General features: G+C 36.8%; 6 protein-coding genes, 1 long non-coding RNA gene and 1 pseudogene across 10 annotated transcripts; all 8 read right to left on the bottom strand.

Moving 5' to 3' along the window:
* Positions 1–60,060: 60,060 nt before the first annotated feature.
* On the bottom strand, positions 60,061–78,258 carry LOC100732996 (ADP-ribosylation factor-like protein 2-binding protein; annotated as a pseudogene).
* A 14,278-nt stretch (positions 78,259–92,536) lies between these two features.
* Positions 92,537–93,806, bottom strand: LOC100726247 (small proline-rich protein 2E-like). Of its 2 annotated transcripts, none has more exons than XM_013142812.2 (2): positions 93,673–93,806; positions 92,537–93,046 (listed from the first exon to the last, which is right to left on the bottom strand). In XM_013142812.2, exon 2 carries the CDS (start codon positions 93,025–93,027, stop codon positions 92,815–92,817), a length of 213 nt encoding a protein of 70 aa, XP_012998266.1. In that variant the 5' UTR covers positions 93,028–93,046; positions 93,673–93,806; the 3' UTR covers positions 92,537–92,814. The 2 variants fall into 2 exon arrangements, with proteins under 2 accessions (XP_012998266.1, XP_063089893.1); XM_063233823.1 differs by having other exon boundaries at positions 93,664–93,695.
* Positions 93,807–98,020: 4,214 nt separating this feature from the next.
* Positions 98,021–99,264, bottom strand: LOC101787226 (small proline-rich protein 2E-like). Its single transcript, XM_005007806.3, has 2 exons — positions 99,200–99,264; positions 98,021–98,573 (listed from the first exon to the last, which is right to left on the bottom strand). The coding sequence occupies exon 2, from the start codon at positions 98,552–98,554 to the stop codon at positions 98,342–98,344; it is 213 nt and encodes a 70-aa protein (XP_005007863.1). The 5' UTR covers positions 98,555–98,573; positions 99,200–99,264; the 3' UTR covers positions 98,021–98,341.
* Positions 99,265–111,557: 12,293 nt separating this feature from the next.
* LOC101787205 (small proline-rich protein 2E-like) lies at positions 111,558–112,076 on the bottom strand. Its single transcript, XM_013142820.3, has one exon. It carries the CDS (start codon positions 112,027–112,029, stop codon positions 111,844–111,846), a length of 186 nt encoding a protein of 61 aa, XP_012998274.1. The 5' UTR covers positions 112,030–112,076; the 3' UTR covers positions 111,558–111,843.
* Positions 112,077–118,160: 6,084 nt separating this feature from the next.
* Positions 118,161–119,516, bottom strand: LOC100724987 (small proline-rich protein 2E-like). Of its 2 annotated transcripts, none has more exons than XM_063233623.1 (2): positions 119,437–119,466; positions 118,161–118,854 (listed from the first exon to the last, which is right to left on the bottom strand). In XM_063233623.1, exon 2 carries the CDS (start codon positions 118,788–118,790, stop codon positions 118,578–118,580), a length of 213 nt encoding a protein of 70 aa, XP_063089693.1. In that variant the 5' UTR covers positions 118,791–118,854; positions 119,437–119,466; the 3' UTR covers positions 118,161–118,577. The 2 variants fall into 2 exon arrangements, with proteins under 2 accessions (XP_063089693.1, XP_012998261.1); XM_013142807.2 differs by having other exon boundaries at positions 118,171–118,809; positions 119,437–119,516.
* Positions 119,517–120,379: 863 nt separating this feature from the next.
* LOC134477001 (uncharacterized) lies at positions 120,380–122,199 on the bottom strand. The gene is made up of 2 exons (XR_010048873.1): positions 122,052–122,199; positions 120,380–120,535 (listed from the first exon to the last, which is right to left on the bottom strand). It is a non-coding gene; the product is annotated as an uncharacterized LOC134477001 (long non-coding RNA).
* A 2,787-nt stretch (positions 122,200–124,986) lies between these two features.
* On the bottom strand, positions 124,987–126,243 carry LOC101787147 (small proline-rich protein 2D-like). 2 transcript variants are annotated; one of them, XM_013142811.2, is made up of 2 exons: positions 126,166–126,243; positions 124,987–125,539 (listed from the first exon to the last, which is right to left on the bottom strand). In XM_013142811.2, the coding sequence occupies exon 2, from the start codon at positions 125,518–125,520 to the stop codon at positions 125,281–125,283; it is 240 nt and encodes a 79-aa protein (XP_012998265.1). In that variant the 5' UTR covers positions 125,521–125,539; positions 126,166–126,243; the 3' UTR covers positions 124,987–125,280. The 2 variants fall into 2 exon arrangements, with proteins under 2 accessions (XP_012998265.1, XP_063109802.1); XM_063253732.1 differs by having other exon boundaries at positions 124,987–125,584; positions 126,166–126,195.
* Positions 126,244–131,824: 5,581 nt separating this feature from the next.
* On the bottom strand, positions 131,825–133,070 carry LOC101787116 (small proline-rich protein 2E-like). Its single transcript, XM_013142810.3, has 2 exons — positions 132,987–133,070; positions 131,825–132,359 (listed from the first exon to the last, which is right to left on the bottom strand). Exon 2 carries the CDS (start codon positions 132,338–132,340, stop codon positions 132,128–132,130), a length of 213 nt encoding a protein of 70 aa, XP_012998264.1. The 5' UTR covers positions 132,341–132,359; positions 132,987–133,070; the 3' UTR covers positions 131,825–132,127.
* Positions 133,071–144,179: the final 11,109 nt, after the last annotated feature.

Genomic DNA, 144,179 nt, shown 5'->3' with positions numbered 1-144,179 from the left:
ATGTTGGGAAACTTGCAGTGGATATGGGGAAAGGAACTTGGTACATATGAGGAGTAGAGGCCAGAGCAGAGTAAGCCAACCTCAAGTAGGCCAACCTGACCCTAAGTACTGGGGACAGCCAAAGCACTGGGGCACATGATCAATGTTAAGGATTCAGATAGTTTTTAAAACATAATAAGAAACTGTTGAAAGAAGGAAAACAGGTATCATAACACAACATAATTTTAAAAGATCATTCTGGCTGCAGTTCATAGGGAATTGAAGCAGACTAATTAAAAGGCTGTGATACTTGGTCTGGATAAGAAAAATGAAGATAGTATAAATAAGATGCAGAAAATTGACTGTGAGAGAGGGAAAAAGGAACTAGTTGGTGGAATTTTTAAACTCAGAATATCAACTGTGATCATTTTAATAATTTCATGACATAATATCTCAGAAGTCAGAATTATAACATCCTATAAATGAAAAAAAATGACCTAGAGTCCCTTTAGGAGCCAAGGTGCAAATAATGGTTGAAGCTCTAGCTATCAGGATTATTCCTGAGAAAGGAACAGCTGGATGTAGGATTCCCTGCAAAGCACATTTTACTGGCAAGTGTACTTGGCTCTCTTTAGCTTCTGTCTGAGGATACAAGGCTATGTTCCTGCCACAGGTGTCCCACTGCTATGACAGTACTGGTAGTTGCTAACTTCCTTGGCAGGCCAGTTCTGTGGTGAGGTTTCAGGCATTCCTCAATACTTAGCCTCAAGCCCGCTTCTTCAGGCTTCAGTTGTACATCCTGCCCAAAACAGTTTAATAATTGCTTTTCTGCTTACACAGCCAGAGTGAGTTTCTGTTGCTCATAATTAGCGTCACCAGCTGATCCAACTTAAGTGTTATTAATTGCACAATGTTATGCTGCTCTTTAGATTTCACACAAGTGGCATTATTGTTGAAACTGAGAGAGCCAATTATATGCTTCACTGGTGGGACAGAAACTGAGCTGATATGACAGCTGTTTGCAAATATTAGAAAGGAAAAGCACAAGTATGTATTCTAGAGTAGAATTTTCATAAAGAAACAGAGCTTAGTGGGAAGTAGGTTTCATTCCAGTGAAGGAAAATTTCTATCTGATTCCATCAACTAAACTGGTTTTCTATTGTTACAGGCAGCTGAGCTAGTTAGAAATATTATAGTCAGTCAAACAGGGCTAGGCCCTCAAAGAAGCTGTCACAGAGGACCAGATGTCTGCTGATCTTGGAGGAGACACATCTCTTGCTGTGAGGCAGATCTCAAGAGAGAAGGCAAAAGAAATGCAACCACACCCTTAAGTATAATCCTTAGGGATGAAGTAGGGATCACCTTGAGAAGTCAGGAGTCACCATCTTAGGCCCCTATAGAAAGAGTCATTGATCCAGACTTCTCACTTGTTACATGACTTGCTTCCCTATTTGTCCCTGATTTGGTCAATTTTACCTGAACAATTAAACTTATTGGTTATCCATACTCTGTTCCACCTCATGACCATCTGCCTTGTGAGTTCCCAGTTTTCTCCATTTTAGACCTGCCTCATCTCATGATTTTACTCTATAAAAATGCCTAGGAAATACAAAATGTTTGGCACCCCACTTGGGAACCCTTCTGTCTCTCCCTCAGACAGAAGTTTTCTTTCTCTCAATAAATATTTCTGCTCTTAACCTCCATTGTTCCTAAAATTCATTAGGGTACTGAAATTTTTCCACTCTCTGTAGGGCAACCTACTCACTCTTTTCTCAGAATATTATAAAAATTCTCAGTCCAAACTACAGGCTCTGGAAGATAATGTAGAAAGTAACAGAGTACTATAAGCCTGTGAGTGCCAGAAATATTATCTAAAGTCATTTCCCAAGGTCTTAATTCAATTTTTTGAATCTATGTGCCCTCTTGAACATTGTCCTTTTTTGATTCTGGATACCTATACTTTGGCCTCATATTCAAATGAAACTGGGCCTTTTGGTGTTGATGAGAGGACTTGATATATAAGTGTGATCTGATCTGGACATTAGTTTTACTTGGGTAGTGCCCAGATATGCTGTCTGGATTGAGATTCTCAGTATCACTATGACTTACTTTTTTTGTTTCTGACCTTATAGACTTTGATTTGAAGATTTCCAAAGAGATTCTTTGAGATGCATTTTGTTTGCCTATCTCTCAGTGTGTTGTTTTAAATCCCTGTTTTGAAGAGACTATCTTTCTTAATCCAGCCATATATTTTCTTCCAAACAAGATGAATCTTAGTGCAAAATCTAAAATAATTTTTCCCTTCCTTGTTAGAATTTTAATCAATGCCCCTCCTCATGCTTCCTGTTTAACGGGGATAAATAAGCCTATCAAGGGTTCAATCTTATAAATTTGATTTCAAACCTTGTGGAAGGTCCAGAAAGCAAAATGTTTTCTCCAGTTTTCTGTTTCTTAGGTATCTAACTCTTGGCTTCCAAATGACTTGTCCAATTCCTTCCTTGTGTGGAAATCTCCAGTTTGCCAGATACTGAGTGACTCATCAGGCTGCCTTCTCTTCAGGAAGGAAAAGAACTTGACAGAGAGCCTATTTATTAGAGTGCTGCTGGGGTTCTCTGTGTTGGGTGATAATGAGAGATGGCATGTGCTGTGGGAGGTAGGGTGCTTCAGAGCAGGAAAAATCATATGTGGGGATACTTACCATGTTTTAACACTTTAGCCAAAGTAAACAACATCAGTCCAAACCAACTACATTTGTAGATGATACTGGAAAGACATCTGTGGCCCTGCTGAATAAAAAATGCCATTATAGCTGGGTGTGGTGGTGCACCCCTGTAATCCAGCATGCCGAAGGTTGAGCCAGGTGGATTGTTGTGAGTTTGAGTCCAAACTGCATTGTGAGACCCTGTCTCAAAAAAAAGACAAAAACTTTTGCCATTGCAAAAGTTTTAATGAGATATTTTGGAAAAACTGGCCAGGATTTTGAACATGAAAGCTGTGTTTAAGAACAGTTTTATGACTATTATCTTCTTTTGAAGACCTGTAATGTCTCCAATGTTTTGGTTTTGTTGGTTTCGTTCTTTACTGTTTTGTTCAATTTTATTATAACTGATGATATAGGCAATTCTATTTGAGATAGCAGGAGACATTATGGTAACCATTGTTGATCACCTTGTATTATGTTTTTACATTATCTATTATGTCCACCCTTTTGATTTGACCGACTCTGTTCTGTTATGTCACATTTGGTTTTACTCTCTTCCAAAAAAGTAATAAGAACTGTGGGAGTAATAAAACCCAAAATGTGTAATAGTCATTGTACAAAAGAGAGGAAAAGAAAGTGCTCTAAATGATATAACTGCATGTATATTTAAGCATATAAGACAATGATATTACTGAATTTTGTTGGATCATTGAACAGAACTGTTTGCAGTCTCACAGTTTGAATGTCCTCTTTATATGCTTTAATTTTGTAACTTGAACAAATATTTCTAAGATGACAATATGTAATCCACTAACTAGTGATTTCCTACTGTTAATTTTTTTTCTGAAATTCTGTATAACTTGTACCCTTTTTCTGCTTTTCCCCCCCTTTTTCTCCTTAAATAAAATTTAAAAAAAGAAAAGTTTTATTAAGCAATGATTCTAAATAGATCTTAGAAAGTGGAAAGTAGAATATACATCAGTCCTGTTTCATCCCATGTGGCTTTAGTTGTCTGTTAGTTGTTTCATGGATTCAGGAGGAAGCTGGTGAATAATTTTTTCCCTAAAATTATAGGTCCCATTATTTTTTAAGAAAGGATTAAAGTTGCAAGTAACAGTAAATTGATAAACCAAACATGATAGTAATAAGATAGATTTTGATATTTGGGAGTTCAGGATTTGAGAGTCAGGGAGCTTGAGAGAGGACTGTTGGAGACACTAGGCAGAGATAGAAAGGAAAATGGTGCTCCTTGGGTAGTACACAGATGGCTACCAATTTCACTGGATAATGCAATTGCCTTTTCATACTGCCTCCCTGGGAAAATTGTGTTTATATGGCACAAGCAAGTGGAAAGAAAAAAATCAGCATATGTACCACAAAATGGACAAATGTCCCTTCCAGGCTATGAGATGAGGAGTTGCTGTTTTCTAGGAATCAATAAAACTGTTTTTGATCAATTTTCAGCTTATTAGTAAAATACAGAGAGCAATACTGGAAACTTGTTCAGCGCAAGATGTAAGCAGAGTGGTAATTGTGTAGACTTGGTAGGTTGGGAGTGGTAGGCAGGATGAAAGTTTGTATGTGCAATGGAGTTTCAGGTACCGAGTAGATATATGGTGTGTACACAATTGTGTGCCCTGTAAATTCTCAAATGTCAGTCTGACAAGGGTGAATACAGTTACTAGGATTCAAAATAGATTAATCTTGTGGACTTGAAGGTGTCTAATTATTCCAGAAATCCAAGAATCTTCAATATTTATCCATAACATGTGAACTCAATAGTTGCTGTGGTTTTCATCTACTCCAAAATAGTATTTATTTGTGGTACGACACACTTGTATTTTAGGTAGTGCCAGGACTGCTGGGAAAAAGGATGGAAGAAGGATCTTGTTTATCTGATCATATTCTGAGAAACTCATGTAAAAAAATGTAGATGGGAGAGTTGCAACATTTCAAGCATACTCATACTGAACGCAAATGAGACTACCTCACCAGTAACAATGTGTAAGTTGGCCAGGTAGAGTTCTCTGTGAAAGAAGGGGCTATTCTTCCATCCCTGTGACTGCCATGGCTAAAGGATAGAATAATCTGAATGAGAGCATTGGATCTTTTAAGTCTTTTACAGTTTCTAAATCTGCTTTCCGTAACACCTTATTCCCCTCTGCTTATTTGTTTGGTTGTTTGTCTTTGGTACTGGGAATTGAACTCAGGACCTTGCAGTTGCCAGTGAGGCACAGTGCCACTGAGCTATATTCTCAGCCCCCCTCTGTTTATTTGTAACCTCTCTGAGTCACTAATCAGCCAATACTGGGTTATTTAAGTTGGCTTTTAGGGTCCTGAGCTAAACCACCATATGAAGAAATGCTTCTCAGTGGGTGATATGAGTGGTGAGGAGGTGTACTTGAATGAACCTCAGGTGACAAGACCTTTGAAGAGAAACAAAACATGAGTGGAGATTGGTTGATTACTTGTGGGGTCCTGTGAAAGTTAAGTTTAAGAATTCAAAGCAATTTTCTATTGAAGTCATGACTTGACATTTCTTTTCTCTTTTTTTCTCCCTCAAATTCTTCTTCCATTTCCTCCTCTTTTTCTCTTTCTCCTTCTCCTCCCCTGCTCCCTTTCTTTTCCTCCTTCTTTTTCTTCTTCTTTATCTCTTTGTTTGATAATTCAGTAATGTCCTGAGTTAATTTCTAGAAATGTGATCCATTGTTTCTATCCAGTCTTTGTGTCACATATAACTTATTTGCTATTCATATTTTATTGTTGTGTGCTTTCTTTGTGTCCTCACAGTTGGCTGTTGGATAGTGTACTACAAACTTGTACAAAAACAAAACAAAAAAAAATGAAGGGGATCAGATAAGGATAAAGGGGAAGGAAAGGTGGTAAGAGAAAAGGAATGAACTTGTGTTATGTAGATGTACCAACTCCTCACAAGGAATGTAAATGTTATGTACTAAAAACATGTACTAATAAAGAAGTAATTTGTCTTATGAAACTAGTAATATTTTGAAGGTAAAATTAAAAATATTGTAACTTAATTCAAACAGTAACTATTATGAATTAAATTAAAACTGTAGAAATTTGGAAAACCTTTAAGGGACTTTGGAAGAACAACTGGTCTTTTACAACTAGATAAATTATCTTAAACAATTTAAACTGAAATTACAAAGTTGATATTCCACTTTTAAAGTACTTTGACTGACAAATACAAGCTCAAGCTCAAATATATTAATCAAAAATTATACATAGTTTGATTTTTATGTTTTCTTAAATGTTCCATTACTGTTTGGAAACATAATCAAATCCCATTATACAAAGCAACTTAAAATCATATGTATAAGTTCCTCAGTTATTTTGTTTAATAGTCTGTAATGCTAGCCCTTGGTAATCTAACATATTACAGTTTATTTTTTTTTACTTTATTTTATTCTTTTAATCAGTATAATTGAGAGATGAACTCATGTATATATAAAGTATATTCATAAGGTTTTAAGTACTATGTATGTTGTAAAATGATTGCTGCATGATCTCTTGTAGAGATTCTTAATGTTTTCTGCTTAGAAACATCACGTTAGGAAATAGTCTTTTTGATGATGTGCTGCATTCTATTCACTGATACATTGTTGAGGATTTTTGAATCTATGTTCGTTGGGAGTTTTCTTTCTTAGTTGAGTCTTTAGCTGGCTTTAGAATCAAAATGACACTGCTTACATAAATGGATTTGAGAATACGCTATGCCTGTCAATTTATATGAAGAGCTTGAGTGGTATTGGAGATAAAATATTCTTAAAGGCTTTATAGAATTTAGCAGTGAATCTATCAAATCCTCGGCTTTATGTTTTTTGGTAGATTCTTTATTACTATGCCATTTTCATTGCTTGTCATTTGGTTGTTAAGCATATTTATTTTGGGGGGGTTAGCTTTGGCAATTTGTATGAGTCCAGGAATATGTCCATTTCTTCAAATTTTTGCTAATTTGTTGGAATACAATTTTTTTTTGTCTTTTTCCTTTTTATTGGTACCAGGGATCAAACTCACGACTGCCTGCTTGCAAAGCAGGCGCTTATGCAGCTGAGCTAAATCCCCAGCCTCGGAATACAATTTTTAAAAGCAGTTACTATCTTCTGGATTTTGACAATGTCTGTTATGATTTCACATTTTTCATTTTTAATTGCATTGATGAGGTTTTTCTTTTTTCTTAGTAAGACTGGCTAAGTTGGTGTCTGTTTTATTTATTCTTTCAAACAACCCACTCTTTGATTCATCATGACCAAGTAAGTTTCCCCCCAGAGACACAGGATGTTTTGACAAACATAGGTTAATAAATATAACACACAACATAAACAGAAACAATATAAAAAACCATATGATCATATTAACAGATGCAAAAAAAATTTACACAAAATCTTACACTACTTCATGATAAACACCCTGAAGAAAATGGGTATAGAAGACCATACTGAAATTTAATAAAAGCTATTTATGACAAACCAAGAACCAGAATCATTATAAATGGAGAAATACTAAAAGTATTCTCCATAAAATTAGGAACATGACAAGGATGCCCATTATCACCACTTGTATTCAACACAGTACTTGAAACATTAGCCAGAGCAATCAGGCAAGAGAAAGAAAAAAAAAAGGATGCAGGTAGGAAGGCAAGAACTCCAATTATCATTATTTTCAGGTGAAATGATACCCCACATCAAACAACTCCACCAAAAATTATTAGAATTAATAATCATATTCAGCAGTGTAACAAGATAAAAGATCAACATACAAAAATCATTATCATTTTTGTACAGCAATAATGAATCAAATGAAAGGAAATCATGAAAACAATACTATTCACTGTTGCTTCAAGAAAAATGAAATATATAGCATTACCCTAACCTAGGGAGTAAAAGAATTCTACAAAGAAAACTACAGCACTCTGAAAAAAGAAATTTAAAAGGACATTAGAAAATGGAAAGGTATGCCCTGCTCCTGGATAGGCACAACTAGTATTCTCAAAATTGTTATGCCCCAGAACTGTTATACAGATTCAATACAGTTCCAATCAAAATACCAACAATATACTTTACAGAATTACAGAAAATAATCCTAAAATTCATATGGAATCAGAAAAGACCAAGAATAGCAAAAGCAATTTTGGGCAACAAGAGCAAAGCAGAAGGCTTGACAATAGCATTCTTCAAACTATAGTACAAAGCAATAATGATAAAAATGGCATTGTACTGCAACAACGACATATACATGGATCAGTGGAATGGAAGAGAAGAGTATATTCAGTTGTTTGAGTTCTGACAAAGGGGCCAAAAACATGTTGGAGAAAAGATAGCCTATTCAACAAACGGTGCTGAGAAAATTGGTTATCTGTTTGCAGATGACTGACATTGGACCCATATCTCTCACTACGTACTGAATTAAAATAAAAATGAGTGAAAGATCTAAAGATTTAAACAGGAACATTAAACAAATGGAATTTAAAGTAGGTGAAACACTTGAAGTCATAGGTGTAGGAAAGTATTTTTTAAGCAGAACTTCAAATACACAAGAAAAAACAGCAAGAATCAACAAATAGGATTATGTCAGACTAAGAAAGTTTCTGTACAGCAAAACAATCAATTAGTAGCTTGAAGAGATAACTTGTAGAAAGGGAAAAGTTTTTGCAGCAACTTTTCATACAGAGGACTAATATCTAGAATACATCGAGAACTCAAAAAAAATTTCAGCCACCTAAATTTAAAGACCAAATCAAGAAAATGGTAAGAGAAATGAATAGACACTTTAGAGCACAAGAAGTACAAATGGACAACAAATATATGAAAAAAAGGTTGAACATCTCTATCAATTTGAGACTTGGAAATTAATGCTAAGATTCCATATTTCTCCAGAAAGAATGTCGATCATCAAGAAATAAAAAAATAATAAATTCTTGTGAGATTGTGGTGAAAGAGGAACAGCCCATACACTGTTGATGTGAATACAAACTAACACAATCATTATGGAAATCAGTATGGAGATTTCTTCAGCAGCTAAAATTAGAATTTCCATATACCTGAGCTATCCCTCTTCTAGGTATTCCTCAAAGAGCTTTAGACATCTTACTACAGTGATGTATGGATATTAGTGGTTACAGCTGCAAACTTCATAATAGCTAAATCCTGAAAGTGAATGATTTGATATCTATACATTGTTTACATTGTGATATGTATGTGTGTGTGTGTGTGTGTGTGTGTGTGTGTGTGTGTGTATATGAATACTGTAAGCACAAATTTGAGACTTTTTAGGAAAATGGATGCATCTGGAAAATACAATATTGACTGAAATAAATTTGACATACAAACTTAAATGCTTTATGTTATTTCTCATCTGAGTAAGGGAAAGTACAAACTAAGAGAAAAATAATGGAAAGACAGAATGAGACGAGCAGATAGATCTCTTGAAGATGGGTAGAGATCCAGGAGACCAAGGGCAAGTGAAAGGGGAAAGAGTGTGGAAATAAGTAAAGTGATGATATGTCAGGTACAAGGTCTGAATAACCTCAATGAGTGTGGATATTACATGCCATAAAAATGAATGAGTATTAACAATATCAATAAGAATGAAGAAGAGCAAAGAAGAACTACAAGGGAATGGAGGGTAAGAAAATGTATTACAAAAAGAAAGAAGCTGTATTTTTACATATGTTTACTACCTCTTGAAGATTTTAGTAAAATGCATGTACCATAAACATGTACTTATAAAATAAAATTTAAAAATACTCTTAAAAAAAGAAAATGGTCTCCACATCTCACTCATAAAGATAGATTAAGTGGTTAAGAGAACACAGTTGTAGTTTACTTTCTTCTCACTTCCTTCAGACTGCTTTCCTGCCCTTCTGTCCATGGATGACATTGAATTGAGGATGTTGCAGTGGCTGACTGACTTCACAGCTGCAGCTGCTGGTGGGGTTTCTTGCAGATGTGCTCACTTTTGGCCTTGCTCACACACCCCTCTTGTCTCCTGGTCCAACAGTCTGTGGCTGAATCAATCTGTCATTTAGAGACCTCTGCCTTGTTGTACCTAAGGTCACTTAGATCATCTCTATCACTCCCTTGAGGTTATAAATAATTTTGTTTATCAAATTTTGTTTACTAAATAACGTTTTCCATTATTTTAAAATTGTGTAAAAAAGTGATTATTTTTTGAAAAACACAGATGATAACTAATATATTTCATAATGTGATGTGTAAGATAAACTGAATGAAGAGAGATTGAACTAGCGTAATTAATGATATCTAAGTCTGTTATGTAACAGAATACTATAGTCTGCATAATTTTTAAGTAAAAAAAATTAATTTGGTGCATTGTTTTGGAGCCTGGGGGCTCCAAGATTGAAAGACTGGATCTGGCGAGTTCTTTCTTGCTGCATGCATCATGGCAGAAGGCATCATACTGTATTTCTCTCTCTTGTCTAATTACTCTGGCTAGTATTTCCAATACTATATTAAATAGGAGCTGTGATAAGGGACATCCTTGTCTTGTGCCTGATTTCAATGTAAAAGTCTTCAGTTTTTGGCCCTTTAGCATGATACTGGCTGTTGGTTTGTCATAGATGGTCTTTATCATATTGAGGTAAAGACCATCTATTCCGATTTTCTGTAAGGTTCTTATCATGAATGAATGTTGGACCTTATCAGAAGCTTTTTCTGCATCTATAGAAATGATCATGTGAATCTTACTTTTGGCTTTACTGATATGGTGGATTACATTTATTGATTTAAGTATGTTGAACCATCCCTGCATGCCTGGGATGAATCCTTGGTCATGCCTTGGTCATGGTGTATAATCTTCTTGATGATTTGCTGCATCCTATTTGCCAATATTTTATTGAGGATTTTTGCATCTGTGTTCATTAGGGAGATTGGCCTGTAGTTCTATTTTTCAGTTGGATCTTTCTCAGATTTTGGTACTAGAATAATATTTGCCTCCAGGAATGACTTAGGAAGGATTGCTTCCCTGTCCGTTTCACTGAAGAGTTTGAGGAGTGTCAGCATTAGTTCTTCTTTGTATTTCTTGTAGAATTCCGCAGTGAATCTGTCTGGACCCGGGCTCTTTTTGTAGGTAAGGACTTAATTACATTTTCAATTTCATTAATAGAAATTGTGTTATTCAGCAGTTTTACATCCTGTTGACCTAGCTTTGGTACTTCATATGGTTCTAGGAATCTGTCAATTTCTTCTGTATTGTCAAGCCTATGAGAGTAGAGGTTTTTGAAATAGGTATTGATGATCTTCTGTATTTCTACAGAGTATGTAGTGATTTCACCTTTTTTTCATTTCTTATTGCATGAATTTGAGCTTTTTCTTCCTTTTTAAAATAAGATTGTCTAGGCGCTTATCAATTTTACTTATTCCTTCAAAGAACCAACTCTTTGATTAATTGATTCTTTGGATTGTTTTCTTAGTCTCTATTGTACTAATTTCTGCTCTGATTTTTATAATTTCCTCCCTTCTTTTGGCTTTGGGCTTGACTTGCTCTTCTTTTTCTAGATGTTTGAGGTGTAGCATCGGGTTATTTATTTGTATTCATTCTGTTTTCCTGATGTGGAAACTCAGTGCATTAAATTTTCCTCTGAGGACAGCTTTCATTGCATCCCACAGATTCCGATAATTTGTATTTGTATTTTTGCTTGCTTGTAAGTATTGTTTATTTTCTTCTTTTATTTCCCCTGTGACCCACTGGTTTTTCAAGAGTATGATATTCAGTTTCCATTTGTTTGTGAGAATTTTGCAGTATCTTTTATCATTAATTTCTAATTTCACGGTGCTATGATCTGATAACATGGATGGGATAATTTCATCTCTTTTGCATTTATTTAAATATGTTCTGTGGGCTAATATATGGTCTATTTTAGAGAATGTCCCATGTTTTGCTGAGAAGAATGTGTACTCTGATGTTATTGGATGGAACACTCTGTATATGTCTATTAAGTCCATTTGTTCTCAGGTGTTATTCAGTTCTGCTATTTCTTTGATGATTTTCTGTCTGGTTGGTCTGTCCCTTCGTGTCAATGTGTTATCACTGTGTTCTTGCTAATTCAGATTTTCATTTCTGTTAATACTTGCTTTATATAACTGGGTGCTCTGGAATTTGTTGCATATACTTTTAAGATTGTTATCTCTTCCTCTTGAAGTTTTCCTCTATTATGTAATGATCTTCTTTATCTCTTCTGATCATTCTTGGTTTGAAGTTCACATTGTCTGCAAACCTAATGGCTATCCTCGCTTTTTGGTGGGGGGGGTTCTTGTTGCATGAAATGTTGTTTTTCATCCTTTGACTTTCAGTCTGTGAGTATCCTTTAGGATTAGACTGGTTTCTTGTAAACAATTAATCTTGGATGTTGTTTCTTGATCTATTCTGCCAGTCTGTTTCTTTTAATTGGTGCATTCAGACCATTTACATTAATGGTTATAGCTTTTATATATTGGTTTACTGTTGACATGTTATCTTTCTGCTGTTGAATCTTTATCTTTCTATTCTGTTTAATTATCTGCTTTGCTTAATGGTTTTTCTTAAGTGTATCTAAACTGTCTTTCAGTGTTCTTTTAAGGGTTGGTTTGGTGATCATGAAGTTCTTCAGCTGTTCTTTGTCATGGAAGTATCTTATTTCTCCATCCATTTTGAAGGACAGTTTTTCAGGGTACATTAGTCTAGGTTGGAAATCATTTTCCTTTAGGATCTGAAATACTTCACTCCATGCTCTTCTTGACTTCACTGTTTGTGTTGAGAAGTCTACAGTGATTCTGATAGATTTTCCTTTATAGGTTACCTGTCTTTTCTCTCTGACAGCTTTTAATATTCTATACTTTTGTTGGATTTCTGGGATGGTAATTATTATATGTCTGGGTGTAGTTTTATTTTGGTTATGGCTATTTGGAGTTCTGGAGTTCTGTATGCTTCACTGATCCTGATGTCAGTTTCTATTCTCAGGTTTGAGAAATTTTCAGCTATTACATCTCTAAATATCCTCTTGACATCCTTTATGTTGTCTCCTTCTTTTTCTTTTATTCCTATGAATCTTATGTTGTTTTTCTTTGCATCATCTTGCAGCTGTTGAATTGTTATTTCTTGATTTTTGTGATTTTTAAAGGATCTTTCCTTTCCTGTTCACTAATTCCAATCTTGTCTTTGAGTTCTGAAATCCTATCTTCACTTTCATTGAGGTGATTGTTACAACTGTCAGTGAAATTTTTGACTTCCTGTATATCTCTTTGCATCTGCTTCATATATTCTGTTTGTTTCTTATATTATTCATTGAGGGGTTCTATCTTTTTGTTTAGTTTCTCCAACTTTTAACTGTTTCTTCTTTAGATATGTTCAACATCTCTTTCATTTCTTTTATCTTGTTTTCTTTTACCTGGGAGATTATTTCTAGTTTGAATTCCTTTAAAGCTTCCTGTAGTTGCTTCTTTATTTCAGTTGCTATTATTTTGGGTATTTCAGGTGTATGGCAGATGTTTTCTTCTATATCCATAGCTCTATATCCAGGACTTCCCCTGGGCCTGTTGGAAATCCTCTTCTATGCTCTGAGCTTCTGGAACTCAGGCTGTCCAGTTCCTGAAAGGGTCACTTGGGGTGGGACAGGCAGGGCCAATCCCTGCTGAGCTCATTCAGTCTGACAGGAAGCCACAAATTTCTCTTGTTGGCATGAGCTAAGATCTTTTTTTTAATTTAAAGAAAGATAAAACAGAATAGAAAATGGGCGGAATTAGCACATACTTTCAAAGAAAAGAAACAGTAATAAGTCACTAGTTGATGTATACATATTGTCCCCTCACATTTAATTGTTCAAGATACAAAAGTGGGAGATATAAATGGTAATTCAACTGGGGAGACTACAAACCATTCTGTTCAACTATCCAACAATAACTAAGTAATGAGTATCAATCCTATACACTTAGACATGTACGCATGTATCCATATCTTCATTTATGTTGAGATCTAACAAAACTTATTAGATTAAAATCCTTCTGAACAAAGATTAATAATATTGCTGGATTTCACATCATACCACTCCAGAATCAGCACTGGGTACTGCAGTGCTCCTTTCCTTCCTTCAAAATATTTGTTCATTTCATCATGTGTCATAAGATCAGTTGTCATAAATTGTTTATAGGTTTTATGCAAGCATGAATCTTAATATGTATTTCTATCCTTTCTATATTAGAGGGAGAAACAGATCTAAGCAGACCAGAACTAAACATTTTCCTATGGACACATAAAACTAAAAAGACATATAAAACTTCTGTATAAGGAGTTCTACCATGTTTAATGTGCTGTTTCTTGTTATCATCAACTGAATTGGCTGTATCATCAGATAAAGTATAATTGAACATATCAGTACAGAACAATTAACAGAAATACAATTTTGTATTTAGTGCAGAGCTACAAAAACAGGTAGTAATCAAATCAGAATGGATATCATGGTGAATCATTGTCATTTTCAGTATAGTTGTCTATACTCCTCACTTTGATACCAGCAGCCTAACAATTTTGAATAAAATCTGTCAATAATAAGCACTATTCAAACAAGTCAGGTTTAACTAAAATCAGTCATGATACAATAGTACAAGTCATACGTGGATCCTGATTGAGTTAATAGGAAATTAAAGATGACCACTGTGCTGTGACCTGATATCTTTGGGACAGCTGTGTGTGCCCTCAAATCCAGTGCTTGTGTACAAACTAGGATGGAAGAAGTTCCAACCAAGCAGAGTTGTGCAAGTAATAAGGGTTTTAATTCCTGATACACTATTAGCTGTATCTTCTGCTGATTTTTTTTGAAGACTATTCCTCTCCTTTAGTCCCCCAGAATGAACTGTGTACTTTTGGGTCTCCCCATCACTCACTGTTTTATATTAGGGGGGGCAACCTGCTATTTACCTAAGTATTTCTGTACTTTCTCACTCATGGGTTGTATTTCTAGTTATGTTTCTTCATTTATTAAAGCCTGTCTGTTCATAAATACTGGCCCAGTTACCCCTATTACTCTCTGGTTCCCTATCACTTCAAGTTCCATTTTCTCCTATTTGATTTTGGTCTATATAACCTTCTTCAGGCTAATTATATTTTCTATAAAGAGTCTCTTGGTGGACCCCACCTCTTGATCCACTCTGCTTATGATTCTCTCTTTTTTCCCTTAAGTTAGTGTATATAGGCATCTATATTAGCAATTATATCCAACATTCTCTGCCTCATTTCTGTTGTGCTCTTTTTCTGTCATTAGTTGTCTGCTTGACTTTTTCATTTCACTTTCTGCTCCATTCATTGTGGCCTCTCTGCCATTGTTTCTGGTTTCCTCATACTTTTCTCTTTTTTAAGAATGTCCTGCAGTATTTTCAGTAGAGTTGGATTGGTGGTTGCAAATTCCCCTAGTTCCTCTTTTTCTTGGAAGCACCTTGTTTCTCCACTAATTTCTAGGGCCAATTGTGCAGTATATATCAAACTTGGCTGGAGGTTATTGTCTTTCAAGGCTTGGATTATTTCACCCCATGATCTTTGAGATTTTATGGTTTGTGCTGAGAAGTCTGCTGTAATTCTGTTGGGTGTTCCTTTGTAAGTTCCCTGTTTCTTGTCTCTGACAGTTTTTAATAGTCTGTTCTTATATTGGATTTTTGGAATCTTGATTATTATATGCCTGGGTGTAGTTATGTTTTGATTGTAGATGGCTGGAGTTCTACATCCCTCATACATCTGAGCATCTTTCCCTTTTCCTATGTTTGAGAAGTTTTCCCTCATTATTTCTCTGAATAGACTTTGCAGTTCCTTTGTTTGTACCCCTGCTTCTTTTCTCACATTCTTTATTCTTAAGTTATAGATTCTTGGGTCATCTTTTAGCCTTTGTATTGTTATTGCTTGTTTCCGTGTTATTTTTAAGAAATTTTTCCTTACACAATCCTACATTGCAAACATGTCCTCCAGTTTGGATAATCTATCCTTAGTTTCTTTCAAGCATTTTTGCCAGGTTTCAATGGAGTTTTTAATTTATTGGTAATCTCTTTGAACCTGCTTCAGGTAGTCTATGTTTTCTCTAGTTTTTTCTCAAACAATTCTCCCCTTTTTTTGTGTTCCTCTATTCTCCATCTGTTTTTTTTTTTTCATGAGAGGTGCTTAGAATTTCTTTTATTATTCGATTTATATCTTGCTTTACTTAGTTAAATACTTCATTTTTGAAGTTGCCTATGAGGTTCCAAAGATATTGCTTTATGTTCACTGGTGCTGTGTCTGATATTGCATATTTGTTGTCCTTAGTCTCCTTTGCATTTACCTTTCCTGGGTCAGTGTTCTCCAGGTTGGGCTAGGGACCCTTTCTTGCTTTCTCTTCTCATATTTGTTGTTACTTCCATACAGATGTATATAGGAGGCCCCAATTTCTTTCTTTCTTGATTACAGTTCATCTGAAATAGGCTGAGTTAGTGCTCCCACCCACTGCAGTGTACTACAGAGATACTAAATGGGGCAGCCTATGTTGGGCCCTCCCCTCTGGGTCAGTCAACCTGCTGAGGGGTTCACTGCATTAGGGTGCACCACTAGTCATAGGGACTTGGTTTGGGCTAGCCTATTGGATCTCAGTCTGGGGTGTGACTCAGGTCAAATGCTCCCCACCAATCCTGCTTGAGAAGAGAGCAGCTGACCGAAGTCACTGCAGTTCCTTATTCTCTTCCATCTTTCTGGTCTCAGAATGTTGTCTGTTGGAGCCCCTTTTTTTCCTACAGAAAGGTTTCATTCCTGTCACTCACCACAGTTCAATGCAGCTTCCCTGCGAGCTCAGTTCTCCATTTGGTGCACCAACTCCCATCCTCAGTGGAAGCGCATTTCCAGTAAGTCAGAGCAGTGGGATTTCAGATGGCTCAGTAGGTCGCCACTGTGCAAGTTCAAGTCCTGCTGCAGGAGCCCTGAGCCTTTAGCTGTTTCAATTGTAGCACCAGGACTGTATGTTTGATTCGTTCTTCTCACCTTAGGTTGAAAGGATTCATCTCCCTCTGTTCGGGACTCCCCATGCTGTACTATATTGAATTCTAAGTTGACTATCTCAGGGCACCTCTGCAGCCTGCTATTTTCTATCCACCATCTTTACTGGGACTTCTGTAAAATGATTTTAGTAGGATGGTGGGCTAAAAGCAGATCATCATAGCTTGAGATCTAAAGGGTACATGGATGAGAAAAGGTAGTGATTGTGGATGATGTTTACATGAGGTGTGGCCATGAATAAGTAAGAAATACTAAAGTGTGACCATATTGGATTCCAGGCCCAAGAGTCAGGTTTTATAGTGGGATGACTTTTGCTTGCTTACAACAGACCATCAAAGCAGGGTAAGTGGCATAAGCAAAAAATGGCTAAGAGATCAAGGTTCTAGAATGAAGAAAGGAGATGTGGCCATTCATACCAGCAGGTACATTAGCTCATATGAGTGTGTAGGCATTTTAAGTAAAATCACTGAGTCTAACAGTGTTATATAATATAATGAAAAAGAGCAGATTTTCCTTTAACTAGTGCCATCCCTCTTCCATTCATTGGTGATAACTGAAAATATTTTTTGTAAGTTGTACTTTCTGGCTTCATCAAAATAAATTCTATTCCTTACTGTTATGAAAATTGAGTATTTGTTTTCCTAGTCACATCTTTCTTGTTCTTGAAATTTTCATAGGTATATTTTTAGTTCTTCTTTGGTTTGTTCATATATATTTAAATATTATAGCCTGTAACTTGCATAATATTTAATATCCTTGATTTCATATTACATTTTATGAAACTATTAGAGCTTTTGTTGTCTCTATCCTATCCCAAACTGTGGCTTCTGGGCTGCATCTGTAACCAAATCTTGCATGATTTATTTGGGGGTTTTTTTGGTACTGGGAATCAAACTCAGAGCCTTGCATTTGCCAGGCAGGCACTTATGCCACTGAACTACATCCCCAGTCCTTCATGCATGATTTGTGCATACACATATTTAAGATTTAAACATCAATGAAGACAGTTACATTACTGAGGTCTGTAGCAGAATTTTGACCTCTTCACCTTAAGCCAACCTTCTGGAGTTCACTCCATGTTTCTGCTGCTTAATCATTCATCTTTGGATAATTTACTTAATTGCTCTGTGTTTCAAATTCTTCATATTTCTAGTTGATATAATACTTATATCATAACTGTCTTTTCAGCTTCTAATTGGAAAGTACACAGAATGTATGTAAAATTGTGTCAAGCTAACAAAAGGCAAAAGCAGCAGATAGTTGGTACATAAACATTGTTCATAGTGAAGTCAAGACTATTATAACTTAAAATTATGAGTTTAATGATTTCCTCCTTCAATTTCTTAAAGAAAACCTTTAGTATTAAAGCTTGAAATCATATTTAATTTGTGTCTTTTCTGCATTCTATGTTTAGTTTACTATTTCAAATTTCTCTTCTTTTTCCTCTATGTTTCTCCTATTGTACCTTTCTCTCAAGCTGTTAACACACTTTTACTGCATCAAGTGGAGTATGGTCAATGCAAATGTCACAAACCAGCATTTGATTTCAAAGCACAGAGTGCCTATATCTGTCATGTTGAACAGTATCTATGTAGGCATTTATTTTTCTTCTCAATGATTGGTTATCACTTGGAAGCCTTCCATTCAGTGTATCTTAAAATTAATTAGTTTCTGTTGATTCCTTTTTTTAATTTTAATTTTTGTTTAAAAACCAGTAAAACAAACAAACAAACAAACAAACAAAAAAGAAATGATGCAGAATTTCAAAAAAGAAAATAAAACAAGTAAGGAATTTTTTTTTTTTTGGTCTTTTTTGTTTTTATCGGTACCAGGGATCGGACTCATGACTGCACACTTGCAAGGCAGGCGCTTAAGCCACTGAGCAATTAACACTAAATATATTGCATATTGCTACCTCAGAACTAGTTGTTTAGGTTACAAAATCTTGATCACTTTAGTATCTGTTGTTTTTTATGTTAGACGCTTCCTCTAGGGAAAGATTGCTTCTGGAGTGTTTTGAACACATGTTTCTATTGAGTTTGTTTGACCTGTAGTCATCACAAACTATTGTTATCCTAAGTTTCCATTCTCTTAATTACTTTCAATTAGTATATTCTCAGATTTTGCACTTCAGGTCTTTCTCATTTTAATTTTTGCCTTTATTCAATTGGAAACAAAGGCAAGCAAGCAACATCAAAAAGGATGAACTTGCATCTTTGTATTTGCAGAAATGTATTTACGTTTCTTTCACGTTTGATTACTAGAGTACACATGGAATTATAAGTTAAATGGTTTCTCTTTGGCCTTTGAAAGCACACAGAATTGACCCTTGATTCTCCAGCTAACAGATTTGCTGTTGACCCATTATTGTTTAATCTTTGGTAATTCATAAATTATTCCCATCTCCAATCTTTTTCCTTTAGGGGCTATATCAACAAAAGTATTTGGTAATTACATTTTTCTATTCTAGGCTTATTTTTGCTCACCTTTTCTGTTATTGCATTTATGTTAATTTTTCCTTTGAGGCAGAATAATACAATCTTTAATACACTAGATTTAAATGGGGATGGTAAGAAAAATCTAATCATGGGCCTTTTCAAGCAGCTTCTCTCAATGCCTAGGGAATGTTCTTTGGCTTTGAGTCCTGGCTTGGAGTTCCACTGAATTGTCATTCCAGCTTTACTATAGTTGATTTTACCTTATATTCAGGTCAGTTTTTCAGCCATGGTCTAGTTCATTTATAGATATCCACATTACCCTGCTCCGTATTCACTTTGTGCAAAGGAGACTTATCACAGGATAGTGAAGCACAAATTCTGAGAGGGAAGCATATCCCTTCACATAGATGACAAAAAAGATGAGAATTAGAGTCATTGATTTGCTAGATTTGTAAGGTAGATGAGGAAACAGAGACTGCTGCATTGAATCTACATGGTACAGGAAGAAATAGAGGTCCTCTTCAACAAATTAAATCTCCATGAAATCTGAAATCCAAAGTCAGATTTGCCTGTGACTTAGAATCATCTCATAAAATACCTTAATGGCACAGACGAAGAATGCCACCCCTGAATATTTAACAGTTTCAAAATCACATGATTGATGAAGAACGGGGGCAAAGATTTACGCACAAAGTATCAAATCCTCTTCACTGCTAATGAAGAAGTGAAACATGTTGTTATCACTATTCAAGGAAGAAGCAATTTCATAATAACTATAATTTAATTTAAAAATATAATAGAAAATAATCTGATGTACTAGATTTGCAAGGCAAGGCTCCCAGACATAACTCAGTACTATGCTAGCTTGACCATTTCCTGGGTTCCACTTTCCTGATTAATAAAATGAAACAATTTTTTCTCCCTTATCTCTGAGTTTCTATTTATGTTTTTCTTATTTTTAACATAACTTTTTTACTTTAACTTGTAAAGCTGGAATAAAATTAATCATTTTGTAAAATCTTCCTGTCTTTATCTAAATTTATATTGTTTCTAGTTAATTACTACAGGTAGTATGATCCTGTGAATATCATCTTGACTTGGCTGGTCTGTATTTGTCATTAATTGTTGTTATCTATTGTGTGAATTGACATATGTATTTTGTTTATAATTTTATTCTTTAAATTTAACTACTCATATAAATGGCAAATCTAATAAGAGAAATTCTTATATATTAACATTGATTTTTAAAAACAACTTTATTGAAGTTCAATTGTTATACAAATAACTATGTATGGTTAAAGTGTACAATTAGATAAGTTTGAAATAGACACTTAGAAAACATTAGAAATCAACAATATTAAGTGTTACTTTTTAGAAATAGAATACCATTGAAAAATCTATAGTTGAACTAAAAAAAGGAAAAAATAATACAACTTAATAAAATCACAAAAGAAAGAAATCATTGGACGTTATGATAAGAAATTTTTAAAACTTTTAAAGAAAAATCTATGACAAGAAATTGGATTTTAAGTAGCTACAGAAATTCAGCCTATCAATGTTGAGCCATGAAGAAAGAGAAAAATATACTCACCAAAAGTAAGTAAGAAGATTAAACATTTTTCCATCAAAGAACAGTATAGACTCACATGGATATAACAGTGTAATCTGGTGAATACTTAAAAAAAGAGCACTACTCCTTAAATTCTCCCCCAAAATTAAATAGAAAGTTATATTTCCAAACTCTGGAATATCATCTTGCTACCAAAGATAAAGATACTATAAAAAATTTACAAGTTATTTTATCTTGGCAAAAATAGATACAAAAATCCTCAACAAAATTCTAGCAAACCAAATTCAATGTACAGTAAAACAAGCACACATCATGAGCAAGTGGGATTTATCCTGGAATATAAGGATGATTAACATAGTATATCAAAGATTCCCACAGTTTGAGACCATGAATAATACCTTGTTACCAGTGTAAGGTTACTGTTTTTATAAATTATGCTAAGCAATTATCAAATATTCTAAGCCAGTCATATTTTATTTTGGTGCAAATATTCATGAATCTAGTAATGGGATAAGTAGCTTGAAGGGTTTCATTCCTTGAGCTTGCAAAGAAGACCTGAATTCCCACTGACTATTCTTTGCAGAGCGGCTGTTAAGGAGTCAGTTTGATCCACTGATGTAAGAGAAAGCAGCATACAGCATTTTGGGAGTGCATTTGAAAAAGCTTATAAATTGCTACAACAGAAACTTTGAAGCATTTTTGAAGAAAATGGAAAAAAACCCCAGAATTTTAGTTCCTAGTAGATTGCAAGTCACTCATGTCCATGAGAGTTATAGAGCTCACTTGTGTAAATCAGCAAACATGGAGCTTAGAGAGGGCTCCAGTATCTAGTGCTCATGACCTAGAAAATTGAGGAATGAGTGTTGTGAGGGCTGCAGAGATGATATTGTCCTGTTTAAGCCATTTATAAGTCTTGAGGAAACACACCAATGGTGCAACTGTCAGCATCTGGGAAACTAAGATATGAATTAATGTCCCAGTTCAAGTCAATGAACTGTCAAGAAAAAGCTAGAGACTAACAGGTAAAGGGGGAATTATTTGTCAAGGAAAGTCATACCTGATGTTTAAGATGTGACCAGAATTTAGGTCACCACTGTTAAAGATAACAAAGAGCATACTGGACAAACGACATTACATGGGGTAGTATTTTTACATGAAGAACCTTGGAAAGTTGAGAGATAAGCAGGGGAAGCATCAGCATCCTGAACAGGGAGAAGCAAATTAGTTGCCACAGTATTTGGTGTATTCTGCCATTATCGAATACTAGCAAGAGAAGTCTGAAATAAGGTCTCACATGAATCATTGTGAAGCTATCCTGATGAGAAGAAGATAGCAGATGAGGAATTTTTTGTGAGATCAGCATGAGTGTGGAAAGATGTTTTTGGGGTTGCATGTGGATAGTATTTTTGTTTGGGGAAATAAGCATTGTTTCAGTGCTATATTATTCTCCTTGTGTGGGATCACCTGTGGTTTAAATAAATCAATAATGCAATGATGCCATCTTCTTGCCACTCAATTATAGATCTTCTTAGGACATTCAAGTAAATACGAAACCTAGAGTTCTTTCTTGGCATCTGGATTTGTTCAGAATCAACCATTGCTTTTAAAGCAGTCAGTGCTCAGAGTCAATGTCACTTGTGGACTGTGGGTAGAGTGAACAAGGCCACACCATGAAGCAAGCCCTGTCTGGGAACCAGCTCCATGTGGGGGCCATTGCTAGACTGGGGACAGCCAGACCCCAGCCCTTTCCAGCATGCAGGTTGACAAACAAGAAGTGATTGCCCCCCCCCCCCCGCCTTATGCAACTGGCTAATCTGGAGAAACAGGCTGTCATGGTATCTATTGAGGTGAAATTCAGTTGGATGCCTGTGATGTTTGGTATTTCACTGACTTTGCAGGTCTAAGGTCAGTGGTCTGATCAGTTTAGAGGATAGTGGTACACAGAGTGGCATCTGGGAAGGAATCTCCTTCTGAGGGTTGTAGCCACTGTTGATTCCCTATTTACTTGTGTTGAAGTCCTCTATTGTTTTCATTGTTTTGTTGGGTTGGATTTTATCATCTTTTGTTTTGTTTTACTGTGTTAAATACAATGACATGAGCAGCTATTTCAAAGATGGCAAGATATATTATGGTAGCCATTTTGGATTTACTATTGGCTTGTTTTGAAGTCCTTTATTGCATTCATTGTTTTCTTTTTATTGTTTCATTTCTATTCTATTTTTGTTTGATTTTTACTGTGTCTGAAGGTATCTGCAGCTATTTTGAAGACAACAAAAGGAATGATGGTAAGTATTGTTGATTTTGTAATGTTTTGAAGTCCTGTATCACTTAAACTGTTTTTTATTGGTTTTATTTTCCTTGGTTTTATGCTCTTTAAAACAAACAAATAAATAAATAAAAACAGTGTTCCTGGGTAGACAGAAGGAGATCATGAGGTTTAGGAGAGTTAAATTTTAGATGGTATGTGCATATTACCTGTAAAATAAGATTAAAATATAATCAGAAGCACAATCGTTCTAAGTAGAAGTCATTCCAAATTCATACACTCAAGAGTGTGAACTCCTTGAGCTTCAGTTTGAACTTTCAAACTGTTCCTTAAAGGCCATAACTCTGGACACATGCAACTCAGTTAAACAGGGAATCATGGCCTGATGGAAAATTTTGTTCAAAGAACTGTTTTGGCATTATCTAGAATTTTAATTTTTTCTTCTCCATATATTATTCCTTTTCAGAATACACATGTTCTTGCCTCCTGGGAAATTTTATCTTTAAGAGGTTAGTCAAAATTGGCTGAGGGTAAAATATCCTAAAACAAAAGGAGGAAGAAACTATACAAAATTTTAGACTGCTAAAGATTAATATGAGTCTCTGAAGAACAGAGAATCAGTGGGTTACCTAAATGTCCCACCAACAAGACTCTTAAGACAACATTACTTTCTTCAGTTCTCTGAGATGCTGCAGTGATTTCTTACTATAAGCAGCTTTGTGGCCATCTCTCATGCTCAGACTTAAGTGGCCTGAGCTTTGCTTTCTGTCACAGTATGCTGAGCCTTGTTCTCCGGCAGAGATCTGAGCTATCCAAGATACCTCAACCCTCACCCACTTCCTAAATGCCCTAATTCACTCCGACATGCTTCCTGTTCACCTGTATGGTTCCTTCCTTCACCATCCCAGAAGAAGTGTCTATCTACAAGAAAGTAACAGCAGTAGACTCCATTAGAACCATGAAGGTATATCTGCTGTGCTTCCTAGTCTCAAAATTCTATCATCCTCTTTTCAGTCATAGCGATATTCTGATTCATCCCTCATTTCATTGCTGAGTTCATGCTGATAGAGAAACACTATTCTCACAGCTGATACCACAGTGTGTGTGTGTGTGTGTGTGTGTGTGTGTGTGTGTGTGTATTTTCTTTCTCCATTCTACGGAGTTTTATGCTAATTATCATGTTGATAACATATTGTTATTAGTCAGCCAATAATAAGCCTTAAAATCAAATAGTATTAGTCTTCCAATTTTAGTTCTCTCTATAAGATAAATTTGGCTGTCCTAATTATGATTAATTTACACATTTATTTTATTCTTTGAAATTCCCAGTGGGAATTTTAATTAATTAATTAATAATAAAAATTATTCATTACCTAACGAATACTATGTAACCCTTATCAATGGCTTCTGTACCACCCAAAAATATATTTTTGGTACAATATTATAGCAAATCTAATGAAAAAAAATTTTAAGCACAACATTTAAATTAAAACTGTATCAAACTAAATCATATTTTCATAGTTTGATTAACATTTTCTCACATTAGGTGTAAAATAAATGCTTAGTAAAAAAATGCTTAGTTAAAAGCAAAATGGTGGAGTGTTTGTCTACTGCCCATGAAGTTCTAGGTTTAATACTCAGCACTACAAAAATTAAAAAGTAGAAGAATTAGAAAATTTGACATGAAACAAATTAAGGACTTTTTCTCTTATTTAAAACAGTTTATTTCAATGTGATTAGTTTTACATTTTCTTTTAAAATATTTTATTAACATGAATTTTACACATTGGAGGGTTCAGTGTGCTATTTCAATATATGCATACAGTATGCACTGACCAAACCCAGCTGCTTTTTATTTATCTCCCACCTTTCTCAGACTATATTAGTCAATATTTCACATTTGAATTGACTTTTCTTAACTTTCACATATAAGCAAGAATATGTGGTACTTGTGGGATACCTGGATTAAAGATAACTCTTTAGTTTTTTGAGTAACTTCTATACAGTTTTCCATGATAGTTTTACCAACTTACAATTCCACTAACAGTATATAAGTGTTTCTTTTACTCCATATCCTTTCAGCATGTTTCTCTCTCTCTCTCTCTCTCTCTCTCTCTCTCTCTCTCTCTCTCTCTCTCTCTCTCTCTCTCTTTCTCTCTCTCTCTCAAATATAATAATCACTTTATGTGAACTGGGATGGTGTTTCATTGTAGTTTTGATTTACAGTCATCCAAAGGCCAATAATATTGAGAGAGCTACTCATTTTTATTTTGAAAAATGTCCCTTTAATAGCTCATTTTCCAATTGGATTACTTTTTGTTAAGTGTTTTGAGCTCCTTGTATATGATGAATATTTATTCCTTGTAGGCTAAAGAGCTGGCAAAAACAACCTCTCATTCCATAGATTTATCTTTGCCCTCCTGATTGTGTAGAAGCATTTTAGCTTGATGTAATTCCATTGGTCTATTTTTGCTTTTGTTTCTCTGATTTTGGTGATCATATCTAAAAAATTGTTGCCTATACCAAAGTCTTGAAGTGTTTTCTTATATTTTATTCCAATAGTTGCATAATTTTAGGTCTTAATTTAAGTCTCTGATCCACTTTGATTCAATTTTTGAACAGGGTGAAAAGTAGGCATCAAATTTCAGGTTTCCATACATGGATTCCATATTTTCAGCAGCAACTATTGAAGAAGCTGTCCCTTCTCTCATGTATGTTCTTGGCTCCTTTCTTGAGAATCTCAATACATATGTTTATCTCCATTTTCTTCTGCTAGCCTATATATCTGTTTTTTATGTCAGGATTGTACTGTTTTGTTACTGTAGCTTTACAGAATGGCTTAAAAATAGGAATTGTCACTCCTCAGACTTTGTTCTTTTTCTTCAGGTTTATTTTGTCTACTCAAGGTTTTTTGTGAGTTTATATGAATTTTAGCTGTATGTTTTGTATATTTCTGAAGAAAGTCATTGGTGTTTTGGTGGAGATTGCAATGAATCTACAATTTACACTGGACAGTATGGACATTTTAACAATATAAATTCTTTGCATTGATGAACACTGGAGGATTTTTTGGTTTTGAGTATTTTCTTTAATTTCTTTGATAAATGTTTTGTAATTTTCATTAAAAAGACTTTTATTTCTTCTCTTAAATCTATTCCTAGGATTGAACCTATGTGGAATGAGATTGCTTTCATGATTTGTTTCTCAGTAAATTCATTATTGGTGTATAAAATGTTGCTGATTTTTATATTAATTTGTATCCTGCCATTTCTGAATTCATTTATTAATTTTTATAGTCTTTTGGTGAAGTTTTCATGCTTTTCTGCACATATTATATCTTTAAATTGAAATCATTTGACTTCTTTCCTTTCATTTTTATCTCTTTTATTTCATGCTGTTGTCCAATGCTCTGGCTAAATAAATCTTCCAGTAACATACTGAATTAGAACAGTGACAACAGCCATCCTTGTCTTATTTTAGAATTTAGATCTTGTATAACATTTTCTTCTGTGGACATCTGATCTAGGTTGAGCTATCACAAATCTGCTTCTCTTTGAGGTTCAGCTTCTTTGGTTGATCTGAAATTATTATGCTTAAGGATTTGAGTAATGTTACACTTTTATTGCTAATTTGGATTTTACTTTTTGTATTAGATTGAAGGTTAAGTTCCCTCCAGCCTTGTAAAGCCTCAGTGGGGGTAGAACTTCTCTCTTCCTGTTCATTAAATCTTCCTTTTACCTTTCCTTTTCTCTGTTTTGAACGTTATATATATATTTTTTACTATTCTTTTGGCAGATGCTCTAGAGATTATTCCCTATATCTTTGATCTATTATAGTTGGATAAATACTAGTACTTATACTACTGTTCAGAAAAACCTACAACCCCAGACTTCTGTGTTATAGTTGTCATGTAATTTAATTATAAGCACATTTTAAACTGCATAACTCATAATTATTAATGCATTGTGAATACTTACTTACATTTATTTTTATTTAGCTATACTTTGCTCTTTATTTTTCCTTCTCTACTTAGAAATTTCCCTCACCTTTGAAATTATAGGTGCATTGTAGAATGAGCCTATTGTGTTAGAGAAGTTAATTTCTGAATTTTACTCATATATGAGCTAGGTGTTCATCAAAATTGAGCTATTCCCTTCACAACAGCTGATCATAAGGAATTTCCTCCTAGTTCAGGTAGAGGTGTTGGTGGAAAAAGTCTCAGTGGGTCAACACTGACTGCCTGCAGTGGTCTTTCTACTCAATCATAGCTGCTTCTGGGACTGGCTTATGCCTTAGGAGAATATCATAAATACCAGGGATTGAGCCTGAAACAAATGTTTGCATGGAAGAATCTGAATCACTAAACAAGAGGAAATATCAGTATCTTCCTTGTCATGGACAGCAGCAATCTTTTGGTATTGTACGTGCTCAGAAAACTGATGTTTTTGTCAATGTGATCCAGATTTAGGTGAATAAATTTGTATTGCAGAAGCAAAGCCTTACTTAAATTACATTCAGCGTGTGTTGTGAAATGACATGGAGCAATTATCTGCTGGGGAAAGTCCCTTGGTGTGTCCATTAGTCTATGTTCCAATTATAGATGTAATGAATAAGTGTGTGTAGACACATGTCCTTAAACTTTAGGGGGTGGCAGTTTTAATTCTGAGCAGTTATTAGTAATGCAGTCTGCACATAAATCTCCTTTCTTCCTGCAGGGAATGTTGTCAGGCATCTTGTTTCTGAGTAGAAGCTCAGGTGATTCAGTCTCTGCCCTGCCTAGAGCTGAAGTGGAGAGCAAAGTTTGGATGTAGATGTGCTGTTCCTTCATTCTCGTATCCTGTTTATATTTTTTCTCCCTTTGGAAAACTTTATTTTGACTTAAAGTTAATTTCAATGAAAAGCATTAAGTATGTAATAATAACGCAAATATGCAAATAGAAAATTAATGATTGGTCTTAAAGTGGTCTTAAAGACCACTGCAGGCAGGAAACATTTTTGATGATTTCACTAGACCAACTAAGTTCAAGTGGAATTGAGAAAAAAAGATTATGAGATTCATGAATTGTTTCACTAAAAATTCATTCAGTGTCTGTCATTTGGTAGACTCTGTTCTAGATTCTGCTGATATATTAAAAGTAAGAGAAAAGCAAGGACTAAAGCTCTGTCATCTTGGGCCTTACCTTTGCTGGTGAGTATGGTGTCTATATAATTGATAGTGAAATGTAGGGAGATGACAAATTTTAAATAATAGACAAGTATATAAACATGAAACACCTTGCTTTGAGGATTTTAGATCCCCAATTAGGAACAACAACAACAACAAAAACAAAACAAAACAAAAAAACACACTAGTCCTGCTGACATGAGACCTCTTTTACTGTGCTATATCCTTATCTTTTTAAAAATCAGAAATCTGTGTGAGAGTTTACATTATTAGCTAACATTTTTCTCAGGTCTCGTGCATGTCAAATCTTGTCTTTGTTAGAATATATAAAGCACAGGGCCTTCAGAAAGTCCTGTGACTCAGTAATAGACGTGGTCTCTTTCTGCACTTTCGTAAACAAGCCAGAGGCACTCAGACACTTACATTAAAAACGTAAGTGTGGAAGATACTCGGAAATTGGAGGACATAGTGAAAAGCAATCATGGGGACTCTGGGCCTGGATAAGAGATGGTACTACAGTGGTCTTCTACAGTTGATAATATCTCAGAAGGAATTTAGTCATTCTAGAAGGATCAGATGATGTATTAGAGAGGCATTCCTCAAATATCAATGATTTCCTAACCATTATTCCTTTTTTCCTTTGCAGAGTTAATAGTCAAACTGGGGCCTAGTGCAAAACAAAACAAAACAAAACAAAACAAAACAAAAAAGCACTGTATCACTAAGCTACACTTTAAGACCAATCATTAATTTTCTATTTGCATATTTGCATTATTATTACATACTTAATGCTTTTCATTGAAATTAACTTTAAGTCAATAAACTTTGAAAATTAACAGTCATTCTAGGTGATACTAACATTGCATTACAATTTTGAAACTCAATTTAGGATTTTTTAGAATCATTAACATAGTTGGGCCAGGGATTTAGCTCAGCGGCATAAGTGCTTGCCTGGCAAGCGTGAGGTCTTGAGTTCGATCCTCAGTACAAAAAAAAAAAAAAAAAAAAAAAAAGTAGTTAAAATTTTAAAAATTGGTTTGTTACGTGGATCATCTCTGCACCAAGCCTTACTTTCAAACAATAGGGAATGATGTACTGAGAATTAGTATTTTAAAATGAAACGTTTCTGTCCTATACAATTCTTCATTTCCAAAACCATTTCATTCCCTCCAACCCCACCTTTTTTATTTTTCCTCATATGTGATTCTTCCAGTATGAATTAGAAATTAAAGTTTAGGGGAATGTACATTTCACACTGGCAATGGGAGAGAGGTGAGTTGGTCCTTACTACTCTTCCCTGATTAAATATGAGGCTAAAACATGGGAGGAAGGGCATTAACAGACAGACAGCATGAACTAAAGGAGTCAATGAAGGGAAACAGGTATGTTGGGAGCCACCGGCTACCACCATAGGAATCCTGTTAGGTTTTCATTTTTCTGGCCAAATTTTGGAGAAAACAACTTAGAGGAAAAAAGATTAGAAGTCAAACTTTGAACAAAGATTTACATGTATTGACCAGAATGACATAAATTGAGTACACCTTTCTCAGAAGGTCCTATGTAGTCATTCAGCATTTATTGCTCCTGACAAGAGTAGAATTCTCATTATAAATATGAAAAAGGAAGTCCTAACAATGTTGATTAAATCTTTGATAAGAGGCTACAAAGGAAGGCAAAGAAAGCCTCCTAATGGCTTTTGAGACCACACAAATTTTGTGGAGCTTCAATCGATGTTGGCACTGCTTATTAGAAGGTCTTTGATTTTCTCAGAGTGTAGAAAAATTTCTTCTGTGAAAGTGTCATTGGAAGTTTTTCCCCAGATTTCCTGAAACTCAGGGAGGATCTTTTATCAGTAGTACTGTTCCAGTCATCTGCTGAATCCTTGTATTAATGTCCTTCTTCCATCCTACCTCTAAGTTGTCTCACATTCATCTCCAAAGAACTCATGAACAACACCTGTTCCCTAGTTACCTGTAGCCAATTCTGTCTCACATTCATCTTACTAATCACTAGTAACAATGCTAAATGCCACAATAATCACCAGTAGTGGTTCATCAAGAAATTATAGTCAATATGAGAGATATCCATTGAATGAACATCAGTGACCAAATTATCAATGAACTTGCCTAAATTTTTAAAATATATTCATGGGTTCTCTAATCACAAACTAGTATGTCAGTATACTAATTAAAATATCAGATCTATTAGTCCTTTGCACGGCTAGATAAAAAAGTTATGTAGGGACTAGAACTTTCAGGTGTAGAATAAAAGACAAAATGTGTATAGGTCTTTCATGCAGGCACTTAGAAGACACTGAGCTAACCACTGCAGCCTGTGTATGGGTCTTTCAAAAGCTAAAGGAGATAGAGGTAACTAGAAATAAGTCTGGATGGGAGGAAGTAGTATAACATGCTGAAGACCTATGAAGGTCTGGGTCTCTCAACCCAGAGAACAGGGTTTGGAGGTCTAACATGAAAAGACACAGAATTCTGATGTCTGAAGTAACCATAGCGCTGCAGGTGTATTAAGACTTAAACTCCACATTCACATCTTGTCTTTTCTCCTTTTGGAGAAATACAACACATGAAAATTGACCATGATCTAATTACCTTCTGAAAGCTTAATAATCACTGTTGGGAGCATTTATATGTCTCTAATTGCAAAAAAAAAAAAAAAGGGTGGGGTATTTTCAGTACTACATAAAGCCATCAGTGATCATTAAAAGGAAACTTGAGAGTAAGGGAGTAGGCTGAGGAGCAAGATGTTGTATGAGTAGAAGGGCCAGGAATCTAGTTATAGAATCAAGGAGTGTGGATTAGACTTTGGCGCATATAGTGTGAGGAGATGTGGAAAGAATGCTGGCCTATTCATTCAAGAACCTTTCAGGTTACCTGTTGTAGTCAGGGATTGTGAGAACAATTACAATCAGGGCACAGAATTCATATTATTTTATGATGGCTACCCAGAATTAAGCACAAGAAAGTACAGGAAATCTGTCCACAGCCCTAAAGACCAAGAATATTCAATCAAGGGCCTGGATCCTACAGCAATGTTCTGCATGAGCCCATGACAATGCCTCCCATGAGTACAACTGGAGGTCTAGAACTCATGACAAGGACTCACTCCAGTCTGTTTTATGGACTTTCTGGGAAGGTCCAAATGTCAGTGGTGGAAGCCAGAAAGTCTGTGCCAATGGGATGAAGGAACTGTGTCAATAGGTTGAGGGTTCTACACTGGAACAAAGAAGTCATGTTCAAAACAAGGACAAGAGCTCCCTTGAAAAGTACCATAGCAATCCTCAGTGGCAAGGAGGTTCTGAGCTGCTCTGATGATGAAAACAGTCAAATACATGCCAGAAAACCAGTATGAAAAGTTTCTTCTGGAGATTAAAAAGCACACATCTTCCCCTCTGGAATCAGGAAGAGCTGCTCAATCTAAGGAGAAGAGCTTCCCTAAAGTGAACCATAGCCACTCTCAGCAATAGGATCCCAAGCTCCTCCAATGACAATAGCCAAATTCGTATCAGGGAAGCTATTCATAATGAGCTTCCCTAGGAGAATCAATAGCTCAAAACAGCAACATTTAGGAGAAACCAGAATGCCTAGCTCTTCTTCTCCACATCTCTATTTATGCTGGCAACTTTCCGCAGGTGGGCCATCTACACTCAGCACCATGCTGATTTAATTCAATTGGTGTTAAGTTGACCACCGGTTTTTAATCCATAACAATCCATGCCTAGTCAACTGGATAACCATATACATTTCCTTAAACTCTAGTCTTTAGTGGAAGATTTGTGAAAGTTAACATATCTTGGTCTATTCAGATTTATATTAATACAACAATTATATATATATGGAACAATTACATATACAATGTAACAATTACATATACAATTATTTTTATACTTATTCCTGAACCAAAAGCAAAATATTCAAAGGGTGACTAAGGCTCAACATTAAAAACACAATACTTTGATTAATTAACCTGGTTACAAACATATAAAACAACATTGAAATCAAATTAAAAGAGCAATTAGAACATAGTCCTTGCTTCCCATTAACTTTTTACATGGCATGGCAAGACTAAAATATAAAGATCAAATATACTCTTACTTTCAGGTGAAAGACTTCAGTTCATTTTTCAGTTGTCCTGTTCTTCCAAACAACTATATTCTCTTTTATATCATCTTTGCAACCCACAGTTTCAATGAAACCTTCTTTCTGGCCAAATGATTTAAATTACTCTACTGGCTCTTTGTTCTACATTTCCATCATAGATCTGGTCAAAAGCTACCATCCCCAACAGTAGATGACACTGAAATTTTCTGCCACCCAGGTCATATCTCTAACACAAGCAAAATGCAGAACAATTTTTAGCCTAAGTACAATATACTACCTGGACTCCAGCAACTGGTGCAGTTCTTTTCAACAGAAGCCTCCTGAGCATCATCTTAACCAGCAGCATTTCCAGCAGTACTCTTATTTTCCAGGCTCTGACCAAAGTCTTCAATATGGTTTACAACATACAGAGGCTATCTTTTTGGTCAGTCTCTGAAAAAATTTCCAAATTAATTCCCAAGGTTCTTAAGCCAAATGGCCAGGCAACATAACAGTAGTAACCCCACTCCTTGTATCAGTTTGTTGTAGTCAGGGGTTGTGAGGAGAACAATTCTAATCAGGACACAGAATTTATAATGTTATTTTTGATGATCACCCAGACTTAAACAAAAGAAAATGCAGGAAATCTGCCCACATCACTAAAGACCCAGAATATTCAGCAAAGGTCCTGGATCAAAATTCTGTCTGGGTTACTTTTTTCTTTCTTGTTGAGATAAAATATCTGACATACAAAGTTAGGAAATGAATGGTTTACTTCTTACAGTTCTTGGAAGTTTCAGTCCATATTTAGATGGCCCTAAGTGGCAGGGTGGTATGGCTGGGTGCCATAAAATAAAAGGCAGGAATTGGCAAGAGAGAGAAGCCATGCCTTCTTCCCACCATTACACTGTATTCTAGCTCCATCCCTGGATGGGTGTAGCACTCCCACCACCAATCCAAGTGCTAGATAGTGAACCAATCATAAATGCTAACTTTTGCCATGTCCATGATGGCATGAGGCTCAGAGAGGCCAGTGACATAAACCAAGACATTACCTTATGGAGGATTCACCAGTTCTCAAATTGGGACTTGCTAAGTGAAGCACAACTCTAGTGCTGGTAAGCTTCCCACTGAGCATATGTCTAGGGAAGAGGATCTCAGAGCAGGGCATTTTCAGAAACTAGAATGCTTATCAATCCATTTTTAGAGTTTCAGGTGAATTATATTTAGGTTGTCAACTTCTTAGGTTTGACCAGATGTAGATGGTTCTATTTTCCATTTCCACTACAGTGTGTGTTATTCAGGTTTCCACGACTGTCATAATAACCTGAGGAAAACATTTTAATGAGGAACATTTTATTTTGGCTCACAGTTTGAGAAATATCAGTCCATAGTCATTGGGCTCCACTGATTTTGGGCTGTGGTAAGTTAAAACACCATGGATGAGTGATTGATAGGGTAAAACTGTTTGCCTCTTAGCAGCCAGGAATAAGACAAAGGGAGAAACCTGGGGAGAGAAGAATTAAGTGCAAGATATAATCCCCAGGGTGACCCACTCCCTTTAGTTACACCCTACCTTTTAAATTGCCATCATTTCCCAATAATGTTGTCAAATTATGGATTCCTTTACTGAAAAACTACAATATTCATGACCCAGTAGACTTATAAAATCTCCACCACTGAACACATCAACATTTGGGGAACATATTGGATACAAACTGTAAGAGCTTTTCTACAATATAGCCACCATCTCAAGGTACAATCAAATGTTACAGAATCTGTCAAGTTCTCTGGGTGAGATGTAAAGGAGATATCAGATGTTGTTTTAAGAAGAGATTTGATTTAATGTAGAAGTTCAAATTATTTAATGCAGAAGTTCAAATCATTTAGTCAATGGAAACAGTAAATACTATGTTATTTTGAGGTACTCCTTTTTGGAGAGTTATGTTGAAATTTGCAAGACAAAATATGAAGAAGGAAAAAGAATGAGACAAATAACTTCCCTTTTTCTCAGAATCATTTAAAAACATATTAATATGTAATTTTAAAAACATACTGGATGATTCTGTTTTTAAGGAGATGCAAGAAGCTGAAATTGTCTTCTCTTGGAGCGGCTGCCCCCACATCAGGGAATTTTTCTCTCATGTTTGATCAGTGGTACTTAGAGAAAAATTGGTTGCCTCAGCTACAGAAGAGGTGATTTTTCCCAAACAATAAGATAATTGCAGCAGGGTAGTGCCATAGGTATAGAAACAAATGCTTATTTAATGAACTATATGATCATTTTTTTTAGTATATGCTTTGATTTCTTAATACTTTCTTTGTGACTATATCCTGCACTTTTCCCAGTTGTCCTCAAGTCACAATTTATATTTCCAGATAAATATTCTGAACCAGCTTCTATCCAAATTCCCAATTGTGCAGTAGTGCTAGGCAAAAGAGATTTCTCCACACCACCCCTCACACCACCCCTCATCCTGCCAGAGGAAAATCCCACATACTAGTGCAGTTGATCTCCACCAGCTTCCAGGACTATGAAATAAGAACAGATGTTTCATCACAGTCCATGCATTCTGAATCCTGCCATCAAGCTTTTTTTGTGTGTGTTCTCACTCATCTCCATTCCTACATGGCATGGCATGTTATATGACACCTGGCCTCTATTATGGAGTGGTTAAACCACTCTTTTGAAAATAAGAATCACCCTCTCTTCCAGAATCTTGAGTTCTTGTGTAAGGCAGCAAGACCAAATGCTACCATGTGTATGTCTTTTGACTATGATTTAGGTAAGAATTTCCATTCTCATACAAAATATTTCCTTTTAATATGTTTAAGAGTGGAACTCAAATTTAGTTTCTTTTTTTTTATTTTCCATGAAAAAACTACTTCTGGAACTTGTACACTATTATTGTTATTTTGCGTGTGTGCGTGTGTGTGTATGGTGATAGTAGAAAATTCATATACAGTGATGTTTTATCTCTTTCCACTTTTTTTTTGGTCTTTTCCGTTTTTATCGGTACCAGGGATCGAACTCACGACTGCCTGCTTGCAAGGCAGGCGCTTATGCCGCTGAGCTAAATCCCCAGCCCCCTCTTTCCACATTTGATTCATATTTTTCGAATCTAAAGTAGGTTATGTAATAATAATGCACCACAGCATATCTTTCAATGCTTTATCCCATATTCTTTTACTTATCCACTGAGAAGTCTGGGCAAGTGTTTTCATTACTCGGAATATCAGTTTCTCTACCTTCAAAGTTAGGACTACATTACAGCCTTATTTCCTAAACAGGATGATAGCAAATTTCTCACAGAGTAGATGCCTTATGTTTAACAATAAATATTTTTATGTTATCGTGTTGCTAATGGTTTTTGTTAGAATCATTTGGATAAAAGCAGGATAATATAAAACTGTGAAAATCATTAAATGTGGTCACCTGTTAGCATTTTTTTTTTTGATACCAGAGATTGATCTTAAAACCTCACACTTGCAGGGAAGATACTTATACTACTGAGCATTATCCCCAGCATTTTGGTTCTTTTCTTTCCTTTCTAATACTATTCAGTTTCTATTTGCCATTCTAAAGATTTCTATGGGCTTAGTTAGAATTAATGCACTGAGTCACATCAGATATGAAAACAAGATTAAAATGAGGATTTATTAGTGGTTCTGAAAAATAACGTGTAAGAGTTACTCATTCTCCTAAATTGACTTCAATTTTGCAAAGTTGAATTAACAATAATTCAAGACACACAGTGACTGTTGTTCCACCTGGGGTTAACTTGCATTCTTTATTCTAAATAGTATTTTGAAGTTTTATGTCCCTACCAAGAATTAGAACTGACAAGTTAGATTCATTTGAATAGCTACCACTTATTGAATTTTCATTCTTAATCTTTCCAAAATATGTATATATCATTTCCTATTTTTTATTTCATCAATTTCCTATTGATATTTATTTAAGAAAATAATTATTTTACTGCATGTAATACTCATGAAAACTTATTCCGTATTCACTAATGGTATTTTGCAAATATCTATTCATATATTGCATACAACCATAGTCCATCTTTTTCCTTTTTGGCTAAGTGATTTCTGTTCTATGATTATAGCATATTTTAATATTCATTTCATGCTCTTATAATTAATATTTCAATGAAAATTTTTGTGTACATCTCCTAGTGCTCATATGAAAATAGTGTTCCTTTATATATTTTGAAAAATAGAATTTTGAGTTATAATAAATGTCATTGTCAAATTTTACAATTCTCTGCAGATGTTTGTACTCACGTCTTTCCCAAGTGGTTATACTAGTTCAAACTCCAGTGGTGACCCAAAAGATCTACTAATCCACATTTGTATGAACAGTTAAATTTTATAAATTGATTATTTTTACAAATTAAAAAAGCACAAAACATTATCTTGCATTTTTGATCCATAATTTACAGTTATTAACATATTGAGCATCACATCATACATACAAGAACCATAATGCATTTATTCATGAAATGATTTCTCACACATTTGTGTTAATTTTCAATGTAAAATATTTTTTGTTACATATGTATAGGAATTTCTTATATATTTATAGGTGGTGATATTGAAATATTCATTGAATGCTTGTATAAAATTAATTTGTAAAATTCAAATATTCTGATTTTTATTTAAAACTACTTTTTCAGTTTCTTTAATATTATGAAAATGATCAGTATTTAAATTTCTCCTAAAGGAAAATTTTTATGTTAAAGTTTAATTTTCTTTTGACATTGTGACCAAATAACCGTCTTAGAAAGCTTGAGGAAACATCTAAAGTTAAGTCCTCTTAATGGGAAATTCTTTGTGTTCAAGGCCCCTTTTTCTCTCTATTTTGAGAAAGTCTTTTCTTATCATTGTGAAATATATATGTAATAAAACTTCCTTATAAATCATTTTATTCAGGTGAGCCTGCAGGGAAAAATAAATCCTACATGTTTGATGGGAATGTAAACTAGTACAATATCTGTGGAAATCAGTGTGGATATTCCCTAAAAAATTAAAAATAAAAACTGCACTTGATCCAGCTATTCCTCTTCTAGGTGTATTTCTAAAGAGCTGAAGACATTGTTATTACAGTGATACATCCATACTTATGTTTACAGCAGTACAATTCATAATAGCTAAATCTTGGAAGTGGTTTAAGTATCTATCAACAGATAAATGGATAAAGAAAATGGAACATATATACACTGTGAAGTACTACACTGTCATAAAGATAAACCTGAGTGATTTGTAGAAAAATAGAGGCACATTGAAACCATGAATTTCAGTGAAACAAATCAGGCACACAAGCTTAAATATCAAATTATTTCTCTTATATAGAAATTCAAATTATAAATTAAGAGCACAATAAAAGACAACAGGAAATAAGGGGTTACATCTTTCTCAGAAGGGAAGGTTTCTAAGAGATGGATAAGGTTAGGGAGGAATAGAAAAAATAGCATGAAAAGGGAATTCAGAAGTCCTGTGTGCATGGATCATCTCCACAAGAGGAATTTAACCATTGTAGACTCTAAGCACAAACTAAAAATCATCATTCTTAAGTAAATTCAAAGTGCCATGTGATAATCATCACATTTTTAAAATTTTAAACAGGGTAAACTTAAACATAACAAAACAGATCGTAAGAAAACAATTGAAGAAGCACAGACTGCAAAGCAAAACCACTGGAGATCTTCACTGTCTATCATATTGTCTCTTGTTTTCTTCTAAATGGTTGTCCATATTTTCACACACAGTGAATTCATACCAAACAAAATAGTACTAAACTGATCAGAACAGTATGATAAAGGCATTTTAGGTCATCAAGACCAGACAATAGGGAAGTCAACAATGACTGCCATAATGTCTGTCATTCTCTTCAAAATAGCTGTCTATATCTTTTTCATTTTCATTTTTCATTTTTCATTTTTTATCGGTACCAGGGATCAAACTCACGACTGCCTGCTTGCAAGGCAGGCGCTTAGGCCGCTGAGCTAAATCCCCAGCCCCTAGCTGTCTATATCTTTACGTATGTTGAAATCAAACAAAAGAAAACAGATTAATATCACTCTGGAAAGAATAATAGTATTGCTAGATGTTACATCATGATGCTACAGGATTAGCACTGGGTATCTTAGAGTTTCTTTTTCTTCAGATTACCTGTTCATTACATTGTGCACTATATAATATATTCTCATAAACTGTTTAGAAACTCTACACATGCATGAATCTCTACATATACACCTATCCTTTCTGTACTAGAGGGAAAAACAAATCAAGACAACACAAATTCCTAGAAAAACAAGAAACAAAAAAGACATATAAAACCAAAATCCTAGGTGATCTACAGTAGTTACTATGATGTCTCTTGTTATTTTCAATAGAATTGTCTATATCATCAGGCATAATATAATTGAAAATAGCACTATATAGCAATATTAATAAAAACAAAACATTGGGGACACTATGGAATTTTAAAGGAAGTTAATAATCAAACTGGAATGAATATCGTATGGCACCTTGTTGTCTTAAGAGTAGTTGGCTCTTAGACTTGATACTATCATGCATACCAAATTCAAATAAAATCTGTCAAGACTAAACAGTGATCTAACAAGCCAGATTAAAATAATATCAGTCATAGTAAGACAGCATAAGTAATACAGGGCTTCAGGTTAAGTTAATAGGAAATTAAGGATAGTTAACATAGTATATCCTGCTATTTTGGGGATAGCTGTCTGTGTCCTCAAATCTAGTATGAGTAGGCAGACTGGAACAGAATAAAATCAAACTAAACAAAGTAATAAGACTAATGTGGCTTTTAAATCCTGATACACTATTAAGAATGTCCTCTGCCTTCCTTTTTTAGACAGTTCCTTCCCTTTCCCTTTCTCAGGGTGCTTTGTACACTTTGGGTTTAACTAACTCCTTTAGTTTTTAGATTGGGGGGCCACCCACTATCTACATGAGTTGTTCTGAACCTTTTTACCCTTGAGATTTATCTCGTGCTGTATTCCTTTACCTATCAAAGCCTCAAGGTTTTCCAACTTTATAGCTGAGTAGTTCTCCACTACCCAAAAGTGTCATGACTTTCCAACCTATCAGCAGCTGCTGGATGAAATGTCCCTATTTCTCTCTGGTTCCCTGTCTTACAGAACATTGTTTTCTCACCTTTGACTTTTGGTTTATTAATCATCTTTCAGGTACATTATATTTTCTATTCAGAGCATTTTGATAGACCCTATCTCCTGCTATACTCTGCCTGTGTTTCTTTTTGTTAGTGTATCATGGCCATCTGTGTTAGAGATTATAGCCAGTCTTCTCTGTCATCTCTGCTATGCTGTTTTTGTGCTGTAGGTTGTCTACTTTTCTCCTTCATTTCACTGTCTTCCCCATTCATTGAGGTCTTTCTGCAACTGTTGCTGGAATCCTGGTGATTTTTTTTCTCTCTCTCTAAAATGTCCTTCAGTATTTTTTGTAGGATTGTATTGGTGGTCATGAATTCCCACAGTTTCTGTTTGTCATGGAAACATGTTGTTTCTCCATTAATTTTGAGAGACAGTTTTTCAGGGTACATCAATCTGAGTTGTAGATTATTTTCTTTCAGGGCTTGGAATACTTCACTCCAAGCTATTTTTGATTTGATAGTTTGTGTAGAGAATGTGTGGGATTATTTTGATAGATTTTCCTTTATAGGTGATCTGTTTCTTTTCTCTAACTGCTTTTTAATATTGTCTTCTTGTGAAGAATTTCTGGGACCTTGGTTATTATATGTCTGGGTGTAAATCTGTTTTGGTTGTAGCTGGCTGGAATTCTCTATGCCTCATATATTTGAATAATATTTCCTTTTCCTATGCTTAAGAAGTTTTCTTTATTATTTATGTGAATAGTCGTATTTCATTTGTGTTTACTTCTGCTTCTTTGCTCACATTTTTTATTCTTAACTTATAGATCCTCTTGTTGTCTGCTGGCCTTTGTATTGCTATTTCCTGGTTCCTTGTTATTTTTAAGAGATCTTTCCTTTCATGATCACACGTTGTAAATCTATCTTCAAGTTTTGAAAGTCTAACTTTAGTTTCTGTCAAGGAATTTTGCCAGCTATCAATGGGGTTTTTAATTTCCTGGTAATGTCTTTTGAGTTTTCATGTATTCTAGGTTTTGTCTATATTCTTTATCAAAGTTTTCTCTTCTTTTTCTGGGTTCTTCTATTCTTCCATCTGTGTCTTCTTGAGAGGTGCTTAGCACTTCTTTTATTAATATTTTTATATCTTGCTTCACTTGAGTTAGAATTTCAGTTTTAAGTTCGTCTATGAGGTCATGAAAGTATTTCTTTATGTCTGCTGATGTTGTGTCCAATATTGGACATTTGCTGTCCTCTTCTGTATTTACCTGTCCTGGACTTATTTTCTCTGGGTCAGCAGCTAGGGGCTTTTTCTTGTTTCTGTCTCTTGTCATGTTTCTGACAGGTGTATGGTGGAGGTCTCAGGCCCTTTCCATATTGCTTATGGTGTTTCTGAAGTGGATGGCTAGGGGATTTCTGCCCTCTCCAGTTTACTGTTGATCTATGAGGTGCATGCAGGGATGATTTGGCCTGCCCCTCTCCTCTTAGCCAGTCAACCAGCAAGTGCCTTCACCACATTAGTCTGTGCCATGTGAACACCATAGGTTTGGGACAGTTTTGTCCCTGGCTATTGGGTCCCACCCAGCCCAAGCAGATTCCACCAGTCCTCTTTGGGTCTGGAGTGGCCAACTGATGCCACTGTGGTTCTGAGTTCAGACCTGTCCTGTCCAACTCCAATATGTCATTCACCGGTCACCTTCTTGGGTGGAACCCAATTGCTGCCACTCACCATGGGTTAGTGCAGCTCTCCACATTGGTTTTGCTCTCCATTGCACCTCATCGTGCTGCCAAAACCTTGGGCTCACCAACACCTGATTTCCCCGCTACTATGACTTCAGCACATCTGACTCAAAAGTGTGCCCAGCACAGTGTAGGACCAGCTCCAGTGAGAGTGCATCTAGTTCCAGCCCTTCATCCATGTGTTTCCTCCTTTCTTTCTTTTTTTTTTCTTTTTCTTTTTCCTAAGTTTCTTTCTGGATTGTGAGAATCCCTCTCCTTTCATCTGGTCTTCTCCATGGTGTTAAATTCTAGTGTCTGAACTGTTTTTCTCAGAGAGACTCTTTATCCTGCTATGTATCAATCCACCATCTTTGAAACTCCAATCATTCACAATCTTTTTGTAGAATGTCCTTTATCACCCCAGATAGAAATTCTGATAAGCAGTAACTTCCCACTGCTTCTCTGTACAGGCACCGATAACCTCTACACTACTTTTTCCTGTGAACTTGGCCTCATTTAAGTAAAATGATGACAATATTTATCTTTTGTCATTTGATATATTTCACTTAACATAATGTTTTAAATATGTGTCATGTTGTGGTGTATATAAGGTCTTTGTTCTTCATCGTGGCTAAGTATATTCCATCATATTATACATATGTATGGAGCACCATGCAATATTTCAATACATGTATATATTGTGTAATATTCAAATCAGAGAAACAACATATGTCATCTAAAATATTTATCATTTCTTTATTTAAAACATTGAAAATTCTTTCTTCTGCTTTACTTTGAAGTACACCTTACTGACATCATTCTATTCTACCTAACCCCGGTAGAATACGTAACCATTATTCTACTTTCAAATTCTAGGAAATAAAATTTGAAGATTATGAATATGAGTGAGACAATGAAGTATTCATCTTTCTGAGTCCCATTTAGTTTACTTAATATAATCTCTTCCAGATCAATCTGTGTTGTCACAAATGTCAGGCCTTTCCCTTTTTATTGGCCTATGTGCACTCCAGTGTGTACTTATACCACATTTTGAAATACACCATCAGGTAATGGACACTTAAGTGGAGAATATTTTAGAAGAAAAATAGATAATAAAAATTATCTGTAGTTATACTAGCCAGATATATCTTTTAATGACTTTTATAAATATTTCATATCTTTTTATGAATATATCCTAAGCCACATGTCATCAAGCTTAAATATTCTCTTATAATTTAAATATTTTTGATTATATTAGATCTTCCAAATATTCCATAGTTATCTTAAGAATACCCCTGTGTGTATGCCTTGTAATTTATGTGATTCAGCAAATTTATGGAAGGATGATGGAGGGTAAGTCTTCCATTTAATTATGAACTCAGCAAAAGGCAGAAAGTCAAGGTGCCTTAGAGTTCCTATTACCTGTACGTGGCATCAATGCTTTACACATATCCTGTTTCTTTATATTTGTTTCTGGTATATGTAGAGTCTTGATTTTCAGTGTCTAATTTTCATTGGTATATAACATTTACTAGTAAAATATGACATAAAAGTAGACTAGAATTTATTTAAAAATTTTTTTGCTGCTCATTTTTAAACAGTAATGATTCATAATAAAATCCTTAGAAAATTTGGAAGTAAATTTATGGAATAGAACTGAGGTCTATTTGAGCCTTAAAAATAATAAGCCAAAATTTACTATATGTGTAAATAGACAACAGACATTATGAATAATGCTGTGTGTGTGCATGTGTGTGTGTGTATACAGGAGTGAACTATGCTCCATTCTTGTTTTAAGTCTTAAGTGTTCAAACTTAGAGATACTTTGACTATTAGGTTCCACTCTTGATCTTGTGGTAGCTCTTTATCCAGGTTGTCAGTGAAGGTGTCTGAGTGTTCAAGTGTACAACCCTGATCTGTAAAGTTAACTGGTGTACCTGGACTTTGGTACCTGCAGTGGGATGCTGAGCAGTATTTTTGAATGGTATATATATATATATAGATGAGTTGCAAGGTATAATTGAAACTGTTTTTTGACAGTACACTTTTATTTATATCGATAATTTCCAAATTGTGGATTCAGAAGTCATTTTAGCTCTGAAGTCCTGAGCATTAGTCACCTATCAAGTAACATCCCTTTACTCTGCCCTTTGTCTTTTTCACATATGTAATACTTTACAGGAATCATGGGCTGATGTCAGCAATTATAAACATCTGGCCCCAATGTGCTACAGTGACAGCTCTGTCCTTGTTGGACAGAGTCACTGATAATCTGAACCAAATAGTCACTGATAATCTGAACCAAAAACTCTTCCTTACTCTCAAAAACAAATTATTCTGGAAGCCTCCCTTGTTGAACCAAATGGCTGTGGGCTTGAACATTTTGGTGCATAGATACTAACTGTTGTAGAATTTTGAGTCTTTCCCCTCTCTTTTCTTTCTCATTTTCTTCTTCTTTCATCTTGTCCAGTTTGAAAGTCACATTCATATACAGCTTCTTGATTATTAGCTCAAGACAAAGGACTCTCACAACAGAATTCAAATATTTAATTCACATTATTAAGTGAACTCTGTTGATTGGAGGGACAGTATAAAAGAGATGTGAAATGACTAATACTTGAACACATTGATAGCATGTGTCTTGAGTGACCAAGATGTGGAAAATTGGGTAGAGTAATGGGATTCATAGTGAACTGAGAGAGTAAAGGTGTGTGTATGAGACTGGAGAACTGATAGGGAAGAAAGAGAGTAAACAACCAGGCAAAGTTTTCCTATTTGGAAAGAGTGTGACTGGAAGTCAATATATAGGATCAGTCAAGGTTTATAACCACCCATTCTCAAATTCTACTTTTTTAGTTATCTGACTTTTTCTCCTTCCCAAAGCTGCTCTTACTTACTTACATGAGGTGCTATGAGTGTCTGTATCTTGTTTTGTACCTTTGGGAATATCAGAGGGGATCAAATGATTTTGATTCAATAAAAATGTATTGAATGGATGCTTAGGATTTTTGTCTACTTCTCATTTCCTTCATATGGAGATTCAGTACATTCTTAAACTGTGAAGTCTCATCTTTGAGCAAGTGAAGGAGAAAAACATGGAAGAGTAAAAAGATAGCTACAAGAAGACAAAGAATTTAAGTTAAAACTGAGATTGTATGAGTGACAGACAAAAATGGAGAAGAAAATTTCAGGGTTGTACTGATTTAAGAAATAGACCAGTGAACTCAGAACACACTGTGAGAATCAGGTACTGTTTTTCTCTGTTCAGAGAAAAACTCAAATGCAAGAAGGAGAAGTAAAATGGTGGGGGACACAGAGCTTCTTAGAGATAGAACTGGGAACAAATTGCATCATTTGTGGGTTTTGTTAGCACACTGGAAACTGAGAGAGATGAAAATGGATTTATGTACTGTGAGATATTATTCAGCTAAAGTGGAACAAATGCATCAGTTTTAACATTCAAGGGAGCTATAAGATGGGAAGGAGTTATTGTCCTAAAATATATAGAGAGAGCCTTTGAACACGAGTTACAGAATTCACCAAATTCTCTTCATCCATCAGTTCAATGAAACTGAGTCTAAGGCAGGTTTTCAGAGTCACAAGAACTGGAGCAGGTTATATCCTATTTTCCAGAGAACCTGTGAAGGTAAGATTTGCATTTTGGACAGGAAATCTTGGGGCCAGTTCTGTGTTAGACAGTTCTCATTTCCTTGAGTTGGGCAGAAAGTCCTATAAAGTTGTCCTTGGATGCAGGGCTGCTAAACTTCAGCTACCAGAGTTTGCATCTGCTTTGGAGATGCTGGTGTGTCTGATTTCTTGAGTTTGGCTAGTTTTTTGGCTTCTCAGGTGTTGAATTTAATTTGGAGACAGCAAATTTTCTTAATCCAAACTATGATCATAGATGAGTGTTACTTAGTTGATGAAAAATTAGGACTTGAGCACTCTGGTGTAGTATTGGCTTATTTCTCTTTCTGTTAGGTAACACATGGTATCCACATGAAATTAAAAGACAATAAGAAGTCTTTTAATTCAACAGCACAGAACAAAATACTTCTTCTCCCATTATATATCTTCTCCCATTATATGTCTTTTTGATGTCTTTAGCCAGTTGTGAGACCCTTGTAATCTTCCTGAATAGGTGTTTATTCTGTTCCCTACTGAAACTTCACAGTATATAATGATAATTGGAATTTCTTGTGAGATGCTCAAGATTTCTGCCCCTTTGGCTGCAATTTTGAATATGTTATATTCCTCCAAATATCACTATTGGGTTTTGGGGAAAAAGATACTTTTTTAAAAAAAATGTGGCCTGGAACAAAAAAAAAATTCTTTTTCCAAAGCTGATGAAGAGAATTGGTGAAGTAAAAGGTACATTTTAAAAAATGCAATTGAAAGACTATTAGAAAGAATATTAATTCTTACAGAGAAAATATGTCCTGATATTATGCAGTTTTTGCTTCTTATCTCTGTAGGAATCCTTTTTTCTGAACATTACCATACAATTTCTTTCAGATTTGGAGACCCCAGAAATGTCCTATAAACAGCACCAGTGCAAGCTGCCCTGCCAGCCACCTCCTGTGATCACAACCTCAAAATGTCCTGAGCCATGCCCACCTCCAAAATGCCCAGAGCCATGTTCACCTCCAAAGTGCCCTGAGCTGTGCCTGTCACCACAAAAGAAATGCCCTCCTGTGCAGCCTCCCTCATGCTGCCAGCAGAAGTGCCTGCCTGAAAGCAATCAAGAATGTCAGGATTCCTCAGATCATAAAAAGATGAGGAAAATTGGCTCATTTGCTTCTGTAGCAGTTCCTTCATTTCTTCAGTGCCCAACATATCAACAGAACAATCTTCTTCGTCTTTTAGCCTATATCCTGCCTGTGATCATTCCTTGCATCTAAACAACTGGTTGGTATGCTATAATGGTTTTTCAACTGTGTCAGCATCGCTGCCTTGAAGGAAGTACAGCAACCATCTCTCTTGGCTCCATCAGATGATGTCTTCCATGACTGTGATAGCAACTAAGCAGTGATTTCTTCCAGCTGGGAAATTGAAACTTTTCTTTCAGTTCCTGAATAAAGTGTATTTTCTTTGGTTAAATAATAAATATTTTCTTCTTTTGAAATGTACTTTATTAACTATATCATGTAATTTTGGTTTATTTCAATCTCTTGATCCCTAGATCAGGGTCACGTATTTAGTACAGTCTGAATTTTGTGTCATGCTAATGATTATTTCTGTATCATTTCCAACTCATCTCATTGTCCTTAATGTTTAAATGTCTTGAGCATTGCATTTACTTAGGTTCTCAGAATCTCAATGACTCTACAACAAAGTTTGAAATTTATATCACAACGTTGTCACTGGTATAAAATTCAATTAATATACACCATTTGGTTGACTCAGTGTTTGAAATCTACTTGGTATGCATTATGTGGAGGCTTATTAATAGCATTTCCATCATCATTATCATTGCCATTATCATGACCAGCAAAATTGCTCCAGATTATTATACATAGTATAGGAAGTAAGATTATCAAATTTTTACTATTCTTTATTCAACTCTTTATTTTGTAATTAACCTTATTTTTCTGCATCATAGAGCACATGAAGAGCTTTTGGAAATTCATGGAATGGCCTGCATAATATGATAGTAATTCTTTATTTTTATTTTTTTATTTTAAAGATAGTGAAATACAACTAAACAATACAGAACAAAGCCAATCAAGACAATGCGGTGAAACTGGTACAGAACTTCTGAGCAAGATACCAGAATAACAATAATAGATACTGTTATAAACTCAACAACCCAAAATGTGCTATACTTATAACTTGTTCTCTTCCTGAAAACTTGTATAATTGTCAGTTAAGTTACAACTTTATAACCATAACTTCAAAAGATGCTGTGATTGTTACCCAATGTGGCCTTATAACTGGTTTCCATTCTGCAACAAACCTGCCATGTAACCCCCTCACTATTTCCTTGGTTCCTATACCTGCTCGTCCCAATCCCTGATGTGTGTGAGACCTACATATTCTGATAAAAATTCAACAAGTTACCTTTTCTGGAACCAACCTCATCCTCAGACCCTGACCCCTCTCCTGTGGCTTGTTTTATAGCTTCCTAAAGCCCTTCGCTCAGTGTGCACTTCCCCAGATTGCCCTTTGGGACGGTGTTGCTGCTGAGCTCAGCAAATAAAGTGCTTCCTTTTAAAATTTTTTTGGAGCCTTTCATTTTTCTAACCATCACATTTGGGGGCTCATCCAGGAGAGATTAAAACTTTTTGGGGGTCCACTTTTTGGGCTCCTATTCCTTGAAGGAATCAGATGTTTCCGAAGAACCAGATACCAAGACCTCTTTGAACGCAGCTTCCTTCTACTGGCAAGTACTTGTTACTTTTGTTTTGCTCTGCAGTTTCTCCCTTTTGTTTGTCTCAGGTCAAGTTTCCAGGCTTGTACCCAGTTGGGTGAGATGTTGCCAACGTTAGGGCTGATTGCCACCATTTTAAGGAGAAATCAACCTCTGCTGGGTACACCACATTGAGGAGTCAAGTTTTCAGGCTTGCTCCCATTTAGGCGAGATGTTGCCAAGATCTTGTCCTAGCTCCCAAACACTTTCATCTTCTTGTTCTAGTCCTGATTCATCTATTGCTGATAATCCTTGCAACTTAAGCAGGACCTAATGTGTAAGCCATCTCCTAGAGGTTTTTTTAGCTGATTGATTCGAGCTAACTAAATTAGATGATTTTGTTATTTCAAATGAAAAATATGCTCTTTCTAGGCTAGACTGCAGCTAGCAAAGTTGGTTATTTTAAATTCCTGGGGCAGGTCTACTATAACAAATGGGACAGTGGCTACCTGATAATTTTTAACCAGCTCCTGGTTGCAAAAATTGAGGACCTACTCCCTTATAGCCTTTTGGTAATTCTTTGTCTGTGTGGCAGACTTCTGCCATCTTGTCTTTGTCTTTGTTTGCTTTTCTGCACCCCTTGTCTTGCATATCTACTATTATGGGCCAAATAACTTCCTCCCCTTTGCCACCTTTGCAACTCATTCTTAATCATTTTAAGGATTTTAGTAATTGAGTTGCCAGATATGGAGATCCTGTCTACCTGAAAGGCTCAGAACTTTCTTGGAACTCGAATGAACTTCTTTTGATGTCAGGTGGCCTTCACAGGGAACTTTTAACTTATAAGACTCTCAACAGGTCTGTCAAGTCATTTTCAGATCCCTGCATAAGCCGACCACACATCCTGATCAGGTGGTCAATATTAAAGTTTAGATTGACCTGATCCAAGATCTCCCCTCATGGAGAAGAAAACTTCTCTGAGAAGAACCCTGGGGGAGGAGGGTGCGTGCAGCCTCCTCTCATGGCAATGATGAAAACTAAGGGGTCACCTCCTCTTGCTGTTCTGGCTCCTCCTGATATCAATGATTCCCCTCCATATTCCCAGCCCCCTCCTTACCTTCTTGATTCCCCAAGCTCATCCCCAAGGGCCCTCCCTGCAGGGCCCTACTCCTCCCAATCCACTCTGTACCCACAGCCATCATACCCCACCATCCTCCTCCACGCCCAGCCCTGACTCCACTGAACCACCTTCCATATTACCCCTCTGAGAAGTTCCTCCATCATACTCCTCTAAGGGATCTATCTTCACCTATGTCCCCTTCTCTATTAGTGATTTATATAATTGGAAATTACAGAACCCACCTTTCTCTAAGGACGCTCAGGCTATAATATCTCTCCTTGAGACCATTTGTTTCACTCATCAGCCAACCTGGGATGACTGCCAACAGCTCTTGCAGCCTCTCTTCACATCTGAGGAATGCAAGCAGATTCATACTTTGGTGCATCGATCTGTTCTTGACACTGATGGGGAGGCCACTTCAAATTAATGAGGCTCGATGCTGTTTTCCCTTTGGCCCACCCCAACTGGGACCCCAACACAGATGGAGGTAAGGAGGCTCTTGATCTGTACCATCAGACTCTTCTTATGGCACTCTGAGCTGCTGCCCAAAAGCTGACCAACTTATCAAAAGTAACTGGGGTAAGACAATTGGCTTCTGAGTCTCTGCTGGATTTCCTTAAGTGCCTCCTAGAAGCCAATTGAATATATACATCTATAAGACCCAGAGGCACCAGAGAATAGAGGAGCTATTAATATAGCATTTATTTCTCAGTTAGCCCCTGATATTAAATGAAAGTTGCAAAAATTAGAGAGTTTTAAAGGGATGATGATAGGTCAGTTGATAGAGATAGCTCAAAAGTTCTTTGACAACAAGGAAGACCCACAAGGTAAAAAATGGACCAAGATCTTGGCCGTCCTAGCAGAAGGCCATACTCTAGGGAAAAGGGAAAAAGACCAACAAATGAGGGCTCCACTAGACAAGAATCAGTGTACATACTGCAAAGAATTGGGCCATTGGAAAAAGAATTGTCCAAAGTTAAAGGCCAAATTGGGGAAAGGGGAAACCACCCCTTGGGTCTTATTGGAAAAAGATTGACAATTTCAGGGTTTGTCTGCTCCCCTCAAGCTGCGGGTAATCTTATGTGTGTGGGGGACAGCCCGTAGATTTCCTGGCCGATACTGGACTTTGCTGAACTGGCATAACCCTACTTGGAAGTCCTACCCTTCTTTTGCATTCAGGATCCTGTTGGCATTTGTCTCTGACACCTTTTGTCCTGCATGGACCCTGCAGCTGTTTTGGGGCCTGGGTTTGGCCCTCAGAGGAGAACTGCCCTGGGAAGGCTGAGCCTTGGGTAGAAGGCTATGTCATTCTGCCTTGGCTGGGTATTGTGTGCCAATGCCTTGTCTTGTCCCATGCCCCTCGCCTATAGAGGTGTTTCCCATCCCAGGAACTGGTCATTGGTAGTCTTAATGTGCAGAATAAGAAGAGATACCTCAGCCATTGGATTTTGTTGAAGGTTGCACCATGGGTGGTTTCACAGCCTTATGTTGGTGAAGCCCCTTCTGCTTTACTGTGTGGACTTCCCCTTGGAGGACAGCTTTTTGTTCCTAGGGATCCTTCTGCTCATTGGCTTTGGTAACCACCATCTACTAGTGCAGAATAAGCCATCCAGAGGGCTATGTGAATGGAAATTACATGGTGTGCTACTCATAAGGTTCTTCTGGGTGTGAGATGACCCAGGCAGCAGGGAATATAGGGTTTCCTTGATGGGGCCTCTGTGGTGTGAGGATGCAGGCACTGACCTTGGCTTTGCTGACTGCCAAGGATGAAATCATGCCATGCACTATGGGCCAAAGAAAGGGACTCTGTCCTTAGGCTGTCTGGCTTCTGCTCCTGGAGCTGCTTGAGTCTTCCTCACACATCACATTTGGGTGGTTACTGCAATGGGTCAACCACTGATGTGTAACATCTTCCTGGAAGTGTTCAGTGAATGTCACTCCTGGCACCTAGCAGGATTCAGGCACCCTTCAAGGCACAATCTTGAGGCCTAGGATGCCTCTCCCATCTTCCTTCAGTCATCCAGGTGATCTCCTCTTCTCGCTCTCGTCATCCTGTAATGGTGGGCAGTATGGGCCACAAGGACTGGTTTCTTCCCTGACTCCCTTTGGTTTGTGCTGTGCTTGCCCATATTTGGGAGTGTCTTCTTTTGTCCTTCAGCCGCAGTCATGCTGGCTTCTAGGTTTGGCTTCTTGTTGCCAATGGGAGCCCTAAAGCCACATGCTGGCCCTGCCCTCATTCCCACCACTTCATTTATTGAGACTGAATGGGGTACACTGTGCTGGTGAACAAGAGTTTTGTCCCATACCTTCCCTGAAGTGAGGACACACACCCAGAAAAAGAGCTGGGTGGAAGTCATGGGAAAATGCCCATGTGGCAAGGAAGGGTGCTACGTTCTGAGTGCCCTGCTTTCGATACCTCTCTGTCTGCTGAACACAATCCCTCCACCCTGAAACTGGACAACCCTTTCTGATCCACCTGTTTGGACTGAGAAGGAAAGCCAAGCATTCTAAAAACTAAAATTGGCCCTTGCCCAAGCTCCAGCATTGGGCCTACCAGATTTGACCAAACCCTTTCTGCTGTTCAATTGCAGAAAGCACGGGATAGCAGAGGGGTACTGACTCAAATGTTGGGACCATGGCACTGCCCAGTTGCTTATCTCTCAAAAAGGCTGGACCCAGTCTCTTCAGATGGCTCAAATTGCCTTTGAGCTATCACAGGCACTGCCTTGATATAAAAGAGACAAGTAAATTAACTTTTGGGCATAAACTTCAAGTTGTGTCTCCTCATGCAATTGAAACCCTCTTCAGGGCTCCACCCAACAGATGGCTTTCAAATGTGAGGATTGTACAATACTCTTGCTTAACTCTGACCTTATTGAAATCAAGGAGACTACTGTCTTAAATGCAGCAACCCTGTTGCCAGATGATGATCCTCAGGTACCCATCCATGATTGCTTGGACTTGCTCTCTAGCACTTCATCAAGACCTTACTGATCTTCCATTAGAGAACCTAGATATTGAATATTTCACTGACAGCAGCAGTTTCCCTTTAGAAGGTAAGTGGGTGGCAGGGGTGACCAAAACCACTAAACACAAATACTTTGAACCCAACAACTGGATCAAAGCACCTCTGCTCAAAAGGCTGAACTTATTTCCCTCATGGAGACCCTAAAGTTGGCTAAGGATCTAAGGGCAACTATCTACAGGGATAGCCATTACGCTTTTGCTGCCGTTCATGTATATGGGACAATATACCAAGAGAGGGAGCTTTTAACCTCTGCTGGTTCAAAAATTAAGAATGCTCCTTCTATCTTGGACTTGTTAGCTACTGTCTGGCTCCCCAAATCTATAGTGGTGGTGCATTATAGGGCCCACTAGATAGGAAAAGATCCAACCTCAATAGGAAATGCACTTGCTGACAGGTATGCTCGAGAGGCAGCTCTAAAGTCTTCTGTACAGCCTATGGCCCATTTGCTACAAGTTCTGCCACCCACTTGTTTGCCCTAGTTGGTGTATTCCAAGTCAGATCAGGAACTAACTAGACAACTGAGAGCAAAACAAGAGCTCCCTGAAAATTGGTTTCAATTTCCAGACAGACAAATTTTAATACCTCCTGCCTTAGGAAGAGACTTGATCCTTCAGATTCACCAGGCCTCACACCTAAGAGGCTCAAAACTGGCTGAGGTGCTTTAAAACAGATACTTCATTGCTAAACTGACTCAATTAGCAAAGGAAGTCAGTCAAAGATGCCCACAATGTCCACAAGTAAATACCAAAGTCACCACTATCTCTGAGGAAATTTGATAACAGGGAACTTTTCCAGGAGAAAACTGGAAAATTGACCTCACAGACATGAGAAAACCAGGACTATGTGGACATAAATATTTGTTGGTTTTGGTGATTACTTTCACTGGTTGGACTGAGGGATATTTGACGAAGACCAAATCAGCCTTAATTTTTGTCAAAAAGCTTTGATATGAAATAATTCCTAGATTTGGCCTTCCTTTAACTACGGGGTCTGACAATGGCCCAGCTTTCATAGCTTCCTTCACTAATAAAGTTGCTCAGTTACTATAGATTTATTGGAAATTTCACTCTGCCTACCATCCCCACAGTTCAGGTCAATTTGAAAGGATGAATCAAACATTACAAGAGATGTTTAGCAAACTGATTTTGGAATCTGGCAAAAACAGGATGAGTCTCCTTCCTTTTGTCCTCTTGCATGTGCGATGTACTTCATATATAAATGGAAAAACCCCTTTTGAGGCAGTCTAAGGGAGACCACCACCACTCATTCCCCCACCTTGGTAGACCCATTTTGCAGAGACTGCTAACCACAGTTTAAGTCCCTACAAGCTCTTCAACCTGTGTTGACTCCCATTCACCAACTCTTTTGAAACCACCAAGCCAAGCCACATGCACAAGATACCCCTCTGGTTGCAAGCCCAGGAGATCTAATGTTACTCAAACACCATTCTTAAAACTCCTCCCTTGAACTGCATCGGACTGGACCATACATCATTGTTCTCAGCATTCTCGGGGCTGTTAAAGTGGCCAGAAAACCTACCTGGATACATCACTCACACATCAAAGTCCTCCCTCTGAATACTCAGGATACAGATAAATGGACTATTACTTGGACTAAACATCTCTTAAAACTCAAATTGTCAAAATGTCCCTGATAACGTTGATTTCTCTTACTTGTTGGACAATGGTTATGCTGTCCCTTGAACATGACCCATCCCTTTACACCTAGTAACTAACAAATGTCTTGACAGGTGAACTCATAGCCAAAAATGTCACTCCCATGCTGTCCTGATTACAGACCTATGTAACCTCTTAGGATACCCAACTACCCCATAAGAATCTACAGATACAAAAACAGAAAATAAATGGGAAACTTCTGATGACCTCCTCAACTGTCACACCCCACTTGGGAAGCTATAATGTACAGGATGTACAATTTTTATGTTTGCCCCCAGGAATGGATATCTGGACATCCCACAGACTCTAATAATTGTAAAGGAAAAGACCAGTTTTACTGTAGACATTGGGGATGTCTACATTTCCCCTTGAAATGATAATGACCCTTACCTTAGTCTAAAGAGATCCTCAAAACCAAATTGGTTTAGTTGTTCTTCAAACTGTAACTCCTTCACATTTACCTTCAAACAAGTCCATCACTATTCTTGACATGGGAGAAAAACTTGGGGCATTCAATTCTATTTGTTTGGATATGACCCTGGAACAATCTTTTATATCAATAGGAAGTGGGCCACTGATTGCCCTACCAGGCCAGCTATTGGGCTGATGGTCCAACCTGCTCCCCCTGTTAGGACAAATCCCAATCTACCTCCTACTGCTACCTCTACAATACTCCTTCACCACTGCAACTATCTCAGTCTGTCTTTGACCTATATAGTCCCTTAGACATAATGTTCCATTACCTCTACCATAGCAATCCCAATCTCACCCAGGATTGCTGGCTATGTTTAGACTCACAACCACCCTTTTACATAAGGGTGGCTCTACAAGCACCCATTGGTTCAAATGCCTCTTTCCAGATCCAAAACTCCTCCATCTTGGACTCTAACTCCCCTTGTTGTTGGGGGCAAAATACTATCCTAACTCTAGGGAATGTTCAAGGAAATAAAACTTGTATCCGATCTGCTGCCTATGACCTCAACTCTAGCCCTTACAGCGATCTCTGCCTTAACCCTATTGTGGTAACAAATGTTTCATATTCATCAGGCCAACATTTGGAGGCTCCCAAAGAATCTTGGTTCACCTGTACCTTGGGATTGACTCCCTGTATTATGTTAGATGTCATTACTAAGCAAGCTAAATTATGCATTTTGGCTTTACGTATTTCCCCAGGTTTACTGGTGATTCAGGCACAAGTGGATGACAGCATCTAAATTTAGAGTCTGATCTCTCATGATCACCAAGTGCAGCCCCTGTCTTAATACCTATCCTTGTGGGGCTAGGTCTATCTGGGGCTCGGGACTGCTAGTCTAATAATTGGTGACAAGAATTACTGCAAATTAAGTACTCTCATAGACAGAGATCTAGCAGCCTTAACACATTCAGTATCCAAACTAGAGGAATCACTAGGCCTCCTAGATAAAATAGTTCTCCAAAACCATAGGGGCCTAGACTTATTATTTATTTTAAAAAAGTGGTCTACCTGTGATATTAGGAGAAGCCTGTTGTTTCCATGCCAGTCACTCTAGAGTTATACGAGACAACATAACAAGCTTAAAAAAAGACTCCATAATGAGGGCAACAATGACAACATGACCAGAATTGGTTTCAAAACTATTCTCACTATCCCCCTGGCTGACCACCCTAATCTCAGCTCTAATAGGACCAATTATTCTCTTCTTTCTCGCTTTAATCATCAGGTCTTGTATTATAAAGTGTCTTGTAAATTACATCCAGGACCGATTTCAAGCTGTTTAAATGTTCATACTTAAACAAAAAGGATATAACCAGTTATCTACATATGATTATGCAACAGAGCCAAAGATTTGACTCTGACTAAATGCAGTGGGGAATGTTATAAGCTCAAAAACCCAAATGTGTTATACTTGTTATAACTTGTTTTCTTCCTGTAAAAGTTGTGTAATTGTCAGTTCAGTTACAACTTTTAAATCCTAACTTCTAAAGATGTTGTGGTTGTTACTCAATGTGACCTTAAAACTGGTTTCTATTCTGTAACACACCTACCGCGTAACCCCCTCTTTATTTCTATTTTCCTATAACTGCTTATCCCACTCCCCAATGTCTGTGAGACCTACATATTCTGAGAAAAGTTCAAACAGGCACCTTTTATGGAACCAACCTGATCCTCGGACCCGGACCCCTTCCCTTGTAACTTGTTGTTTATAGCTTCTTACAGCCCCTCACTCAGTGTGCACTTCCCCAGGTTGCCCTTTGGGATGGTGTCACTGCTGAGCTCAGCAAGTAAAGTGCTTTTTAAATTTTTGGAGCCCATCGTTTTTCTAACCATCACAGATACCTTAATACATCTTGTTATCTTCACAATAGTTGTCCATTCAATCAGGTATAACAAAACTGAACCAAATAGAACAGTAAAATTCAGGCAAAACTGAATATTGGATAGAGCAAAAACAATGAATTAGAACAAAGCAGAACAGTGAAAACAATTTTGGCCTTCAAAGAAAAGATAGAAGGAAATCCCCCATATTTGCTATACTGCATACTGTCATTCTCCCAAGAGATGCTCAGACCTCTGACCCCAGGTCAGCATAATCAACCCAACAATACAAGCATTTAGTTGCTCTATGTATCTTAGTTGCTATCAACTCCTGCTATCCTTGACATCATCCAGTTGCTAATGTGGGGGGAGACACATGGGGCATTTGATTCACAGCTTGCACACGAGTAGGTTCACAGGAGACACTAACTTATTCTCTTCCCTAGCAAACCATGACTCAAGGCACTTATCAGAATGAATAGATCATTGCTTTCTTGGTTGGTTCCCCAAGTTCCAGCATGGCTGATTCTCAGGAGACACTGACTTGTTCTATCCCTGGTGCACCCTTGGCTTGCTCATGAAGCTTACCAGAAAGGATGGACCATTGTTTTCTTGGTTGGTCCCTCATATTCCAGTATGGCTGATTCTCAGGAGATGTTGACTTGTTCTCTCCCTCATATGCCTGCAGCTCACTTGCACCACTTACTGGGAAAGATGGCCTGTTGCTTTCTCAGTGAGTCCCTCAAGTTCCAGCATGGCTGATTCTTGAGAGATGCTGACTTGTGGTCCAATATGATAAGAATTCTTAGAAATATAGATTGTGACTCAGTTACTTTCTGATTATTGAGACACAATACTCAATTTCCACCACTGTCAAGAGGAAAGAGTTTGTAGGTTTCCATCCACAGTTGACCAGCTCCCAGCTACAATGGCATAGCAGCCAAGCATAACCGAGGGGAATTGCTCATGGCATGGCAGATGAAACTGGGAGAGATCAGGGAGGAGAGGGAAAGATAGACTCTTCCAGCTTAATCCAATGCTGATTATCATGCCCATGTGATTGAGTCACCTTCCCAAAATCCCACCTATGATCACATAGACTTTGGGGGGATGTCTACATATAAACTATAACAGATATGTTTAAAAAATCATATTATCTACCATATTTGTGCCATCTTCTTACTTAACTACCTGTCCAAATCCAGGTCCTATAATTTTGCTCTCCTTTGAAATTGTATTGTGGAGTGCTCTGTCTCCTTAATTGAAAGATATTGGATTCAATGTTTGTTAGATTTGCAAAGTTGCTACTATTATGCAGCTGTTTTTCTCCATGCTTAGCCTATTAGTCATATAAACTCCCAGTGAGGGATATAAATGTGTTTTTTTTTAGTCCTGAGGGTTCACATGAGCAAATAAATGGAATTAGGAGGAAATATTCTCTTCTACTCTTTGAAGTTTAATATACTTCACAATATATGATTGAATTATAAAGTCCTGTTCCATTAGACTACCAGCCCCTTGTGGTCATGGTTGAGTCTTAGTGATTCTCTTCAACAATACTTGGGTACTCTTGCCAGGAAAATTATTAAATTTTTTACAGATGTATTGAAGACCAAAATGTAGAAAAAAGATTCTTATTAATTTAACTAGAATATCATAAAGTTGAGTATGCCTTTCTGAGAACACTTTTTGCATAAGGAGGGACATATTGGTTGAAAAGACAGAATAAAATTGTTTTTGTTTGCAGATGACACAATTATGTATATAAAAAGGTTTTTGGAATCTGTAAGATACTAGTGATTTAAACAAAGTCTCAGTATAAATCATTGTTATATAGACTTCAATGGTAGATTTTTTTACAATATCAATACAATACAATATCAAACATTGGAAATTTGGAATTAATAGCATACTATTTATGATAATATCACAAGACATAAAATAAATAAAAATTCACACACAACGCGTAACACATCTGTAAAGTAGAAATAATAAAGTCATTACAGAATATCTATATATATGGAGAGATATGACAAGTTCAGATATTGAAAGAGAATTGTTATGGTAACAATTCTTTTAAAGTTCATCTATAAATTCAATACAGTTTTAGTAAAAATATCAGTACACATTGAGGACAGTTGCTAGAAAATGAGAAGCTTCAGATTTTTTGGGAAATCCAAAATATTTTAAAAAGAACAATTTGAAAGTCTTAGGCCAACTTTAATGTTTTCTATGAAACATGGATTCTAAGATACAGAGGTACAAAGATAAACATGCGTATCAATAGAACAGATAGAAAATTCAATAAAACATTCACACACATGAGGTCAATGGATATTTTATGAACATTTCAAAGTATGGCAATGGGCAATGCACAATGTTCTTGACAAATGATCCTGAAACAATTGGAAAGTTATATATGTCAAATGAATCTCCACTCTAATTTCATGTTATGTAGAAAAATGAAAAGCAAAATATATGATAAATATAAGTGTCAATGCAAAAATATCAAAAATTTAAGAAAACAGGAGAAAAATCACAAAAAATGAATTAAGTAGTAATCTAGACCTCAAAGAACACAAGCTAAAAAATTTATGACTATGACAATGTAAAAATTTTGCTTTTATTTTTAAGAAAATAAAAGGCAAGCCACCTGCAGAATGCACAACTAGTTGCAACTGAAAATGAAGAATACAAACAAATTAGTAAAAAATTAACTTGACCAGATATTTTATAGAAATATATTTAAATGATATATTTAAAATATATTTGACTAGATAGTTTAGTTCCTTTGTTTTCCTTTTTTTTTTGTTACCAGGGATCAAGCTTATGACCTTGCATTTGGCAGGCAAGAGCTTAACCTGCTGAGCTAATTCCCCAGGGACTTGAGTAGATTATTGTATAAGAAATATATTTAAATTATCAATATCAATAGTGAGAGAAGTTAAAAAATTAAAATATCAGAGTTGAACCATAACTTTGACCAGACAAACTTAATAGATATCTATGGAATGCTCCACCCAACAGAATACAGTCTTCTCAACAGTCATATAATTGGGAGAAATTGTTCTTTGAGTTTGTATAAAAAGAACTTGAGTCCCTAAGCTTTATTTCATATTTTCTTCATAAACACCTAAAGTTTTACTCATGTTACATAACTAAGCAATGCATTAGTACAGAAAAGCACACAGCTTATAGCTTATCTTTATAACCAGAATAATTAAGTACAGTGTAAAGTATTAAAGATTTTGATTTTTACTCTAAAAAGTGAAACTGCTTTTTTCTTCTTTGTAGAGATGCAACATGTGTTTCCAGACTAATAATCACCTACCAAACTTTGTGCTACATGAGACCTGACAGGTAAGCTGTTGAGTGCCTGCCATTTCCACTCATGTGGAGCTGAGCAGGAAAGCACCATGTTTGGGGAGAGGTTTGGACTAGAAGGAGAAACTGCAGTTTCTACCTATGCTAAAGAAACCTGACAATGTGACTAATATAGAAAGGATTTGGAGCAAAGTTGCAGAAACATACTTGACATGCTGCAATAGCAGGGTAGATTAGTCTATTTCCAGCTGACACATCCATATATGGTGCCAGTAAAAGAAGTACACCAACCCAGAGACAGTTTTTGCTTTCATGCACTCACAAGTAGTGAGCACACAGCAATTAATACATTGATCTTTAGGTGTGTGATCATAGAAGTTACAAGATCATACCCACTGAATTAGTCTGAGTATTCATCTATAAAAATATTTTCTTGAAAATAGCATTCAAAAGTGACTTTGAGAAAGGGAAATTGCATTGGTATCATCAGAAGACAGTTTCACAAAGCCTACAAACATGACACCAGGTGTTGATTATCAATGGAGCTTTCAGGCTAAGAGTGTCTCTCTCCATTGCTTCCTCCAGCCAGGAGGAAGAGTCATAGATTCTGAGATCTTGCCTCAGGTGGCAGGCTGAGGTGAGTGACTCCTTGGATTAGTACAGTACCAACTAGCAAAAAATCCCATTGAAGCAAAACACTGAAACTCTGACCTATGTAAAAGAGACTGGTGAAAACACAAAGGACTCATGCAAACTCTGCGGAACACAGGACTGGTGAGGGTGGTCTCTTCCTTGCTGCTGAAGGCCCGTATCAGCATTCATGCTGAAGGGTGTGATGGTAGTTGTGGGGGAAGGGCTGACTATGGGCTTGCTCCAGAACAGCACTACTTAGGAGCACCTGAGCAAGGTCTCCACATGGGCAGAATCGCTGTGGTTACTGAATACAGGAAGGTGTTTTAGGAGAAACATGGCTGAGATGGTCAGTTCATATGTCTGAACCATCAGTGAAAGGTTGCAGAACAGTCAGTCCTTCCAGTGTTAAATATTGCATGATATTTTAATATACTTAACGCCACTGAATACTGAAACATATTGCTTAACAGACTGTTGTGCTGGATGCTCTCAGCTGGAATGCTCTGAGCCTATTGAGCTGATGATATTTATTATGATCTCATCTATTACCTAGTGCTGCAGATTGTTATGGGAGGCAGGCATATTAAAAGATTTGCACAATAATGTCAGCCTTAACCATTGCTTATATCTAGCCCCCAGCTTTCCTTTTCTGCTCTGTAGTCCTGAAACATTTCTTTAAAAGTCAGAAAATCTGTCAATATGAGCAGCAAGTTGAAGATGTCACCAGCCACCTCATCTTTATGGTGCTGTAACTAACTTTCTCATGAAAGCATGTGGAATCCTGGGAACTTCTCTAATAGCTTCCCCTCAACATACTTTTCCACTGGAAAAATTATTTATTAAAAATGGGTGTATATGATCAGCTTATTCTTATGTGTCTTCAAACTCCTGGGAGTGCTTGTTCATGAAATTTCTCTGTGAAACTGAGATTCATCATCCAAGATACTGTCTAAATATGAAGCCACAGCATGAAGCTCGTCATCAGAGGAAGAAGAGGACAACGTATGTTCCACTCCTCCAGCATGACCATGTCATAGAGCTGTCTCTACCTGCAGAGTCTGCACTTCAGGTTGTCAGGCTGTCACCTTGATAATTCCCAACATCAGCTCTATTTCATATTTTAAGCAACTTTTTTCAATGTCTTCAATAACTACAAAGATAATATAGTTTTACACTGGTTTCAGAATGTCCCTATTGTAAAAGTGAATTTATTTTAATATTGTGACCAAATAATTAGTCTAAGATTGAGAAAATATCTGAAATTTTAAATTATTAATGGAAAATTCCTAATGTTCTCAGTCCATTTCCCTCTTTGTTCAGCCTTTACAATACTCTTTTTGCATCAATGTAAAATACACCTAAGACAATTTTCTGTTAAACAATATGTTTCAGTATTCAGTGTTGTTAAGTATATTAAAATATCATGCAATATTTAACACTGTCCACTTCTCGAACTTTTTAGATCATGTCTGTTACTAATTCTACACCTATTAAATAAGGTGTCCAGAATTCCAACCCTTCCCTCTCCCCAGCCATTGATAATCGCCGTACTTTGTGTTCTAAGAACTTGATTACTGTAGCTAACTTGTAGAGTGGAACCATATTGTATTTATCTTTTGATATCTCACTATGTTACTTAATGTAAGGTTTTCAAGATTTTCCCATGTTATATCATGTATCAAGACTTCATTCTTTATAGTTCCATAATATTCTATTTTATTATATATATTTGTGGGGTGCTGTGTGGTATTTCAATACAGTACACATATAGTTTGTGTAATGTTCAAATCAGGGTAAGCATATCTATCACCTAGATAATAGAGCCTTTATCATTTCCTTGTGTTAGGCAGCCAAAATCTTCTCTTCTCACCCTTCTGAAATGTACATTATTGTTATTTACAGTTCAATAGACAATTAAAATATATTTATTCAATCTCTACCAACAGTGAACATCCTCTTGCCTTTCTGCCCTCCTTAAAACTCTACCTAGCATGTAGTAACCACTATAACACTATCAACTTTTAAGAGATCAATATTTTTGTATTCAAAATTTAAATGAAATCACACAACATGGCTTTCTGTATCTTGTTTACTTTACATAAGGTATTGTTATCTAGGTCTATCTATGTTGTCACATGTGAACTTCTTTTTGTGACCAAATGACATTTCACTGTGTGCACTAGATTTTCTTTTTGCTTGTCATTGATGGATACTTAGGTGGAGTATTATTAGAAAAGTGAAACAGAAAATAAAAATATATCTGTAATTACATCAACCAAGTGTAATAACTTTTTAAGTTATTATTTGTTATTGTGTTTGTAGTTAACTTTTTCATGAATATTTTTAAACACACTGTCATGATGTTTAAATATATTTTGTTATAATTTGAATATTTTATAATATTCATTTTCTTAAATGTTTTCTTTAATCATCATAAAAATTATAAAATAGGTGGGTCTTCTGATTTATCCAATTCAGTAATTTTATTAAAGGATGAATGACCCTTACATTCAGGAATAAAAACAGAGAACAGTAAGCTAATGGGGCTTATAGCTTTCATTTATCTGAGCATGACAGAAAATTTATTACATATCCTATGACTTTATTTTAATCTTCACATACCTTACTGTAGTGTCTTCATTTATAGAAACTTTTATTTAATACTATATAATATAAAGTAACAAAAAGTGAGATAAAAAAACAATATTGGGAAAAATAAAGAAGTCATTTCTTATATAGTAATGATACATACTAGAATTCTTTAAGCATTGAGAAATCAAAGTAAAACATTGGGAAATAAGATTAAAACAAAGACTAATTGACTCATAGATTATAAAGCTAAACTCATTGTATGTGTGAATGATAATACAGTTGGTACAGTTTCTGAGTCACCAGGAATTAACATTATATGAAGATCATGAAACAGTGTATTTTCTATTTTCCAGAGTTCCTGTCAAGCCAGTTATGAATGAATTTGCATTTTGATAAGGAAGTTGCTGAGCCAAGCCAGTGTTTAGAATTCCATTTCCCTTTGGTTGGGGCAGCAAGCCAAATAAAGAAGCTCTCTGATGACCTACCACATTCCTGGTACTCAAGGCCCAATCTGCCTTGGAGAACTTGGTAAGCCTGATTTCTTGAGTTTGTCTGTCTGTTGGTCTTCTTAGGTATTGAACTTAACCAGGACATAAGACAGTTTGATGGGATCAAATTACGATCATGAGATTCATGGTATTTACTTAAGGAGAACTTATCACTATGATACAACCATATAATGTATTGGCTTGCTTTTGTTTTATTGGTAGATAGTTTGCTGCTCACCTGGAAAACAAGATGACAGAGAATGTGTTACTTCTGTTATAACAGAACAAGATTTTTCTTTTACAAATTTTTCAGAGTTCTTTTAAAAAATTTATGTCTTAGCAGTTAAAAGGTCCTTCAGTTTTTTTCCTGGGCCCTTTGGTCTCTACCCAGTCTCCCTTTAGGGACTTTACAAGACTTTGAAACTTGTGGCTGCTTTTCTTGAAGATGTTCTTTTCACCCATGTAGCATTACCAAGTTCTTTGGCATAGAGATTTTTTTTTGGGAAAATGACATAAGATGAAAGAAACGTTTTCCCAAATCTGATAAAGTAAACTGTTCTAGTGGGAGAAGCCAGAAAGTTGTAAAAAGGGATTTGAGACTCAAGAATGTTCTAAGAGAGAGCAATAATATGATGTAATAGTACATAAGATTTTTGAAATATTTTCTGGGGAAATCCCTAATTTTGAACATTGTCATATATTCCTTTCAGATCCTAAGATACAAGAAAATGTCTTATGAACAGCAGCAGTGCAAGCAGCGTTGCCAGCCACCTCCTGTGGTCATAACTCTGAAGTGCCCTGAGCCATGCCCACCTCCAAAGTGCCCTGAGCTGTGTCTACCTTCACAACAGCAATGTCCTGTGCAACCTCCCCAATGCTGCCAGCAGAAGTGCCCCACCAAGTGTAAGTAACAGCTTCAAGATTCATCTAGGTTATGAAAAGAGGAGGAAAATTGACTCATCTGTTTCTGTAGCAAGACATTGCTTTTCTCTTCAAAGGCTATCATATCCTGTATTCCTTTATCCTGTAATCTGCCTGGGAAGGTTCCTGGCAGGTCAACAATCCTTTGTGTACTGTAAGTCCTCAGCTGTGTCTGTATCACAGCCCTTTGCTAAGGAAGAGCAGCAACTGTCTCCTTTGTCTCCATCAGATGATGTTCTGCCTATCCATTTGGCTTCTGGGCAACGAATTTTCCCACCTGATAGTTGTAACTTTTCTTTCACTTCTTAATAAAGTACACTTTTTTGTTGCTTGGAACATATTTCCTTTCTTTTAAAATACTTATTAGCAATATATTTGCTAATTTTTTACATTTATTAAATTTCTAGTTCAGATTCCTCCCAAGTAGTATGGTTTAAATTTGGATTCATACCAAAAGTTATTCCCTTATTATTTCAAAATCATGGTATTTTCTTTCATTAATGTTGATTGTTTTGAGCAATGAATTAGTTAATTCCTCAGAGTATTAATGTCTCTGTGACAACATGAGACTGAGATATTTGTAGCACTAATTTGAGTATAATATAAAATTGAACCAACATATAATTTTTTAGAACAAAGTCCAATAACTTATTAACACTTGATAGATTAATATATATTAGAAGACATTTTTTTCCTCAGCACTACTGTCAACATTCCTGTATTTGCTTCAGCAAGACTGTCTTCATATAACTAGTTATAATGGCAAAAGAAATTTTTGTTTTATTTTGCATTTTAATTTATATTCCTTTAAAAATTTTATAACCAAATAAATATTTTATATTCATATATTTATAGAAGTAAGATTTGCACCCAGAGTTTTCACACTGAGGTACGTTTATACCAATTCTTAATTTTCGTTTTTGAATCTGAGAAAGAATCTACTCTAGTTGCCTAGGTTTTGCACAAATCTGATATCTTCTTGCCTCAGCATACCAAAAGTCTTGGATTTCACATTTAGAGTACTACATCAGATTAGGAAAAAAAGATTTTTACACTGTTTTGCTTTTTTATTTTCTAATTAACCTTCCTTTTTGTGTGATAATATAGATACAGAGCATTTCAGAATTGGTGGTACATGCTGTGTAAAATTATGCAGGCCCTTAATAGTGTAGATAGTATAAAAAAAAAAAAAAAAAAAAACAGGAGAAAATGAAGAACAAGTAAGTCACATGGCCTGCCAGTTCTATATGTGACAATCTCATTACCCTAACAACCCTCAAAAATTCAAGGTCTCCTCGCTTCTTTTCTGCTCTGAAATCATTTTTTTGAGAATTCACACCCCATAGTTGCAAGACATTGGAGTTTTCAATGTTTTTTTTTTTTTTAAGTTGCAAAATTCTCGCATCCTATGTTCTCAATGCTGAGCTTAGTAGTTCAGAAAGTTTCAAATGAGGACTATTGGAATCCTTCCTTGTTATTCCAAGTGACTCTGAAGGGATAAACTAAGAGAATGAGGAGGAGAAACTCTTTTGTACTTTGTGAAATGTGAAATATCATCTACCTTTGTATTTCAAAGACTTTTGTATTAGAGTATGAGGCCCTTGAGGAAAAAAGTGAGTTTCAATGATTATCTCAAGTAACATTTAACACTTTTCACCATAAAATTTATTAGATCACTGATGGCTGCGGTAGAGGTCAAACTTTGAACATAGATTTTTATGTCTTGATTCGAATGACATAAATTGAGTACACCTTTCTGAGGATGTCCTGTGTACTTATCTAGTAATTGCTCCTGAAACAGAATTAAGTTCTCATAATAAATATGATAAAGGAGGAGTCTTGCTATTGTTGATCAAATATAGATCAGAGGTAGGGAGGAAGGCAAGGAAAGTCTCCTAATGATAAGTTTTTGTGATCACCCAAATTTCATGAAGCTTCAGTGGATGATGGGCCTGCTGGTTAGATTTTTGACTTTCTCAGAGTAAAGAAAAATTTCTATGGAAGTTGTCAATGGAAATTTTTTTCCCAGATTTCCTGAAACAAGGGAAAGATCTTTTACCAAAAGTATTACTCCAGGATGTCTGTGTCCTTATTGTAATGCCTTGTTCCCATACTCCCTCCAAGCCATTTAGTCTCATATTCATCTCCAAAGAACTCATGTCATCTTGTTCCCTTGTTATCTCTAGCCACTTCTGTAGTAGACACAACAGTGGTAACAAAAATGAAGCCATCACCTTGCCAGCAGAGGGTCTTGCTGAGAGGTAAGTAAGTCTTAGATGTCATAAGATCAAGACAGGAGAACAGCAGATCCTCACAAATTTGAATAATGAGTCAGCATTTTAAACCAAAGTCTCTTACCGAGGACTGACAAATGTGTCTCTATTTTGGGTAACATTCACAACTAAGTTTATTGTCAAGCCACTTAAAATTTTACTCACCTTCCCAAATGATCATATTTTGTATTGAAAAATAACTCTTCATTCTTTAATTTCCTTTTTGTCAATGGCATTGTTTCATAATGACTTGCTTCCTGAATCATTTTTCCCTAGATTTGGACTCACACAAGCAATGAGAATACTTAATCACCTGATTTTACATGATTGGCATACGAGAAAAATGTTCTGTATTGTTTTAAATTTTTGATCTGCTATTTATTTGTAGAACGATCTGGAGCAACATCCTTAACTTGGATAATTAACTTCCTTATCTTCACAGAGTAAAAGCCACAGCCTTATTCTCTTTATTAAATGGCAGCAGCACAATGACAAATATATAATGAATATCGAGTACAGTGTAGCTGATAGAAATAACAGCAGCATAATCTTACTCCTTTCTTTAATCACATTGGTTATAGTCAAGAAACTGTCACATACAAGGTTAGGTTATGGAAAAGTGAAAATTCTCAAAGTTTGGTATCTTTGTCAGCCTAACTGTTCTTGTTCCTCTCTGAAATACAAATTTTAGCAGAAATTTTAGTTTCAGGGATAGTGTACTAAACCAGCTTTTCCATTATACTTCCAATAATCACAATGAAAGCTAAATATATGTACTTCTGTGTGGAAGAAAGGCAAAAACAGACCACTTGTGAGTTCTGGGACCTGAAAAATAACAGTGTCACTTCCCTGGGTTTAGTTTCTGTGATACATCTCCAAAATACAGTAATGGATGAGACAGAAACATAAAAATGCAAAAACAAAATGCCCCAACAAAAGCTTTCTTTCACTTGTGCTAGCTTCACAAAAATAGAAGTTGAGATAAAGGAAAACTATGGACAAAAACTGCCCTTCTGCAGAGAAATATGCCACAGAAGATTGTGAACCTCCTTCTCACCCATGTCAGCACAGGCCAAGGGAAAAAACTGCTATTGCACTTTTTCCAAGTGAAGATGCTGTCCCAGAGATTTTATGATACCTTTAAGAAAGAAATAATAGTAATCTACACAATAACTTACAGAGGACAGTTAGAGGTTTTTACATTTTAAAGTAATTTTACTGGGTCACCATCATGTTTAACCAAAAGATGTATTCAATACAAGGGTAAAACGATATCAACAAAGATCTTGCCTAAATACTGAAGGAATTCCTTCAATAATAAGTAATATAAGAAAAGAATAAGGAGACAAGAAGATGGCGGCTTGATAGGTAGCTGGGTGGAGACCCTCCCTGAGAAAAACAGCTCAGACACTGGAATTTGACAAAAGGAGAGTGCCGGATGAGGGGAGAGGGATTCTCACTCTGGAGGAGGACACTGAGGAAAAAAGAAAAAGAGGAAGAGGAAGGAAAAATGCCGGTGGAGGGCTGGAGCTAGATGCACTCATTGAGACCAGTCCTGTGCTGTGCTAGGCATGTCATGAAGTTAGATGATTCACAGTTGTGCTGAAGCTTTGGCCACTGAAAACAGGAGTTGGTGAGTCCCATGCCCTTGGCAAGAAGATATGGTGCAGCATGAAGTGGAGCTTAAGTGGAAAGCTGCATTAATTCATGTTGAGTGCTGAAAATTGGGTCCTGTGGTGGGTGTGGCCAGCTGGAAGACATATTGGAGCTGGCCAGGATTGGCCTAAGTCTGGTGCCACCATGGCATCAGTCAGCCACCCATGGCCCAAAGAGGACTGGTAGGACCTGCTTGGGCTGAGCCATGTCCCTGGTTGGAACCCAATAGCCAGGGACAGAACTATCCTGAACCTGTGATGTCCACCATAGCTCAGCCTAAATTGCTGAAGGCACTCACTGCTTGACAGTCTCAAAGAAGTGTGGCCAGCACACAGTCCCTGCATACACCTCAGACAACAGCAAACTAAAGAAAGCAGCAAGCCCCCAGCCAGCATGCTTCAGAAAAACCATAAGCAATATAGAGAGGGCCTGAGACCTCCACCACACACCTGTCTCAAAGAAACCAGAAACATGACAAGAGAAAGAAACAAGAAAAAACCTCCAGCTGCTGACCCCAGGGAAAATAAGTCCAGGAGAAGTAAATGCAGAAGAGATTCAGTGCAACAATTATGCAATATTGGCCACAACATCACTGGACATAAAGAAATACCTTATTGACCACATAGATGAACTTAAAACTGAAATTCTAATCCAAGTGAGGCAAGATGTAAAAAGAATAATAAAAGAAATGCTAAGCCCCTCTCAAGAAGACACAGATGGAAGAATGGAGGAATCCAGAAAAGGAAGAGGAACCTTTGGTGAAGAATATAAACAAAATCTAGAATACATTAAAGAGATCCAAAGAGATTACCAGGAAATTTAAAACTCCACTGAAAGCTGGCAAAATGCCTTGACAGAAACTAAAGTTAGCCTTTCAAAACTTGAAGATAGATTTGCAATGTGTGATCCTGAAATAAAAGACTTAAAAGTAACTTAAAATAAAATTTAAAAGTAACAAGGAGCCAGGAAGTAACAATTCAAAAGCTAGAACACAACAAGATCTATAACTTAAGGATAAAAAATGGGAGTGAAGAAGCAAAAGTAACCACAAATGAATTACAAAGGCTATTCACAGAAATACTTAAGGAAAACTTCCCAAGCATAGGAAAAAGAACTGATATCCAGATAAATGAGGCATACAGAACTCCAGCCAACTATAACCAAAACAGATGTACAACCAGACATACAATAATCAAGATCCCAGAAATACACCACAAGAACAGAATATTAGAAGCAGTCAGAAAAAAGAAGCAGATGAACTATTAAGGAAAATTCATCAAAATAACAAGAGACTTCTCAACACAAACTATCACATCAAGAAGAGCCTGGAGTGAAGTAGTCCAAGCCCTGAATAACCTCCAAGCCAGAATGATGTATCCTGGAAAACTCTCTCTCAAAATTAATGGAGAAACAAGGTGTTTCCAAAATAAAGAGGAACTGTGGGAGTTTGTGACCACCAACACAACCCTACAAAAAATACTGGAGAACATTCTAGAGATAGAAATAAATACTGGATTCCAGCAACAGTGGCAGAGAGGCCTCAATGAATGGGGCAGACAGAGTAATGAAAGGGAAAATAGACAACCAACAGTAGAAAAATAGCATAGCAGAGATGAGGCAGAGAAGGTGAACTATAATCTCTAATATGGATAGTCTTGATACACTAACAAAAAGAAACACAGGCAGAGTAGATTAGGAGGCAGGATCCATTGAGATGCTCTGAATAGGAAATATAATCAACCTGAAAGAGGCTCAATAAACTGAAAGTCAAAGATGAGAAAACAATGCTCTATGTGACAGAGAACCAGAGAGAAATAGGGACAACTCATCCCTATGTGCAGCTGTATGTAGGTTGGAAAGTAATGACACTTTTGTGCAGTGGAGAAATACTCAGCTATAAGGAAGGAAAACCTTGTTGCTTTAGTAAGTAAAGGAATACAGCTCAAGATCAAGCTCAGGGGTAAAAATGTTCAACATTACTTAGATAGATAATGGGTTGCATCTGTAATCTAAAAATTAAAGGAGTTAGTGGGACCCAAAATATACAAAGCACCCTGAGAAAGGGAAAGGGGAGGAACTGCCTAAAAAAGGAAGGCAGAGGACATTGTTAATAGTGTATAAAGATTTAAAAGTCACATTAGTCTTACTGCAATGTTGATTTTACTTTGCTCCAGTCTATCTACTCATACTAGATTTGAGGACACAGACAGCTATCCCCAAAATAGCAGGATATATTATGGTAAATATCCTTAATTGTCTATTAAAATAAACTGAAGCCCTGTATTACTTACATTGCCTAACTATGACAGATCTTATTTGAAGCTGGTTTGTTAGACTGCTATTTTGTCTTGGCTAATTTTATCTGAATTTGGTATACTTGATATTATCAAGTCTAAGAGTAGAGGCAACTACTCAGAAGATGACAAGATGTAATAAGATACCCATTCCAGTTTGATAATTAACTGCTTTTGAAGTTCTACAATGTCTCCAATGTTGAATTTGTATTAAAATTCCTATGTAATGCTATGTTCAATTGTATTATATATGATGATGTAGACAATTCTATTGAAAATAACAAGATAAAGCATAGTAACTACTATAGATCACCTAATATTGTGGTTTTATATGTCTTTTTCATTTCAAATTTTTCTAGGAATTTGTTTTGTAGTCTTGTTTTGATCTGTTTTTCCCTATAATACAGAAAGGATAGGTATACATGTAGAGATTCACACATGTTAACTATTTCTAACCAGTTTACAAGAACAGCTTATATAATGCATAATGTAATGAAGAGATACTCTGAAGAAGAGACACTAAGATACCCAGTGCTAATTTTGTAGCATTATGATAAAATTCTAGCAATACTATTATTCACTGTTCAGAGTGATATTAGTCCAGTCTCTTATGTTTAATTTCATCATACATAAAGATGTGGACAGCTACTTCAAAGAGAATGAGAAACATTATAGCAGCCATTGTTGACTTCCCTAATGTCAGGTCTGGAAGATCCAAAAAGCCTTCATCATCATGTTCTGATTAGATTAGTACTATAATGTTCAGTATGTACTCCCTGTGTATGAAGATGGGGACAACTATTTGGGAAAAAACCCAGAGACAATATTATAGACAGGGAAGATCTCCAGTGGACTTGCTTTGAAATCCATGTTTCTTAAAATTGTTTCCTTATGATCTGTTTTGTTCTTTTATGTTATGTTTAATTTTACCCTCTTTAAAATAAAAAAAGAATAATATATAGGATTCAATTTTCATACATTGAAAGGATGCAACATTAGTTTAACATTTAAATTTTTTTATACTGATGGAATAAGGAGAAAACTCACAAATTATCACTTTTAATATGAATAAAAACGTTTTGACAAAACACTCATTTATATTAAACATTATCAGTACACTAGTAAATTAGGGACATTGTTCAGTATTGTAAAGGTATCAAGAAAAAAATCTAAGGTTAACAGTGTACTAAGTGTTAGAATACTGGATTATTTTTATCCTAATATTGAAGATAAGGCAATGATAGTCATGTTTTCCATCTATGAAAAAAGAAAATAGTATCAAAGATATACTTATTTGAAAAAAAGAAAAGAAAGCACTATTTCTGTTTAAAGATATACAGTGATATGTGCAGAAAATCTTGTGGAATCTGTGCAAAGAACCAAGTTAACAAGGGGCTACTCAGCATAAAAGGGGAAAATATGGAAATCAGTTATACTTTCTATGCTGTCAGTGATCATTTGGAATTTGAAATTTATAATTTACTACTTATGATAGTATCATAACATATGAAGAAGTTAAAAATCACTACTAAATTAATAAAATATGTGAAGGTCTGTGTACAATAAAAGTCTAAAATATTTCTTAATATGACATCAAAGACTTGTATAACCATATAACAAGGTATACATGGAAAGACAATATTAGGAGCAAAGAAGGTTGATAGATAACAGCTGGCTACAAGGCTCCCTGAGATAGTCAAGTTAGAATTCAACATAATACAGCATGGGGAGCCCTGAACAGAGGGAGATGAATTCTCTCATCCCAAAAAGAAAATAAGGTGATAAGAACCAATCAAACATACAGTCCTGGTGCTATTATTGGAACAGCTAAAGGTTCAGTGCTCCTGGTGCAGTGGGAAACTTGCTGAGCCATCCGAGGTCCCACAGCTTTGACTCACTGGAGGTGTTGATACACTGAGGTTGGGTTTGGCCAGCTGAAATGAGAGCTGAGCTGGCAGGAAGCCTGCATCGAATTGTGGTGAGGGACATGAGTGGAGCCATTCTACAGAAAGGGGGGCTCCAGCAGATGACATTCTGGGACTGGGCAGGACTGCCAAATACAAGAGGGCAGCAGTGACTTCAGTCAGTTGTTCCCTTCCCAAATGGAATTGGTGGAGTGAGCTAGGCCTGGGTCACATGATCTGGTTGAGGCCCAATAGGTTATCTGATCAATTCCCTATGGTGGCGGCACACAATAACTCCGTGAAGCCTCAGAAATTTGACTGACCTCGAGGGGAGGTAGCACATAGTAATACCGTGCAGACCTCATCAGCTTGACTGATCTGGATGGGAGGGGCCAGCATATGCTGCCCCTGTTTGCAACTCATTAGCACACTAAAGTGGGAACAGTCACTTAGGCAGTGTGCTTCACAAGAATTGTAACCAACAAAGAAAGAAACTGGGGCCTCCTGGAAGAAACAAAAAAGATGGGAAGAGGAATTAACAAGAAAAAGTCCCCAGATCCTAACCCTGAGAACATTGACCCAGGACAGGTAATTACAAAGGAGAATGAGAACAGAAAACGTGCAATACCAGACATGGCACCAGTGGATATAAAGAGATATCTTCATAGAAGAATTCATAGACCTCATAGAAGAATTCAAAAGTGAAATATTTAGCCAAGTAGAGCAAGATATAAGAAGATTAATAAAAGAGATGCTATGCACCCCTCAAGCAGGCACAGACAGAAGAAGGGAGGAACTCAAACAAAGTAGAGAACCATTTGTTGAAGAATATAAAGCAAATATAGAATACAGGAAGCAGATTCAAAGAGATTACCAGGAAATTAAAAACTCTATGGAGAGATGGCAAATCTGTTTGAAAGACACTAAGGATAGATTATCCAAACTGGGGGATAGTTTTGCAATGTTGGATTATTAAGGAAAAACTTTAAAAATAACAAGGAAACAAGATATAATACAAAGGCTAGAAGATGAAAAGAGGACCTATAGCTTCAGAATAAAGAATGGGAATGAAGATCCAGGGCTACAAACAAAGGAACTACAAAGGCTATTCACAGAAATAATTAAGGAAAACTTCCCAAACATAGGAAAAGAAAATAATATTCTGATGTGTGAGGCATACAGAACTTCAGCCACCTACAACCAAACAGAGCTACACCAGGCATATAATAATCAAGATCCCAGAAATTCAATATAAGAACAGAATATTAAAAGCTGTTAGAGACAAGAAACAGATAACCTATAATGGAAGGCCCATCAAATAATTGCAGACTCCTCAATACAAACCATCAAGTCAAGAAGAGCCTGGAGTGAAATATTCCAAGCCCTGAAAGAAAATAACCTCCAGCCCAGATTGATGTACCCTGATAAACTGTCTCCAGAAATTAATGGAGAAACAAGATGCTTCCAAGACAAAGAAGAACTTGGGAAATTCACAACCACCAATCCAATTCTACAGAGAATACTGCAGGGCATTCTGCAGAGAGAGAAAAGTACTAGGATTCCAGGAACAGTGGCAGAGAGGCCTCAATGAATGGAGCAGAAAATAGAGTGAAGAAGATAAGCAGACAATTGATGGCAAAAAAAAAAGAGTATAACAGAAATGAGGTAGAGAAGGTTGGTTATAATCTCCAATACAGATGGCCCTGATACAGTAAATTTTAAAAAAAGAACTACACGTGGAGTACATCAGGAGGTAGGGTCCACCAAGATGCTAGTTACAGGGAATATAATAACATGAAAAAGAGTACATGGACTGAAAATCAAATATGAGAAAACAATGCTCTATGTGACAGAGAACCAGAGAGTAATAGTGACAACTAGGCCAGTATTTGTGGATAGGTTGGAAAGACAGGCTTTAATAGGTAAAGGAATACAATTAGAGATCAAGTCCAGGAGAGAAAAGGTTTGGAGCCACTTAGATAAATAGCATGCCCCCCCCCCCAACTTAAAACCAAGGGTCTTGGACCAACCCAAAAATGCACAGTGTACCCTGGGGAAGTGAAAGGGGAGGGAGTTTTTAAAAAGATGCAGAAGATATTGTTAATAGTGTATCAGGATTTAAAACCCACATTACTCACACCATTCTGCTTAAATGGATTTTATTCTGTCCCAGTTTGTCTACTTACATTAGATTTGAGGGCACAGACATCTATCCCAAAAACATCAGGATAGTATTCATCTTTAATTTCCTATTATCTTAACCTCGAGCCCTGTATGACTTATACTGTTTTATCATGACTGATCTTAGTTAAATCCAGTTTTTAAAATTGCTGTTTAGTATCCACAGATTTTATTGAAAACTGATATGTTTGATAATATCAATTCTGAGAGTATAGGCAACTACACTGAAGATGACAAGACTCTACCATACACAAAACTGGCGGTTTTTGAAGTTCCATCCTATGTACAAAGTTTGTTTTTATTAACACTGTTATTAACACTGTATTGATATATTCAATTTTACTATGTCTGATGATATAGCCAATTCTATTGAAGACAACAAGAGACAACACAGGAACTATGGTAGAACTCCTTGTGCAATGATCTTATATGTCTTTTTTGTTTCATGTATTTATAGGAATATGTTTTGTTTTGTCTTGCTTTGTTTTGTTTCTCCCTCTAGTATAGAAAGGATAGAAATACATGTTAAGATTCATGCACGTGTAGAATCTATAAACAGTTTATGAGAACTGATTTTATGACACATGATGAAATGAACAGATACTTTGAAGAAAAAGGGACACTAAAATACACAGTGCCAATTCTGGAGTGTCATAATGTGAAACCCAGCAATAGTATTATTCTTTGTTCAGAGTGATGTTAGCCTGCTTGGGTTTGTTCAATCTCAACATAATTGAAGATATGGATAACTGCATGTATGTGTAAGTATATAGGATTGATAATCATATTTCTAAGGTTTTGTTGGATAGTTGAACAGAACTAGTTGCAGTCTCACTGTTTGAGTCCCCACTTTATATGCTCCACTTTAGTATCTTGAATAACTGTTTGTAAGAGGACAATCTGTAATCATCAACTAGTGATTTCTTACTGTTTATTTTTTGAAAGTATGTGTTAATTATATCCATTTTCTGTTTTGTTTATTCCTTCTTTAAATTAAATTTTTAAAATAGACACTACAGTACCCAATGCTGATCCTGGAGTGTCATGATGTGAAATCCAGCAATACTATTACTCTTTGTTCAGAATGACTTTAGCCTGCTTTAGTTTAATTTCAACATAAATAAAGATATGGATAACTGCATGTATGTTAAAGTGTATAGGACTGTTTTTGTTGGAGAATTGAACAGAACTGTTTGCAGTCTTGCTTTTGAATTCCCACTTTATATGTTCCACTTTTGTATCTTGACCAACTATTTGTAAAAGGACAGTATGTAAACATCAACTAGTGATGTCTTACCATTTATTTTTTCTCTGAACATATGTATTATTTATACCCATTTTCTGTTTTGTTTGGTCTTTCTTTAAATAAAATTTAAAAAAGAAAGACAATATTAAATGTTATAACAATGCTTTTAGTGTCCATCTATACATTCATTTCATTCTTACTGAAACTCCCAGTAGACTTCATTACAAGTTCTGGCAATAAGCTTCCAAATTAATTGGGAAATATCAGGACTTAAATTTATTAAAATAATATTGTAAAACAATAAAGGAGAAAGAGTCAGACTATTTTAATTTTTACATTAAAGCACAGTTTCTAAAGCATCAACAAATGGACTCATCCTATTAAAAGCCTTTTGCACAGCAAAAGAAATCACCAAAAGTTTGAAGAGACAACCCACTGTGTGGGAGAAAATATTTGCCAGCTGTTCCTCAGATAAAGATTATTATTGAGAATGTATAAATATCTCAAAAAATCAATCCTCCCAGATTGAAAGACCCAATCTAAAAATGGGCATCTGAGATGAACACATACTTCTCAGATGAAGTACAAACAGCAAATAAATATGTGAAAAAATGTTCAACAGTCATTCAAGAGATGCAAATGAAAAGTACACTGATATTTCACCTTACACAGAAAAAATGGCTAGTATTAAGAAATCAACCAGTATAAATGCTGTAGGGGCTACAGGGAAAAAGAAAGCCTTCTCTAATTTTGATGGAAGCACAGATTGATACAACCTCTGTGGAAAGCAGTGTGGAATCCCCTTAACAAACTAGAATTGGAGGCCCCATTTGACCCAGCTATTCACTTTCTAGGTATCTTCCCAAAGCATTTAAAACACCATACCACAGCAAAATATATGCACCCATGTTTATAGCAACATAGTTTATAATAGCCAGATCTTTGAAACAATATAGATGCACTCTAAGTAATAGATAAAGAAAAAGATGTGGTATTCCTATATAATAGAATACTATTCAGCCATCAAGCATGATAAACTGCACATTTTTATACATAAAAGGATGCAGTTGAAAATATACCTATTAGTAAAAGATATGTTATGCCTGCATAATTTTCCCATTGTTTCACTAATATGATAAGGAAAAAAAAACAAAACATGTGTTTTGTCCCAGAGAGAATGACTTCAGTCAAACAATGACTCAGGCCACATCTGCCTTCACTTTAACTTACCCACTGTGAGCCACTTTGAGTTGAGTTTTGAATGTTTTAAGAAATTTTTGATGTGCTCAAACGTTTGAGTTTTTGCATGTGAATATCTAGTTGTTCCAGTATATTTATTGAGGGTACCATCCTTTCTCCACTTAATTGCTTTTGCATCCTTACCAGAAATCAAATGTCTGTTGTGTGGGTATCTATTTTGGGACTTTTTATTGGTACTATGGTGGTTTGTCTATCTTGATTGCAATGCTATTGTGTCATGGTTGGTGTAACTTTGTGATTAGTTACGGGGCTGGAGAGGCTTGGGTCTATAATTTTGTTCCTTTATCAAAACTGTTTAGACTACTCTGATTCATTTTTATTTTTACAGAAATGTAGGAACCAAAATGTTAATATATATGAAAAATAATTTTGACAGTTTGATAAGAGATTGTATTTTCTGATCTTTATTATATTCTTATAAAAATAAAATTCATAAAATTGACTCATCAAAATTTAAGTTCTACTTTAGAAAAGCAACCACTATGAACATAAAAAGGAAACCACCAGAAGAATGCATAACCAAAACTTATTACTTAAAAGTATGACACAATATAAAATGTGATATGTTTTGAACAGTTATTTTTCCAAAAAAATGCATAAATGATCACTGTCAGTAGACTTTGGAGAAATAAAAAAATAAATTACAATGAGATACATCAATTGTCCATTAGAATTACTAGAATTAGAAACAGTAACTCTACCATGTGTTGAGAACATGGAGCAAGGGAGACTCGCATATATTTCTGGATCCAAGAAAAGTTGGTAGTTGCATTTTTCAAAGTGCTGCTCAAGACAGCTTATATAGGGTACAACATGGAGGTTCTCTGCTGGTATTCCATTAGGAGGCAGTGGCTAGCCTTGCTCTTGGGCACATTCCATCAGCCATCCAGGACCCAACACAGGATGGGAAAAGTAGCAGACAGCCTTGTGCCAGTGCACCCGATGCCCACCATCAGCTACTGACTAGAAGAACCAGAGTCTCATTTCAGAGAAATTGTAGCCAATGTGGGAAGTGCCTGGGGCCCCATACACACTTGTTCAGGTGAGTTCAGGATTATGTCAAGATGAAGAGGAAAAAGGGAGTCTCTGTCTTCCAACCAAAACAGAGAAAGTCCAGGAGATGTAAACATGAAAGAGATCAGTGGTTGCACACCTGAAATTTCTAAAGTGAGGACAACTGAAGTAAAGAAACAACTTCATGAGGCTATCAAAGAAATTACAGCAGAAATAATGCCTCAGATAAAAAAGAAATGAAAAATATAATAAAAGAATTGCTAAGCACCTCTAAAGAAGACATAGATGAAAAAGAGAGAAGCATAGGAAAATGAGGGAAACCATGAATGAACAATAAAAAGAATTAGAATATATGAACTAGATTCAAAGAGATACCCAAGAAAGTAAAAACTCTGTTGAAAGCTGGCAAAACCACTTGAAAGGAACTGAAGATAGGCCTTCAAAACTTGAAGACAGAGGTGAGGTGCAGCGGGTGGTGAAGGCTGAGCAGTCAGTGTTCCCAGTTGGGTTGCTCTCTGTGGTCACGGGTGGGATGTGAGTGTGCTCCTTTCCCATTAGGCTCCAAACTCCAGGTTGCTGTGCCCTGTGGACCCCGAGGGAATCCTCTTGCGCTTTGGGTCAGTTTGGAAAAACAAAACTTATTTTACCTTTTTTTTTCCCCACTCACCTTTGACAGTCAAATCTAACTGTCCTAGGCCCCATGTTAGTTCCATTTCCCAATTTCTCCCAGTTCAGAGCCACAGTGTGAACCAGGACTATGAGATGAAGCATTTGAAAGTGTCTTCCAGAGCCTCTTCCAATCCAAGGAACTGGGTGGCTGGAAGTGAGTGCCGCACACCTTCCTGAGCCCCAGAAGAGTTCAAGATCATTGCTCCCAGTGGTCAAGGAACCACCCAGGTTCCAGCCACTGTTGACCATCTCTGCAAATTTCAGGCCTGACTGGGCCACCCCTAGTGACCCTCTCTCAATCTGGGTGTGACCTGAGGTGAGTGTCTGTGCAACTTCCAGAGCCCTGGGAGAGTTAAGATCATCACGCCCAGTGGTCAAGGAACTGCCCAGCTTCCAGCCACTCTTGACTGGCTCTGCAGGTTTCTGGCCTGTCTGAGTCACCCCTAGTCACCCTCTCTCAATTGGAGGAACTAGGCAGTGGGAAGTGAATATCCTTGCACTATTCTGAGCCCTGGGAGAGTTTAAGATCATCGCTTCCAGTGGTCAAGGAACTGCCCAGCTTCCAGCCACACTGGACCAGCTCTGCAGGTTTCAGGTCTGCCTGAGTCACATGCAGTGAACTTCCCTCAATCTGGGGAACTGGGCAGCCAAGGATGAATGTCTGCACACTATCCTGAGCCCTGGGAGAGTTTAAGATCATCAGTCTTGTAGCCAAGGACCCACCCAGCTTCCAGCCACCTAGACTACACTAGGTATTGTTGGAGGTTTTATGGCCTAACTAGATTACACCCAGTGACCTTCTTCAATCAGGGGAGTCGAGGGCATATGAGGTGAGTTCCAGAGCATTGGTCCTTGCCCAAGGAGGGCTTGGGACCATCATCTTCAGTGGTTAGGGTCTGCCCAGCTTCCTGGAACAGTGGAGGTGGCATGGGAGGTCCTGTGGGCCTGACTGGACCATGCTCAGAAACCTACATTCAGTCCTATGAGCTGAGGGCATAGATGATTTCCAACAGGCCCAGGGGAAGCCTAGGAACAATACTTGAAACATGGAAATATAGGAAAATGACAAAATGAAAGACCAAAATGCAATTTGAAGCCTCCAGCCCATGCCAAGAAACCTTAGGAGCTATGTACATAGAAGAAAACATATGCCATACACCTGAAATACCTGAAATAATAGCAACTGAAATAAAGAAGTAAGTCAGGAATGCTTTAAAGGAATTCAAACTAGAAATAATCTCCCAGGTAGAAGAAGAAATGATAAAAGTAATGAAAGAGATGCTGAACAGATCTAAAGAAGACACAGTTTAAAAATTAGAGGAAGAAAACAAAAAGATAGAATCCTTGGATGAACAATACAAGAAACAAACAATACATGAAGTAGATTCAAAGAGATATACAGGAAATCAAATACTCTATTGAAAGTTGTCAAAACCACCTCAACAAAAGTGAAGATAGAATTTCAGACCTCAAAGACAAGATGGCAGCTAGTGAACAGGAAAGGAAAGACTTTTAAAAATAACAAGGAATCAGGAAAAAGAATTCAACAGCTGCAAGATGATGCAAAGAAAAACAATGTAATATTCATAGGGATAAATGAAAAATAAGATAACACAAATGGCATCAAGAGGATATTTATAAAAGTGATAGCTGAAAATTCCTCAACATGAGAATGGAAACTGACATTAGCATTAATGAAGCATATAGAACTCCAAATAGCCATAGCCAAAATAAAACTACAATCAAACATATAATAGTCACCATCCCAGAAATCCAATAAAAGAACAGAATATTAAAAGCTGTTAGAAAAGACAGATCACCTATAGAGGAAAACTTATCAGAATCACACAGATTCTCATCACAAACAATGAAGTCAAGAAGAGTATGGAGTGAAGTATTTCAGATCCTAAAGGAAAATGATTTCCAACCTAGTCTGACATACCCTGCAAAGCTGTCCTTCAAAATGGATGGAGAAATAAGATACTTCCATGACAAAGAACAGCTGAAGAACTTCATTATCACCAAACTAACTCTGCAAAGAATACTAAAGACAGTCTAGATACACATAGGAAAAAGCCACTAAGCAAGGCAGACAATTAAACAGAATGGAAAGATAAAGATGCAACAACAGAAAGATAACATGTCAGCATAAACCGGTATACAACAGTTATAACCATTAATGTAAATGGTCTCAATGTACCAATTAAAAGAAACAGACTGGCATAATGGATCAAGAAACAAAATCCAACCGTATGCTTTCTACAAGAAACCCATCTAACCCAAAAGGAAACTCGCAGACTGAAAGTCAAAGGATGGCAAAAAATACTTCATGCAATAGGAACCCCCAAAAAAGTGAGGGTAGCTATTAAGTTTGCAGACAATGTGAACTTTGTCTTCAAACAAAACCAATAATGATCAGAAGAGATAAAGAAGTTAATTGCATACTGGTTAGGGGGAAAACATTAAGAGGAAGAGATAACAACCTTAAATATATATGCAACAAATTCCAGAGCATGCAGTTATATGAAGCAAGTATTAACAGAGATGAAAAACCAAATTAGCAGTAACACAATAATAACAGGAGACCTTAGCACACCATTGACACCAAGGGACAGATCAACCAGACAGAAAATCAGCAAAGAGTAACAGAACTGAATCACACCCATGAACAAATGGACGTGACAGACATACACAGAGTGTTCCATCCAACATCAGAATGTACATTCTTCTCAGCAGCACATGGGACATTCTTTAAAATAGACCATATACTAGCCCACAGAACATATTTAAATAAATGCAAAAGTGTTGAAGTAATCCCATGCATGTTATCCAACCACAACACCATGAAACTAGAATTAATGATAAAAGAAACTGCAAAAATCTCACAAAACCATGGAAGTTGAGTAACACCCTCTTGCACAATCAGTGGGCCACAGGGGAAATTAAAGAAGAAAATAAACAATACCTACAAGCAAACGAAAATACAAACATAACTTACCAGAATTTGTGGGGTGCAATGAAAGTAGTCCTCAGAGGAAAATTTATTGCACTGTGTTCCCACATCAGAAAAACAGAGCAAATACAAATAAGCAACCTGATGCTACACCTCAAACATCTAGAATAAGAAGAGCAAGTCAAACTCAAAGCCAAAAGAAGGGAGGAAATTATAAAAATCAGAGCAGAAATTAATGCAACAGAGACTAAGAAAACAATCCAAAGAGTCAATGAATGAAAGAGTTGGTTCTTTGAAAGAATAAATAAAATTGATAAGCCCCTGGCCAACCATATTTAAAAAAAGGGAAGTAAAAGCTCAAATTCATGCAACTAAGAATGAAAAAGGCAAAATCAGACTCTAGAAATACAGAAGATCATCAACACCTATTTTGAAAACCTCCACTTTCATAGGTTTGATAACAAACAAAAAGGGACAGATTCATAGAAACATGAAGCAGCAAAGCAGAGTAAAGAAGATGTAAAACTGCTGAACAATCCAATTTCTATTAATTAAATTGAAAATGTAGTTAAGTCCTTACCTACAAAGAAGACCCTGGACCCTTTCAGATTTACTGCAGAATTCTACAAGAAATACAAAGAGGAATTACTGCCAACACTCCTCAAACACTTCAATGAAATTGAAAGGGAAGCAATTCTTCCTAAGTTATTCCTGGAAGCAAATATTACTCTAGTACCAAAGCCTGAGAAGAACTCAACTAAAAAAGAGAACTACAAGCAAATTTATCTAATGAAAACAGATGAAAAAATCCTCAATAAAATATTGGCAAATAGGATGCAGCTATCATCAAGAAGATTACATACCATGACCAAATGCGATTCATCCCAGGCATGCAGGGATGGTTCAACATATGTAAGTCAATAAATGTAATCCACCATATCAATAAAACAAAAGTGACAATCACCCAGATGGATTCACTGCAGAATTTTACAAGAAATACAAATAAGACTTAATGCTGACACTCCTCAAAATCTTCAATTAAATTGAAAGGGAAGTAATTCTCCCTAAGTCATTCCTGGAAGCAAATATAACTCCAGTACCAAAACCTGAGAAAGATCCAACTAAAAAAAAGAACTACAAGCCAATCTCTCTAATGAACACAGATGCAAAAATCCTCAATAAAATATTGGTGAATAGGATGCAGCAAATCATCAAGAAGATTATACACCATGACCAAGTGGAATTCATGCCAGGCATGCAGGAATGGTTCAACATATGTAAGTCAATAAATGTAATACATCATATCAATAAAGGCAACAGTAAGAATCACATGATTATTTCTATATATGCAGAAAAAGCTTTTGATAAGGTTCAACACTCAATCATCATAAGAACCTTAAAGAAAATTGGACTAGATGGTCTTTACTTCAATATAATAAAGGACATCTATGACAAACTGACTGCCAGCATCATATTAAATGGCCAAAACCTGAAGTCCTTTACCTTAAAATCAGGCACAAGACAAGGATGTCCCTTATCACTGCTCCTGTTCAACATATTACTGGAAATACTAGCTAGAGCAGTTAAACAAGACAGAGTAATAAAAGGGGTAAAGATAGGAAAAGAGAAAGTTAAATGATCATTATTTGCAGATGACATGACCCTCTACATAGAAAACCCCAAAACTCCATTGAAAGACTCCTATATATAATAAATAAATTCAGCAATGTAGCTGGATACAAAATCAATACTCAAAAATAAATAGCATTTCTATACACTAACAACAAAATCACTGAGAGAGAAACAAGAGGAGCCACACCCTTCACACTAGCATCCAAAAATATGAAATACTTAGGGACTGATCTCAGGAAAGAAGTAAAAGATCTATACAGGGAAAACGATAATGCCCTGAAAAAGAAATCGAAGAAAATCTCAGAAAATGGAAAGGCAATCCTTGTTCATGGATAGGGAGAATAAATATTATGAAAATTGCCATTCTCCCAAAACTGTTATACAGAATCAAAGCAATCCCAACAAAAGTACCATAAACCTACCTCATAGACCAAGAAAAATCGCTCCTAAAATTCATCTGGAACCAGAAGAGATCTAGAATAGCAAAGACAATTCTAAGCAGCAAAGGCAAGGCAGGAGGCATCACAATCTCTGACTTGAAATTATACTACAAAGCTACTTTAATAAAATCAACATGGTACTGGAATAAAAATAGATATAAACATCAATGGAATAGACTAGAAGATACAACCACAACTACCAACACACCTTATCTTTGATCAAGGGCCAAACATGTTCTCTGGAAAAATGACAATCTCTTTAATAAACGGTGCTGGAAAAACTGGCCCTCCATATGCTTAAAATTAAAACTAGACCCATGCCTGTCACCATATACTAAACTAAAATCTATATGGATCAAGGATCTGAATATAAAACAGAAACACTAAATCTGTTGGAAGACAAAGTAGGTAAACATCTTGAAGACATAGGGGTAGATAGAGAATTCATGAATATGAGTCAAACTGCATAGGAACTATCTCCCAGAATCAATAACTGGGATAACATCTTATTAAAAAGTTTCTACATGTCAAAAGAAATCTCCAGCATAGTGAAAAGAAAACCCACAAACTGGTCAAAAATCTTAGAGAACTGTCCCTCAGCCAAAGGACTTCTGTCTAAAGCATATAAAGAACTTAAAAAAATCTGATCCCCGAAACTCAAGGACCCAATCCAAAAGTGGGCATCTGAGATGAATACACATTTCTCAGATGAAGAAATACAAATGGCAAATAAATATGTGAAAAAATTTTCATTAAGGTTAGTCATTAGAGAAATGCAAATTAAAACAACACTGAGATTCCATCTCACTCCAGAAAGAATACCCAGGATCATAAAACTACCAACAACAAATCCTGGAGAGGCTGTGGGGAAAAAGAAACTCTCGTGCACTGTTGGTGAGAATGCAGAATGGTGCAAACCCTATGGAGGTCAGTCTGGAGATTTCTCAAAAATCTGAGATTGGAGGTCCCATTCAATCCAGCTATTCCACTTCTGGGCATATTGCCAGAAGAACTGAAAACATCACACCACAGTGATATATGTGCAGCCATGTTTATAGCAGCACAATTTGTAATAGCCAGATCTTGGAAACAACCTAAGTGTCCGTCAACTGAGGAATGGATAAAAAAAAATTTATACAATGGAGTACTACTCAGCTATAAAAAATGATCACATTGAGATATTTATAAATAAACGGACACATCTTGAGACCATACTCATAAGTGAAATAAATCAAACTCGCATATATATAATACCATATGGTCTCCCAATGTGAGAAATGGTAAGAATATACAAAATTATATAGTAATAATGATTTCCCATTACATTTCTTTGAAGCCTTACAATGTTTTCATTCATTAGTTGGAATGGTTTTATCCTGGGTTATTTGATTTTATTGTCTGTGATGATATGGACAGCTATTTTGAAGAAAACAAGACATTATAATAGCCAATGTTGATTTAATATCATCTTGTTTTGAAGTCCTTCCATGCTCTTGTTCTTCTGTTTTCATCAGTTCTATCATGTTGTATCTTATTGGATTTTATTATGTGTGATAGTATAAAAAATTTTTTTTTGGACAAGGAGATAATATAGTAGCCGTTGTTCATTTTCTGTTATTTGGTTCTGAGTGCCCTGTAATACTTTCATTCTCTTGAATTGTTTTATACTATTTTGTTATGTTTGATACTATAGTGTATGAAGGTATACTCAAATATTTCAAGGAAAGAGACATTACGGTACCTACTATTTTGTCCTGTTGTCTTGTGGTGAAATACTATGTTGGTTAAATTGTTCTGTTCTAATCTGTTTTATTATGTCCTTTTTTATCTTAATCTTTTTAATATTAAAAAACCTTGAAGACAGGTTGGCAGCTTGCAATGATGAATGAAAAGATATCTTAAAAATAAGAGCCAGGAAGTGACAATTCAATGGCTACAAAATAATACAAAGAAACAGAACTTAAGAGTACATGGTGTCAGTGGAAAAGGAGGATTCAACAAAATGACATTAATAGTCTGTTTACAGAAATAGTGTCATAAAACTTCCTAAGCATGGGAAAAGGAAGTGATATTCAAATAAATGAGTCCTACAGAACTCCAACTAGCTGTAACCAAAATAAATCTACACCCAGACGTAAAATAATCAAGATCCCAGAAATTCATCACAAGAACAGAATATTAAAAGCTGTTAGTGAAAAGAAACATCACCTATAAAAGAAAACCGATCAGAATCACAACAGACTTCTCAATGCAAACCATCAAGTCAAGAAGAGCTTGGAATGAAGTATTTCAAGTCCTGAAAGAAAACAACTTTCAACTCAGATTGATGTACCTTGCAAAAACTGTCATTTTAAATTAATGGAGAAACAGGATACTTACATGTAAATGAGCCACTGAAAGAATTCATGACCACCAAATCAATTCCACACACACAAAAATGAAGGGCATTCTAGAAAGTGATAGAAAAAGACCATGGTTCCAGATACAGTGGCAGAGGGGGCAGACAATTGAATGGAGGGTAAAAGTAGGCAGCCAACAGCAGGAAACTAGCATGGCATAGATGAGGCAGTGCATTTGGCCATAATCATTGGTAGATGGCCTCAATTCACCAATAAAAACACAGGAAGAGTGGTTCAGGAGAAATGATCTATCAATATGCCTTATATAAGAAACACATTTAACTCAAAAGAAAATTCATAGACTGAAATTCAAAAGAGAGAGAACAATGCTCTATGTGACCGGAAACCAGAAAGAAGTGAGGCTAGGTTGCCCATCAATTACAGACAGAATAAGAAATGCATGCAATTTTTCTACAATGGAAAGCTACTCAGCTATAAAGGAAGATAATCTCAAGGCTCTTGTAGATAAATGGATACAGCTTGAGAGCATGCTCATGGATGAAATGGTTCAGAGTCATATGAGTGAATATAATGTTGTCTCCCTAGCATAAAAAACTAAAGCAGTTAGTGAGATCCAAAATGCACAACACATGTTGTGAAAGTGAAAGTGGAAAAGTGTCTAAAAAGGAAGACAGTGGCCATTATTAACCTATTATCATGGTTTGAAACCCATATTGTTTTCATTGTTGTTTTTAGTTTGGTTTTATTCTTTTTTTTTTAGTTTGGTTTTACTCTGTTTTAGGTTGTCTAATTTTATTATATTTGATGGCATGGACAACTATGTCAAAGATAACAAAATATACTATGGTAGCCATTATTGATTTCCTATTATCTTGTTTTAAAGCCCTGTATTGTTTTCATTATTTTATTTTACTCTAGTTTGTTTTGATTGTATTATGTCTGACGGTATAGACAACTGCTTTGAAGATAACAAGAGGCATTATGGCAGCCACTGTTGTCTTACTATTATCTTGTTTTGAAGTCCTCCAATGCTTCCATTGTTTCATTTTTACTGGTTTTATTCTGTATTATTTGGTTTGATTTTATTGAGCATGAGGTATGGGAAATTATTTTGAAGATAACAAGAGGCATGGTAGCCATTACAGATTTCCTTTTATTTTGTTTTGAAATCATATACCGTGTTCATTGTTTTGTTTCAGTTTATTTGGTTGTATTCTCTTCAAAATAAACACATTTAACTAAAAAAAAAAATCATACACTAAAGGTCCAAGAATGAAAAACAATACTCCATGCAACATGAACCCAGAAAAAAGCAGGGGTAGCTATTCTGTTTTCAGAAAATTTCAAACCAAAAATGACTAAAAGAGTTAAAGAAGATCACAATATAAATTTAGTGGAAAAATTCAAGAGTGAGAGATTACAGTCCTAAACATATGTGCACCAAGTTTGAGAGCACCAAAAGGTATAGGACAAATATTAACAGACATGAAAAATACATAAGCAATAACACAATTGTAATGGAGGGATGTTAATAACTCATTATCACAAAGCAGCAGGACAAAAGGACAAAAAATGAGCAAAGAAATAGCAGAACTGGACCAAACCTATGTATGAATGCACTTACTAAATGCTTACAGAGTGTTTCACCAAACATCAGAATACACATTCTTCTCAGCCTCACATGGAATATTCTCTAAAATAGAATATATGCTAGAACATATACAATGCTTAAGCAAATACAAAACTATTGAAATTATCCCATGCATATTATCTGAACTTAGTGCAAAAAAAATAGAAAAGCAATGACTAAAGAAATCTAAAAAGCTCGACAAACATATAGACATTAAACAATACTCTCCTGAGCAACCAATGGCTCACACATGAAATTAAAGAAGGAATTTATTTTTAAATTTTTTTATTTTAAAGAGATTAAGGCAAAAGAGGGCATAAAAAAAAACAGATCAGATCAGAACAATGCAAGTAACACAGCATTTTACAAAACAACCCATAATTAACACTAACTACCATAATGTCTTTCTTTGAAACAGCTGAGCATAGCTTCATATACGATAGTACCAAGCATATCAAAACAATATACAACCATTCAAGAGAATGAAAGTATTACAGGGCTTTCAGAAGCAAATAGCAGAGAATGGACAATGGCTACTATATCATCTCATTTTCCATGGAAAATTTGTTTATATTATCACACATAATAATATCCAATAAGATATAACAGGATAGAACCAAAGGCAACAGAACAACAAAAGCATAGTAGGACCTCAGAGTAAAGTGATACTAAATCAGACCTGGCTCTTCTAATGTCTTTAAAGAAGGAATTTAGCACTAATTAAAAATCAAATGGAAATTCAAATACCACTTATGGAATCCTGTGAGATGCAAAGAAAGCAATCCAAAGAGGGAAATTTATAGAATATATTCCCACATTAGGAAAAATGAAGTTGTATAAATAAACAACTAATGTTACACACGAAGCTTTGGGAAAAAGAAGAAGTCAAGCCCAAAACCCACACAAGACAGAAAATTATAAGGATCCGAGCAGAAATTAACAATGTGAAATGAGGAGGACCAGCAGCTACTGAAGACCAGGGCATGGTGGACGTGGGTGGCTGCACAGGAAGGCAATTTGCCCACCCTCTTGATAAGAGACCCTGGTGCTGGTCAGGAGTACAACCTGCGGCTACTGGAGATCTGACCCTGGTGGCACTAGGGAGTAGGGAGCTGCACAAGAAGACAAAGTGCCCTCCCTCTTAGCTAGTGCCCTGGCACTGGCCTGAAGAAGTCCATTAGCTGTTCACGTGAGCCTACAGGCAGGTAGACTGAGAATCAAACATCTGCCCCCTCCCACATCAGCAACTGGGGACAGAGGTCAGAGCATCTCTTGGGAGGATAACCATAGGCAATATTGCAAATATGGAGGTTTTCCTACTTTTCTGTTTGAAGGCCGAGGATATTTTCACTGTTATGTTATAATGATTGTTTTGCTCTATTTAATATTCTCCTTGGATTGGTTTTATATGTTCTGTTATTGGTTTAATTTTGCTATATCTAGTTGAATGGAGAACTATTGTGAAGATAAGAAGATATACTATACTACCTATTACTACTATCCCAGTATCCTGCTGTGAAGTTCTGTACAAATGTCACTGCCTTGTCTTGATTGGCTTTGCTCTGTCTTGTTCTGTTGTACTTTCACGACATTCTAAATAAAGTTTTTAAAAAATGTGAAACTAAGAAAATAATACAAAGAATTAATGAATTGAAAAGTTTTTTCTTTGAAACAAAAGCCAAAATTTATAAACCCCATTCAACCTTATCAAGAAAAGATAATTTAAAAACTCAAATTCATAAAATAAGGAACGAAAAGGGTGAAATCACTACCGATTCTGTGGAAATTCAAAGGATTACCAATACTAATTTTGAAAATCTTTACTTACATCAAATAAAAAGCATAGAAGAAACAGATGGATTCTTGGAAACATGAATTACCAATGCTGAAAGAATATATAAAAGTTTAGAGTAACTCAATGTCAATTAATGAAATTGAAGAAAAATTAAACAGTTACTAACTTGTTAAAGCCTGGGACCTCATGGATTCACAGCTGAATTCTATAAGAAATTTAGAGAAGATTTAACATTTGGACTTCTCAAAATCTTTAAAGAAACTGAAAGAGAAACAATGCTTCCTAATGCATTTCTGGAGGCAAGTAATACTATAATTCCAAAACCAGAGAAAGATCCAACCAAATAAGAGAAAAACATGCCAATATCTCTAATGCACAGAGATTCAAAAATCCTTAATAAAATACTAGCAAATAGAAATCAGAAAATCATAAGATTACAGAACATGACCAAGTGGGATTCATCCCAGAAACGCAAGGATGGTTCAGCACAAACAAATTGATAAATGTACTGTACCATAGCAACAGAGTCAAAGCCAAAAATTATATAATCATCTGATCAAGAGGATTCCATTGTGTATATATATCACATACTATCTGGTCTCGAACTGATGGACACATACTTGGAGAATGTTTTGAAAGCAAAAGAAAATTCTTTAAAGGTTATAATAAATTATAAAAAGGTTTTGTAACTATAACAGTAATGTTTAACATTATACCCAATGTTATGAGTAATGCCCAGATTTACATCATGTGAATGAAAATGTCAACTTAAATATTTGTCATGGTATTCATTTTTAAATAATTTTCTTTCATGGTATTAAGGATGCTGCCTTAATGTGTTTCATCATTTTTCTGACTCGGTAAATTTGTGAAAAAATGATGGAGAGTGAGTCTTAAGTTTGAGAATAAAATTAGAGGGCATTAAGGCAAGGGATTGTATGACAGCCAACTATCTTAGAAATGCTGCCAAATTCTGTTACCTAACATTAATTTCACTGATATATCACTACAGAATGTTGATAGTTAGGCATTGTTGTGTCTGTAGCAGTAAAATTTAAAAGAAGTAAGAATTAGACAAAAATAATAAAAAAACTTGTTCTTTTTTGCCATTCTCCATATAGTAAAGATTCATAGTAAAACTATTCACAAATTAGGACATAGAAAGAGAAGAATTGATAGAAACATTATTACTCCCATAGAGATTAGAAAACTTAGTTATTTCAATACGTACAGTAACCATAAATAGATTGGTAAGTATAGATTGGTAGATATATCTATAGATAGATAGGTAGATAGATAGAGAAATAGAGAGAGAGATAGATTGATCTATAGATAGATAGATAGATAGATAGATAGATAGATAGATAGATAGACAGACAGGCCTCATGATTGTGTGTGTGTGTGTGTATGTGTGTGTGTGTGTGTGTGAGAGAGAGAGAGAGAGAGAGAGGTGTAAGCTGTGAGTACGCTGTATTCCTGTCTCAGATCTTCCATGTAAAGCTCAAGAAACACCAGTGCAATACTACCCTTTATCTCCAGTAACTCCTAATCTAGCTAATCTGTGAATAACTCAATGTTTGAAATCGCCACGTGAAACTGTGACATCAGTGTGACTGCTAGGACATTGATGCCTTCCATGCAATGATGCAGTCCATTGAATAGATATATCCAATCGAGTATGAAGGTGTTCCCCAAACTGTGTTATGTCACATTTTTAACTCTTTCTAGATGAATCACCCTGATTTTTTAATAGTAGAAATCACATACGTCTGTAAAGGTTTGTCTTTCAGCCAAGGAAATGTGAGAGGCATTGAGGAATGTATTTAAGTAAAATCTCTTTACACTGTGCATTACTCACTTAATTCATCAAAAACTTTAAAATGAAGTTCACCAAAAACTTAGTTCATGTTAAAGAAAAGAAGGCATTAGAATAGTCAGAGCTCATTTAGTATCATCTTACTCTGAAGTCCTACTATGCTTTTGAATTTCTATTTATCTATTTTTAAATTTTTTAAAAAAATGTTATGTTATTTGTGGGGCTACAGATTGAACCCATTGTTCTTGCACTGACATTATCTATGACTATTTTTAAAAGTTTCTGTTTTGAGACCAGCTCTAACCAGCTCGCTAAATTTCCCTGGCTGGGCTTCAGCATACAGTCCTTGCCCTCAGCCTTCCAGAGGGCTGGGGGTCCAAGCACATGCCAGAATGCACCACCAGGAAAAAGATCTGTAACCTCTACTGGTCTTGGCACTCGGCTGTTCTCTTTATTAACTTTTATTGTTCTCTTTATCTGACCTCAATTTTCTGGGTCATGGTACAGTAAAAGAGCTTTTGGAAACTGGTGGAACGCCCTGCCTGACATTATAGTGGTTCTTGCAAATATATGTAGATAGTGCAAAAGAAATGGGAGAGAAAGTTCCACAAAACCAAACTTTCTGCAGGCTTTCAGTGTTCCTGCATTGTGCATTCTGTGGCTTCAGTGTTCAACCTTCTAGTCATTAGCTCCTGAAATGAAGGCTATGGATGCCTTTTCTTATGTTTCCAAGTGACCAGAATGGATCCATGAAGAGAATAAGGAGATCTTCTTCTCCACATTTTGAAATTTAATACATCAGCTACAGGTAAACAACAAAGGGTTGTGCATTACATTGCAAGCCCCTTGAAGGACAGGCCTGAGTCCTGGTGATTCTCTTCATATCACTTGAGTCCTTTCCCTTAGGAAGGCTTGAGAGACCTCATAGGGCACTGTTTAAAGGGAAGAAGGCTTAAATGAGGTTCTCATAGGATTGACTAGAATGTCATAAACTCAGTGTGCTTTTCTGAAGATTTCTTTGGCTACTATCCAACCTCTATTTGTCATAAGGAAAGATGGAATTATTTTTGGCAATTGTAAGAAAAGATCTTGCTAATATACTGCAAATTGATGATAAAAGGTTAATGCACTCTCTTAGTGATAGTATTTTGAGATCACAAAATTTCCTGGTGATCTAAGAGATGAAGGCTTAGCTCCTTAAAATGATTTTAGCTCAGAGTGCACAGATGATTCTCCTCTGAATAATGGCAATAGAAGCTTTTCTCCAGATTTGCAGAGACATGGGAAGAAATCTTAACAGCTGGAGAAGCATACCAAATGCTTTTTGTGTGCTTAATTAGCATCCTACTCCAATTCTACCAGTAAAAACTTTTGAATTGAAAGTTTCTTGATAAAGAATGTAATTCTTGTTAAGACTACAATTTGTTTCAAATCCAACACTACTTATGTAGAGACACTTTCTTCATGGGTCAATTATGGGCATGATGGCCATGACAATAATGATAGGAATAATCAGGTTATACTATTGCTAGTAAGCATATACTTAATGAGCATTAATGGATGTCAGGCATTGTGCCAAGCAAGTATGTGTGTTACCTCAATTTTATGCAAAAGAAAAGCTTATAGTGTGATTGATAGTTCCCATGCATTGTGATAGAGTGATTGAAACTCTGAGGAGTTAAATGTATTCCTGAGAACAGTGAGACATTAATCAAGGAAAATACTTTGACTTTGAAATGATGAGATTAACTTTACATGTCCCAAGATTCAGACAACACAATTTTGGGAGCCAGACCTCATGATTAAACAGAGATCCAAATAAAGCAAAATGATACGGTATTGCTAATATAGCTGACTTTAGTAGGAAGAAAATATGTCTGCTCTCACAAATAATACTGTACTTTAATCAGGATGTGAAAGTTTAGTTTTAATCTCCCAGGAGATAGAAATCCCTGCCCAGGTAACAGAGAGGCTCAGGAGACATCATGGGATGGGACCAAGGGAGAGATGAGAGTTCCTCTGGATGGGAGAGAGAAATCCTTGGAGGCAGATTACAGCTGAAAGGATGAAGAAGGCTCTTCTGTGCTCATGAAACACTTTGAAGAGAAGAAGGTGCTGCCATAGAAGGAGGTGAGCCAGATTTCCTTCCTTTTTCATGACCTGAGGACTGCTGATGTTGTTACTTGTTCTTGGGTGGGTACTTCTGCTGGCAGGGTGGGGCAGGATGCACAGGAGGGCATTGCTGTTGTGGAGGTGGGCATGGCTCAGGACACTTTGGAGGTGGGCACGGCTCCGGGCATTTTGGAGGTGGGCATGGCTCAGGGCACTTTGGAGTTATGACCACAGGAGGTGGCTGGCAGGGCTGCTTGCACTGCTGCTGTTGATAAGACATGTTTCTGGAGTCTCAGAATCTGAAAGGAATTATACAGCAATGTTCAGAAGAAGGAATTCATGTACTGAAAAGAAGAACTTACACAATACCAAGGCACATTTCTACTCATGCTTACAGTATTCCCTTCTTAAGACTTTTTGGATTTTCTCTTGCACTTTATGAACCTGCTTCCTCAGTCTTGGGGAAAACATTTTCTCACAAAATGCAGTCACAAGTTCAAAAGTCCTGAGCATCTCACTCAATCCCTGTCATGATTATCCCCTGAGAACTTCACTGGGCACATTAGAGAAAAGAGCAATAGCTACACAGAAAGAATTGAAGGATCTCACAGCAGATTAAGTCATACCCCTTTTAAAGGAACCCCAAATTGTATGGCAAAGAGAAAACTACTTCATTCAGTCTTTTAAATCAAGTCCAGGCTTCCCCATTACATGAGAGTTCCATGTAGATATCGAGTTGTCCACCCAACAAAAGGAAATGAAGCTCATAATATTGTATCATTTTACCTAAACTTAAGTTTCCATCACTGAAGTAACATCCATCATATAATCATAAAGTATGCACACCCGCCTTGCTGTCTCAGATTATATTCAACAAATAACTGAGGACAGCAAGAAACAGACCCCCTCCACATACCAGACTCACCGGTTTCTGGAGAGCAGTTTGGGACTCTACTGCCAGAAGGATAGCAGCTGTGTGCTGGAGGACCTCTTTATAGGGCTTTCTTCCCCACCCAAGGGGAAGTGGAAGTTCCAAGCCTTGGGCTGGCCCAGACATTTCCTAAGCTAAATGCAAATCCATCCATAACTGGCTTGACAGGTACTTTGCAAAGTAATAAAAACCTGCTCCAGAATCCCATCACTGCATTAACTGCTTGTGAATCAGAGTCCACCGGAGCAGTCTGTTTCATTTACCTGATGGTTGTGTGGGAATTTGAAGGTTTTTCCAACAGGTTCTCAAAGGATCTCTATCTTTCTTGGGACGATAATCCCCTCCTACTTTTTGACATCTTTGAATCTCAAGACTGTTTGATGTCTTTATTGTGCTTAAATTGATGGCTACATTTTGGTACTTAAGTCCATTTTCATAGTCTCTCTTCACAGTATGTAGGTCTGCTAGAGAAAAGGAGAGATCTAAAATGACACTGTGAGCTGGTTCTAGTTCCATCTCTAACAAACCACATGTGACAGGGCAGGGCAGGTCTGCCCTGTGAGTTTGAGTCTTTTTGTATGAACAGAGGAAACAAACACTTGCCACTCACAGAGGGTAATAAGTTCATTGAACCAATTCTTGCAGCTACATATATATTAAATTTGCACCTGCACCACTTTCATTTATGGAAATCACCCCAGATTTCACATTTTTCTGTTTGTCTTAGCATCTGTTCTCTCTCTGTCTTCATGTAAGGCACTTTTCCCCAAGGAAAGATTTTGATGTTAGAGTGGATCAGGACTGCTCAGTGCCATTTCCCTTTCTTCCTGCCTGGAGGTGTATATGAGCCCTTTTAGGTTTGTGTGTGTTTGTTTGCTTGTTTGCCTTTATATGAGTGTTCTCCATCCCCATCTTAAGGAAACAAGGGAAAGTGAACAAAAATCACAATTATTTATTCTCAACTTAATTTTTGAAGGGAATCCATGTGGTCCTCTCTGATGTTCCCTGTAGTACAAAGCAAGATGGCGAAACTCAGATCATCTCCTGTGAACAAGTAAGGGCAGACCTGAGACATAGAGAGGATCAGACCATCAAATGTCTGAAACCAGATGTAGAAGAATGAAGATACCCTGATGATCTATTTTGGATTACTCACATTGTCTTTCCAAAGAGATTTAAATATATAAAGATAGTTTTTGTAAGCACTCTTTGTCTACGCTGTCAGCTCCTAGCCTTCACCAAATCCTGCTGTCCTCCATCTCCCCACTTTTCTGCCTTGTCTGTCCATCTCAGGACATCTTATTCAATCAAGACTTATGTTATCAATGCGTTCAAGAACTTTTCTTTTACAAGTCTTCATTCACTCAAGAGAATGGTGAAAAATTGAGAGTGAAATATTTCAGCGATGTTGTCTTGTTTAGATAATGTAGACAGACTCTACAAATGTGGTATTCTAATTGAAGAAGGAACATTCAAATTCTCTATGGCAGTCAGCATCTGTGCTCCAGGAACTACAAGAACATTGAGTCAGCCCTCTGTCACACCTGCTCAGTTAAGCAGGAGACACTCCCAGAACCATCATTGCTCCTGCCAGTAAGGAAGGACTTTTGGTGGGATCAACTCTTGCCATGACCCTACAGGGACAGATAGCCCTACCACTGCAGCATGGCGAGGTAAGCTTTGTACTCATTATGTCGTCAGTACTGGGTTCTTATAGAATATTATCCATGCCAGTGAGTAACGGGCAGTGTAAAGGGACTTTAATTGAATTCATTCCTTAGTGCTTCTCACATTTCTGTGGCTGAAAGAAAAACCTTTACATACGTACGTGATTTCTACTATTTAAAAATTCAGGGTGATCCATCTAGAAAGAGTTAAAAATGTGACATAACACAGTTTTGGCAACGCCTTCACACTCTGTTGGATATACCTATTCAAATGGACTGCATGATTGCATGGAAGGCATCAAAGTCCTAGTAGTCACAGACATGCCACAGTTTCACGTGGTGAATTCAAACAGTTACTCACAGATTGGATGCATGAGGAGTTTCTGGAGATAAAAGGTAATATTCCACTGATGTTTCTCTAACTTTACCTGAAAGATCAGAGGCAGGTACACAGCATACATGCAGCTTACACCTACACACACAACTACACACACCACACACACACACACAAACACACACACACTCATGAACCCTGTGTGTCTATCTGTCTGTCTATCTATCTATCTATCTATCTATCTATCTATCTATCTATCTTTCTATCTATCTTTCTATCTACCTATTTCACTATCTATCTACTTCTCTATCTACCGACCTATCTACGTATGTATCTATAGGTATATCTACCTATCTGTGCTTACCAATCTATTTATGGTTACTGTACATATTGAATGAACTAAGTTTTATAATCTTCAAGAGAGCAATAAAATTTCTGTCAATTCTGCTGTATATCTATGTCCTAATTTGGAATAATTTTACTATGAATCATTACTATATGGAGAATGGCAAGAAAGATCAAGGTTTATTATTATTTTTGTGTAATTCTTACTTCTTTAAATTTTACTTCTACAGACACAACAATCCTTAACTATCAACATTCTGTAGTGATATATGGGTGAAATTAATATAAGGTAACAGAATTTTGGCAGCAGTTCTGAGATAGTTGGCAGTCATACAGTCCCTTGTCTTAATGCCCTCTGCTTTTATTCTCAAACTTCAGACTCACTCTCCATCATCTTTTCACAAACTTACTGAGGCAGAAAAATGATGAAACACATTAAGGCAGCATCCTTAATATCATGAAAGAAAATTATTTAGAAATGAATACCATGACAAATATTTAAGTTGATATTTTGATTCACATCATGTACATCTGGGCATGACTCATAACATTGGGCATAATGTTAAATTTTGATGGGGGAGGGGGCAGATGTTTGATTCTCAGTCTACCTGCCTGTAGGCTCAGAGGAACAGCTGAAGGACTTCTTCGGGCCAGTACCAGGGCCACTAGCTAAGAGGGAGGGCAATTTGTCTTCTTGTGCAGGTCGCTGCTCCCTAGTCCCACCAGGGTCAGATCTCCAGTAGCCGCAGGTTGTACTCCCGGCCAGCACCAGGGTCTCTTATCAAGAGGGTGGGCAAATTGCCTTCTTGTGCAGCCACCCACGTCCACCATGCCCTGATCTTCAGTAGCTGCTGGTTCTCCTCATTTCACATTGTTAATTTCTGCTCGGATCCTTATAATTTTCTCCCTTGTGTGGGTTTTGGGCTTGACTTCTTCTTTTTCCCAAAGCTTCATGTGTAACATTAGTTGTTTATTTATACAACTTCAGTTTTTCCTAATGTGGGAATACATTGCTATAAATTTCCCTCTTTGGATTGCTTTCTTTGCATCCCACAGGATTCCATATGTGGTATTTGAATTTTCATTTGATTTTTAATTAGTGCTCAATTCCTTCTTTAAAGACATTAGAAGAGCCAGATCTGACTTAGTATCACTTTACTCTGTGGTCCTACTATGCTTTTGTTGTTCTGTTGCCTTTGGTTCTATCCTGTTATCCCTTATTGGATATTATTACATGTGATAATATAAACAAATTTTCCATGGTTAATGAGATGATATAGTAGCCATTATTCATTCTCTGCTATTTGCTTCTGAAAGCCATGTAATGCTTTCATTCTCTGGAATGGTGTTATACTTTTTTGTTATTCTTGATACTATTGAATATGAAGTTATGCTCAACTATTTCCAAGACAGAGACACTATGGTTCTTATTGTTAATTATGAGTTGTTTTGTGGTAAAATGGTGTGTTTCTTGCATTGTTCTGATCTGATCTGACTTGATTTGTCCTCTTTTGTCTTAATCTCTTTAAAATAAAACAATTAAAAATAGATAAATAAATTAAAATAAATATAATTTGTTTTTCCTCCAACACTACTTAAACAGACATTTTCTTGGTCAAACAATTATGTGCATGGTGGCCATGATGATAATGATAGGAATAATCATGTTCTACTATTGCTGGTAGGCATATTCTTAATGAGTATTAATAGGTGTGAGGCATTATGCCAAGAAAATATGTGTGTTACCTCAATTTAATGCAAAAGAAAAGCTTGTAGTGTGAATGTCAGTTCCCATGCATTGTGATAAAGTGATTGAAACTAGAAGAGTTAAATGTGTTCCTGAGAAAGTGAGACATTAGTCAAGGAAAATAACTTGACTTTGAAGTTTACTTTGCATGCCCCAAGATTCAGACAACTCAATTTTGAGAGCCATACCTCATGATTAAATAGAGATCCAAATAAACCAAAATGATACGGTATTGCTAATACAGGTGACTTTAGAAAAAGAAAATATTTCTCCTCTCACAAAAAATACTGTATTTTATTCACGATGTAAAGGTTATTTTTCATTTCTCTGGCAATAGCAATCCTTGCGCAGGTGCCAGACATGCTCAGAAGACATCATGGCATGGGACCAAGGGAGAGATGAGAGTTCCTCTGGCTGGGAGAGAGGAATCGTTGGAGACAGATTACAGGTGAAAGGATGAAGAAGGCTGTTCGGTGTTCCTGAAACACTTTGAGGAGAAGAAGGTGCTGTCATAGAAGGAGATGAGCCAGATTTCCTTCCCTTTTCATGAACTGAGGACTCCTGATGGTGTTACTTGTTCTTGGGTGGGTACTTCTGCTGGCAGGATGGGGCAGGATGCACAGGAGGGCATTGCTGTTGTGGAGGTGGGCATGGCTCAGGGCACTTTGGAGGTGGGCACGGCTCCGGGCATTTTGGAGGTGGGCATGGTTCAGGGCACTTTGGAGTTATGACCACAGGAGGCGGCTGGCAGGGCTGCTTGCACTGCTGCTGTTGATAAGACATGTTTCTGGAGTCTCAGAATCTGAAAGGAATTATATGGCAATGTTCAGAAGAAGGAATTCATGTACTGAAAAGAAGAAAAACTCGCAATACCAAGGCACATTGCTACTCATGCTTACAATATTCCCTTCTTAAGACTTTTTGGATTCTCTCTTGCACTTTATCAACCTGCTTCCTCAGTCTTGGGGAAAACATTTTCTCACAAAAGGCAGTCACAAGTTCAAAAGTCCTGAGCATCTCACTCAATCTCTGTCAGGTTTATCCCCTGAGAACGTCACTGGGCACATTAGAGAACAGAGCAATAGTTACACAGAAAGAATTGAAGGATCTCACAGCAGATTAAGTCATACCCCTTTGAAAGGAACCACAAATTGTATTGCAAAGGGAAAACTACTTCATTCAGTCTTTTATTTCAAGTCCAGGCTTCTCCATTACAGGAGAGTTCCATGTAGATATCGAGTTGTCCACCCAACAAAAGGAAATGAAGCTCATAATATTGTATCATTTTGCCTAGTCTTAAGTTTCCATCACTGAAGTAACATCCATCTCACAAACATGAAATGTGCATACCACCTTGAAGTCTCAGATTATATTCAACAAACAACTGAGGACAGCAAGAAACAGACCGACTGAAAATACCAGACTCACCAGGTTCTGAGAGCAGTTTGGGACTCTACTGCCAGAATGATAGCAGCTGTGTACTGGAGGACCTCTTTATAAGGCTGTCTTCCCTACCCGAGGGGAAGTGGAAGTTTCAAGCTCTGGGCTGGCCCAGCAATTTCCTAAGCAAAATGCAAATCCATCCATAACTGGCTGGACAGGGACTTTGCAGAATAGGGAAAACCTGCTCCAGGATCCCATCACTACATTAAGTGCTTGTGAATCAGAACCCACCTGGGCAGTCTGTTTCATTTACCTGATGGCTGTGTGGGAATTTGGAGGTTTTTCCAACTGGTTCTCAAAAGGATCTCTATCTTTCTTGGGACGATAATCCCCTCCTACTTTTTGACATCTTTGAATCTCAAAACTGTTTGATGTCTTTGTTGTGCTTAAATTGATGGCTACATTTTGGTACTTTAGTCCATTTTCATATTCTCTCTTCACAGTATGTAGGTCTGCCAGAGAAAAGGAGAGATCTAAAATGACACTGTGAGCTGGTTCTAGTGCCATCTCTAACAAACCACATGTGACAGGGCAGGGCAGGTCTGCCCTGTGAGTTTGAGTCTTTTTCTATGAACAGAGGAAACAAACCCTTGCCACTCACAGAGGGTAATAAGTTCTTTGGACTAACTTTTGCAGCTACCTAGGCCTTAAATGTGCATCTCCACCACAATCATTCATGCAAATCACCCCATGTCTGACATTTATCTGTTTGTCTTAGCAGCTGTCCTCTCTCTCTTCATGTAAGCCAGTTTTCCCCCTGGAAAGATTTTGATGTTGGAGTGGATCAGGATTGCTCAGTGCTATTTCCCTTTCTTCCTGCATGGAGGTGTATATGAGCCCTTATAGGTTTGTGTGTGTTAGTTTGCTTGTTTGCTTTTATATAAGTGTACTCCATCACCATCTTAAGGAAACAAGGAAAATTGATCAAAAATCTCATTTATTTATTCTTAACTTAATTCTCGAAGGGCATCCATGTGTTGCTCTGTGATGTTCCCTTTAGTGCAAAGCAACCTGGAGAAACTCAGATCATCTCCTGTGAACAAGTAAAGGCAGACCTGGGAATTAGAGAGGGCCAGACCATCAAATGTCTGAAACCAGATGTAGAGGTATGAAGATACCATGTTGACCTACTTTGGCTTACTCATATGCTCTTTCCAAAGATATTTAAATATAAAAAGATTGTTTTTGTAAACAATCTCTGTCTACTCTGTTAGCTCCCAGCCTTCACCAAATCATGTTGTCCTCTCTTTCCCCACTTTTCTGTCTTAGCTGTCCATCTTGGCACATCGTGGTCAATCAGGACTTATTATCAACGCATTCAAGAACTTTTCTTTTACAACTCTTCATTCACTCAAGAGAATGATGAAAAATTGAGAGAGAAATATTTCAGTGATACTGTCTTTTCTAAATAATGAGACAGGCTCTACAAATGTGGTATTCTAATTGAAGAAGGAAGATTCAAATTCTCTATGGCAGTGAGCATCTGTGCTCCAGGAACTACAAGAACATTGAGTCAGCCCAGTGTCACACCTGCTCAATTGAGCAGGAGACACTCCCAGAACCATCATTTTTCCTGCCAGTAAGGAAGGACATCTGGTGGGATCAACTCTGGCCATCACCCAGCAAGGAAAGACAGACCTACCACTGGTGAGCATGCAGAGGTAAGTTGTGTATACATGATGTCATCAGTACCACGTTCTTAAAGAATATTTTTCATGCTAGTGAGTAATGGGGAGTGTAGAGGGACATTACTTAAATACATTCTTCAGTGCTTCTCACATTTCTCTGGCTGAAGGACAAACCTTTACAGACATATGTGATTTCTACTATCCAAAAATTCAGGGTGATCCATCTAGAAAGAGTTAAAAATGTTACATAACACACTTTTGATGAAAACTTAATACTCCGTTGAATATACCTATTCAAATGGACTGCATCATTGCATGGAAGGCATCAAATTCCAAGCAGTCATAGTCATGTTACTGTCTTACCTGGTGCATTAAAAAATTCAGTTACTCACTGATTACCTCATTGCGGAGTTTCTAGAGATAAAAAGTAATATTGCACTTATGTTTCTCTAACTTTTCATGTAAGATCTGGGACAGGAACAGAGCATACTAACAATCATGAACCGTGTGTGTGTGTGTGTGTGTGTGTGTGTGTGTGTGTGTGTCTATCAATCAATCTATCTGTCTATCTACCTATCTATCTATCTATCTATCTATCTACCTATCTATCTGTCTATCTCTCTATCATCTGTATGTATATCTACCTATATATACTTACCAATCTATTTATGGTGACTGTACCTATTGAATGAACTAAGTTTTATAATTTCTACGAGAGCAATAAAATTTCTTTCAGTTCTGCTGTATCTATGTCCTAATTTTGAATAATTTTACTATTAATCATTAATAGAGAATGGCAAGAAAGATCAAGGTTTACTATTATTTTTGTGTAATTCTTATTTCTTTAAATTTTACTTCTACAGACACAACAATCCCTAACTATCAACATTCTGTAGTGATATATGAGTGAAATTAATATAAGGTAACAGACTTTTGGCAGCATTTGTGAGATAATTGGCAGTCATATAGTCTCTTGCTTACTGTGCTCTGCTTTTATTCTCAAACTTAAGACTCACTCTCCATCTTCTTTTCACAAACTTACTGAGTCAGAAAAATGATGAAGGCACACTATCCCCGGAGACTAGCCTATTTGCGACTCTCACAACATCTGGTTACATAGGAAGTGCCGGGCGCATCTGGGGCACCTGCATCCACCTCCCCGTGTGTCTGGAGGACTGTGGATTTCTCAGCAAACAGGCAAGCATCACCAGTTCCAGAGGCCCCCACCCTGCAGTAAGTGCTCATTGTACTCAGCCCCAAGCCCAGACTGTTCAGGACCCTTCAGGTTTCTGGGTGCAGAGACGTGGCTAAGTGGGTCTGAAGTGCCTACATCCACCTCCCCAATCCAGCTGCGCTCTGAGAACTGTGGAGTTTCCAGCAAGCAGGCAGATGCACAGTGTCCCTGGAGCCCAGCTTATTTGGAACTATGGAGTTCTAAACAGGCAGAGGAAAGCCACTGGTTCATAGGCCAAGTGGCCTGGGAGAACTGGGTGCAGAGTCCCAGGAGCTGCGAACATAGAAGATGATTTCCAACATACCCTGAGGAAACTTTCGAATAACACTTGAAACACAGAAATATAGGAAAATGACAAAATGAAAGACAAGTTACAACCTCAAACCTCCAGCCCATCTCAAGAAACCCTAGGAGTGATGTATATAGAAGAAAATATATGCCATACACCTCAAATATTGGACATAATCGCTACTGAAATAAACAAGCAACTCCAGGAAGCTTTAAAGGAATTCAAACTCAAAATAATCTCCCACGTAAAAGAAGAAATGATAAAAGAAATGAAAGAGATTCTGAATATATCTGAAGAAAACACAGTTAAAAAATTGGAGGAACTAAACAAAAAGAATCCCTAGATGAGCAATATAAGAAACAAACAGAATACATAAAGCAGATGCACAGAAATATACAGGAAATAAAAAAACTGTACTCAAAGCTGTAAAAACCGCCTCAATGAAAGTGAAGATAGAATTTCAGACCTTGAAGACAGTATTGCAGCTAGTGAACAGGAAAGGAAAGATCTTTTAAAAATAACAAGGAATCAGGAAATAACAATTCAAGAACTGCAAGATGATGCAAAGGAAAACAACATAAGATTGATTGGGATTAATGAAAAAGAAGGGACAACATAAAAGATATCAAGAGGATATTTAGAGAAGTAACAGCTGAAAATTTCCCAAGTATGAGATCAGAAACCGACATCAGGTTCAGTGAAGCCTATAGAACTCCAAATAGTCATAAGCAAAATAAAACTACACCCAGACATATAATAATTACCATCCCAGAAATCCAACACAAGAATAGATTATTAAAAGCTGTCAGAGAGGAAAGACAGATCACTTATAAAGGAAAACCTATCAGAATCACAGCAGACTTCTCAGCACAAACAATAAAGTTGAGAAGAGCATGGAGTGAAGTATTCCAGATCCTAAAGCAAAATGATTTCCAACACTAGGCTGATGTACCCTGCAAAACTATCATTCAGAATCGATGGTGAAATATGATACTTCCATGACAAAGAACAGCTGAAGAACTTTATGAACACCAAGCCAACCCTGCAAAAAATATTGAGACACAGTTTAGATACACAAAGGAAAAAACCACTAAGCAAAGCAGATAATTAAACAGAACAGAAAGATAAAGATGCAACAGCAGAGAGATAACATGTCAACAATAAACCAGCATATAACAGTTATAACCATTAATATAAATGGTCTCAATGCACCAATCAAAAGAAACAGACTAGCAGAATGGATCAAGAAACAAAATCCAACCATATGTTGTTTACAGGAAACCCATCTTACCCAGAAGGATACTCACAGACTCAAAGTCAAAGGATGGAAAACAATACTTCATGCAACAGGAATCCAAAATAAAAAAGCAGGAGTAGCCATTCTGTTTGCAGACAACATGAACTTTAAACCAACAATGATCATAAAGGACAAAGAAGGTCACTACATACTCGTTAGGGAAAAACTCCAAGAGGAAGAGATAACTATCTTAAATATATACCCTCCAACTCCAGAGCACCCAGTTATATAAAACAACTATTAACAGAAATGAAAACTCAAATTATCAGTAACACAATCATAACAGGAGACCTTAACACACCATTGACCCCAAGGAACGGATCAACCACACAGAAAATTAGCAAAGAAATAACAGAACTGAATTACACCTGTAAACAAATGGACTTGATAGACATATACAGAATGTTCCGCCCAACAACATCAGAATGCACATTCTTCTCAGCAGTACATGGATCATTCTCTAAAATAGACCATAGATTAGCTCACAGAACATATTTAAACAAGTGCAAAAGAGCTGAAATCATCCCTTGCATGTTATTGGATCATAGCGCTTTGAAATTAGAAATTAATGATAAAAGATACTGCAAAAATCCCACAAACACATGGAAACTGAATAACACACTATTGAGTAATCAGTGGGTCACAGAGGAAATTAAAGAAGAAATTAAACAATACCTACAAGAAAATGAAAACACAAATACAACTTACCAGAATCTGTGGGATGCAATGAAAGCTGTCCTCAGAGGAAAATTTATTGCACTGAGTTCTGATATCAGGAAAACAGAATGAATACAAATGAATAACCTGATGCTACACATCAAACATCTGGAAAAAGAGGAGCAAGTCAATCCCAAAGCCAAAAGTAGAGAGGAAATTATAGAAATCAGAGCAGAAATCAATGCAATAGAGACTCAGAAAATAATCCAAAGAATCAACGAATCAAAGAGTTGGTTGCTTGAAAGAATAAATAAAATCGATAAGCCCCTAGCCAAACTTATTTAAAAAGGGAAGAAAAAGCTCAAATTCATGGAATAAGAAATGAAAAAAGTGAAATCCCCAAAGACTCTAGAGAAATACAGAAAATCATCAACACCTGTTTCGAAAACCTCTACTCTCAAAAGTTTGATAACACAGAAGAAATAGATTCTTAGAAACATATGACTTACCAAAGCTAGATCAAGAGGATGTAAAACTGCTGAATAACCCAATCTCTATCAATGAAATTGAACATGTATATAATTCCTTACCTACGAAGAAGAGCCCAGGCCCAGACAGATTCACTGCAGAATTCTACAAGAAATACAAGAGGACCTAATGCTGAAACTCCTCAAACTATTCAATGAAATTGAAAGGGAAGCAATCCTTCCTAAGTCATTCCTGGAAGTAAATATTACTCTAGCACCAAAACCTGAGAAAGACCCAACTAAAAAAGAGAACTATAGACCAATGTCCCTAATGAACACAGATGCAAAAATCCTCAATAAAATATTGGCAAATAGGATGCAGCAAATCATTAAGAAGATTATACACCATAAGCAAGTGGGATTCATCCCAGGAATGCAGGGATGGTTCAACATACGTAAATCAATAGATGTAATCCACCATATCAATAAAGCCAAAAGTAAGAATCACATGATCATTTCTATAGGTGCAGAAAAAGCCTTCAATAAGGTCCAACATCCATTCATGATAAGAACTTTACAGAAAATTGGAATAGATGGTATTTAACTCAATATAATAAAGGCCATTTATGACAAACCAACAGCCAGCATCACACTAAATGGCCAAAAATTGAAAGCCTTTACTTTAAAATCAGGCACAAGACAAGATGTCCTTTATCACTACTCCTATTTAATATAGTACTGAAAGTGCTAACCAGAACAATTAGACAAGAGAGAGAAATAAAAGTGGTAAAGATAGGAAAAGAGGAAGTTAAATTATCATTGTTTGCAGATGACATGATACTCTACATAGAAGACCCCCTAAACTCCATTGAAAGACTCTTAGATATAATAAATAAATTCAGTAATGTAGCTGGATATGAAATCAATACTCAGAAATCAATAGCATTCTTATACACTAACAACAAAATCACAGAGAGGGAAATAAGAGACACTCTTCACACTAGTAAGCAAATTAATGAAATATTTAGGAATTACTCTTATGAAAGAACTGAAAGACCCACACTGAAAAAAGAAATTGAAGATGATCTCAGAAAATGGAAAGACATCCCTTGCTCATGGATAGGAGGAATAAACATTGTGAAAATGGCCATTCTCCCAACACTGTTATACAGATTCAATGCAATCCCAATAAAAATACCATCAACATACCTTATAAATCTAGACAATTCACTCCTAAAATTCATCTGGAACCACAAGAGACCTAGAATAGCAAAGGCAATTCTAAGCAGCAAAGTCAAAGCAGGAGGCATCACAATCCCTGACTTGAAGTTACACTACAAAGCAGCAGTAGAAAAATCAGCATGATACTGGAATCAAAACAGAGCCAAAGATCAATGGACTAGATTAGAAGATACAACCACAACTACAAACACACTCAACCACCTTATCTTTGATAAAGGAGTCAAGCAGGTTCAGTGGAAGAACGACAGTCTCTTTAATAAATGGTGTTGGAAAAACTGGCTCTCCATTTGCTGAACCCTAAAGCTAGACCCATGCCTATCACCATGTACTAAATTAAAATCTAAATGGATCAAAGATCTGAATATTAAAACAGAAACACTAAATCTATTGGAAGACAAATTGGGTAGAAACCTTGAAGACATAGGGGTAGGTAGAGAACTCATGAACAGGACTCAAACCACATGGGAAATACTTCCCAGAATCAATAACTGGGACCACCTCTTACTAAAAAGTTTCTGCATGTCAAAAGAAATCTCCAGCATAGTGAAATGGAAACCCACAAACTGGGAAAAGATCTTAGTGAATTCCCCCTCAGACTAGGGATTTTTGTCTAAAACGTATAAAGAATTAAAAAAAAAAACCCTCAGATCCCCAAAATTTAAAGATCCAATCCAAAAATGGGCGTCTGAGATGAATACTCACTTCTCAGATGAAGAGATACCAATGGCAAATAAATACATGAAAAAATATTTTATCATCATTGGTCATTAGAGAAATGCAAATTAAAACCACACTGAAATTCCATCTCACTTCTGAAAGAATGGCTAGGATCAAGAAAAGCAACAACAACAAAAGCTGGAGATGCTGTGGGGGAAAAGGAACTCTCCTGCACTGTTGGTGGGAGTGTAGACTGGTACAAGCTTTGTGGAGGTCAGCCTGGAGATCTCTCAAAAATCTGGGATTGGAAGTCCCATTTGTTCCAGCTATTGCACTTCTAGGCATATTCCCCAAAGAACTGAATGCATCATATCACAGTGATACATGTGCACCTATGTTTATAGCAGCACAATTTGTAATCGCCAGATCTTGGAAACAACCCAAGTGTCCATCAACTGAGGAATGGATAAAGAGTTGTGGTATTTCTATTCAATGGAGTATTACTCAGCTATAAAGAAGGATCACATTGAGATGTTTATCAATAAATGGGCACAGCTTGAGACCATACTCATAAGTGAAATAAATCAGTCTTGCATGCGTGAATACTGAATAGTTTCCCTAATGTAAGTAATGATTCAAATATATAAAAGTATGTGGTAATCATGATTCCCCGTTAAGTGACCTTGAAGCCTTATAAAGTTTTCACTGATTAATTGGAATGGCTTTGTTCTAGGCTCCTAGATATTATTGCCTGTGAGGAAATAAACAGCTATTTTGAAGAAAATAAGTCATCATAATAGCTAGTGCTGTTTTACTATCATCTTGTTTTGAAGCCCCACCAAACTAGGGCTCTTCTGTCTCCATCAGTTTTATCATGATGTATCTTGCTGGATTTTATTATATGTGATAGTATAAACAAAAATTGTTATAGGCAAAGAGATTATATAGAAACCATTGTTTGTTTTCTGTTAGCTGGTTCTAAATACCCTACAATGCTTTCATCCACTGGAATGGTTTTACACTGACTTGATATGTTTGAAGCTATAGTATATGAAGTTATATTCAAGTATTTCAAGGAAAAAGACACTATGGTAACTACTATTAAGTCAGGTTATTTGGTGGTGAAGCACTAGCTTGCTGAAACTGTCATGCTTTGACCTGTATTGTTATGTTGTTATGTCCTCTTTTATCTCAATCTCTCCCTTATTCATTAAAAAATTATTTAGCTATTTTTTAAATCAAGGGGGAAATCAAAAAAATTAGCAGGATATATTATAGTAACCTTTTTGATTTCCTATTAACTTGATTTGAAGTCCTGTAATACTCCCACTATTGTTTTCACTGATTAGACTCTGTTCCGTTCTGTATGATAGTATCTAGTTTGAAGGTATAGGCAACTACTTTGAAGGCAATAAGATTCACTATGATGCCCATCCTGGTTTGACTATTATCTTCTTTTGAAGTTCTGTAATATTTACAAGGTTTAGGTTTTATTGGTCTTGTTCTCTCCTGTTTTGTTCAACTTTATAATACCTAATGAGATAGACAACTCTTTTTAAGGAAGCAAGAGTCATTATGGTAACCTTTGTTGTTAACCTTGTACCTGTATTTACATCATGTGCTATGTCTATCCTTGGTTTTGGCTGACAGCTTTGTTTTGCCATATTTGACTTTATTCTCTTCCAAAAGAAAAGTAATATGAATGAAGGAATAATAAAACCCAAAATGCGTAAATTTTATTGTAAAAAAGAGAGGAAAAAAAGTGCTCTAAAGTATATAACTGCAAGTGTGTTTAGGGGTGTTAAATAGCTGACCATATTAATGTTTTTGGTTGGATCATTGAACACAACTGTTTTCAGTCTCACTGTTTAAATGTCCACTTTGTATGCTTTGATACTGTGACTTGAGAAACTATCTCTAAGATGATAATGTGTAATCTATTAACTGTTGATTTGTTACTGGTTTTTTTTTTGTAGTTCTGTATTACTTGTACCCTTACACTGCTTTGTTTTGCTCTGATTTTTCTCTTTTTCCGTTTAAATAAAATTTTTAAAAAATGATGAAACACATATAAGGCAGCATCCTTAATATCATGAAAGAAAATTATTTAGAAATGAATACCATGACAAAAATTTAAGTTGACATTTTGTCTCACATTATGTAGATCTGGGCATTACTCATAACATTGGGAATGTTAAATTTTGCTGTAATATTTATCAATACACTTTTATAATTTATTATAAAATTTAAATATATTCTTTTATTTTCAAATCGTTCTCCAACTATGTATCCATGAGTTGGAGACCAGATAGCATGTGGTATATATACACAATGAATTCCTCTTCATCTGTTGAGATGATTATATAATTTCTGGCTTTGACTCTGTTGCTAAGGTATAGTACATTTATCAATTAGTTTGTGTTGAAGCGTCTTTGCACTTGGTCATGTTCTTTAATCTTCTAGGTGATTTTCTGATTTCTGTTTGTCAGTGCTTCATTAAGGAGTTTTGCATCTCTGTGCATTAGAGATATTGGCATGTTTTTCTCTTTTTTGGTTGGATCTTTTTCTGGTTTTTGGTATCATAGTATTACTTGCCTCTGCAAATACTTTAGGAAGCATTGATTCTCTTTCAATTTCATTAAAGTTCAAATGGTAATATTCTCTAAATTTCTTATAGAATTCGGCTGTGAAACCATCAGGTCCCTGGGTTTAACAAGTTAATAAATTTTTAATTATTCTTCAATTTCAGTGATTGACATTGGGTTACTCTAAGCTTTCATATATTCTTGATTCAGCATTGGTAATTCATGTTTCCAGGAATCAATCTATTTCTTCTATGTTTTTTATTTTATGCAAGTAAAGATTTTCAAAGTTATTGGTGATTTTCTGAATTTCCACATAATTGGTAGTGATTTCAGCCATTTGTCTCCTTATTGTATGAATTTGAGTTTTTAAATTATCTTTTCTTGATAAGGTTGAACAGGGTTTATAAATTTTGCCATTTGTTTCAATGAAAAATCTTTTCAATTCATTAATTTTTTGTATTATTTTCTTAGTTTCACATTTTTAAAAATTTTATTTTGAATGTAGTAAGACTACAACAGAACAAGACAGAACAAAGCCGATCAAGACAAGGCAGTGACTTTGGTACAGAATTTCGCAGCAGGATACTGGGATAGTAGTAATAGGTAGTATAGTATATCTCTTTATATTTACAGTAGTTCTACAATCAATTAGATATAGCAAAATCAAACCAATAACAGAACATATAAAACCAATCCAAGGAGAATATTAAATACAGCAAAACAATCATTATAAAAGGTAACCGTGAAAACAACCTCAGCCTTGAAACAGAAAAGAGAAGGAAAACCCCCATATTTGTAATATTGCCTATGGTTATCCTCCCAAGAGATGCTCTGACCTTTCTACCCAGTTGCTGATGGTGGAGGGGACAGATGATGATTCTCAGTCTGCCAGCTTATAAGCTCATAGGAACAGCTGAAGGACTTCTTCGGGCCAGTGCCAGGACCACTAGCTAAGAGGGAGGGCACTTTGTCTTCTTGTGTAGCTCCCTAGTCCCACCAGGGCCAGATCTCCAGTAGCCACTGGTTCTCCTCCCGACAAGTGCCAGGAGCACTTATCAAGAGGGTGAGCAAACTGCCTTCCTGTGCAGCCACCCACGTCCATCATGCCCTGATCTTCAGTAGCTGCTGGTTATCCTCATTTCACATTGTTAATTTCTGCTCAAATCCCTATAATTTTCCCCCTTGTATGGGTATTGTGCTTCACTTCTTCTTTTTCCCAAAGCTTCATGTGTAGCATTAGTTGTTTATTTATACAACTTCAGTTTTCCTAATGTGGGAATGCATTGCTATAAATTTCCCTCTTTGGATTGCTTTCTTTGCATCCCACAGGATTCCATAAGTGGTATTTGAATTTTCATTTGATTTTTAATTAGTGCTAAATTCCTTCTTTAAAGACATTAGAAGAGCCAGATCTGATTTAGTATCACTTTACTCTGCGGTCCTACTTTTCTTTTGTTGTTCTGTTGCCTTTGGTTCTATCCTCTTATACCTTATTGGATATTATTACGTGTGATAATATAAACAAATTTTCCATGGTTAATGAGATGATACAGTAGCCATTATTCATTCTCTGCTATTTGCTTCTGAAAGCCATGTAATGTTTTCATGCTCTAGAATGTTGTTATACTGTTTTCTTATGCTTGATACTATCATATATGAAGCTATGCTCAACTATTTCCAAGAAAGAGACACTATGGTTCTTACGTTAACTATGGGTTGTTTTGTGGTGAAATGCTGTGTTTCTGGCATTGTTCTGATCTGATCTGACTTGAATTGTCTTAATCTCTTTAAAATAATACATTTAAAAATACATAAATAATTTAAATTAAATATAATTGGTTTCCCCTCCAACACTACTTATATGGAGACACTTTCATGGTGAAACAATTAGGGCATGGTGGCCATGATGATAATGATAGGAATAATCATGTTCTACCATTGCTAGTAGGCATATTCTTAATGAATATTAATGGGTATCAGGCATTGTGCCAAGCAAGTGTGTGTGTTACCTCAATTTTATGCAAAAGAAAAGCTTGTAGGGTGAATGTCAGTTCCCAATCATTGTGATGAAGTGATGCAAACTCTGAGGACTTAAATGAGTTCCTGAGAACAGTGAAACATGAGTCAAAGAAAATACCTTATTTTTGAAATGATGAGATTAATTTTGCATGTCCCATGATTCAGACAACACAATTTTGAGAGCCAGGCCTCATGATTAAACAGAGATCCAAATAAAGCAAAATAATACGGTATTGTTAATACAGGTGACTTTAGAAGACAGAAAATATTTCTCCTCTCACAAAAAATATAATACTTTATTCAGGATGTGAAAGTTTAGTTATAATTTCCCAGGTGACAGAGAGGCTCAGAAGACATTATGGGACGGGACCAAGGGAGAGATGAGAGTTCCCCTGTAGGGAGACAAGAAACCATGGAGGCAGATTATATGTGAAAGGGTGAAGAAGGTTGTTGTGTGTTCATGAATCACTTTGAAGAGAAGAAGAAGGTGCTGCCATAGAAGGAGGTGAGCCAGATTTCCTTCCCTTTTCATGAACTGAGGACTCCTGATGGTGTTACTTGTTCTTGGGTGGGTACTTCTGCTGGCAGGATGGGGCAGGATGCACAGGAGGGCATTGCTGTTGTGGAGGTGGGCATGGCTCAGGACACTTTGGAGGTGGGCACGGCTCAGGGCACTTTGGAGTTATGACCACAGGAGGCAGCTGGCAGGGCTGCTTGCACTGCTGCTGTTGATAAGACATGTTTCTGGAGTCTCAGAATCTGAAAGGAATTATACAGCAATGTTCAGAAGAAGGAATTCATGTACTAAAAAGAAGAAAAACATGCAATACCAAGGCACATTGCTACTCCTCCTTAAGACTTTATGGATTCTCTCTTGCACTTTATCAACCTGCTTCCTCAGTCTTGGGGAAAACATTTTCTCACAAAGGGCAGTCACAAGTTCAAAAGTCCTGAGCATCTCACTCAATCCCTGTCATCTTTATCCCTTGAGAACTTTACTGGGCACATTGGAGAAAAGAGCAATAGCTACACAGAAAGAATTGAAGCATCTCATAGCAGATTAAGTCATACCCCTTTGAAAGGAACCCCAAATTGTATGGCAAAGAGAAAACTACTTCATTCAGTCTTTTAGTTCAAGTCCAGGCTTCTCCATTACACGAGAGTTCCATGTAGATATCAAGTTGTCCACCCAACAAAAGGAAATGAAGCCCATAATATTGTATCATTTTGCCTAGTCTTAAGTTTCCATCACTGAAGTAACATTCATCCCACAAACATAAAGTGTGCACACCACCTTGATGTCTCAGATTATATTCAACAAACAACTGAGGACAGCAAGAAACAGACCCACTCAAAATACCATACTCACCAGGTTCTGGAGAGCAGTTTGGGACTCTACTGCCAGAAAGATAGCAGCTGTGTACTGGAGGACCTCTTTATAGGGCTGTCTTCCCCACCAGAGGGGAAGTGGAAGTTCCAAGCCTTGGGCTGGCCCAGAAATTTCCTTACCAAAATGTAAATCCATCCATTACTGGCTGGCCAGGGAATTTGCAGAATAGGAAAACCTGCTCCAGGATCCCATCACTGGATTAAGTGCTTGTGAATCAGAACCCACCTGGGCAGTCTGTTTCATTTACCTGATGGCTGTGTGGGAATTTGGAGGTTTTTCCAACTGGTTCTCAAAGGATCTCTATCTTTCTTGGGACAGTAATGCCCTCCTACTTTTTGACATCTTTGATTCTCATGACCGTTTGATGTCTTTGTTGTGCTTAAAGTGATGGCTACATTATGGTACTTAAGTCCATTTTCATAATCTCTCTTCACAGTATGTAGGTCTGCTAGAGAAAGGAGAGATCTAAGATGACACTGTGGGCTGGTTCTCGTTCCATCTAATAAACCACATGTGACAGGGAAGGGCAGGTCTGCCCTGTGAGTTTGAGTCTTTTTCTATGAACAGAGGAAACAAACACTTGCCTCTCACAGAGGATAATAAGTTCATTGAACCAACTCTTGCAGCTACATATATATTAAATTTGCACCTGCACCACTTTTATTTATGGAAATCACCCCAGATTTGACATTTTTCTGTTTGTGTTTGCAGCTGTCCTCTCTCTGTCTTTATGTAAGGCACTTTTCCCCAAGGAAAGATTTTGATGTCAGATTGGGTCAGGACTGCTCAGTTCCATTTCCCTTTCTTCCTGCATGGAAGTGTGTATGAGCCCTTTTAGGTTTGTGTGTGTTTGTTTGCTTGTTTGCTTTTATATGAGTGTACTCCATAACCATCTTAAGGAAACAAGGAAAAGTGAACAAAAATCACAATTATTTATTCTCCACTTAATTCTTGAAGGGCATCCATGTGGTCCTCTGTGATGTTCTGTGAAGTGCAAAGCAAGATGGAGAAACTCAGATCATCTCCTGTGAACAAGTAAGGGCAGACATGGGAAACAGAGAGGATCAGACCATCAAATGACTGAAACCAGATGTAGAGTATGAAGATATCCTGTTGACATATTTTGGCTTACTCACACACTCTTTCCAAAGAGATTTAAATATGTAAAGATAGTTTTTGTAAGCAAACTCTGTCTACTCTGTTAGCTCCCAGCCTTCACCAAATGATGTTGTCCTCTCCTTCCCCACTTTTCTGTCTTAGCTGTCCATCTTGGCACATCTTGATCAATCAAGACTTATATTATCAATGCACTCAAGAACTTTTCTTTTACAACTCTTCATTCATTCATGAGAGTGATGAAAATTTGAGAGTCAAATATTTCATCGATGTGGTCTTGTCTAAATAATCAGACAGGCTCTACAAATATGATATTCTAATTGAAGAAGCAACATTTAAAATCTCTATGGCAGTCCGAATTTGTGCTCCAGGAATTACAAGAACAGCCCAGTGTCACACCTGATCAGTTGAGCAGGAGACACTCCCAAAACCATCATTGCTTCTGCCAGTAAGGAAGGGCTTTTCGTGGGATCACCTCTGGCCATCACCCAGCAAGGAAAGACAGAGCTACCTCTGCTGAGCATGCAGACATAAGCCATGTACACATGATGTCATCAGTAACGGCTTCCTATAGAATATTTTTCATGCCAGTGAGTAATGGGCAGTGTAAAGGAACTTTACTTAAATACATTCCTCAGTGCCTCTCACATTTCTGTGGCTGAAGGACAAACCTTTACAGACATATGTGATTTCTACTATCCAAATATTCAGGGTGATCCAACTAGAAAGAATTAAAAATGTGACATAACACAGTTTTGGTGAAACCTTTATACTCTGTTGAATATACCTATTCAAATGGACTGCATCATTGCATGGAAGGCATCAAAGTCCTAGCAGTCATAGTCATGTCACTGTTTCACCTGGTGCATTCAAAAATTCTCTTGCTCACATATTACCTCATTGAGGAGCTTTTAGAGATAAAGAATAATATCACACTGATGTTTCTTGAACTTTACACGAAAGATCTGAGATAGGAACAGAACATACTCACAATCATGAACCGTGTGTGGTTCTGTCTACCAATCTATCTTTCTATCTATCTATCTATCTATCTATCTATCTATCTATCATCGGAATGTATATCTACCTCTTATACTTATCAATCTATTTATGGTGACTGTACATATTGAATGAACTAAGTTTTATAATTTTTATGAGAGCAATAAAATTTCTTTCAATTCTGCTGCATCTATGTCCTAATTTTGAATAATTTTACTATGAATCATTACTATATGGAGAATGGCAAGAAAGATCAAGGTTTATTATTATTTTTGTATAATTCTTACCTCTTTAAATTTTATTTCTACAGACACAACAATTCCTACCTATCAACATTCTGTAGTGACATATAAGTGAAATTAATATAAGGTAACAGAATTTTAGCAGCACTTGTGAGATAGTTGGCAGTCATACAGTCCCTTGCCTTAATGTCCTCTGCTTTTATTCTCAAACTTAAGATTCACTCACCATCTTCTTTTCACAAACTTACTGAGTCGGAAAAATGGTGAAACACATATGAGGCAGCATCCTTAATATCGTGAAAGAAAATTATGTAGAAAGGAATACCATGACAAATAGTTAACTTGACATTTGATTCACATCATGTAGTTCTGGGCATTACTCATAGCATTGGGGATAATGTTAAATTTTGCTGTTATAGTTACCAATACATTTTTATAATTTATTATAACTTTTAAAGAATTTTCTTTTGCTTTCAAAACGTTCTCCACCTATGTGTCCATCAGTTGGAGACCAGACAGTATGTGGTATATATACACAATGGATTCCTCTTCATCTGTTGAGATGAATATACAGTTTTTGGCTTTGACTCTGTTGCTATGATATAGTACATTTATCGATTTGTTTGTGTAGATCCATCCTTGCATTTCTGGGATGAACCCCATTTGGTCATGTTCTGTAATCTTCTAGATGAGTTTCTGAATTCTCTTTGCTAGTATTTTATTAAGGATTTTTGGATCTTTGTTCATTAGAGATATTGGCATGTTTTTCTCTTTTTTGGTTAGATCTTTCTCTGGTTTTGGTATGATAATATTTCTTGCCTCCAGAAATGCATTAGGAAGCATTGACTCCCTTTCAGTTTCAATAAAGATTTGGAGAAGTCCAAATGTTAAATCTTTTCTAAATTTCTAATAGAATTCAGCTGTGAATCCATCAGGTCCAGGCTTTAATAAGTAAGTAAATTTTTAATTATTCTTCAGTTTCATTAATTGAGGTTGGGTTAGTCTAAATTTTATATATTCTTGATTCAGCATTGGTAATTCATGTTTCCAGGAATCCTTCTGTCTCCTCTGTGTTTTTTATTTTATGTAAGTAAAGATTTTCAAAGTAGGTATTGGTGATCTTCTGAATTTCCACAGAATCTGTAGTGATTTTACCATTTTCATTCCTTATTGTATGAATTTGAGTATTTTAATTATCTTTTCTTGATAAGGTTGAAAGTGGTGTATAAATTTTGGATTTGTTTCAAAGAAAAAAACTTTTCAATTCATTAATTCTTTGTTTTATTTTCTTAGTTTCACATTTTTTAAAATTTTATTTAGAATGTTGTAAAAGTACAGCAGAACAAGACAGAAAAAAGCCAATTAAGACAATGCAGTGACATTGGTACAGAACTTCACAACAGGATACTGGGATACTAGGAATAGGTAGTCTAGTATATCTCCTTATCTTCACAATAGTTCTCCAGTCAATTAGATATAGCAAAATCAAACCAATAACAGAACAGATAAAATCAATCCAAGGAGAATATTAAATAGAGCAAAACAATCATTATAAAACATAAGAGTGAAAACAATCTCAGCCTTCAAACAGAAAACAGAAGGAAAACTCCCATATTTGTAATATTGCATATGGTTATCCTCCCAAGAGATGCTCGACCTCTGTCACCAGTAGCTGGTGGGGGAGGAGACAGATGTTTTTTCTCACTCTGCCCACCTGTAGGCTCACAGGAACAGCTGATGGACTTCCTCCGGCCAGTGCCAGGGCCACTAGCTAAGAGGGTAGGCAAGTTGTCTTCTTGTGCAGCTACCTAGTACCACCAGGGCCAGATGTCCAGTAGCCGCTGGTTCTCCTCCCAGCCAGCGCCAGTGGCACTTATCAAGAGGGTGGCAAAATTGCCTTCTTGTGCAGACACCCAAGTACACCATGCCCTGATCCTCAATAGCGACTGTTTCCCCTCATTTCACTTTGATTATTTCTGCTCAGATCCTTATAATTTTGTCCCTTGTATGTGTTTTGGGCTTGACTACTTCTTTTTCTCAAAGCTTCATGTGTAGCATTATGTTTATTTGTACAACTTCAGTTTTCCTAATGTGGGAATACATTGCTATAAATTTCCCTCTTTGGATTGCTTCCTTTGCATCCCACAGGATTCCATAAGTGGTATTTGAATTTTCATTTGATTTTCAATTAGTGCCAAATTCCTTCTTTAAAGACATTAGAAGAGCCAGAGCTGATGTAGTATCACTTTACTCTGAGGTCCTACTATGCTTTTGTTTTGCTGTTGCCTTTGGTTATAGCCTGTCATATCTTACTGGATATTATTATGTGTGATAATATAAACAAATAATCCATGGAAAATGAGATAATATAGTAGCCATTGTTTATTCTTTGCTATTTGCTTCAGAAAGCCCTGTAATGCTTTCATTTTCTTGAATGGTGTTATACTGTTTTGTTATGCTTGATATAATCATATATGAAGCTTTGTTCCACTATTTCCAAGAAAGAGACACTATGGTTGTTAGTGTTAATTATGGTTTGTCTTGTGGTAACATGCTATGTTACTTGCATTGTTCTGATCTGATCTGCCTTGTTATATCTACTTTTGTCTTCATCTCTTAAAATAAAACATTTAAAAATAAATAAGCTAATTAAATTAAATATAATTTGTTTCCCCTCCAACACTACTTGTATAGAGACACTTTCTTGGTGAAACAATCGTGGGCATGGTGGCCATGATGATAAAGATAGGAATAAGGATGTTCTAATATTGTTAGTAGACATATTCTTCAGGAGTGTTAAGGGGTATCAGGCATTCTGCCAAGGAAGTATGTGTGTCATCTCCATTTTATGCAAAAGAAAACCTTGTAGTGTGAATGCCAGTTCCCAAGATTTTTTTTACGTTTTTTTTTTTTTAATTGGTACCAAGGATCCAACTCAAGACTGCTTGCGTGCAAGGCAGGCGCTTATGCCGCTGAGCTAAATTACCAGCCCCAAGTTAACAAGCATTGTGATAGAGTGATTGAAACTCTGAGGAGTTAAATGTGTTCCTGAGAACAGTGAGACACTAATCAAGGAAAATACCTTGACTTTGAAATGATGAGATTAACTTTGCCTGTGCCAAGTTTCACATAACACAATTTAGAGAGGCAGAACTTGTGATTAAAAAAAGATACACAATAAAGCAAACTGATATGATATTGCTAGTACAGCCGAACGTGAAGAAACAAAATATTTCTCCTATCACAAATAATTACGGTACTTTATTCTGGATGTGAAAGTTTAGTTATAATTTCTCAGGTGATAGAAATCCCTGCCCAAGTGACAGAGAGGCTCAGAAAACATCATGGGATGGGAACAAGGGAGAGATGAGAGTTCCTCTGGCTGGGAGAGAGGAATCCGTGGAGGCAGATTACAGGTGGAAGGATGAAGAAGGCCCTTCGGTGCTCCTGAAACACTTTGAGGAGAAGAAGAAGGTACTGCCATAGAAGGAGGTGAATCAGATTTCCTTCCCTTTTCATGACCTGAGGACTACGGATGGTGTTACTTGTTCTTGGGTGGGTACTTCTGCTGGCAGGGTGGGGCAGGATGCACAGGAGGGCATTGCTGTTGTGGAGGTGGGCATGGCTCAGGACACTTTGGAGGTGGGCATGGCTCTGGGCATTTTGGAGGTGGGCATGGCTCAGGGCACTTTGGAGTTATGACCACAGGAGGCGGCTGGCAGGGCTGCTTGCACTGCTGCTGTTGATAAGACATGTTTCTGGAGTCTCAGAATCTGAAAGGAATTATATGGCAATGTGCAGAAGAAGGAATTCATGCACTGAAAAGAAGAGAAACTCGCAATACCAAGGCACATTGCTACTCATGCTTACAATATTCCCTTCTTAAGACTTTTTGGATTCTCTCTTGCACTTTATCAACCTGCTTCCTCAGTCTTGGGGAAAACATTTTCTCACAAAAGGCAGTCACAAGTTCAAAGGTCCTGAGCATCTCACTCAATCCCTCTCATCATTATCCCCTGAGAACGTCACTGGGCACATTAGAGAACAGAGCAATAGCTACACAGAAAGAACTGAAGCATCTCACAGCACATTAAGTCATACCCCTTTGAAAGGAACCCCAAATTGTATAGCAAAGGGAAAACTACTTCATTCAGTCTTTTATTTCAAGTCCAGGCTTCTCCATTACACGAGAGTTCCATGTAGATATCCAGTTATCCACCCAACATAAGGAAAAGAAGCTGATAATATTGTACCATGTTACCTAGTCTTAAGTTTCCATCACTGAAGTAACATCCATCATATAATCATAAAGTGTGCACACCTGCCTTGCTGTCTCAGATTATATTCAACAAACAACTGAGGACATCAAGAAACAGACCCCCTCCAAATACCAGACTCACCGGTTTCTGGAGAGCAGTTTGGGACTCTACTGCCAGAAGGATAGCAGCTGTGTGCTGGAGGACCTCTTTATAGGGCTTTCTTCCCCACCCAAGGGGAAGTGGAAAGTCCAAGCCATGGGCTGGGCCAGACATTTCCTAAGCTAAATGCAAATCCATCCATAACTGGCTTGACAGGTACTTTGCAAAGTAGTAAAAACCTGCTTCCAGGATGCCATCACTGCATTAAGTGCTTGTGAATCAGAGTCCACCTGAGCAGTCTGTTTCATTTACCTGATGGCTGTGTGGGAATTTGGAGGTTTTTCCAACCTGTTCTCAAAGGCTCTCTATGTTTCTTTGAACAATAATCCCCTCCTACTTTTTGACATCTTTGAATTTAAAAACTGTTTGATGTCTTGGTCACTTACATTGATGGCTACATTATGGTACTTAAGTCCATTTTCATATTCTCTCTTCACTGTACATAGTTCTGGTAGAGAAAAGGAGAAATCTAAAATGACACTGTGGGCTGGTTCTAGTTCCATCTCTAAAAAACCATGTGTCACAGGGCAGGGCCGGTCAGCCTTGTGAGTTTGAGTCTTTTTCTATGAACAGAGGTAACAAACAACTTCCTCTCACAGTGGGTACTATGTTCACTGGGCCACCTCTTGCCACTGCATAAAACTTAAATTTCCACCTCCATCTCTTTTATTCATGCAAATCACCCCAGATTTGACATTTATCTGTGTGTGTTTGCAGCTGTCCTCTGTCTGTCTTCATGTAAAAGCACTTTTCTCCTAGGAAAGATTTTGATGACAGAGCGGATCTGAAATGCTATGTGCCATTTTCTTTAATTCCTGCATGGGTGTGTATAGGAGCCCTTATAGGTTTGTGTTTGTGTTTGTTTGTTTGTTTGTTTGCATTTAAGTAAGTGTACTCAATCATCACCTTGAGGAAACATGGAAAATTGATCAAAAATCAGAATTGTTTATTGTCAACTTAATTCTTGAAGGGCATCCATGTGGTCCTCTGTGATGTTCTCTGTATTGCAGAGCAAGATGGAGACACTCAGATCATCTCCTGTGAAGGCAGGACAGACATGGAAGTCCAAGTCAGGGCAGACCTGGAAATGGAGAAGTTCAGACCATCAAATATCTGAAACCAGATGTAGACATATGAAGATACCCTGATGACTATTTTGGCTTACTCACATGCTCTTTCCAAAGAAGTTTAAGTATATAAAGACAGTTTCTTTAAGCAGTCTTTGTCTACTCTGTCAGCTCCCAGCCTTCTCCAAATCCTGCTGTCCTCTGTCTACCCACTTGACTGTCTTAGCTCCCCATCTTAGCACATCTTGTTTAATCAAGACTTATGTTATCAACGCATTCAAGAACTTTTCTTTTACAACTCTTCATTCACTCATGAGAATGATGAAAAATTGAGAGTGAAAAGTTTCAAAGATGTCTTGTCTAAATAATCTGATAGGCTCTACAATTGTGGTATTCTAATTGAAGAAGGAACATTCAAAATCTCTATTAACAGTCAGTATCTGTGCTCCAGGAACTACAAGACCATTGAGTCAGCCTGGTGTCACGCCTGCTCAGTTGAGCAGGAGTCACTCCCAGAACCATCATTGCTCTTGCCAGTAAGGAAGTGCTTTTGGTGGAGATCTACTCAATGACACCACAGGGAGAGACAGAGCTACAACTGCAGCAACCTGAGGCAAGCCTTGCACACATGATGTCATCAGTGCCAGTTCTTATGGAATATTATTCATGCCAGTGAGTAATGGGCAGTGTAAAGAAACCTTACTGAAATACATTCCTCAGTGCCTCTGACATTTCTGTGGCGGAAGGACAAACTTTTACACACATATGTGATTTCCGCTATCCAAATATCAGGGTGATCCATCTAGAAAGAGTTAAAAATGTGACATAACACAGTTTTGGTAACACCTTCATACTCTGTTGGATATATCTATTCAATGGACTGCATCACTGCATGGAAGGCATCAGTGTCCTAGGAGTCATACTCATGTCACAGTTTCACGAGGCATATTCAAACATTGAGGTATTCACAGATTAGCTCGATTAGTAGTTTCTGGAGATAAAGGGTAGTATTGAAGTGACATTTTCTAAACTTACCTGGAAGATCTGTGACAGGAACACAGCATACTCAAAGATTACATCTACACACACACACACACACACACACACACACACACACACACACCATCATGAGCCATGTATGTCTATCAGTCTACCTACCTATTTACCTATCTATCTGAGTGTATATCTAGCTATATATACACATATCAATCTATTTATGGCTACTGTACATAATGAGTGAGCTAAGTTTTATAATCTCTATGAGAGTAATTGTGTTTGTTTCAATTCTGTTATTTCTCTGTCCTAATTTGTGAATAGTTTTACTATGAATCATTACTATATGGAGAAGGATAGAAAGAACAAGTTTATTATTATTTTTGTCTAATTCTTATTTCTTTTAAATTTTACTGCTACAGACACAAGAATCCCTAACTATCAACATTCTGTAGTTATATTATGAGTGAAATTAATGTTAGGTAACAGAATTTTGGCAGCATTTCTTAGATAGTTGGCAGTCATACACTTCCTTACCTTACTGCCCTCTGCTTTTATTCCCAAACTTAACACTCACTTTCCTTCATCTGTTCCAAACTTACTGAGTCAGAAAAATGATGAAACACATATAAGGCAGCATCCTAAATATCATGAAAGAAAATTATTTAGAAATGAATACCATGACAAATATTTATGTTGACATTTTGATTCACATCCTGTCGATCTGGGCATTACTCATTACTCTGGGCTGCATGTTAAATTTTGCTCTTTTAGTTACCAATACGTTTTTATAATTTATTATAACATTTTAATATGTTCCTTTGTTTTCAAAACGTTCTCCCCCTATGTGTCCATCAGCTGGAGACCAGATAGTATGTGGTATATATCCAAAATGGAATCCTCTTCATCTGTTGAAACGAATATACAGTTTTTGGCTTTGACTCTGTTGCTATGGTGTAGTGCAGTTATTGACATTTATGTGTTGAACCATAGTTGCATTTCTGGCATGAATCCCTCTTGGTCATGTGCTCCAAACTTCTAGATGATATTCTGATTTCTGCTTGCTAGCATTTTATAAAGGATGTTTGCCTCTCGGTGCATTAGACATATTGGCATGTTTTTCTCTTTTTGGTTGGATCTTTCTCTGGTTTTGTTATCATTGTATTACTTGCATCCAGAAATGCTTTAGAAAGCATTTATTCTCTTTCAATTTCATTAAAGATTTGGAGAATACCAATTGTTAAATATTTTCCAAATTTCTTATAGAATTCAGCTGTGAATCTATCATATCCCAGGCTTTAACAAGTCAGTAAGTTTTTAATTATTCTTTAATTTCATTAATTGACATTGTGTTGCTCTAAGCTTTTATATATCCTTGATTCAGCATTGGTAATTCAGGTTTCCAGAAATCCATCTGTTTCTTCCATGCTTTTTATTTTATGCAACTAAAAATTTTCAAAATAGGTATTGGTGATCTTCTGAATTTCCACAGAATCTGTAGTGATTTCACCCTTTTCATTCCTTATTATATGAATTTGTTTTTTAATTATCTTTTCTTGATAAAGTTGAATGTGGTTTATAAATTTTGGCTTTTGTTTCAAAAATAACTTTTCAATTCATTAATTATTTGTACTATTTTCTTAGTTTCACATTTTTTAAAATTTTATTTAGAATGTCGTAAAAGTACAATAGAACAAGACAGAAAAAAGCCAATGAGACAATGCAGTGACACTGGTACAAAACTTCACAGCATGTTACTGGGATAATAGTAATAGGTAGTCTCCTATACCTCCTAATCTTCACAATAGTTCTCCAGTCTATAGATATAGCAAAATCCAACCAGTAACACAACATATAAAATCAATGCAAGGAGAATATTAAATACAGCAAAACAATCATTACATAACATAACTGAAAATAACATCGGCCTTCAAACAGAAAACAGAAGGAGAAACCCCATACTCACAATATTGCATTTGGTTCCTCCCAAGAGATGCTCGACCTTTGTCCCCAGTCGCTGATGCGGGACAGGACAGATGTTTGATTCTCACTCTGCCTGCCTGTAGGCTCACCTGAACTGCTGATGGACTTGTTCAGTCAGTGCCAGGTTCGCTAGCTAAGAGCGTGGGCAAGTTGCCTTCTTGTGCAGCTGCCTAGTCCTGCCCTGGCCAGATCTCCAGTAGCCACTGTTTCTCCTCGCAGCCAGCACCAGGGGCACTTACCAAGAGGGTGGGCAAATTGTCTTCGTGTGCAGCCAGCCAAGTCCCACCATGCCCTGATCTTCAGTAGCTGCTTGTTCTCCTCATCTTACATTATTAATTTCTGCTCGGATCGTTATAATTTTCTGTCTTGTGTAGGTTTGGGGTTTCACTTCTTCTTTTTCTCAAAGCTTCATGTGTAGCATTAGTTGTTTATTTATACAACTTCAGTTTTCCTAATGTGGGAATGCATTGCTATAAATTTCCCTCTTTGGACTGCTTTCTTTTCATCCCCCAGGATTCCATAAGTGGTAATTGAATTTTCATTTGATTTTTAACTAGTGCTGAATGCCTTCTTTAAAGACAGTAGGAAAGCCAGAGCTGATTTAGTATCACTTTACTGTGAGGTCTTACTATGCTTTTTTTTTTTTTTTTTTTTCTGTTGCCTTTGGTTCTAACCTGTTATATCTTATTGGGTATTATTATGTGTGATTAACAAATTTTCCATGAAAAATGACATAATATAATAGCCATTGGTTATTCTATGCTATTTGCTTCTGAAAGCGCTGTAATGCTTTCATGCTCTTGAATGGTTGTATAGTGGATTGTTTTGCTTGATACTATCATATATGAAACCATGCTCAACTATTTCAAAGAAAGACACTATGGTTGTTAGTGTCAATTATGGGTTTTCTTGTGGTAAAATGCTGTGTTCTTGCATTGTTTTGATCTGATCTGCCTTGCTTTGCCCTCTTTTGTCTTAATCTCTATAAAATGAAACATTTAAAAATAAATAAAATAAATTAAATATAATATGTTTCCCCTCCAACACTACATATATAGAGACACTTTCTTGGTGAAACAATTATAGGCATGGTGGCGCTGATCATAATGATAGGAATAATCGTGTTCTACTATCGGTAGTAAGCGTATTTTTCATGAGTTTTAAGGGGTATCAGGCATTGTGCCAAGCAAGGATGTGGGTTACTTCAATTTTATGCAAAAGAAAACATTGAAGTGTGAATGTCACTTCCCAAGCATTGTGATAGTGTGAATGAAACTCTGAGGAGTTAAATGTGTTCCTGAGAACAGTGAGCAATTAATCAAGGAAAATACCTTCACTTTGAAATAATGAGATCAACTTTGTCTGTGCCAAGATTCAGACATCACAATTATGAGAGGCAGACCTCGTCATTAAACAAAGATACAAATAAGCCAAATGATATAGCATTGCTAACACAGCTGAGTCTGAAGAAAGAAAAGTATTTCTCCAATCACAAAACATACAGTACTTTATTTAGCATGTAAAAGTTATTTATAATTTCACAGGTGATAGAAATCCCTGCCCAGGTTTCAGGGAGGCTCAGAAGACATCATGGGATGGGACCAAGGGTGAGATGCGAGTTCCTCTGGCTGGGAGAGAGGAATCCTTGGAAGTAGATTACAGCTGAAAGGATAAAACAGTCTCTTCTGTGCTCACGAAACACTTTGAAGAGAAGAAGGTGCTGCCATAAAGGGGGTGAGCCAGAGTTCCTTCCCTTTTCATGACCTGAGGACTGCTGATGTTGTTACTTGTTCTTGGGTGGGTACTTCTGCTGGCAGGGTGGGGCAGGATGCACAGGAGGACATTGCTGTTGTGGAGGTGGGCATGGCTCAGGACACTTTGGAGGTGGGCATCGCTCAGGACACTTTGGAGGTGGGCATGGCTCTGGGCATTTTGGAAGTGGGCATGGCTCAGGGCACTTTGGAGTTATGACCACAGGAGGCGGCTGGCAGGGCTGCTTGCACTGCTGCTGTTGATAAGACATGTTTCTGGAGTCTCAGAATCTGAAAGGAATTATATGGCAATGTGCAGAAGAAGGAATTCATGCACTGAAAAGAAGAGAAACTCGCTATACCAAGGCACATTGCTACTCATGCTTACAATATTCCCTTCTTAAGACTTTTTGGATTCTCTCTTGCACTTTATCAACCTGCTTCCTCAGTCTTGGGGAAAACATTTTCTCACAAAAGGCAGTCACAAGTTCAAAGGTCCTGAGCATCTCACTCAATCCCTCTCATCATTATCCCCTGAGAACGTCACTGGGCACATTAGAGAACAGAGCAATAGCTACACATAAAGAATTGAAGCATCTCACAGCAGATTAAGTCATACCGCTTTGATAGTAACCCCAAATTGTGTGGCAAAGGGAAAACTACTTCATTCAGTCTTTTATTTCAAGTCCAGGCTTCTCCATTACACGAGAGTTCCATGTAGATATCCAGTTATCCACCCAACATAAGGAAAAGAAGCTGATAATATTGTACCATGTTACCTAGTCTTAAGTTTCTATCAGTGAAGTAACATCCATCATATAATCATAAAGTGTGCACACCCGCCTTGTTGTCTCAGATTATATTCAACAAACATTGAGGATATCAAGAAACAGACCCCCTCCAAATACCAGACTCACCGGTTTCTGGAGAGCAGTTTGGGACTCTACTGCCAGAAGGATAGCAGCTGTGTGCTGGAGGACCTCTTTATAGGGCTTTCTTCCCCACCCAAGGGGAAGTGGAAGTTCCAAGCCATGGGCTGGGCCAGACATTTCCTAAGCTAAATGCAAATCCATCCATAACTGGCTTGACAGGTACTTTGCAAAGTAGTAAAAACCTGCTCCAGAAACCCATCACTGCATTAAGTGCTTGTGAATCAGAACCCACCTGAGCAGTCTGTTTCATTTACCTGATGGCTGTGTGGGAATTTGGAGGTTTTTCCGACCTGTTCTGAAAGGCTCTCTGTCTTTCTTTGAACAATAATCCCCTCCTACTTTTTGACATCTTTGAATTTAAAAACTGTTTGATGTCTTGGTCACTTAAATTGATGGCTACATTACGGTACTTAAGGCCATTTTCATATTCTCTCTTCACTGTACATAGTTCTGGTAGAGAAAAGGAGAAATCTAAAATGACACTGTGGGCTGGTTCTAGTTCCATCTCTAAAAAACCTTGTGTCACAGGGCAGGGCCGGTCTGCCTTGTGAGTTTGAGTCTTTTTCTGTGAACAGAGGTAACAAACAACTTCCTCTCACTGTGGGTAATATGTTCATTTAGCCACCTCTTGGCACTGCATAAGATTTAAATTTGCACCTCCATCACTTTTATTCATGCAAAACACCCCAGATTTGACATTTATCTGTGTGTCTTAGCAGCTGTCCTCTCTCTCTCTTCATGTAAAGCACTTTTCTCTGAGGAAAGATTTTGATGACAGAGTGGTTCTGAAATGTTATGTGTCATTTTCTTTATACATGTTCTTTTCAGTACATGAATTCCTGCATGGAATTCAGTAGGGTACATTTCCTGCATGGTGTGTATAGGAGTCCTTATAGATTTGTGTTTGTGTGTGTTTGTTTGTTTGCTTTTAAATAAGTGTACTCAATCATCACCTTGAGGGAACATGGAAAATTGATCAAAAATCAGAAATGTTTATTGTCAACTTAATTCTTGAAGGGCATCCATGTGGTGCTCTGTGATGTTCTCTGTAGTGCAGAGCAAGATGGTGACACTTGGATCATCACCTGTGAAGGCAGGACAGACATGGAAGTCCAAGTCAGGGCAGACCTGGAAATGGAGGTCAGACCATCAAATATCTGAAACCAGATGTAGACATATGAAGATACCCTGATGACTATTTTGGCTTACTCACATGCTCTTTCCAAAGAAGTTTAAGTATATAAAGACAGTTTCTTTAAGCAGTCTTTGTCTACTCTGTCAGCTCCCAGCCTTCTCCAAATCCTGCCGTCTTCTGTCTACCCACTTGTCTGTTTAGTTCTCCGTCTTGGCACATCTTGTTCAATCAAGACTTATGTTATCAATGCATTCAAGAACTTTTCTTTTACAACTCTTCATTCACTCATGAGAATGATGAAAAATTGAGAGTGAAAAGTTTCAAAGATGTCTTGTCTAAATAATCTGATAGGCTCTACAATTGTGGTATTCTAATTGAAGAAGGAACATTCAAAATCTCTATTAACAGTCAGTATCTGTGCTCCAGGAACTACAAGACCATTGAGTCAGCCTGGTGTCACGCCTGCTCAGTTGAGCAGGATTCACTCCCAGAACCATCATTGCTCCTGCCAGTAAGGAAGTGCTTTTGGTGGAGATCTACTCAATGACACCTCAGGGACAGACAGAGCTACAACTGCAGCAACCTGAGGCAAGCTTTGTACACATGATGTCATGAGCACCAGTTCTTATAGAATATTATTCATGCCAGTGAGTAATGGGCAGTGTAAAGAAAACTTACTGAAATACATTCCTCAGTGCCTCTGACATTTCTGTGGCGGAAGGACAAACTTTTACACACATATGTGATTTCTGCTATCCAAATGTCTGGGTGATCCATCTAGAAAGAGTTAAAAATGTGACATAACACAGTTTTGGTAACACCTTCATACTCTGTTGGATATATCTATTCAATGGACTGCATCACTGCATGGAAAGCATCAGTGTCCTAGGAGTCATACTCATGTCACAGTTTAACATGGCAAATTCAAACATTGAGTTATTCACAGATTAGCTTGATTAGGAGTTTCTGGAGATAAAGGATAGTATTGCAGTGACGTTCTTTTAAATTTACCTGGAAGATCTTTGACAAGAACACAGCATACTCAAAAGATTACATCTACACACACACACACACACACACACACACACACACACACACACCATCATGAGCCGTGTATGTCTACCAGTCTATCTATCTATCTATGTATCTATCTATCCATGTATCTATGTATGTATGTATGTATGTATGTATGTATGTATGTATCTATCTATCTATCTATCTATCTATCTATCTATCTGAATGTATATCTAGCTATATATACACTTATCAATCTATTTATGGCTACTGTACATAATGAGTGAGGTAAGTTTTATAATCTCTATAAGAGGAATTATGTTTGTTTCAATTCTGTTATTTCTATGTCCTAATTTGTGAGTAGTTTTACTATATGGAGAAGAGTGGAAAGAACAAGTTATTATTATCTTTATCTAATTCTTATTTCTTTTAAATTTTACTGCTACAGACACAACAATCCCTAAGTATCAACACTCTGTAGTTATATATGAGTCAAATTAATATAAAAAATTAATATAATATAACAGAATTTTGGCAGCATTTCTTAGATAGTTGGCAGTCATACACTCCCTTACCTTACTGCCCTCTGCTTTTATTCTCAAACTTAATACTCACTCTCCATCATCTTTTCACAAACTTACTGAGTCAGAAAAATGATAAAACACATATAAGGCAGCATCCTAAATATCATGAAAGAAAATTATTTAGAAATGAATACCATGACAAATATTTAAGTTGACATTTTGATTCACATCATGTAGATCTGGGCATTACTCATAACTCTGGGCTGAATGTTAAATTTTGCTGTTATAGTTACTAATACATTTTTATAATTTATTATAACATTTTAATATGTTCCTTTGTTTTCAAAACGTTCTCCCCCTATGTGTCCATCAGCTGGAGACCAGATAGTATGTGGTATATATCCAAAATGGAATCCTCTTCATCTGTTGAAACGAATATACAGTTTTTGGCTTTGACTCTGTTGCTATGGTATAGTACAGTTATTGACATTTATGTGTTGAACCATAGTTGCATTTCTGGCACGAATCCCACTTGGTCATGTGCTCTAAACTTCTAGATGATTTCTGCTTGCTAGCATTTTATAAGGATTTTTGCCTCTCTGTGCATTAGAGATATTGGCATGTTTTTCTCTTTTTTGGTTGGATCTTTCTCTGGTTTTGTTACCATTGTATTACTTCCACCCATAAATGCCTTAGAAAGCATTGATTCTCTTTCAATTTCATTAAAGATTTGAAGAAGACCAAATGTTAAATATTTTCTAAATTTCTTTTGGAATTCAGCTGTTAATCTATCATGTCCCAGGCTTTAACAAGTCAGTAAGTTTTTAATTATTGTTCAATTTCATTAATTGACATTGTGTTGCTCTAACAATTTATATGTCCTTGATTCAGCATTGGTAATTCATGTTTCCAGAAATCTATCTGTTTCTTCTATGCTTTTTATTTTATGCAAGTAAAAGTTTTCAAAATAAGTATTGGTGATCTTCTAAATTTCCACAGAATCTGTAGTGATTTCACCCTTTTCATTCCTTATTGTATGAATTTGTTTTTTAATAATCGTTTCTTTTGAATGTGGTTTATAAATTTTGGCTTTTGTTTCAAAAATAACTTTTCAATTCATTAATTTTTTGTACTTTTTTTTAGTTTCACATTTTTAAAAATTTTATTTAGAATGACGTAAAAGTACAATAGAACAAGACAGAAAAAAGCCAATCAAGACAGTGCAGTGACACTGGTACAAAACTTCACAGCAGGATACTGGGATAGTAGTAATAGGTAGTCTCCTATACCTCCTAATCTTCACAATAGTTCTCCAGTCTATAGATATAGCAAAATCAAACCAGTAACACAACATATAAAATCAGTGCAAGGAGAATATTAAATAGAGCAAAACAATCATTATAAAACATAATTGAAAATAACATCGGCCTTCAAACAGAAAATAGAAGGTAAAACCCCATATTTGCAATATTGCATATGGTTATCCTCCCAAGAGATGCTCCACTTCTGTCCCCAGTTGCTGATGCAGGAGGGGGCAGATGTTTGATTCTCAGTCTTCCTGCCTGTAGGCTCACCTGAACTGCTGATGGACTTGTTCAGGTCATTGCCAGGTTCGCTAGCTAAGAGCGTGGGCAAGTTGCCTTCTTGTGCAGCTGCCTAGTCCTGCCCTGGCCAGATCTCCAGTAGCCACTGTTTCTCCTCGCAGCCAGCACCAGGGGCACTTACCAAGAGGGTGGGCAAATTGTCTTCGTGTGCAGCCAGCCAAGTCCCACCATGCCCTGATCTTCAGTAGCTGCTTGTTCTCCTGATCTCACATTGTTCATTTCTGCTCGGATCATTATAATTTTCTGTCTTGTGTAGGTTTGGGGTTTCACTTCTTCTTTTTCTCAAAGCTTCATGTGTAGCATTAGTTGTTTATTTATACAACTTCAGTTTTCCTAATGTGGGAATGCATTGCTATAAATTTCCCTCTTTGGACTGCTTTCTTTTCATCCCCCAGGATTCCATAAGTGGTAGTTGAATTTTCATTTGATTTTTAACTAGTGCTGAATTCCTTCTTTAAAGACAGTAGGAAAGCCAGAGCTGATTTAGTATCACTTTACCGTGAGGTCTTACTATGCTTTTTTTTTTTTTTTTTTTTTTTTTCTGTTGCCTTTGGTTCTAACCTGTTATATCTTATTGGGTATTATTACGTGTGATTAACAAATTTTCCAGGAAAAATGAGATAATATAATAGCCATTGTTTATTCTCTGCTATTTGCTTCTGAAAGCCCCGTAATGCTTTCATGCTCGTGAATGGTTGTATAGTGGATTGTTTTGCTTGATACTATCATATATGAAACCATGCTCAACTATTTCAAAGAAAGACACTATGGTTGTTAGTGTCAATTATGGGTTTTCTTGTGGTAAAATGCTGTGTTCTTGCATTGTTTTGATCTGATCTGCCTTGCTTTGCCCTCTTTTGTCTTAATCTCTATAAAATGAAACATTTAAAAATAAATAAAATAAATTAAATATAATATGTTTCCCCTCCAACACTACATATATAGAGACACTTTCTTGTTAAAACAATTATAGGCATGGTGGCCCTGATGATAATGATAGGAATAATCGTGTTTTACTATCGATAGTAGGCATATTCTTCATGAGTATTAAGGGGTATTAGGCATTGTGCCAAGCAAGGATGTGGGTTACTTCAATTTTATGCAAAAAAAAACATTGAAGTGCGAATGTCAGTTCCCAAGCATTCTGATAGAGTGAATGAAACTCTGAGGAGTTAAATGTGTTCCTGAGAACAGTGAGCAATTAATCAAGGAACATACCTTGACTTTGAAATGATGAGATCAACTTTGCTTGTGCCAAGATTCAGACATCACGATTTTGAGAGGCAGACCTCGTCATTAAACAAAGATACAAATAAGCCAAATGATGTGGCATTGCTAACACAGCTGAGTCTGAAGAAAGAAAAGTATTTCTCCAATCACAAAACATACTGTACTTTATTTAGCATGTAAAAGTTATTTATAATTTCACAGGTGATAGAAATCCCTGCCCATGTTTCAGGGAGGCTCAGAAGACATCATGGGATGGGAACAAGGGAGAGATGAGAGTTCCTCTGGCTGAGAGAGAGGAATCCTTGGAGGCAGATTACAGCTGAAAGGATGAAGAAGGCTCTTCTTGCTCATGAAACACTTTGAAGAGAAGAAGGTGCTGCCATAGAAGGAGGTGAGCCAGATTTCCTTCCTTTTTCATGACCTGAGGACTGCTGATGTTGTTACTTGTTCTTGGGTGGGTACTTCTGCTGGCAGGGTGGGGCAGGATGCACAGGAGGACATTGCTGTTGTGGAGGTGGGCATGGCTCAGGACACTTTGGAGGTGGGCATGGCTCCGGGCATTTTGGAGGTGGGCATGGTTCAGGGCACTTTGGAGTTTTAACCACAGGAGGCGGCTGGCAGGGCTGCTTGCACTGCTGCTGTTGATAAGACATGTTTCTGGAGTCTCAGAATCTGAAAGGAATTACAAGGCAATGTTCAGAAGAAGGAATTCATGTACTGAAAAGAAGAAAAACTCGCAATACCAAGGCACATTGCTACTCATGCTTACAATATTCCCTTCTTAAGACTTTTTGGATTCTCTCTTGCACTTTATCAACCTGCTTCCTCAGTCTTGGGGAAAACATTTTCTCACAAAAGGCAGTCACAAGTTCAAAGGTCCTGAGCATCTCACTCAATCCCTCTCATCATTATCCCCTGAGAACATCACTGCGCCCATTAGAGAACAGAGCAATAGCTACACAGAAAGAATTGAAGTATCTCACAGCAAATTAAGTCATACCCCTTCGAAAGGAACCCCAAATTGTATGGCAAAGGGAAAACTACTTCATTCAGTCTTTTATTTCAAGTCCAGGCTTCTCCATTACACGAGAGTTCCATGTAGATATCCAGTTATCCACCCAACATAAGGAAATGAAGCTGATAATATTGTACCATGTTACCTAGTCTTAAGTTTCTATCAGTGAAGTGACATCCATCATATAATCATAAAATGTGCACACCCACCTTGCTGTCTCAGATTATATTCAACAAACAACTGAGGACATCAAGAAACAGACCCCCTCCAAATACCAGACTCACCGGTTTCTGGAAAGCAGTTTGGGACTCTACTGCCAGAAGGATAGCAGCTGTGTGCTGGAGGACCTCTTTATAGGGCTTTCTTCCCCACCCAAGGGGAAGTGGAAGGTCCAAGCCATGGGCTGGGTCAGACATTTCCTAAGCTAAATGCAAATCCATCCATAACTGGCTTGACAGGTACTTTGCAAAGTAGTGAAAACCTGCTCTAGGATGCCATCACTGCATTAAGTGCTTGTGAATCAGAGTCCATCTCAGCAGTCTGTTTCATTTACCTGATGGCTGTGTGGGAATTTGGATGTTTTTCCAACCAGTTCTCAAAGGCTCTCTGTCTTTCTTAGGACAATAATCCCCTCCTATCTTTTGACATCTTTGTATTTAACAACTGTTTGATGTGTTGTTTGTACTTAAATCAATGGCTATATTATGGTACTTAAGTCCATTTTCATATTCTCTCTTCACTGTACATAGTTCTGGTAGAGAAAAGGAGAAATCTAAAATGACTCTGTGCACTGGTTCTAGTTCCTTCTCTAAAAAACCACGTGTTATAAGGCACGGCCTGTCTGCCTTGTGAGTTTGAGTCTTTTTCTATGAACAGAGGTAACAAACAACTTCCTCTCATAGTGGGTACTATGTTCACTGGGCCACCTCTTGCCACTGCATAAAAGTTAAATTTGTACCTCCATCACTTTTATTCATGCAAATCACCCCAGATTTGACATTTATCTGTGTGTTAGCAGCTGTCCTCTCTCTCTCTTCGTGCAAGGCACTTTTCTCCTAGGAAAGATTTTGATGACAGAGTGGTTCTGAAATGGCTATGTTCCATTTTCTTTTCTCCCTGCATTGAATTGTATAGGAGCCCTTATAGGTTTGTGTTTGTTTGTTTGTTTGCTTTTTAAAAAGTGTACTCAATCAACTCCTAAGGAAACGCGGAAAATTGATCAAGAATTAGAATTATATTCAACTTAATTTTTGAAGGGCATCCTTGTGGTCCTCTGTGATCTTCTCCGTTGTGCAGAGCAAGACGGAGACACTCAGATCATCTCCTGTGAACAAGTCAGGGCAGACCTGGGAAATGGAGAAGGTAGACTATCAAATATATGAAACCAGATGTAGACGTATGAAGATACCCTGATGACTATTTTGGCTTACTCACATGCTCTTTCCAAAGAAGTTTAAGTATATAAAGACAGTTTCTTTAAGCAGTCTTTGCCTACTCTGTCAGCTCCCAGCCTTCTCCAAATCCTGCCGTCTTCTGTCTACCCACTTGACTGTCTTAGCTCCCCATCTTAGCACATCTTGTTTAATCAAGACTTATGTTATCAACGCATTCAAGAACTTTTCTTTTACAACTCTTCATTCACTCATGAGAATGATGAAAAATTGAGAGTGAAAAGTTTCAGAGATGTCTTGTCTAAATAATCTGATAGGCTCTATAATTGTGGTATTCTAATTGAAGAAGGAACATTCAAAATCTCTATTAGCAGTCAGCATTTGTGCTCCAGGAACTACAGGAACATTGAGTCAGCCTAGTGTCATGCCTGCTCAGTTGAGCTGGACACATTCCCAGAACCATCATTGCTTTTGCCAGTAAGGAAGGGCTTTTGGTGGAGATCAACTCAATGACCGGACAGGGACAGATAGACCTACCACTGCAGCAAAGAGGCATGCCATGTACACATGATGTCAGCAGTACTGGGTTCTTATAGAATATTATTCATGCCAGTGAATAATCGGCACTGTAAAGGAACTTTACTTAAACATATTCCTCAGTGCCTCTCACATTTCTGTGGCTGAAAAACAAACCTTTATAAACGTATGTATTTTGTACTATCCAAAAATTCAGGTTGATCCATCTAGAAAGATTTAAAAAGTGACATAACACAGTTTTTGTAACACCTTCATACTCCTTTGGATATTCCTATTCCAATGGACTGCATCTTTGTATGGAAGGCATCAAAGTCCTAGCATTGATAGTTATGTCAGTGTTTCACCTGGTGCATTCAAACATTCAGTTACTCACAGATTACCTCATTGAGGAGTTCTGGCGAGAAAGTGTGTTATTGCACTGATGTTTTTCTAAATTTACCTGGAAATCTGAGACAGGGACACAGCCTATTCACAGCTTACACCTACACACACACACACACACACACACACACACACACACACACATAATCATGAGCCCTGTTCCCTCTTTGTCTATTAGCTATCTATCTATCTATCTATCTATCTACCTACCTATCAATCTATCTATCTGTCTATCTCTCTATCTATTTATATGTACATATATACATACATCTATTTACCTCTGTATTTATGGTTACTGTACATATTGGAGGAACTAAACTTTATAATCACTTTGTGAATATTAGTGTTTGTTTCATTTTTGATGTTTACATTTCCTAATTTATGAATCATTTTACTATGAATCATTACTATATGGAAAATGAAAATAATGAACAAGGTTTATTATTTGTTTGTCTAATTCTTACTCAAGTTATTCCACATTTTCCTACTAAAGACACAACAATCCCTTCCTATAAACCTTCTGTGGTGATGTATAAGTGAAATTAATATGAGATAACAGGAATTCTGGTGTCATTTCTCTCATTTTTAGATTGTTGGCAGTCACACACTGCCTTGGCTTAATTGCTTCTTTTTTAAATTTTAAATTTTCAAATTTAGGACTCATTCTCCATCATTCTTTCACAAGCATACTGAGTCAGAAAAATGATGAAACACATGTAAGGTAGCTTCCTTAACTCATGAAAGAAAATTATTTTAAAATGAATACCATGACAAATAATTAAATTTATTGAATACGTATATAAGCTTGATGACATTTTGTTTCACATCATCTAGATCTGGGGAATACCCATAACAATATGCATAATATTACATTTTACTGATATAATCTCAAATAAATTTTTATAATTTACTAAAAAATTTAAAGTATTTTCTTTTCTTTTAAAAATGTTCTCTCTATGTATCCATCAGCTGGAACCAGATAGTATGTGGTAATTAGACACCATGGAGTCCTATGTGGCCATAAAAGAGACTTTTAATTCGGTGTTAAAACATGGATAGACCTGGAAGACATAAGTTGAAGTACAGTAATCCAGGTATAGCAAGAGCAATGCTGTATTACTCCTTAGTTGAACTAAGGAGTAATAAAATCCAAAATGTGTAAATTTTGTTGTAAAAAAGAGAGGGAGGGAAAAAAAAAGAGCTCTAACGGATATAACAGCAAGTGTGTTTAGGGATGTTAAATAGCTGACTATATTAATGTTTTTGGATCATTGAACACAGCTGTTTGCAGTCTCTCTGTTTGAATGTCTACTTTGTATTCTTTGATACGGTGATTTGAGCAACTATTTCCAAGATGATAATATGTAATCTATTAACAGGTGATTTCTTACTGTTATGTTTTTTTTTATAGTTATGTATTATGTGTAACCTTACACTGCTTTGTTTTGTTTTGTGTTTTTCTCTTTTTCCTCTTAAATAAAATTAAAAAAAAAAAAAGAGCAATGCTGTATGAGCTCCTTCATATTTGGGATCTACAGTGTAAATCTCATTGAAGTCATTAGTAGAATAGTTGTTATCAAAGACAGAGTATTATAGCAGAGAGGGAGGAAGAAATTTAAGATTGTCACTGAGTACTACAATACACATTGGAGAAATATATAATTTAATGTTCCATATCATAGCAGGATGTCATGGCTGAGACAAAATGCCAGACCCTGAAAATTTAGTGAGCAGGGTCTGAAATCCAATCCTGGGCCCTGTCCACGTGTGCAGGTTGAATTTTAGCTCACTGGGAAAACTTGGAACTTTGCTCCCAGGTGGTAGGTGTATGCCCTGCATCTGAAATCACCCTAGAACGCATAGGAGGTACTGAGGGGCTTAACTAGGCCACACCCAGCCACCTCCAAGCAGCAAACAGCGCCCAGAACCCAATCCAGAGCCCTGACTCCACATGTGGGTCAAATTTCAATGCACAGGGAAAGCTTAGAACGTTGCTCACAGGTTGTAAGACCACACCCTGCATCTGAAATCATCCTAAGAGGCACAGGAGGTTCCAGCAGGCCTAACCCAGCCATGTCCAATGAATTCCAAGCAGCAAACAAGGCCAGAAATCCAGTTCCAGGCCCCAAATATGCACAGGTTTAATTCCGGTGCATGGGGAAGCCTTAGAACTTTGCTCCCAGGTAGTATGGACCATGCCCTGTGTCTGAAATCACCAAAGGACACGCGGAGTCCCCGCAGGTCTAACTGGCCCACACCCAGCAAGCACACCCAGCAAGTAGTTGCCAGCAGTCTGCCCCAAGAGCCAAAAGTGGGCTAGGTGAATCCCAGTGCACTGAGGGAACTTTGAAACATTGCTCAAAACCTGAAAATAGTTGTGACTCCAGCCAGCACTGAGGAATGCCATGCTGCTCTGGGACCTTGGCCCGGGCCTCTGCAAGCTTTCTGCTCAACTTCCAATGGCCCTGGGGAATGAGTGCTGCACTCAGATCTTGGCCTGCACAGCCCCCTGCCTCCTGCATGACTCCAGTCAGCACTGAGGAACACTACCTGCCCTGGGCTCTTGGCCCTTGCCCAGTGGACACACAAACCCAGGACATCTGCTGACCCCATGGGACACTCCTTATCTGCTGGACCTAATACTGCTGTTGATCTTCAGCTCCCACTCTTTCTCCCAAAACCTTGTAATACAATGGATTAACTGTGCTAGCATAAAGGGAGATTCAGTGACTGCTTCACACAAAAAGATCTCAGCGGGCTCAAGTCAGTGTGGTGAGTATGCTCCTAAAATAGAAGTGTACAGTGGGTATAAGGCCAGGAGTAAAGCTCCCTCCAACTAACTGAAAGACCTTGGTGAGTCTGGCTAGAGTGTGGGTGACACACTCTTCCTATACACAGAAAATATCAAGCAGGGTGAGGAGTGTGCCAATAAGGACTCTCCCAACTTGTAGAAAATCAAAAGGGCTTATGAAACACACAGGCACACAATAGGGACACAGCAGGGTCTCAGCTGACACAAACACTATAGACAGGATGATTTGGTGACCTGAAATAACTGGAAGATAAAGTAGTGGCAGGAACTAAAAGTTGACTTACATCAAAATACTAGGCTTGTCAGCCCAGAAAGAACATAGGACTCACAGAATAGGCCATACAGTGGGAAGTCAGGTTACTGGCCCATCTCTTCATTGAGGGACCCAGCAATTGGACAAACATAAACCTTACATTAGGATCCCAAGATATACACTACCAGTAGTTGACACTAGTGGGATTAAAGGACCTAACATTAGCCCAAAAGAGGAAAATGGTAAAATGAAAAAACAAAATGCAATCTCAAATATCTAGTCCACCAGGAGCAAGCACAGCAGACATTGAAACAGAGAACTTCAAAAGTAACACACCAGAAATCTCTGAAAAGATAGCAAGTGAAAAAAAAACCCTCCATGAGGCTATAGAGGCTATATTACAAGTACGCTCCCATGTATAGGCAGAAATAGCAACCTTAGTAAAGGAGTTGCTGAGCACAGCTAAAGAAGAAATAGAAAAAAAAGTACAAAATCATGGAAAACTGACTGAACAATATAGACAACAAGCAGAATACATGAAATAACCTCAAAGAGACATCCAAGAAACAAAAAATTCTATTCAGAGCTAGCAGAATCATTTAAATGAAGCTGAGGATAGGATTTTGAATCTTAAGGACAGGATCACTATTAGCAATATGAAAGGATAGAATTTTTAAAAATAACAAGAAGCATGAAATGACAATCCAGCAGCTTCAAGACAATGCTGAGAGTAACAATTTAAGATTAATAGGCATCAATGAAGATGTGGGAGTCAATACAAATGATATAACTAAAATGTTCACAGAAGTAATAGCAGAAAATTTCCAAAACATGGGGAAAAATCTGATATGCACATGTCATAGTTTATGTCTGTGTCCCCCAGTCCTCATAAGTTTGTATTGTGTATTTGTGATTGGTTCATTGTCTAATGTTTGGATTGATGGTGTCAGTGCTCCACCCACATAAAGGTGGAGCCAGGATGTGATGTAATGGCAGGAAGAAGGTGTCTCTTTTCTCTTTGTGGTTCTGCTTGCTGTTGGCAGCTGCCATGAACTGCGGTCCAGCCATGCCCGCCTGTCTTGGAGCCAACTGAGTGTGGACTGAAACCTCCAAAAACTGTAAGAAATAAACCTTTCCTTTCTCAACTTTGGGCTGCAGGTATTTTGTTGCAGCAACAAGTAAAAAGTAACTAAGACAGAATTTGGTACCGAGGAGTGGGGTCGTTTGCTGTGACTATACCTGGCCATGTTTTTCAAGAGGCTTTGGAAATAGCTTGTTGGCAGAGTTTGGAAAGGGTCGGACATGTCGCCTGGATGCATAGAGCTGGAGCAGCTTAGGCTGTTCTGTAGAGAGATTCTTGTCAGAGCTCAGGAGACCAGAAGGCTGATAGAAAGCCAGATGGTAAAGACCAGGCTTGGGAGGTTTCTGCTGGGAAGGACTATATTGGTCATTGGACTCCACATGATGTGTGTTATGGCTTGGCAGAAAGTTTGTCTACATTTTGCTCCTGCCCAGAGACTTTGCCTGAGACTGAGACAAAGGGCAGTGGACTGATTAATCTTGAAAAAGAAATTAAAAAGCCATCGAAACTTGAGGCCATAGCATGGCTATTGTTGGGGGCTTTTAGCCAACTGTATGTTTCAAATCAAGAGCAAAGAGCCCAGCAGGATAATTTAAAATGCTATGAATTTGGCCAGAAAGAAAATTCCAGGAAGGCTGTGGATTGTAAAGACAGAGTTGAGATTTTGATTGTTGATGGGAAACAGAGAGATAAGAAAGATGGCCCCAGGGCATCCCAGGAATCTGGTCCCCACCCTGTGCCGCCTCACAGCAAAGGTGAAAAAATTTGCTCATGGGGAAAAGCTACAGAGTACCATGTTCCAGAATGGTGACAGCGGCCACATGAGGTTCCAGAATGGCAGCAACATAGAGAAGCTTTTTCTCACAATCCGGTAAACAGAGCCCTGTGATCCAGGCAACTGACCCGACAGCCAAGAGAGAAAAAAGCCTGGCTACTGCTTCAGCTAGCAGCAAACCTTGGTGGTATCCACAAGGTGCTGATTTTAGATGCAAGGAAAATGCACAAATTCTGAGGGTATGATGGCTTCCACCTTGATTGCAAAGGGACTGGCTGGCCAAACAGTGTGCCCCTGAGAGGGCAATTTGTGAAGATGTAATTGTGAAGCCGAAGGTGCAGTGGAGACCCCAGAAGTTTGGAAAAGCCAGGAATGTGAATGATCCAAGGGAAGCAGCAAAAAGAGAGCAGAGAAGATTTAAGAGAAAAGCTGTGGGAGTTGAAATCACTGGAAGTGCCCTGGGGGTGGAATCACCCAATGCTTTTGGAGCTTGCAACCGGATTGCTTCAGATGCTGTGCATGGAAGTCTAGGATTTAATGTTTGTCCTGCTGGATATTGGACTTGCTTTGTTTACAATACTTTATATTCCCCTATTTGTAACTTTTGGGATGGTAAAGTTTATCTTGTGCCTTTGCATTTCAGAAATGTTTAACCTTGTTTCACTTGTACAGGGGTTACAGTTAAGAGTTTGTCATAGATCTTGGAGGAGACTTTGGACTTGGACTTTTCAGCAATGCTGAAGCTGTTAGGACTTTGGCAACTCTTGGAGGTGGACTAAGTGTCTTTTGTATAAAGGATGTACATGAATCCTGGGGGCCAGGGGTGGAATGTCATGATTTATGTGTGTGTGCCCCAGGCCTCATGAGTTTGCATTATGTATTTGTGATTGGTTCATTGTCTAGTACTTGGATTGATGGTGTCAGTGCTCCACCCACATAGAGGTGGATCCAGGATGTGATGTAATGGCAGGAAGAAGGTGTCTCTTTTCTCTTTGCAGTTCTGCTTGCTGTTGGTGGCTGCCATGAACTGCGGTCCAGCCATGCCCGCCTGTCTTGGAGCCAACTGAGTGTGGACTGAAACCTCCAAAAACTGTAAGAAATAAACCTTTCTTTCCCAACTTTAGGCTGTAGGTATTTTGTCGCAGCGATGAGTAAAAAGTAACTAAGACAGCACATTAATAGACTGTTTGGTAGAATACCAAACAGTCATAACCAACATAAATCTATGCCCAGACATATAATAATTAAGATCTCAGAAATACAGCATAAAAACAGAATACTAAAAGCTGTTAGAGAAAAGACACAAGTCACCTATCAAGGAAGGCACCTTAGAATCACACCAGACTTTTCAGCACAAACTCTTAAATCAAGACAAACTTGGAGCGAGGTATTTCAAGCCCTGAAAGAAAACAACTTTCAACCCAGACTGATGTACCCAGAAAAACTGACTTTGAAATTTAATGAGAAAAAGATACTTCTATGACAAAGAACAACTGAAGAAATTCATGTCCACCAAACCAACCCTAGAAAGAGTATTGAAAGACATAGTAGACAGAGATAAAAATAACCACAGTCCCCAGAACAAAAAAGAATGAAACCACTAGGTAGGACAATTAATCAAGGGGGGAAGCAGGAAGCAAACAACTAGAACATAACATGGCAACATAGCCAGTATAAATCAGTAATACTCATAAACATAAATGGCTGCAATTCACATATTGAAAGAAATAGGTTGACAGAATGAATCAAGAAACAAGATCCAGCTATATGCTCTATAAAAGAAATACATCTGACTCAAAGGGAAACTCACAGATTAAAAGTCCAAGGATGGAAAATAGTGTTTCATGCTACAACAGGAACCCAGAAAAAAGGATGGGTAACTATTTTATTGGCAGACAATGTGAACTTCAAACCTACAATGATTAAAAAATAAAGAAGGTCATTACATACTCATTTGTGGAAAAATTCAAGAAGAAGAACTAACAATTATATGTGCACCAAATATGGAGCACCCAACTGTATAAGACAGATACTAATGGACATGAAAAATGAAATACACAAGAACACAATTACAACAGGGGAGCTTAACAGCATAAAGAGATAGATCAACTAGACATAAAGTCAGCAAAGAAATAATAGAATTGAATCATACCTGTGAGCAACTGGACTTAGTAGATGTTTGCATAGTATATGAACCGACCACATGAGAATACACATTCTTCTCAGCTGTGCATGGGACATTCTCCAAAATAAAGATATATTATCCCACAAAACATTAAGTAACTGCAAAGGTTTTGAAATTATCTTATATGTAATATCTGACCACAGTACACTGAAATTGAATATTAATGGCAAGAGAAATGGCAAAACCTACTTAAATATATGGAAATTAAATAACAACCTTTTGAACAACCAGTGGGATACAGATGAAATTAAAGAAGAAATAAAGCAATACCTACAATTCAATGAAAACATGGAAGGAACATACTGCAATATGTGGGATGCAATTAAAGCAGTCTTAAGAGGGAAATATATAGTAATAAAATGTCATATCAAGAAAAGAGAACAAGCAGGAATAAACAACCTAACACTTCATCTCACACTTCTAGGAAAAGAAAAGCAAGTTAAACCTAAAGCTCATAGAAGAAATTGTAAATATTAGAGCAGAAATTAATGCAATTGAAAATAAACAATAAAAAGAATTAATGAATTAAAGAGCTGGTTTTTGACAGAATAAACAAAATTGACAAATCTCTAGCTAATCTTATAAAGAAAAAAAAAGAAAAAACCCAAAGTCAAGCAATAAGGACTGAAAAAGAGGAAAATTATGACAGATCTGATAGAAATTCAAAAGATCTACTTTGATAAATACCTACTTTAATCATCTCTACTCACATAGAGTGGAAAACATAGAGAAAACAGACAGATTTCTAGAAACATATGAATTACCAAAGCTCAACCGAGAAGATATTCCAATTTTGAATAACCCAATATCAGCTATTGAAATTGAAAACATAATTAAAAACTTACCAACAAAGAAAATCCCAGGTCCTGATGGATTCATGACTGAATTCCACAAGAAATTTAGAGAACATTTTATGCTAATACTCCTTAAATTCTACAATGAAATTGAAAAGGAAGTAATCTTCCCTAAATCATTCCTGCAGGCCAGTATTACTCTCATCCCAACACCAGAAAAAGACCCAACCTAAAAGGAGAACTATAGACTAATCTCACTAATGAACATTGATATAAAGGTTCTCAATAAAATACTGGAAAATAGAATGCAGCAAATCATCAAGAAGATTATGCATCATGACCAAGTGGGATTCATCCCAGAAATGCCGGGATGGTTTAATATATGCAAGTCAATAAATGTAATACATCAACAGAGCTAAAACAAAAACCACATGGTTATCTCAACAGATGCAAAAAGCTTTTGTTAAAGTCCAATGCAAGTTCATGATAAAAATTCTTCAGAGACTTGGAATACACAGTGTCTACCTCAATCTTATAAAGGCTATCTATGACAAACCAACAGCCAACATTATACTAAATGGACAAAAATTGAAAGTTTTCACTTTAAAATCAGGAACAAGGCAAGGATATCCACTATCACCACTCCTATTCAATAGTTTAGAAAAATCAGCAAGAGCAATTAGACAAGAACTAGCTAACAAGAACTATCAAGAGCAATTAGACAAGAGAGAGAAATAAAAGGAATAAAGATAGGAAAGGAAGAAGTTAAATTATCACTATTTGCAGATGACATGGTACTCTGTATAGAAGATTTGAAAAACTCCATTAAAAAATACTAGAACTAATAAACAGATTCAGCACTGTAACTGGATACAAAGTCAACACTCAAAAATCAATAGCATTCCTGTACACAAACAAAAACTCACTGAGAGAGGAATTATGGAAATATCATCCTTTACAATAGCCTCTAAATAATTAAATATTTAGAAATCAACCTAATTAAGAATTTAATAGATCTATATTGAGAAAATTATGCTACACTAAAAAAGGATATTGAAGAGGATATTAGAAAAATGGAAGGATATTCCTTGCAGTCGGCTAGGAAGAACAAACATAGTGAAAATGGATATACACCCAAAACTGTTATACAGATTCAACACAATTCCAATCAAAATACCATTAACATACCTCACAGATCTAGAGAAAACACTCCTTAAATTCACTTAAAAACAGGAGAAACCTCTAATAGCAAACCTCTAATAGCAAAG

This window comes from Cavia porcellus, unplaced genomic scaffold, assembly GCF_034190915.1.
Source record: "Cavia porcellus strain 051 isolate PalLab524CR breed Dunkin Hartley unplaced genomic scaffold, mCavPor4.1 scaffold_1, whole genome shotgun sequence".
In the NCBI taxonomy this organism is placed as follows: Eukaryota; Metazoa; Chordata; class Mammalia; order Rodentia; family Caviidae; genus Cavia; species Cavia porcellus.
This window is presented reverse-complemented; position numbering and strand designations above follow the sequence as displayed.

Bases quoted from the DNA above. Each gene is read 5' to 3' on its own strand.
- LOC101787116 (XM_013142810.3), bottom strand. From the start codon at position 132,340: ATGTCTTATCAACAGCAGCAGTGCAAGCAGCCCTGCCAGCCGCCTCCT.
- LOC100724987 (XM_013142807.2), bottom strand. From the start codon at position 118,790: ATGTCTTATCAACAGCAGCAGTGCAAGCAGCCCTGCCAGCCGCCTCCT.
- LOC101787226 (XM_005007806.3), bottom strand. From the start codon at position 98,554: ATGTCTTATCAACAGCAGCAGTGCAAGCAGCCCTGCCAGCCGCCTCCT.
- LOC100726247 (XM_013142812.2), bottom strand. From the start codon at position 93,027: ATGTCTTATCAACAGCAGCAGTGCAAGCAGCCCTGCCAGCCACCTCCT.
- LOC101787147 (XM_013142811.2), bottom strand. From the start codon at position 125,520: ATGTCTTATCAACAGCAGCAGTGCAAGCAGCCCTGCCAGCCGCCTCCT.
- LOC101787205 (XM_013142820.3), bottom strand. From the start codon at position 112,029: ATGTCTTATCAACAGCAGCAGTGCAAGCAGCCCTGCCAGCTGCCTCCT.